The following is a 144179-nucleotide window of genomic DNA, read 5'->3' on the forward strand; positions in this document are numbered from 1 at the left end:
ATGGCCAGGCCCGTGATTGCCACTGATTGGCGAGCCATCGCGATCTGGTGAGGACCTACATTACTCCGCGTGGGCACGCTGTGTGGGTCCGCCACGTTGGCGGCACCCACGTCAAGGTGGGCTGCTGCGCGCATGCACGGACCCGCTTGCAGCCGTTGTGCGCATGCACAGCAGCGTGGTCTGGACAGCAGGGTCCCGCCAGCAGCCAGAGCTGTGGGACGCATGCCGGGGTCCTGCTAGCCCCTGGAAAACGGAGAATCACCCCGGACATTTGTGGAAAAAGTCCAGAGTGATTCCCGCCTGTTTTCCTGCGGGCGTGGGGACTTATTCCCCAAAAGGGAGAATCCAGCCCGCAGTTGCAAGGTGACTGAGGTTGGGAATTAAATATTCAATTTCAAAAAGACAGTCAGAACGAACAATAATCGAGGGTTAGCCCTGATGATAAAGGATGACGTCAAGGCATTGCTGAGAAAGGATCTTAGCTGAGAGAATCATGAAGCAGCATCTGTGTCAATAGAGATTAGGAACAGCAAAGGTGAGAAAATGCTGGTGGGAGTATTTTATAGGCCCCCCTAACAATAGTTATAGTTTTGGATAGAGCATTCACAAGACATTATCGGGGCATGCAAGAAAGGCATTAGGCCAAATATACGATGGAGGGGCAGTCACCGTTGGATTGCCGCTCTGCTCTGATCTTTTTTACCTTAGATTGGAGCTCCTCATTTCTCACCCAAACTTCTGACTAGGCCAGCTGAGAATTGTATAGCACAACTGCACATGGAGGCCCCCTAGAGTACAGGAACCTCAAGGAAATGAAGCCAGACCCTCTTTTTACAGCACCACCTGCCATATTCTGCTTAGTATAAATGTCCCGTTGTTCAAAAGCCACTTTTACAAACTAGAGCGAGAAGGTAAGTTGTAACGTGAGGTGAGGGGATGAGGTGGATCGGGGAGGGAGAACTGTGAGTTGGGGGATCAGAAGGCTGATGAATGTCAAGGGGGGTTGGAGGGGTGCGTGGTTGGGAGAGTCACGTGCTCAGAGGGGTAGGGGTGTAGTCAGGAGATGGGGAGGCAGTTGAGGGATGTGGAGGCAGTCAGTGGGGGTGATGTCGTTGGGTGGTGCAGGGTTTAATTGGAGGGGGGGGTAGTTGGGGTGGGAGATGTAGTCAGAGAGTGGAGAGGTGGTGGTGGGTTGTTGGGTAGGGGGGATATGTAGGTGGTGCTGTGTAGTCAGTGGTGTCATGATATTCAAACACACACATCATGATAGACACACCAACAGACAAATCAGAACACACAACACCACAACCAATGACAGAAAGATATAAAAGCACAGACACGACCCCCGGTGGTCAGTATTAGCTGCAGAGGAGGACCAGGACAGATCTGCTACCAAACACACTCAGGGAGACAGCACGTGCAGAGTATCCAGAACGAACTGTATTATAAGAGTTAAAATAAAATAGAGTTGTACCACATACAACTGTGTTGGCTCATCTGTGCACCAGAGCACCCAACACCACATGGTACAGGAGTGGATCGATACCTGCCGGCATACCTCAGTGTAAAGAGACAACCAGCAGTGCCCAGGCAAAATGATAGAGTTCCCGGTTCCGCAGCCGCTCCAGTGCTACGGCGATCTCCGCGAAAACTGGCGGCGATTCCGGCAAGTGTTCGAATTGTTCCTGGTGGCAGCTGAACTCCAAGACCTGGATGATAGCGAAAAAATTGAATTTCTCCTCACCATCGCCGGTGCAAGGGCAAGAGAAATATTCACAAGGTTCAGGTTCTTCAGGAGGCAGCAAAGGTACGATTACCAGGCAGTCCTGGACAAATTCTCCAAGTACTGTGAAGAAAACGCAATCCAATCGGCAAGTAAAGGTAAGAAAAGCTGCAGTACTCACCTCGTGGCCGGGATCCCGGAGCCCGAATTCCCAGAGGCCGAAATCCCGGGCCTGAGAGAGGGCTGGGTCGAGGTCGGCGGCCATCTTGCTAAAGGTATCACGCTAGCACAGTTGCGCGAGCAGTGCGCAGAACCGGAAGTTTCGTTTGCGCATGCGCGAGATGCTGCGCATGCGCAGTCAAGAAAACGGCCATCGGTAAAGGAACAGCGATCTGAGCATGCGCAGTCGCTTCCTACGTGCTACATACCGAGCGTCAGGATGTCAGAGGCCCCAGACTGCACCAATTTAAAGGGGAAATGTCCCAAATCCAATTTAAAAGGGAAACGTCCCAAATCAAAAAAACAAAAATCTGTTAAAGCTGTAAAACAACCTTCCCTCACCTGGAATGACAGCACATTGCCGCAAATTGACCCAGGAGATGAATTTGACCTCCGAAAAACCCTCCGACAAGCAGTTACCTACGCACAAGCCGATGATTCCGACCTCGAATACTTCGATGACGATCTTTACAGTGTTTCCGGACCTCGCGAGCCCAATGATAGCTCCGTGGTCCTATACGACTATGACTCAGACGAACCTTTCATGTTGCACATTGGCGGCCCCCACATTGAATCCGACGCAGATGCGGATTCATTTTTCGGATTTGAGGATCTTCAATCCAGCAGATATGACGTTCCAACTTATCAGTACCGGATGATGCTGCAGCCTGACATTAACAGACAGGGAGCGGTGCAAGCACACGGAGAGCGCCCTGCTGCCACACAGAGCGTGGTCCACGTCCCGCTCAACGTTCCCGACTCTATGAAAGAAGGCATGCAAGACTCCAGAGCGCAGTCCTCGCATGAACCAGAAGTGACTCCAGTGTCACAAGCTTCCACAGCAAGCTCGTGGACAGACTCCACAATTGCAGAAATGCAAGACTCCAGAGCGCAGTCCTTGCACGGACAAGAAGTGACTCCAGTGTCACAAGCCTCCACAGAGAGCTCGTGGACAGCCTCCACGATAGAAGCAACGCAAGACTCCAGAGCGCAGTCCTTGCACGAACAAGAAGTGACTCCAGTGTCACAAGCCTCCACAGAGAGCTCGTGGACAGCCTCCACGATAGAAGCAACGCAAGACTCCAATGTGCAGTCCTTGCAGGAACAAGACCATGAGGGTCTAGCAACCTCTCCTGACCAACCAGCGGCAGACGATGCAAGTCTGCCATGCTCACGTGAACAGCAAGAAGGCAATAACAGCCTACCATGCTCCACTACACAGCAGCATGACCATGACTGTCTCTCATGCTACAATGAAGGGCACAGCGCTGAAGACTGTTCAAGCCCAACTGAAGACAAGCCAAAGGAATCGCCTCGTCCAAGCCCGAAGAAAAAAGGTTTATGCGCTGACCTTCAGGATCATTATAGCCGAACAGAGATTAATAATGCTGCACAGCCACAGAAGGATGCTGAGGATTTGCTAACGAAATTAATTGAATGTTTAACTTGCAAGGAGCAGACTGAGAATTGCCAGTGTTTTAGTACGGATCGAAAAAATGGACAAGACATTGATCCTCAGGTAATGGAAATAACACAACCTGAATCATATCTACAGCAGGGACAAATTTCTCCCTTCAACACAACGCCGCAAAATCCCAACTTCGGAGACCAGCAGTTAGTCAGTAATGACTCTTCAAACCTTGAGGGGAACATTAATTGCATTGAACCTATACACACTCCACTGATAAATGAGCAGAACATTGGAGCAAGAATCCTGAGGACACCGACATCGAGTAGCCAGATAACGAATTTAAAACCCACAGCAGTTTCAAGTGAACCAAGTGTGCTTTCCACTAATGGTGAAGATGCAGATAAGGTCGACCCGATTATCCATTGTACCACACTAACCCCAGTGATTAAGCAGTTATGTATGGGGAGTATAATGTGGGCAAATGAGAACAGTAAAAGAGAGACTGTGACCATGCCAGTCCCAGCAAAATCAGACCCAGAGACCATGAAGGCATGTACATTAGACAAAGATACATATGAGGTACCTGAGAAGAAAAGTGAAACGGAATGTTCTTTGGAAAATAGTACAATGTCGATAGAAACATTGGATCCTATATTCGAGACCATACATATGGGAGAATTTGGGGGTAATAAACAAGGTTCTGCAATGTCTGGGGGAAGATTTAAAATTCCAAAGAAGAAAAGCCCAAATGAAGGACAACAGCAAGACAATGACAGTCCACCGACATGGTGTGCACCACCAGATGAAAACTCTGACAATTTACCCAACCCTAGCGAACAGCAAGCTGCTAATGAGGATCTATCCACGGGATGTGAGACGAGTGACGACAGCATCCCACTTCCCATGCAAAAGGTGCAAGGTGACAGACCTCGCCTAGTGCGTACCGAGGCACTCGACGATCACGGTGGGACCACTGACGACTGCGGTGGCGGCGCACCGCTTCCACCCTCGATGGCTCGACCCTCTCCACTGGTTGGTGCATTCCTGCATGTTCCGACTCCAGAAGTGCAGCTTCAGGGAATCTCGGCTGCCTCCAGTGAACCTGTTGGGACTCCGGACGGGGGGCATCGACGGAAGGCAGATCGGACTCCAGATGGGGAGCAGCCAAGCGCCGACTCTGATTTGCGCACGCCAGACCTTGCTCCGGACGGGCGGTGTCGCGGCCTCGGTGATGGCACGCTCAGGGTGACGGCGGATGCCACGGTGACAGGGAATGGATCGCGTGGCAGTCCCACTGGGTCGGCAGTGGCAACCAGCACCGGCGGTCCAAGATGGACACACCAATTCGCGCCATCGCCAGACGTTGATGCGAGCAACAATTCTCTCTCCAAGGCGACATGCTTCGACGTTTCTCTGCGGAGTCGCCCTTCCGGCACAGCAGGTGGCCGGAACCAGCGTGCACGGTCTCGGCCAACTTCCACATCTGGCACAGTCATCGCCTTGCATGATATTAGTGATGGTGCTACTTCGATGGCAACGACCCATCGGCTACAAATGCCGTCCACCACAAACATAAAAAGAAAAAAGACTCCACCTTGTTCCTGGCATGCAGGGCGGATGGATTGGTGCGTAGGCGCAATCAGCGAGCTTTGCGCCGCCTTCCATGCTCGCAACTGAACCGTACGCACACGCCGGATCCTCCACTGGTTCCCAAGGATGACTTCGTGGAGATGCCACGGATCATGCCCCTTCCATCGCCACCAGAACCAAACCACAGCCAAGGCACCACTAACAAAGATGTTGAATGTTATATTTGCACGAATGAAAAAACCAAGCACTGCACGAAGTACAACAAATGGTAAAGTAGAGACTTCGGCAACAGCATCACCTCCAACAGTCCAAGGTGAACCAGTGTGACCCCAAATCTCCACAGCTGAACCGGCTTGAGGACCAGCCCATTCTTGAGGCGGTCACCCATTAGACTGGACTTATAACGCTGTTCATACGTTCAAAAAGTCAAACACTTCTGTATTATAACCTGTTGTTGTTTATTGTTCCAGATATCGTCTGACCGGACCAATATTCAAGTTTTTTTTTCCCTCTCGCATCCAAGTTTTGTTATGGTACAACCTTGTTAGTGTGACGCACCCGACATCGCCCCATGTAAATAGTTACGTCATATACACACGCTGTACACAACACACACACACACTCTTAGATGCACTCACGACACAATTATATTTATAACCACGTAGGCACATATCTTTGTAAAAAGGGGGGATGTCATGATATTCAAACACACACATCATGATAGACACACCAACAGACAAATCAGAACACACAACACCACAACCAATGACAGAAAGATATAAAAGCACAGACACGACCCCCGGTGGTCAGTATTAGCTGCAGAGGAGGACCAGGACAGATCTGCTACCAAACACACTCAGGGAGACAGCACGTGCAGAGTATCCAGAACGAACTGTATTATAAGAGTTAAAATAAAATAGAGTTGTACCACATACAACTGTGTTGGCTCATCTGTGCACCAGAGCACCCAACACCACAAGTGGTAGGGGATAGTTTTGGATAGGGGACTTTGGTGGTCTCTTACAACGAACCTCGAAAGGTAACATGCAGATACAACAAGCAATTGGCAAGGCAAAAGGCAAGTTAGCTTTTATTATAAAGTGATTGTTGTATAGGAGTCTTGCTACAGCTGTAGTGGGCCTGGATGCAACCACACCTGGAACACTGTGTGCAGTTTTGGTCTCCATATCTAAGAAAGGACAAACTTGCACTGGAGGTGTTACAAATAAGGTGCTATGGATTGGAATCTGGGATGGAAATTTTGACCTCTGATGAGAGACTGGATAAATTAGGTCTATACTCTCAAGAGTTCAGAAAAATTATAGGTAATCTCATTGAAATAAACAAGATTCTGAAGGGGCTTGATAGAGTAGACACTGAAACATTGTTTCTGCTGGTTGGGGAACCTGCAAAATTGGGTTGGGGGCTACAGTGTCCAGGATAAGGGGCTGATTATTTAAGACTGAGATGAGGAGGAATTTCTTCAATCAAAGGGTTGTAAATCTATGAAATCCTCCACCCGAAAGGATTGTGAATCTTTTATCGTTGCAACATATTTAAGGCTCAGAAAGACAGATTTTGATCTCTTAGAAAATCAAGGGATGGGGGAGAAGTTGGGAAAGTGGAGTTTAAATCCAACATCAGCCATAATGGTATTGAATAGTGGAATAGGCTTGACAGGCCATCTAGTCTACTCCTCCTATCTCTTGTGTTCTTGGGAGAGGGTAGGCAGGGCCTCAGTATAACATCTCATCCTAAAACAGCAGCACTGACAGTGCAGCACTCCCTCAGCATTGCACTGGAGTGCCAGCCTAAGTTTAGTTCTCACAAAAGAAAAAGATAATGTTGTGGAGGAGAATGCTGAGCCCCAGGCTAATAGAATAGATGGCATTGAGGTACGTAGGGAAGAGGTGTTGGCAATTCTGGACAGGCTGAAAATAGATAAGTCCCCGGGACCTGATGGGATTTATCCTAGGATTCTATGGGAGGCCAGGGAAGAGATTGCTGGACCTTTGGCTTTGATTTTTATGTCATCATTGGCTACAGGAATAGTGCCAGAGGACTGGAGGACAGCAAATGTGGTCCCTTTGTTCAAAAAGGGGAGCAGAGACAACCCCGGCAACTATAGACCGGTGAGCCTCACGTCTGTAGTGGGTAAAGTCTTGGAGGGGATTATAAGGGACAAGATTTATAATCATCTAGATAGGAATAATATGATCAGGGATAGTCAGCATGGCTTTGTGAAGGGTAGGTCATGCCTCACAAACCTTATTGAGTTCTTTGAGAAGGTGACTGAACAGGTAGATGAGGGTAGAGCAGTTGATGTGGTGTATATGGATTTCAGCAAAGCGTTTGATAAGGTTCCCCACGGTAGGCTATTGCAAAAAATACGGAGGCTGGGGATTGAGGGTGATTTAGAGATGTGGATCAGAAATTGGCTAGCTGAAAGAAGACAGAGGGTGGTGGTTGATTGGAAATGTTCAGAATGGAGTACAGTCACAAGTGGAGTACCACAAGGATCTGTTCTGGGGCCGTTGCTGTTTGTCATTTTTATCAATGACCTAGAGGAAGGCGCAGAAGGGTGGGTGAGTAAATTTGCAGACGATACTAAAGTCGGTGGTGTTGTCGATAGTGTGGAAGGATGTAGCAGGTTACAGAGGGATATAGATAAGCTGCAGAGCTGGGCTGAGAGGTGGCAAATGGAGTTTAATGTAGAGAAGTGTGAGGTGATTCACTTTGGAAGGAATAACAGGAATGCGGAATATTTGGCTAATGGTAAAGTTCTTGAAAGTGTGGCTGAGCAGAGGGATCTAGGTGTCCATGTACATAGATCCCTGAAAGTTGCTACCCAGGTTGATAGGGTTGTGAAGAAGGCCTATGGAGTGTTGGCCTTTATTGGTAGAGGGATTGAGTTCCGGAGTCGGGAGGTCATGTTGCAGCTGTACAGAACTCTGGTCCGGCCGCATTTGGAGTATTGCTTACAGTTCTGGTCACCGCATTATAGGAAGGACGTGGAGGCTTTGGAGCGGGTGCAGAGGAGATTTACCAGGATGTTGCCTGGTATGGAGGGAAAATCTTATGAGGAAAGGCTGACGGACTTGAGGTTGTTTTCGTTGGAGAGAAGAAGGTTAAGAGGAGACTTAATAGAGGCATACAAAATGATCAGGGGGTTGGATAGGGTGGACAGTGAGAGCCTTCTCCCGCGGATGGATATGGCTGGCAAGTGGGGACATAACTTTAAACTGAGGGGTAATAGATATAGGACAGAGGTCAGAGGTAGGTTCTTTATGCAAAGAGTAGTGAGGCCGTGGAATGCCCTACCTGCTACAGTACTGAACTCGCCAACATTGAGGGCATTTAAAAGTTTATTGGATAAACATATGGATGATAATGGCATAGTGTAGGTTAGATGGCTTTTGTTTCGGTGCAACATCGTGGGCCGAAGGGCCTGTACTGCGCTGTATTGTTCTATGTTTTATGTTCTCAGAGTGGGTTTTGAAAACAAAATACTTGCATTTGTATTGTGCTTTTCACAACCTTAGAATGTCCCAAAGTGCTTTACAGTCAGTGAAATATTTTTGAGGTGTAGTCATCGTTGCAATATTAGAAAATGGGCAGCTAATTTTTACCTAGCAGCTCCCACAAAATGCAACGTGGCAATGACCAGATGATGGGGTCTTTTACATTTAACTTGGGGGGCAGACGGGACCGGTTTGGTGTCTCATCTGAAAGATGTGTAACCCCTAACCTTCAGACTCAGCATTGAGATTGTTGCACCGTGAATCGCAGGAATGACTCTTCCCTCCAGGAAGGGAAGTTAGGAAAAGACACAGAAGCTGGATTTTCACGACTGAGGTCGACCAGCCTCATTATAAAGTGCCTCTCTGTATGCTATTTTCACTCCAGGAAGTGTGAGGCAATTTGGAGTTGAGCACACCACTCATGTGTAGATTGGAGGTGGCCACAACGGTGGCCGAGTGATGTGGCAGGCTGGCTAAAAAGTCCCAGCTCTCTGGCATTTTCCCCATCATTTTGCTACATTTTAGGCTCTCTGTTCCTCCAGAGGCCTTCCAACTCCATGAAAATGTGGTCCTTGCTTAAAATTTGAACTGAACTAAATCCAGGATAAACCCTATGGAGAAAGCATTGCAAGAATGTTGACAGCCCTGCCTCAGATGTCAAGTAATTTGCAATGTTTAAAAGAGAGATGGGTAGTTATTTGGGATGGAAGGATAAGGAGAAATGGAAGCATGGTGGAGTGGTCTGTTTGTGTTTCTAAAAGGTTTACCAAATATGTTGCATTGATAAACACAGAACCCAATATCCAAAATTGTGGTGTATTATCCGATCCTGTTAGGTATAGTGTGTGATCCAAATGAAAGTGGCTCTCCTCCAATTCTGAACAAAGAAAGTTTGTCCACTGTTTTTTTTTCTTGCAAATAATGCCTCTTTTAAAATTCCCTCTTTGTTTGCAGAATGATTGATTAAAAGTCCATGTCACAAACCTTTGCAAATTACTTATTTCTTGGCAAACTAGCTGTACATTTATCAAGATTAACCCGCAACGTATTTGAGGTGCAGAACAAAACAACATTCTTCAATAATCAGCATTTATCTCTTTGTTGGCAAGAACATCTTTTTCCCAGAAGTACCATGCCAGTGGCCTGGAGAAACACCCTGCCAAAGATATTAATGGGGAGCCAGCTACTTTGCATAATATATTTTGCCCTATGTACTCCGCACATACTTAACTAGACAGCACAGTCAAAATGTAACCACATTACAACAAGCTCACGAAAACTGCAGTGATAATTTTTGCTTTCTACAGTAAGTCTTCTTTTAGTTTTCTCAGTTTTCCATTACCTAATGTTACTTCACGGATGAACATACCTGTTGGTTATCTATCTATCTCTTTCTATTTATTGCTTGGTCTGTCTATCTAGCTATCTGTTTTTTTGTCTTCCCTTGTGTATGATATTAGAATTAGTTGTTTGGAACTTGAGTATTGTTGAGTTGCTGTTCCCCCTGACGTTGCTATTGCGATTGTACTGGTGAGTGCAAGACAAAATGCTTCGACAAAATATCTTTTTCAGCAATACTCAAACATTAGAATTAATGTGCTTGTAATCTTGTATGAATTAAAGATTGGCAATTATAGGCAGCCTCTAAAATTGCCATGGATAACCACATGAGACAACACATTTGCTGGATTGCTAGGAAAGCAATTTTCAGCTTACATTATTGTTTCCATTCTCTGCCCAGGCCAGTTTATTCTCTCTTTCCAGTTTTCCACCTAGATTGCACCTCAGGCGTATCCCAGCTGTATTACAGATTGTTTTTTTAAATTCCAGGTTCATTCCTAGACTATTTTTGCCTTGAATCTATTTTTCACTCTTATTAAAGCCAGTCTCTAGGCTTCCAGATGTCCTTTTGATCCCTGTACTCAAGGGTCCTGCAATATCTCCAGCACAAAAACATCTCCACTGGCTACCTTTTAAAAAAAAATGTATTTATGGGATGTGGGCATCGCTGACTAGGAGCACTTATTACCATCCTCTCTGATTTATGGGACTGTCAGCAACTTTGTGGAAGATTCCTTTTTTAATATCTCAAAGCCCCAACGTTGCAGCAATTCTCAAACAACAAATGTATTCTGGAAATGTGTGTGAAACAGCTAACACAGAGGCTTAAGGTGGCAATGTCGCATCCCTACACTCCTGGGCCTCAGCACCGTGTGCTGGTTGTGGCTCAGTGGACATCACTCAGGTCCCATACCAGGACCTCAACACGCAATTCAGGCTGATCCCTTGTGCAGTGCTGAGTGGGTGCTACACTGTTGCAAGTGCCATATTTTGAATGAGACAATGAACTGTCTGTCCTCTCAGGTGGACATGTAAGGTCCGATCGCCGTAAATCAAAGAAGAATGGGTGGGGTGTTCTGCCCAGTGTCCTGGTCAACATTTATCTCCCAACTAACATTGATGGCCTGATAATTATTGTCATAATATGCACCCATGCACATCATGAAGTAAAAACAGACAGTGACAGACACCCAGCTTTGCTGATCAACATACAGGACAGAACACAACCAATCACCAGACAGAACGCCAGAAGGGGGCTTCCAACTATAAAACAGAGGCATCAGCATTCCGCCTCTTTCCACTGGTGACAACTGTAGTGACATTCAGGGTGTATATATCAGTCATCACCTTCTACACGTGGATCAGAGCTAGCCTGGTCTAGTAAGTTAGAGTTAGTACACTTAGATTAGTAGAGTGTCAACCCACAGCTAGCTGTGTGCATTGTTACAGAAGTTCAATAAATCGTATTGAACCAACGCCTATGTTTGGTGTATGCTTTACAGTTCATCTGCATCCTGTTGCAGTCCGTGTTACCCCTGGGTGAATAACACGACATGATACCAGGAGTTTACTTCATCTAAGTAATTTACCTTGAATAATTCAGTGGAGAAGATCCAGGCCCCTCCACAGCTCTGGATCTCCGGAAATCTCGGCGCCAACTGGGGGTCTTCAAGCAGAAATTCAGTCTATACATTGAGGCCTCGGGCGTCGAGGATGCGTCCGGTGCCAGATAAATCGCGCTGCTCCTATCGACTGTGGGGGACCAGGCCATCCAAATCTTCAATTCGCTCACTTTTGCCGGCGGCGAGGACAAGACCAAGTTCCAGACTGTGTTAGCCAAATTCGACAGTCACTGTGAAGTCGAAACGAACGAGAACTTTGAAGGCTATGTCTTCCAGCAACACCTTCAGGGTAAAGATGAGCCTTTCCAATCCTTTCTAACTCATCTGCGCATATAAGCGCAATCCTGCAACTACGGTGACACCGCTGATTCCCTCATCAGAGATCAGATCGTGTTTGGGGTCCACTCCGACGCCCTGCGGGAGCAGCTCCTAAAAATAAAAAATATGACCCTGCCAGTAGCCATTGAGACGTGTAAAGTGCATGAACAGGCGAAAAGTCACTTCTCCCGCCTTAAATCAGCAGAACAGAACCAACTTGCCTCCCACGAGGCAGAGAGTGTACATGCCATCGCCTGAATGCGGCGTCTTAACATCGATGAAGGTGGCCATTTTGCGCGCTTTTCACGGGGTCCCACGCATGCCCACCACGGACGGGCGAACAAAGCAGCCGAAGACCACACTGCGCAGGTGTGAGCAGCGGCTGACACCGGTGTGATGCACGGCGCGTTACGACGTCAACGTCATGACGTGCCCGAACTGCGGCACCGCCCACTTAAAGCGGCAATGCCCTTTAATTGATGTTTCAATTGTGGGAAGCCTGGCCATTATGCAGCCTTGTGCAGGTCTGCACCTCCGATCATGGGCCAGCGATCCCAGTTCCAACGCAAACGAGTTTGAAGTGTGCAGCAAGGGCTGCTGGATTCGGAACCTGGTAACACCACGGATCCAGAGGGCGACTGCCTGGAGTCCCCATATTGTGTGGGCATCATTACCACGCATGATAAGGCCTCCTCAAATTCAGCAACACGCCTACCCATCCTCAACGTGGATTCTGCAGACGAATGGCGTGCTGTCGTACAAGTCAACCAATGCAGCATCGGGTGCAAGCTGGACACTGGTGCTTCAGCCAATCTCATATCTCACGCAGATCTTACTCGCATCCAAAGGCAGCCAAAAATTCTTCCGCCGGCCTGCCAGCTGCTTGATTATAATGGCAATGCCATCACTGCGTTAGGGTCTTGTCACCTGCATGTCTCCAACAAGGCCATCAAAGCCACACTGCGTTTCGAAATTGTCAAGCCTGACAAGGCTTCCCTGCTTGGTGCCCATGCATGCAAGCTACTCAGTCTCGTCCAGCGCGTACATGCCATGTCCTCTGCCAATATGAATCTTCAGGCTGACATTGACGAAATTCTGTCACAATACCCGGATGTGTTCAGTGGGATGGGCACGCTGCCGTATTGCTACAAAATCTTACTCAGGCCTGATGCCACGCCTGTGATCCATGCACCATGCCGGGTGCCGCCTCCTCTGAAGGACCGTTTAAAGGCGCAGCTGCAGGAGATCCAAGACCAGAATATAATCTCTAAAGTGACGGAACCGACTGACTGGGTCAGCTCGATGGTCTGTGTGAAGAACCCCTCTGGAGAACTACGCATATGTATAGATCCCAAGGATCTTAACCGAAACATAATGCGGGAACACTACCCAATCCCGAAGCGGGGGGAGCTAACCAGTGAGATGGCACATGCCAAATTCTTCACGAAGCTAGATGCATTGCGTGGTTTCTGGCAGATACAACTAGACGAGTCCAGCAGGAAGCTCTGCACGTTTAATACACCTTTCGGAAGGTACTGTTACAATCGCATGCCGTTCGGTATTGTTTCAGCCTCTGAAACCTTTCATAGGATCATGGAACAGATGCTGGAGGGCATTGAGGGTGCGCGGGTTTATGTTGATGACGTCATTATATGGTCCACGACCCCAGAGGAACACATATCTCATCTCCAACAAGTATTTAGACGCTTACATGCCAACGGCCTCAAGTTGAAAAAGGCCAAATGCTCCTTTGGCACGTCATCAATCAAATTTTTGGGTGAACAAATATCCCAGCAGTGCGTGCAACCGGACTCGGACAAAGTCAAGGCCATCAACACCATGAAGACCCCGGAAGGCAAAATGGCGGTACTCTGCTTCCTGGGTATGGTTAACTTCTTAGGAAAGTTCATTCCCAACCTCACATCACACACCACTTGCATCTAGTGAAGAAATCCACTGCCTTTCAGTGGCTACCGACACATCAAGCAGAGTGGCTCGAGTTAAAGGCTAAGCTCACCACTGCTCCGGTACTAGTGTTTTTTGACCCAGAGCAGGAGACAAAAATCTCCACAGACGCCAGCCAGGATGGCATTGGCGCGGTGCTCCTCCAAAAGGATGACTCCTCGTCCTGGGCTCCAGTGGCCTATGCGGCTAGGGCCAAGACTCCCACTGAGCAGAGGTACGCTCAGATCGAGAAAGAGTGCCTGGGCCTCCTCACCGGCATTGTAAAGTTCCATGATTACGTCTATGGTCTGCCAACCTTCACAGTAGAGACTGACCACAGACCCCTAGTCCATATCATTCACAAGGACTTGAATGACATGACGCCCAGGCTTCAGCGCATTCTCCTTCGACTCCGCAGGTATGATTTCGAATTGGTTTACACACTGGGCAAGGAGCTAATCATTGCGGATGCCCTGTCTCACGCCATCACCTCGCGCTGTGAACAGGTCGACTTCATCTGCCAAATTGAGATACAGGTGCAACTGTGCCAGCAATCTCCCGGCCTCAGACGAACGAGTCGTCAACATTCGCGAAGAGACTGCCAAGGACCCTCTTCTGCAGCGGGTCATACATCACCTTGCAAATGGTTGGCAGAAAGGGCAATGCCCCCAGTTCTTTAATGTCAAGGATGACCTAACAGTTGTCGAGGGGATGCTCCTCAAGCTGGATCGTATCGTTATTCCTCGCAGCCTCCAGAGTTTAGTGTTCAAACAGATCTACGAGGGACACCTCGGTATCGAGAAATGCAGGCGCAGGGTCCGGCAGGCTGCCTAGTGGCCTGGCATCAACGAGGACATATCCAACATGGTCCTCAATTGTGCGACTTGCCAGCGTTTCCAGCCTGCTCAGCCCAAAGAAACACTCCAGCAACACGAGATTGTGACCTCTCCGTGGTCTAAGATGGGAATCGACCATTTTCACGCCAATGGGCGTGACTACATGCTGATAATTGACTAGTTCTCAAGTTTCCCCGAAGTGGTGAAAAGATCCGACCTCACATCAAGGACTGTCATCAAGGCCTGCAAGGAGACATTTGCCAGGCCTGGAATTCCGCTCATGGTCATGAGCGACAACGGTCCCTGCTTCTACAGCCAAGAGTGGTCCAACTTCGCGAAGCTATACCAGTTCAAGCACATTACCTCGAGCCCGCATTACCCGCAATCTAACGGGAAGGTCGAAAAAGGTGTCCATATCGTGAAGCAACTGCTCTGCAAGGCTGCAGACTCAGCTTCTGACTTTAACCTTGCGCTTCTGGCGTACAGGACAACCCCTCTGCCCACCGGTATGTCTCCAGCACAACTCCTTATGAATCGTGACCTGCGGATGACTGATCCGGCCATTCATATACCAGACCTGGATCACCTCCCAGTGCTGCAAAAGGTGCAGCAACTCAGAAACCGGCAAAAGCTGACATACGATGCTCATGCTACTGATTTGCCTGTGCTCTCTCCGGAGGATGCTGTTCGCATCAAGTTGCCTGGTGGGGGCTGGTCAGCTCCAGCTGTTGATGTTCGACAGGCTGCTCCCAGGTCGTTCGTGGTTCGCATGGCTGATGGATCCATTGTCAGGTGCAACAGAAGGGCACTATGCAAACTTGCCTGCCCATCACTGGATCTCACGTTCCCAGCTGTCGTTATGCCTTTTCCGGACACCTCGCTCCACGAGGCCACCAATCTGGCTGCAATCCCACCTGTCAAGGCGCCGTTGTCCCCACCTCCACCTCTAAGGCGGTCGACAAGGATCCGACGCTAGCCCCAGAGATTGGACTTATAAACATTTCCTTTGTACATATTGTTCTGTATCTGCACACTAGACACCTCACATGTACATATGCATTCACTCGCCATTTGCTGTAAATAGTTATATCTGTAAATATGTCGTATATGCTCTCAGCAACCGATAAATTTTTGTAAAAAAGGGGGGGATGTCATAATATGCACCCATGCACATCATGAGGGAAAAACAGGCAGTGACAGACACCCAGGTTAGCCAATCAACATACAGGACAGAGCACAACCAATCACCAGAGAGAACACCAAAGGGGGGCTTCCAACTATAAAACAGAGGCATCAGCACTCCGCCTCTTTCCACTGGTGACAACTGTAGTGACAGTCAGGGTGTATATATCAGTCATCACCTTCTACACGTGGATCAGTGCTAGCTTGGTCCAGTAAGTTAGAGTTAGTACACTTAGAGTAGTAGAGTGTCAACCCACAGCTAGCTGTGTGCATTGTTACAGAAGTTCAATAAATCGTATTGAACCAATGCCTACGTTTGGTGTATGCTTTACCGTTCATTTGCATCCTGTTGCAGTCCGTGTTACCCCAGGGTGGATAACACGACAATTATAACATTGCTGTGTGTGTGTGGCCTTGTCACATGCAAATTGGCCGCTGCATTACTTTAGCTGCTTCAAAAATGATTTGATTGGCCACAAAGTGCTGTGGAACATGCTGAGGTCATGAAAAATGCTATATAAATGCAAGTCTTCCTTCCTTACAAATCCAACCATTCACATTGCAATAACAGACCTACTGCACCAGGTTGGTGTCGGATGCTGACCAACGTAACTGTGCCTCACCCTCCAGTTCACCTGGTATCCCCCGCCCCCACACCCAACAGAAACATCTAGAAAAACATTCGCATTCCTTTTTATAAAACACACCAACAAGAATGCTGAGCTCCCCAGTGGGCATACAAATGCTCGGACTGAAGTAAGGTAGCTGTTTAAAATTGGCAGTCAATTATTTTTACTTCATTTTAAATCCATACATTAATAAGAGGCTCCAACTAGTTGAAGCCTTCCTCAGGTAAGGTATCTGAATTCGTTGCAGAACTCATTCTGAGAGCAAAATAATTAAAGTACTACATGTGTCACTTCGGTACTGAGCACAATTGAAGGCTCAGGGTGGAATTCTCCACTCCCACGCCGAAGTAGCCGCTCCGTCGTGAACGCCGTCGAGGTTCACGATGGCACGGAATGGCCCCGGTCCCGACCGATTCAGGCCCTGACAATGGGCCAGTATCGGGGCCGCGCCAGGCCTTGTCGCCTGCGTAAAAGCGGCGCGGCATAATGGACGTCATCCGCGCATGCGTGGTTGCCGTCCTGTCCAAATCCGCCCCGCAAAAAGATGGGGGACGGATCTTGCGGGGCCGCGGAAGGAAGGAGGTCCTCCTTCAGAGAGGACGACCCGACGATCGGTGGGCACCGATCGCGGGCCACCCCACATTCAAGGTGAAGCCCAGTGCAGGATCCCCCCTCGCCCCCCCCACAGGCCGCCCCCCCAGCGTTCACGCACCGCCCACGACTGCAGCGACCAGGTGTGGACGGCGCCGGGGGGAACCCGCCGTTTTGGCCTGGCCGCTCGGCCCATCCGGGCCTCAGAATAACGGGGGTGCCGGAGAATCGCCATTTTGGGTGTCTCCAGCGATTCTCCGGCCTGCGGCCCGCGAAACTCGACCGGGCCGTTCCCGCCGCTTGGGAGAATCACGGGAGGGCGTCGGACCGGCGTCCCCGGAAATCTTGGCGGCCCAGGCGATTCTCCCAACCGGCGTGGGAGTGGAGAATCGCGCCCCCTGTGTATGATTTGTATTAATTAATGTAAGTACATCAAGAATAGAGAATACATTGACTGGAAAGATGATCAGAATTCTCTCCTGGCCATACACCAATTAATACGTAAGACGACTCGGTATCATAAATTAACCCACATATATTTTCTTTATGTTTGAAGATTTCAGAGAGCTCTAATTATTTATCTGTAAAAATCAGTCCTCTGAACATTGCATTTTATAATTACAGGTTTATTGGTTATTCTCTGAGCAGCATCATACTGGTTTTGTTAAAGATTAAAATCGAGGACTCCAACTGCCCTCTGCAAATCTAGGATCTAAAACAATACCAAGATAGAGAGCGTCTTTATACATCGTCTTTCAGGACAACTGAAAATGCTTTGCAGCCAATGAGATACTCTCCATGTATAGTCGCTGTTGTAATGTTGAAAATGAAGCAGCTAATGACAAAATAGTTACAGCTTTCCTTTTTTTTATAACTTGAAGGCCCTGGTTCATGCTGGGGCCTTGAAATTATGCTGGGCGAATGTTAGTTGGGAAGACTGAAGGCCTTTGTATGAAATGACTGACTCTCTCTAATTGATGCTTCCAGAATGGAGCAGTGGCTGCAGGGTGCAGTGGTTAGGCATTAAACTTAAATGGGTGGAAAATTGAGTGCCGTGTGCCCGGAATTCCCCATCCAGCGCTTTTGTGAGCACCACTCTGCCCAGGTCTGGTTCGACGGGGCAATTGGCCTTTAAATTGGATGGGTGCTTTAATATTGGTGTTGACCTGTTAAAAAAAAACATGATGCCTTAATTCAGATGGCAAACCACACAAATTAATACAACATGTCGAGCTTTCACAAAGCATAATTTCAAGGCCTAAGTCCTTCCTGCAAACATAGTGACCCTGATGGTTTGTATGTTATGATGCCATGGTGTTCAATTGTTTTACATTTGATTATGTGCACCCATTGCCTGATCCATGCTCACCATGCTTGATTAGTTAAGCTTGGACGTGCACTCAGAGAAAAGTAAACAAAACTAGAATGATCTGGAACTGGAGTTAAATACACGCGGCAGACATTTTGAGAATGGAAATCGCTTATTGTCACAAATAGGCTTCAAATGAAGTTACTGTGAAAAGCCCCTAGTCGCCACATTCCGGCGCCTGTTCGGGGAGACTGGTACGGGATTTTAAAAACCTGTTACACACAGAGAAACAAGGGTTATCATTGCGTAGATCTGAGATACAAAATATCTATCAGGAACAACAGAAAATAGCAAGAATAGGAGGACATTTAACAGCTCAAGCCCATTCAGACTTGATTCTCGATCTTGGTTGATCTGTATTTCAGCTGTACTTATTCCCCTTGACTCCAGATCACTTGATCCCCTTGTCTTACTAATCTCAATGATAAGGGAAAAAATGATATAGATCATATTATTATGTTTCCCTACTGCTATGCTATATTATGCATTGCTTAGTTAAAAGGTTGCTTTGTTGAAATAAGATGCTGAGGTATTGTCTCCATTCATTTCAGCCTGGATTCATCCATCTGTGTTTTCATTGTAATAACTTAATCTTACCACCCCTGTGCTTACATTATTTTCCTATGTCAGTGAGGGACGATGCTGCCTATGATGGGACAGAGAACTGGATGAAGAGGCAATTTTCTCTGGTGGCTCAGATGGCAGAAACCAAATATAAAACAAGGTCAAGTTTCAGCTTTCGGTCCATGTGGAACTGAGGGCAAAATTGGGTTTGAAACTACACTGCTTAGGTTACAATTGAAGTTTCTGCAAAAATCCATTACGTATAAAATCTCCTATCAACGAGAGTAATTGGGCAGTGTAACAGAATGTTCCTGCTTTAACTTTCCATTACAAGATCTTCTTTGATGTATTTAAGGGTGACAACCACATTTAAGTCGGCTGTTCATTCCTCCATCTATGGCCAGCCTGATTTAAAATCGCTGGAAATTCTTTTTTTTCTTTAATTCTTTCATGGGAAGTGGGTGCCTCTAGCAAGGCTGACATTTATTGCCCATCCCTAATAGCCCTGGTACTGAGTGGCTTGCTCGGCCACTTAAGAGAGCGGCTCAGAGTCAACCACTTAGCTGTGGGTCTGATGTCACATGTGGGCCACAGCAGGTCAGGATTTCCTTCCTTTGTGCGCCAGATGGGATCTTTAACAACAATTGATGATAGTTTCAGAGTCAACGTTACAAAGATCAGCTTTCTTTCCAGCTTTATTAACTGAATTCAAATTTCACCAGCTGGCATTGATGAGATTTGAACCCTTGGCCCAGACCGTGAGCCTGGGTCAATGGATTACTAGCCCAGTAACATTTCCACTATGCCACCACCTCCCCAAAAAGACCTCTATGGGCGCAGTCGACAAGCCGCATTATGCCCGAAAAGTACCGTGGTGTGACTCGGCCCATAGATGCCGGCAGATCCTGCTTCCGGGATCTACCTGGCTCGTCACGCCTCGCAAGATGTAACAAAATCTTGCGGGAGACATCGCAATGTAACTCCCGCCCATTGTGGGCGAATAGCTTTTTATAAAATCTGCATGTTAGAGCGAGACAGTTAGTCTCACTCTAATATGCAATCCCACGACCTAACTAAGGCTTTGGAATCTAACTCCTTTGCCTAGGAGACTTAGGGCGAGCGCCATTCAGTGCTGGTCCATACAAATGGGAACCAGATAGAACAACACTCATGCGGGTCTCCCAGGTGCTTGCCCTCTGGATAGGTGGCACCCTGGCACTGCTGGTTCCACCCTGGCACTGCCAGCTTGGCACCCTGGCACTGCCACCTGTGTGCCAGTTTGGTGGTGCCCAGGTGGTACTGTCAGCTGTCAGAGGCACTTCCACAGTGCCAGGCTGGCAGTGCCAAGGTGCCAAGCTGGTATTTTTCACGCAACGGGGATCGGGATCGGGCACAGTGGTGATGCAAGGGCGTTTGGGGGTCCTGAGGATTCCCTTATAGGTGAGCTAGGGCTTTGGAAGGGTTCGGGGGTCATATCGGGGGGTCGAGAGATCGGGATGCCATGTTCTCGATCTCCTTTTAAGCTGACGAGTTCAAGTGAGCGCAGCTCCTCAGTGCAGAAAATGGGAGTATAGTGTTCAATTCTGGTCGCCACACTACCAGAAGGATGTGGAGGCTTTAGAGGGGGCGCAGAAGAGATTTACCAGGGAGTTGCCTGGTATGGAGGGCATTAGCTATGATGAGAGGTTGAATAAATTTGGTTTGTTCTCACTGGAACGGCAGAGGTTGAGGGGCGACCTGATAGAGGTCTACAAAATTATGAGGGACATAGGCAGAGTGGATAGTCAGAGACTTTTTCCCAGGGTAGAGGGGTCAATTACTAGGTTTAAGGTGCAAGGGTTAGAGGAGTTGTACGAGGCACGTTTTTTACACAGAGTGTAGTGGGTGCCTGGAACTCGCTGCCTGAGGATTATCATAGATTATCATAGAATTTACAGTGCAGAAGGAGGCCATTCGGCCCATCAAGTCTGCACCGGCTCTTGGAAAGAGCACCCTACCCAAGGTCAACACCTCCACCCTATCCGCATGACCCAGTAACCCCACCCAGCCTAAGGGCAATTCTGGACACTAAGGGCAATTGATACTGGCCAATCCACCTGACCTGCACATCTTTTGGACTGTGGGAGGAAACCGGAGCACCCGGAGGTAGTTCCCGGCACTCAGAGTGTTGAGGAAACATCCGGCTAAACGCGCTCGTTATGGGATTATGTTCCTATTAGAGTAGATGGTGCCCTACATGAAAAATACATGCATATGCACCTGCACCTGAGGAAAATAGCACTGTGGGAAGAGCATCCCAAATTTGGGCAAATTGAGTCTTGAACCAACATAACAGATTATGGAAAACTCCGTTTGGGCGCACCTCGCTTATTAAAAAAATTCCTTTGTGCTGGTTTGACTGATTATGTTGGAAGTGCAAAACAGTGGAATTGTGCACAAGCCTTACTCTGCTGTCTTTATCTACTGTGTGCAAGCGGACTGAATATTCAGCCTGCTTATGTAGTCCAACGTTGTTACCTGTTTACTGCTCCAAGTTGCCTCCACCTAGGGAGCAGTAGGGTTCAGTGGTCAAAACCATAAGGACCACAATGTGAAGGTTGCAGGTTGGATTCCTCACTGCATCATGATTTAAATCTAGGTTTGGACATGCTGAGGCCTAAGCTGCACTGAGCAGACTATCACTGGGGAGAGTTTCCTCACATGAGATGCGAGAAGTGGGCAAGTGCATCCACCAGGGTTGTACCTGAAGCTGCAGTGAGGTATACCCAAATGGGCAACAGAGAACTGAACCCAGACAGAACGAAAATGGGGATTTTATTTTAAAACATTTCTGGTAAAGACATTTTTTAAAATGGCAAATACCCGTGTAAAATGGGCATGATAGTAGCTGTCAGACTGTGAAACAGCAGTTTCAGAACAGACATTGTGAAAGACCTTTTAAAGCTCAGTTTCCCAACACAGCTATAGTTAATAAAAGTCAGGTGGTGATGTGACAGATACGGTAAAAAAAATGACAGATGCACTTCCTTTAATCTACTGTGTGAGCTTCTGGTAGAAATCTAATTACTCTGCTTTGCCCTGAGGTTGTGGACATAACAAGGTCTCCAAACGGCTTGATCCTAATGTTGTCAGTTCAACAGAGTTGTCAGAATAAATGTCTGAGTCTGAAAAAAATAAATAAATAAAACCTCCTCCCCTGACCCAGCTGTGTGACTGTTTCAAAGCCGTTCCACCGTCTAGTCACAGGATGGTTCCTCTGATGTTGATCATGGATTAATATCTGGAGGCTGCAGTTACAGGCACACAGTCACTCAGGCCTTTCCTGATGAGCTTTAGATAACAGATGCTCTCGCACGGTGTTGTTGTGCTGGCTGCCTCTCGAGTGCTGCAATCACTTCTTCGATTAGAGGGAAAGACTTGCATTTATATAGCGCCTTTCACAACTTCAGGGCGCCACCAGAGCACTTGGCAGCCAATGACATGCTTCTAAAGTGTAGTCGCTATTGGACTATTGGAAAAGCTGCAGATCATTTTGTGCATAGCAGGATCCCAGGACGCCAATGTGATGATAACGACCAGATAATTTATTTTTGCGGTGTCGGTCGGGGGGATACGTTTTGGCCAGAATAAACAGATAAGTCTTGTATGGAATATGGTACCCTTCACTTCAATCAGATCAACATTTATATCTTAACTTACCCCAAGCCTACTCTATATCCTCACTGTCTGTCCTTACTATAAAAGAGATTATAGGAAAGAAAACATACAAAGATGGCAAGCGATGCAATATTTTAGATCAGTCATTTTAAAAGTCAGGGTCGCGACTCGTGGGCCTGGTGTCGGGAAGGTTGCAGGCCACCGGTTGCGGCATTCCTGATCGCGAGAAGCAGTGCCAAATGGCTGCGACCAGCTTTTAAAAGGCCGGCCGCGACCGGCTTTTAGAATGCTGCCCATCCCACGCATGTGTGCTCCCTCAGCAGTGCGCAGGCCCGGAGCCTAGCAAAGCAGCTCATCCTTCCTGATGTCAGCGCGCTGACCCACGAGCAGATCCTTTCAAAAAAATCGATGGCATCTTCTCTCCAGAAGCGGCGGCAGGGAGCAGGTTACGTGCCCCATACACTGACGTCGCGTGCTCTGGATGCGAGAGAGATTCCTCCATTTTGCAGCTGCCAGCAGTGCTGGTGTGAGCGCCAGGGCCTCTGGTGAACAACCTATTAGGAGCAGCTGAAATCAAGAACAAAGCAGGATAAAGATGATTTCTAGATGTATGGGTTTATTAATTGTGTCACTGCAAGTAAGGATATAAAGTTTATGTGTGTTATGTGTATGGAAGCACAGGCAAATGAAATATTAAAACCCTCAAAACTTCAAAGATATTTCTAGACTAAGCATGGCAAGTTTGAGGACAAACCTCTTGATTTCACAGGGGCTAGTTTAGCACAGGCCTAAATCGCTGGGTTTGAAAGTAGATTAAGGCAGCCAGCAGCACGGTTCAGTTCCCATACCAGCCGCGCCGGAATGTGGCGACTAGGGGCTTTTAGCAGTAATTTCATTTGAAGCCTACTTGTGACAATAAGTGATTTTCATTTTCATTTTTTCTTTTCATTTCTTTTCAAGGGATGCAGTGAGATCTTAAATCGTCAGCTGAAGTCCTTAGCAGAAATGTAACATTGAATAACAAGGCAAGTGAGATCATGAGGACCAAGCAGGCTCCCCTGTCACAGCTAGGCGGAAATGGTGGGTTGTGAAGTTTGGGCGGCATGGGTTGTAAAGGTCAGCTGGTGTGGGTCGTAAAGGCCGGCCGGCGTGGGTCCCAAAGGATGGCTGGTTGGTAATGTCGTGTTAGGTACACTGGTACAACACTGGCTGCAGCTGGATGCAGCTTAGATCAGAAAGATACTCCAGACCTTGAAGTTAGTTCAATCACGTTTATTGAACTAATAGCACAGTTAGCACAGTTCTCTGTGAGTTCGACTCTCTGCTAACGTAAGTGTGGTTACTCTGTCTGACTGAACCAGACTAGCTCTTAGCCACGTGGTGGAGGTGTGAGATTGTAACAACACCCTTGACTGACTCTCTAGATGTTCATCAGTGGAAAGAGGCGGAGTGTGAGTGCCTCATATCTTTTATAGTCAGATCCCACCCCTGAGTATCCTGCCTGCTTATTGGTCATGTCCTGTTCTCTGTGTCCATTAGATGCTTGTCTGTGCCTGTCTGTATATCATTATGTGTGTGCCTGCATATCATGACAGGTAAAATGGGTCCCGGGCAAAATGTTTGATAAACACTGTTTTAGATTCTGCTTTTCTGTATTAAAGATGTAAGGGAACAGAATTAACGAGTTTGGAGCCATGCAGAAAAGGCTTGTGTTCATAAACCACCTGATCACATCACTGACAATTGTCCCAAAGGGGTTCATATACAATGGATTATTTTGTAAAGTGGTAATATAGGTGTCATAACCCACCGCATGGAACCTATGCAGTCTTCCCCGTGTCCCTCGTGGAGTACGAGCTCCCTCGTTCAGGGGACGGTGTAAACAATGTCCATATTGTATATAAGGACGGCCCGGTTCAACACCGACCGTGAAATCCCGGGAGCTGTGTATTATATAGCCTTGTAAATAAACCTACGTTTCTTTAAGACAACTTGTTGTGGACTCCGTGACTCGTAAAAATAGGCAAATGTGAGTGCTGACACTTATCGGGCGCGCTTAGCTTGTGTTTCATACTTATGCACAATCTGCCCACAGAGAGTGTTGGAGTGAGCACAAATGAGAGTCAAATTTGACTTTTGTTGATTTTCCATTCTGTTTCGGTGTTGCATATCCCACTGGGTTTGTAATTGATAAAGTTGTGCCTTTGCAGGCAGGCAGTTAGATGTAGAAAATCCCGCATCACAGGAAGAGTTTTTACCTTTGCTCTGATAGTATCCCTGGTCTGCATCTTGCTGGTTTGCGATCCTGTACGTTTGACCTTGTCTGACGGATTGGCATTTGCAACATACTCCCTTCTCTGAGGATCAAAGTCATTAATTACAATCGTGCTGACCTGGTTTATCCTCTGTTGATGAGGTGTGAGATACCACATGGTGAATCCTGGCAGATTCCTTCAGTGGAGTTTTTCAGCTCACTAGCTTGATCTGTGCACTCGATCTCCTTTGAATCAGCCAATGTACCATTTTTCTCCTCAGCAGGAGACCTATCGGCCCATAGAACCTGTGTTGGTTCTTTGAACAAATGATCCAATTAGTTCCAGTCCCTTGCCCTTCCCCAACAGCCCTATTTTTTTTTTACTTTTCAAATAAATATCCAATTTGGTTTTGAAAGTTAATGTTGAATTTGTTTCTATCAGCCATTCAGCCAGCCCATTCCACATTACCTGGACTGTTAAAAAGATAAAATTCTCCACACATTCCCTCTGGTGCTGTTGCCAATATTCTTAAATCTGTGCACATTGGTTACCAACTCCCCTGCTGGTTTCTCCTTATTTACGCCATCAAATCAATGCCCACATTAATCGGAATTGATACGAATACATGTTTGTAATTCTTGAATCAGTAAAGATGCAAATTTAGCTCCAATCTGTCGAGGTTTGAATGGAATAATATCTCATGGTGTAGTGTGGTGGGTTGCGATAGACTTAATATTTTGACCTCTGACTTTTAACCCACTGGGAATAGATGCTGATCCTGGGAACACTCATGACTGAACATTCAGGCCATTGGGCCGTAGTGCCAGCAATGGCCAACTGTCAAATCTGTCAGTCAGATATGTGATTAGTTTAAATGCTGTCTTCGCTAGGACAGTGGCTTGTCCTTGGGGACATATGCATGAGAGTTGGAATCCCAAGAGAGAGGGGGAAGGGGATGGATCTGACACAGCTTCTCACTATTAACTGTGCAGCTTCAGTGGTGCATTAAGCTGACAGTCCAGAATGGAACTGAAGCAGTGGACAATCAGTTGGGGGGGGGGGGGGGATGAGGACAAAAGAAGGAGAGGTAACAATTAATTGATCTTTAAGCTGGCGGAAAGATGTTGTACATATTGCCTCAGAAAGAGAAGCGTAGCCCCCTCACCTGAAGATATCCTCCACTTTGAAAATGCCAAGGAATCTTGCTGACCACCGGCTAGTAAGGAAACTCATCCCTCTCTTTGTAACAGCAATGTGTTTTTTTTATCCTCTTCTCTTTTAGCTCATTGGTATCAAACCTTTTTGTCTATTTCTTCCTTCAGCCAGGAGTGCCTACAATCTCTCCACTGTCGATGAGATCAGCTGAGGGAGGTAAACCTGTGCTGCCAGTTTTCATTTGTCTTCCACCCTGGAGTTGGTGTGTTGAACTTCAGGACGACGTTCTGACCACCAGCCCATCAGAGGGGTGGTGAGCTTTACGCTTTTAACAGCTACAATTTTTATATATTCATAGCGAGCGCCTTTTAACACAGCAAATCATCCTGAGACACTTTGCAGAAGCATTGGTAGATAACATGCACGTAAAGAGATATTAGGGCAGGTGACCAAAATCCGGGACAAAAATGTCGGCTTCAAGATGCATCTTACTGGAGGTAAGAATGGAGACGTTTCAGACCTCCAGAAGACCAGAAGACATGGGAACAGGAGTAGGCCATTTAGCCCTTCGAGCCTGCTCCCTCATTTAATAAGACCATGGCTGATTAAACACTTACTTGGTCCACTTTCCTGCTTTCTCTCCATAACCCTTAATTCCTCTATTGATTAAAAAGCTATTGATCTCAGCCTCGGAAATGTTCAAGGACTCGCCTCCACAGCTTCCTGGGGTAAACAATTCCAAAGATTCACCACTCTTTGAGAGAAGAAATTCTTCCTCAATTCCGTCTTAAATGAGCACCCTCTTATTCTCCGACTATGCCCTCTGGTCCGACACTTTGCCACCTGTGGAAAACATCCTCCCAACATTTATCCTGTATAATATGTAAGAATCTTACCTTTCAATCATATCCCCTCTCATTCTTCTGAACTCCAAGGAGTGCAGCCCCAAACTGTTTAATCTTTCCTCATATGGCAGTCCTTCCCATACATGGGATCATCCTAGTAAATTGCCTCTGGGTCGAATTTTCAGCGGTTAGAGTTTGGGGAATGGCTGCAAATGATTAAGTGATGGTAACTGAACATGCAAAGAGGCTGGAAGTGGAGAAGTGCAGAGATTATGGAGGTGTGTAGGACTTACTTGAAAGTCGGAATATCAGTATGACTGGTGCTTCAAACCATGACCCGCTAAACTTTAGGTCAAACACTTTTTGTTCTGGGGAGAACCACAAGAGATATCTCATTCATTAGCATCCGTTACCAAGGCTGAAGGAACAAAGAAAAGACTTACACAAATGGAGGCATATAAATCATCAGACAATCGATGGAGCAGCCCAATGTTCAATTCTGATTTGGTAGAAATAATGTTTCACATGATAACGGCACGTATTTCATAGCAGCATCAGCCTAGGTCAGACGCGTTTACAGATTCCCTGCATAGAGGTGGAACCATGTTTCAGGCCACAACTGATCTTAATTGTCATGGGATTTACCACACTATTCTTCATGGTAGCTGGAACTCATCCTTGCCTTTCCTTGGATTGCCACCTTGCCATGGTGGAGAGGCTTGAACGTTCCATTGATCCCGAGAGAAATGCCATCAGGATCTTAAACTGGCAGGTTCACCCATGATGGTAAGGTTGGAGGAGAGGAACCAGAAAAAGCGCAATCCAAAACAAGTCCTCAATGGCTGATCAGGTGGAAGATACTCGCATGGATCAACAGCTGCAATGGCAGCAGTAGGGAGATCCCCAGTGTCGTGTTATTCACCCTGGGGTAACACGGACTGCAACACGATGCAGTGAAATGATCAAGCATACACCAAACATAGGCGTTGGTTCAATAAGATTTATTGAACTTCAGTAACGAAGCACACCGCTGCCTATGGGTTGACGATCTACTACTCTAAGTAAACTAACATTAACTATCTATACCAGGCTAGCTCTGATCCACGTATAGAAGGTGTTGAATGATTTGTACACCCTGACTGTCACTACAGTTGTCACCAGTGGAAAAAGGCAGAGTGCTGATGCCTCGTGTGTTTTATAGTTGGAAGCCCCCCTCTGGTGTTCTGTCTGTTGATTGGTCGTGTTCTGTTCTGTATGTTGATTGGCTCACCTGGGTGTCTGTCACTGCCTGCATTTACCTCATGATGTGCATGGGTGCATATTATGACATCCTCCCCTTTTAAAAAAAATTGTAGGCTGCTTAGAGCATATACGACATATTTACAAAAGTAATTATATACAACAATTGGTGAGTGAATGGATATGTACATGTCAGGTGTCTAGCATGCAGAAACATAACAGTATATATACAAAGGAACTATTTATAAGTCCAGTCGTTGGGGCTGTCATCGGATTCTTGTGGACCGCCTGAGAGGTGGAGGTGGGGACGACGGCGCCTTGACAGGCGGGATTGCAGCCATGTTGGTGGCCTCGTGGAGTGAGGTGTCCGGATAAGGCAGAACGACAGCTGGGAACGTGAGATCCGGTGGTGGGCAGGCAAGTTTGCGTAGTGCCCTTCTGTTGCGCCTGACAATAGATCCATCAGCCATGCGAACCACAAACGACCTGGGAGCAGCCTGTCGAACTCAACAGCTGGAGCTGACCAGCCTCCACCAGGCAACTTGATGCGAACAGCGTCCTTCGGAGAAAGCATGGGCAGGTCAGTAGCATGAGCATCATATGTTAGCTTTTGTCGGGTTCTGATCTGCTGCATCTTTTGCAGCACTGGATGGTGATCCAGGTCAGGTACATGAATGGCCGGAACAGTCGTCCGCAGGTTACGATTCATAAGGAGCTGTGCCGGAGACATACCGTTGGACAGAGGGGTTGCCCTGTACACCAGAAGAGCAAGATTAAAGTCCGAAGCTGAGTCTGCAGCTTTACAGAGCATCTGCTTCACGATATGGACCCCTTTTTCGACCTTCCCATTAGATTGCGGGTAATGCGGGCTCGAGGTGATGTGCTGGAAGTGGTATTGATTTGCGAAGTTGGACCATTCTTGACTATAGAAACAGGGACCATTGTCACTCATAACCAGCACACGCTGGCGCTCCCGCCGGAGTTGCCTGCCCCGCCGATTAGGGCAGAACCCCGCCCCTGATCACCCAGAAACTTAATTGACGACATGCCAAAGGAGCATTTGGTTTTATTTAATTTCAGGCCGTTGGCATGTATGCGCCTGAAGACTTGTTGCAGATGAGAAATATGTTCCTCCGGGGTCGTGGACGAGATGATGACGTCGTCAACATAAACCCACACACCGTCAATGCCCTCTAGCATTTGCTCCATTATTCGATGAAAGATTTCGGAGGCCGAAACAATACCAAACGGCATGCGGTTGTAGCAATATCTTCCGAAGGGTGTATTAAACGTGCAAAGCTTCCTGCTGGACTCGTCCAGTTGTATCTGCCAGAAGCCACGCGATGCATCCAGCTTTGTAAAGAATTTGGCATGTGCCATCTCACTCGCCAGCTCCTCCCACTTCGGGATCGGGTAGTGTTCCCCCATAATGTTGCGGTTCAGATCCTCGTTATCGATAGAAATGCGCAGTTCTCCAGAGGGCTTCTTGACACAGACCATCGAGCTGACCCAGTCAGTTGGTTCTGTCACCTTGGATATTATTCCCTGATCTTGGAGCTCCTGCAGCTGTACCTTTAGACAGTCTTTTAGGGGCACCGGCACCCAGCGTAGCGCCTGGATGACAGGTGTGGCATCAGGCCTGAGCAGAATTTTATAGCGGTAGAGCAGCGTACCCATCCCACTGAACACATCCGGGTATTGCAATAGTAGCTCCTCAATGTCGGCCTGAAGAGTGCTGTTGGCAGAGGACATGGCATGTACGTGCTGGGCGAGATGGAGCAGCTTGCATGCATGGGCACCAAGCAGAAAAGCCTTGCCGGGCTTGACGATCTCAAACCGCAAAGTGGCCTTGATGGCCTTGTTGGATACATGCAGGTGACAGGACCCTAACGCAGTGATGGCATTTCCATTGAAGTTGAGCAACTGGCAGGCCGGCGGAAGAATTGTTGGCTGCCTTTGGATACGAGCAAGACCTGCTTGGGATATTAGATTGGCCAAAGCACCGATGTCCAGCTTGAACCGGATGCTACAATCGTTGACTTGTACTGTGGTCCGCCACTCGTCTGCATAATCCACATTGAGGATGGGTGTGTGTGTTGCTGAATGTGAGGAGGCCTTGTCATGCATGGTGATGATGCCCACTCGATATGGGGACTCCGGGCAGTCGTCCTCTGGATCTGTGACGAGATCATGTTCCAAATCCAGCAGCCCTTGCTGCACACTTCGAACGCGCCTGCATTGGAACTGGGATCGCAGGCCCCCTATTGGAGGTGCAGACCTGCACAAAGCCACATAATAGCCAAGCTTCTTGCAGTTGAGACATTGCCTGCCTCTTGTAGGGCATTGCCGCTTTAAATGGGCAGTGCCGCAGTTGGGACACGTCATCATGTCGCCGTCGTGACGCACGGTGCGTCATCCCACATGCGCAGTGCGGTCAGCCGACGCTCGCACCTGTGCAGTGTAGTCTTCGGCTGCTTCGTTCTCCCGACCATGGTTTGCATGCATGGGACCCCTGGAAAAGCACATGAAATGGCCGCCTTCATCGATGTTCAGGCGCCGTATTCGTGCGATGGCCTGTACACTCTCAGCCTCGTGGGAAGCAAGTTGGTCCTGCTCTGCCGACTTCAGGCGGGAATAGCGACTTTTTGCCTGTTCGTGGACTTTGCACATCTCGATGGCCACTGGCAGGGTCATATTTTTTATTTTTAGCAGCTGCTCCCGCAGGGCGTCGGTGTGGAATCCAAACACGATTTGATCCTTGATGAGGAAGTCAGCGGTGTCACCGTAGCTGCAGGATTGCTCTAGAATGCGAAGATGAGTGAGAAAAGACTGGAAAGGCTCATCCTTACCCTGAAGGCGCTGCTGGAAGACATAGCGCTCAAAGCTTTCGTTCGTCTCGACCTCACAGTGACTGTCGAATTTGGCTAAGACGGTCTGGAACTTGGTCTTGTCCTCACCATCGGCAACAGTGAGCGAATTGAAGGTTTGGATGGCCTAGTCCCCCGCAGTCGACAGTAGCAGCGCGATTTTTCGGGTATCGGACGCACTTTCGAGGTCCGAGGCCTCAAGGTATAGACTGAATTTCTGCTTGAAGACCCGCCAGTTGGCGCCAAGGTTCCCGAAGATCCGGAACTGTGGAGGTGCCTGGATCTTTTCCATGCCGCGGAAGGCAGTTGCTGGTCGTCAGTGAATTTTCGAAGGTAAATTACTTAGAAGCAGTAGCCACACCTGGTATCATGTCGTGTTATTCACTCTGGGGTAACACGGACTGCAACATGATGCAGTGAAATGATCAAGCATACACCAAACGTAGGCGTTGGTTCAATAAGATTTATTGAACTTCAGTAACGAAGCACACAGCTGCCTGTGGGTTGACTCTCCACTACTCTAAATAAACTAACATTAACTATCTAGACCAGGCTAGCTCTGATCCACATGTTGAAGGAATGATTTGTACACCCTGACTGTCACTACAGTTGTCACCAGTGGAAAGAGACAGAGTGCTGATGCCTCGTGTGTTTTATAGTTGGAAGCCCCCCTCTGGTGTTCTTTCTGGTGATTGGTCGTGTTCTGTTCTGTATGTTGATTGGCTTACCTGGGTCTCTGTCTGTCACTGCCTGCTTTTACCTCATGATGTGCATGGGTGCATATTATGACACCCAATTGTCAAGGTTCCCTGGCCAATGGAACGAGACCTATCCTCAGTCAAGTATTGTGTGTTGGTTTATGTGCAACGGCACACCCACGTTAAAAGATGTCCCGCACAAGGTGCCCACCCAGAGCTACCTACAAACTCAGGGTCACGACCTGCGGGTCGGTCACGAGCAGGTGTTGGGAGGGTCGCAGGGCCTTCAGTCGCGGCATTCCTGATTGTGGGAAGAACTGTCCAACGGCTGCGACTGGCTTTCAGAATTATGGCCATCTGGCGCATGCGTGCTCCCGCAGCAGTGCACAGGCGCAAAGCCGAGCGAGGCAGACCGCCTCCTCCTGATGTCAGCGCACTGACCCAGGAGCAGATTCTTTTTAAAGATCGATGGAGACACCCTCCAGAAGCGACGGCAGAGAGTAGGTCACGCGCCCCGTATACTGATGTCAAGTGCTCTGGGCGCGAGGGAGATTCCTCCAATTTGTAGCTGCCAGCAGTACTGGTGTGAACTCCAGGGCCTCTGGTGAACACCCATGAAGAAGAAGCTGAAATCAGGAGCAATATAAAGATAATCTATTGAGGTATGGGTTTATTAATTGTGCCAATGCAAGTCAGGATGCATTAAAACCCTCAAAACTTCAAAGGCATTTGAAGACTAAGCATGGTGAGTTCTAGGCCTCTTGATTTTTTTCAACAGATGCAGTGAGATCTTAAATCATCAGCTGATGTCCTTAGCGGAAGTGTAACATTGAATGACAAAACAAGTGAGACTGTGAGGACCAAGCAGGCTCACCTGTCACATTAAAAGTAAGTGAAAATGGTGGGTCGTGAGGTTCAGGTGGCATGGGTCATGAAGGTTGGCCTATGTGGGTTGCAAAGGTCGGGCAGCATAGCTCGTGAAGGTCGACCAGCCTGGGTACCGAAGTCGGCCACGCGGGTCCCAAAGAATGGCCGGTTGGTAAAAATGGGCCCTGGCCAAAAAAGTTTGAAAAACACGGACCGAGAGGAAACCAACACACCGCCCACTCAGACAAGTCCTGTGGCAATCAGCGAGTAATGACAGGGACAGGACCGTGAGATCAGGAAGTCCCTAGCTTCGGACCGGCAGGTAGGTGGTGGAATTTAATTCAGTCATCTTGCTCTTGGAATAGGAACAGGAGCTTGTTTCGGCAGCTTTCTTCACGACTGAGCAGCCCTCTTCAGGATCCACTCTGCCCACTCCACATGGGGAAAGGGCTGGAAAAGAGGTCCCAAAAATTGTCTGTTCTGTCCCCAACCTGACTAGAAAACTGCATCTAGCAGGCTTATCTACTTGGGTGAGAAAATCAAAGTTAAACTCAATTTTGGAAACTGGAATATATGAATGGATAATGAGCAAAACATGCAACAGGAATGGAGGACTGTCCTTGGTGCCCATGGACTCAGGCCCATGAAATTCAACATCGTTGCCCTGCAAGAGACCCAAAGAGAAGGAAGAGGGCTGTTTAAGGAAGATGGCGATGGTTATATCTCCTTCTGGAGAGAAAAACCCGAGGATCAGCCCGGACGCATGGAATTGGACTTGACATCGGGACCTGACTTGTTAACCGACTCTCAGCACTCCCTTTCGGCATCAATGAGCGCCTCATTATCCTTTGACTACAACTTGCCAAGAACCAGCAGGCAAAAGTCCTGAGTGCCTCTGCCCCAACCCTTGATGCCAATGAGGAGTCCAAAGAAGGCTTCTACTCCACCCTGGACACCATGCCCTCCAGCATTCCTAAGGAAGATAAGATCATCCCCCTTGGGAACTTCAACGCCAGTGTTGGAAAGGACTCCTAACTCTGGAACAGAGCTACCGGCAAAGACGGAGTTAGGAATTGCAACTCCAATGGAGTTCTCCTGCTCACCAAATGTGCGACGCACCAATGTCTAATTGCAAATACACTCTTCTGCCAAAAAGGCAAGTTCGAGACTTCCTGGCGAGATTCATGTTCAAAGCACATGATTAACTTTGTCATTGTCCGATACAGAGACCAAAATGGTGCCCTTATCACCAAAGCAATGACCAGTGTGATACTGCAGGACAGACTGCCAGCTCACCTGCTCTTCTGTGTCCATCAAACTCCATCAGAAGCAATGGAAGATGAAGAAATAGCTCAGAATACAGATCAACATCGAGCGGCTTCAAGAGCCATCCATGCGAGTGATCTTCCAACAATATCTTCTCTAAAATTTCCAAAGTGTTTATTCAAATGAACCTCAATGCACCAGGACCGGGATTCAATTCCGGCCTTGGATGACTATCTGTGTTGAGTTTGCACATTCTCCCCGTGTCTGCTTGGGTTTCCTCCAGGTGCACCGGTTTCCTCCCACAGTCCAAAGATGTGCAGGTTAGGTGGATTGGCCAAGGTAAATTTTCCCTTAGTGTCCAAAGATGTGCAGGTTAGGTGGGACTATGGGGTAGGGCAGGGTGGGTGGGGGAATGGACCTGGGTAGAGTGATCTTTCGGAGGGTCGGTGCCCAATCTATGGGCTGAATGGAGTGGAGGAAAGCTGGAAAGAGCTGAAGGCAGCCATTATCTCCAGCTGTGAAGAAACTATCGGCTACAGGACCATTAAACACCAAGATTGGGGCAATGAGAATGACCACACCATCCAAGACCCCATCGACAAGAAGAGAAAATCTCTCTGTGCCTGGCAAAACAACAGAACCAGCAAGACATTTAGGAGAGTGGGTCAATTAGCCGAGGTAGAGGTTCAAAGAAGAACTAGGGAAATCAAGAGCCAATGGTGGACTGAGAAAGGTAAGGACTCTTTATCAACAAGCACGACACACAGGCCTTCATCAGTGCCACCAAGGCAATATATAGACCCATCACCCTTGGCCTCAAACTGGTGCGGAGTAAGGATGGGATGAGAGACAGAGAAAACATCAACCTTCGATGAAGAGAACACTTCAAAGAACTCCTAAGCCTAGATACAACCATAGATGAGGACCCGTCTGAGAAAATCCCCCAACTCCCCATCAAAGATGACCATGGACTCCCACCAAGCATGTACGAAATCAAAGCTGCCATTAGATATGTGAAGAATAGAAAAGCTGTAGAAATGGATGGGATCCCAGTGGACATATTCAAACTTGGAGAAGAAGAGATCACCCACCGTCTCCCATCAGCCATCCCCAGAGGAAACCCACACAGACACGGGGAGAACGTGCATACTCCACACAGACAGTGATCCAAACCGGGAATCGAACCTGGGACCCTGGAGCAACTGTGCTAATCACTGTGCTACCGTGCTGCCCATAAGAGACCCGTCTTCTAAAGCAAATCTTTGCCGAGCTCAAAGAAGGCTCCTGAGCAAAAGGAGGATAAAGGATCGGCTTCAATAATGCCCTGAAGACTTACCTCAAGAAATGCAACATCGACACCAACACCAGGGAGGCCCTTGCGCAGGAGAGACCTACTTGGTGGAACCTCCTGATCAAAGGGTCACAATTCTGTGAGGACACCCAATGGCAAGAGGAGGTCAGGAAAAGGAGCCTGAGAAAGGAATACCAGGATCTGGAGTCCAAGGACTGATCCTGCCTCCCGGAAACACCTGCCAAGTGTGCGGTCAAAGATATGGCTCAGCATTGGGCTCATCAGCCACGCAAGGATCCACAGAACCCATGACCAGTAACATGGAGTTTCTTAGGTGGACAATCTTACTCGCTAGCGAGTGATCACCGAAGAACGCATCCTTGCAGCAAATGACACGAACACACAACTTTTTGCTGACCCAGACCATGTGAAGCCAGTTTCTCATGATTTTCTAGGTTCGGCTTAGGTGATCTGTGTAAATGACTGATCCCACCATCCTTCAAAATATTGCCAATCAGGCCATTCTGGTTGTTGGCCACCTCAGCATGTGTTTCTTCATGCTGAAGTGTGACCAAGGAAGCATAACTGTTGGTGACAATAGAAAGCTTTGTTGTCTTGCCCAGTAAAGGCATGTCATATTCATACCTTTAAACATGGGCTGTATTCAGTGTAGAATTTTCAAGAACAGCCTGTTCTTTCTCAAAATTAGACATTTAAAGGCTTCTAGGATGGCCACTGAGGATCAAGTTGTTGTTACTATTCCTGCACATACTCAGAAGTATCCCAAGACTCTGACCTTGAGTGGAGTGCCTTCCTTGACTGGACTTACCAAGATGAAAAACAATTTGTGGATTTCACATCTCCTATTGTTTGTACATTCATTTAAAACTGAAAATAAATGGACTCCCAGGCCCATTGTCTCTGAGACCTATACTTAATGGAAAGTGGTGCAGAAACCAGTTCTTTCATAAGCAGGTATGAATGGACACCATCCATTCTACATCGTGTAGCATTTATTATGGGCCAGGATTTAGAGAACCGCAAAGTGTATCATAGAGTTCACCTGACCCACAACTTTTACTAGATTGCGGTATGGGGAGCACACAACCCACTCTACAGGTGTGGTACAACAGAAATGGAAAAGTCATTTTTAAAGCAAAACAATGTTTATTCTATGAGCTCAAGTTAACCTTTTTGAAACATACAGTGAACATCTTAGCAACCATCAATTAAAATACAACCCCCAAAGAATATAACACTAAGTAATCCTTAATAATTTCCCAAACAACATCCAGAAGACAAAAGAAACACCTTTTAACAGAAGCACATCAGGTTTACATTCACTACTGAAAACATTTATAATTCTGAATTCACCAAATGATCAAGAGATAGTCTTTTCATGGCAGAGAGATCAACAGTACAGCTGCTCTGCCTGGCTTCAGCTCCAACACTGAAAACAAAACTAAAACACACCCTGCAGCAAACAGCCTAAAATGAAAGTAAAAAGCTGAAAGACAGCCCAGCTCCACCCACACTCTGACTTCACTGCAGTAATATGAGCAGCCAAACATTTCTTAAAGCGCCATTCTCATGACACAATAGCTTCTAACTTTATGTCATTCTGGGTGGACAATAGAAGTATTGATCATGTGGTCACATGACTGAAACTGATTACAGATAATTAGTTTTATTACCCCAGTAACCAGGGTGAACCAGTCAGTTTGCAAAAATCACAGCAAGAAACAACAACAGCATTAAATACAGCAATATCAATACCTTAAAACTGAAGACTGAAACATTGTAAGGTCTCCATTCCTGTTCCTTTTGAAGTCCACCAGTATGGGAACATAAACACCCATAATAAAACTACAAGAAACTACTTTTATGACCTGAAAGTCCACCTTTTTGAGGGAATCCTGCATTTACTTTGACATATCACTTCAGTTATTGAATTTACCTGGCCATAATTCAAAGGTGGAAAAGAACCTCCTCTTCACCAGACCTACACTCAGTCGAGCCAATCACATGACTTTCAAGCTATTCCTATTTTATTTGCAGCTGTGAAAGTGCACTATCCTCTTTAACTGTATTTACGTATGTATATGTGTGTATGAGATGAGTAAGGGATGGGGCATTAGCTTTTTGGGGCGAATGTGTGAATAAATGAGTGAAAAGCACACTGCTGATTATTCAAACTGTCAAACGCTCAGTGGCTAAGAAAGACCCCCACTTACTTTACAGAAAGTAAGAGAAGGGAACAAGGGGCTTCAGATCTCTCTCAACCCTGTATGTAACATTTGTTAAATAGTACGCAGAGGAATGCATAGAATCTACTATTGCAGTAATTAGTAATTTCTGCTGCTCTTTAACCCTGTCAGAAATATTTACTGGAAACAGAAATAGGCCAATTTGTAACTTATTGAAAACTTATTGGAAACAATCAATTGTACTTGTTAACACCCCATGGATGAAGAGGGAGCAGAAAAATGCCATCAACCCCAAGTTCTCCTCCAAGTCACACGCCATCTTGAACAAAGAACAAAAGAACAAAGAAAAATACAGCACAGGGACAGGCTCTTCGGCTCTCCAAGCCTGCACCAATCACGTGTCCTATCTAGACCAACTGACTGTATCCTTCAAAACCCGTCTGTTCATGTGACTTGGACAATTCCTATATTCCCATCATTATTAATGGGCCAGAGGACTGGATATCCATAACTAATAGCACTGTGGGAGCACCTTTCGTATAGGAGCTAGAGCAGTCCAAGAAGGCAGCTCTCCACCATCTCAAGGGCATCTAGGGATAGGCAATAAATGCTGATGTTGTCAGTGCGTCCCACATCCCAACACATTAAAAAGAGCCTTGATGGATTGGATAGGGTTCAAATAATGTTGAGGTGCAAATGTATATGGCTAACATTTTAAATATTCATTGCTTGACATCCCACAGGTGTTTACAAGGTAGTTTAGAGCAAATGAGGTGAAGTGGGGTTGGGGAGATTGAGAACAAGGCATATAGTAATATTTCAGTTGCCAATTTAAAGTCATACAGGTTTTATTTTTACAAATACTTGGTACTATTTGTACATATATTGTTATATGTTTGGCAATCTGAAAGCAGAGGAATCAAGTAGTTGGAAGATAAGAATGTATGCGCAGTGCAAGCTTTGTAACTGTGAGACACAAAACTGGGGCTCTATACTGTCGTCAGTGGTGAGAGGATGTAATTACTGTATGAGTTTATATTGATAGTAGGTACAAATGTAATTGTAGGATTTATAATGGCAAAAAGCACTCACAGAAAATTAATGCACGTGTAAGGTGTTTATTACGTTACTGGTCGATCTCCTGTGGCATTGCTGATTGGTGGCAAAACTATGGATGGTCAGGGAAGTGGGGTTAAAGGTCATAGACTATGGGGTTGGAGGATTATTGAACCATAGCTTGGCACTGTACCAGGTGGCAGTTTCAGGCACTGCCTGGCATGTCCTTCTCTTCCCCATGGGCTATGGTGACATTAGCATCCCCAGCGGTATCCCTTGACCATTTCTCGTCTTCATAAACCTGTTGTCGATGAGGTTTGAATATTCAGTGAAAGGGGGAGAGGGGTCATGTGGCATGTAAGCCTATTAATGAGATATAAATTTGGTTTTCAGTCAGAGCCTGACACTGACAAATAATGGGAAAATTCCACCCATTGTTAGGTCACAACATATTGACATTTTGTCAGAAGGCGACCATGGCCATGCTAATAATGATGTACAGTGTCCCTCTTTAAATCAAATCCAACAGGATTGCTGGTGTTAATATTGGCGGATAAACAGCAAACGATTTTGCAGGTCATTCCTCATTTAACAGAAGTGTTAGCCTTGTTCGCTGTTATGGGTTCACAGGTGAATCAAAATGGCAGAAAGATGAAATTATCTTTTGATCCCCATAATCCTTTGACCGCTCACGTTCATAGAATCGCGGATTCGGTTCATAAGGAAGGCACATAGCTCATAATGCTCTTGTCAGCTCTATAAAAGAACTATACAATTAGTCCCATTCCAACACTTTTCTGCCCACAGCAGTGCAAAATTTTTGCTTTTCAAGTATATACAAAAGATTTTGATGTATAAGTTGGCCTGCTGGAAGACAGATTCATTTCTTCGATGCCAAAAATCATATTTAGGCCTAAACTGTAAGTTGGTGCATGGAATCAGGCAGTCGCTACAGGCTATGTTGTGAAGGAGATGTGCGGGAGTTTAAAACACGCCTACACAGAGTAAACATCACATGGCATGACAAGTGGCAAACAGAAATGGGTCCTCCAGCAAGAAGTACGAAGCTGCTTTCAAGCTAAAAGTCATAACAGTTTGTGACTTGTCAAATAATCTGTGCTGGAGCAAGCTTCACAAAAATGTTGGTGTGAGAATGGCCAAATCAAACCCGGGATCCGTCAGAGACTTCAGCCCAACAGCTAGTTGGTGTCGCTGCTTTGTGAAGCAAAATAATCTCGTGTTGCGACAGAAGGCCAAGATTGTTCAGCGACCACCAAAAGACCTCAATGTGAAAATTAGCAGTTTCTGGCGATTCATTATCAGGCAACAGCAAAGCCATGAATACACATTAAGTAGCATTGACAACATGGATGTTGAAAGGCAGCGCAGTGGTTAGCACTGCTGCTTCACAGCGCTCAGAACCTGGGTTCGATCCCGGCCCCGGGTCACTGTCCGTGTGGAGTTTGTACTTTATTTGCCTGGGTGGGTCTCATCCCAACAACCCAAAGATGTGCAGGGTAGGTGGCTTGGCCACTCTAAATTGCCCCTTAATTGGAAAGATTAAAAAAAAACATAGATGACAAAACACCCATGAATTTCAGTGCCAGTTCTTTCGATGGGTCAATGCAGACTCGATGGGCCGAATGGCCTCCTTTTGCACCGTAGGATTCTATGATTCATCTCAGTGGACCACAAGTTTGAAATCAGGCATGTTCTCTAACCATAATCCCACAAATAAGATTAAACACATTTAATACCGGCTGAATATTTCATAACGAGTTATAGAAAATGCTTAGTCATTCATAATTTAATAGAACTCTCATCAACTTCAAATGGTAAAAACAAAATAAATATTTACACTTTATTTGATGGAGAGCGCACGGCTCTCACAGTCAATGTTGTGAGCAATCAGCACGGACCTCACTTCACTTACCCTTGTTTGATGTATGTGTCACTTCAGAAAAAAAGCTACACTGGCAGAAAGAAGTGGAATGTGGCAACCCTGCACGTGGGCAACAGTCAACGCAATGGGCGCGATTCTCCCAGAAGGGAGCAAAGTCCCCTAGCAAGCATGTTTAGCTGCGTGGATATTCAACGTGAGTCGAGTTGAATAAGGGGCCTGAACAGGGAATGCGCAGCTGAGACGGCACCCGTTTTGTACAGTGGTGGGGGCTCTCTCACCGGAACTCCCCATTGTCGTGAGAGATGGCGTCCCGACCTCCAAGGCCCCTGAAATGATCCCCGAATGCACTATGAGAGGGTCCCTGGCCCCCGCACTCCCACCCCCCGACACCCATACCAGGCAACCCCGGCTCGATCGCGCATGCAAAAATAAAGCCAGCCTGGCACTGCCAGGGTACCCAGGGCACCCCCCTGCCCAAAGGGCATGCAGCTGGGGCCCCAGATCTCCTGGGAGACCCAGACAAATCATTCCATCTGGTTCCTGCTTATGCGGACCTGTGCTGAACGGCGCTCGCCCGAGGCCTCTGAGGCGAAGGGGTTGAATCCCAAAGCCCCAGGTACCACAGGAATTTGCACATTCGAGTGAGGCTTACTGCCTCGCTCTAATTCGCAGATTTGCCAAAAGGTGAACGCGTCCATTGCGGGCAGGAGTTACACAGCAACGTCTCGCACGATGGCAGATCTCGCGAGGTGTGGCGTGCCAGATAGATCCTGGTAGCGGGATCTCCTGGCTTTCATCGGCCACGTTCACCACGGCGAACTGCTTTTTGGGCATAGTGTGGGCATTTCATCATGCCCAATGTCTTGTGGGCCGCACTCAGTGACCAGGTGAGCCGCATGTGGCACCCGGGCCGTAGGTTGCCCACCACTGCTCCGGAGCATAGTTTCAGTTGGATTTACCACACCCGGGTCCTGCTGCATCTCCTTGATCCTCCTTGTTGGGTATCCCAGTTTAGAGACATCCTCTTGTTCCTGATGAGTACAAGGATGGGTATTGAGTTTCCATTGAGCTGCAAGCTGACCTGTTCTGATCCAGGAGGGAGTTCTGAGCACCGTCATTATGGTCATCATGGAACAATTAGGACACCCAACGAAATGCAAGAATCCTAAACTCGTTCTGAATCACACAAAGGTATCAAATTAAAAGAAAACAATAATAAACGTTTTATTTTTCTTTCAAATATTTGTACAATGAAAGTATGGTCAGCTTGGCCCTGTGTTTAGGTGGATTAATGTTAGATTCTTCTGCTGCTGTAACAAAAGTTGAATTTTCTAGTCTCCAGTTCTAAGCTCCTTTTTTATTTTCACTATTCCACACTATGTTGGATCATGGTTAACGTTTGCTGATATTAGACAGACTTTAACTGCTAAACTTAATAAAAATAACATTAATTGTGATCATGAGTAGGACTGGTTGATCGCCTTATTTTGATTTGTTGCAGTAACGTTTGAGATTGGTGCCTCTGCGATGTTTACCGTTTTGGCTCTATCAGTACGCTGTACTTACTGACAGGAACTACTGTGCACCTTAACCTTTCCCCTTCCCAGACTGCGAATGATTCCAAAATTATTGCCAGATGCTGCTCGAGCACCCAGAGTGGAACAATCCGATACTATTCCAGATGATTTAACAAGCTGACATATCAGGAGAGGAGTATTCAGTGTACCTATAGAAGACCTATTCCCTGGTACTAAATCTCAAGTATCACTTTCTGACACTTTTGACTGTGAGACTGTATATCTGCTGGCAGTGCCCATATCGCCCCAGTATTATGACTCTATTTTCAAAAGGTTCCACGCAATGCTCAATGTTCATGTAGCCTTGCTACATGTGCTGACAGACTTCCCAGTCTTAATATGACAGTTCCACGATCTATGACAGCACTCAACAGCTTGAACTTAAGCTCTTTAGAAATATGTTGGGGCGGGGGAATTGTCCGGTCCCTCTTTGGCGGCGAAAGTGAGTCGCCATTGGTCGGCAGTGGAATCTTGTTGTCCCTCCGATGTCAATGCCGTTTTGCATTGTTCACTGCGCATACTGCTGGGGACCATTAGATCCCGCTGGCGAGAATGGCTAGAAAATTCAGCTGTTGCCTTTATTGGCTTCCACAGGGCAGTTGTCAAATCAAATCCTGATAGTCTGGTCATTAAAAAGAAAGACAGGCATGCATTTTAAGGACGCATTTCACAATTGCAACATGTCCCAAAGAGCTTTATGCTGCTGAGGTACACTTTGAGGCGTAGTCACTGCTGTAACATAGGAAGCACGGCAATCAGTTTTCACACAGCAAGTTTCCACAAACAGGAAGGTGATAAGAACCAGATCATCGGTCTTTTTGTTGAAGTTGCTTGAGGGCTTAAATACTGGGCAGGACAATAGTGATGATACACCATAGACGACGAGTGATAAACGTAACTGAGGCTTTAATACACTAAACAGCAAGCCTCCTGCCTCTGGACCCGAACTGGGTCCGGAGGCGGAGACTTGCCACTTTTATATAGAAGCCCCGAGGGGAGAAGCCACAGGCGGAGCCAGCCTGGACAAGCCCAGGCATGTACAGCACAGCACAGTGAATATAATACAATGAACACAATAACGTGGTTTACCACATTCACCCCCTGTTTAAAAAAAGTCCGGCGGGGGTGAAGTGGTGTTAAAGGTCAAGTCTGTCGGGTGCCTTGACCTTCCGCTGTGACCGCCTCAGTCCCAGCTGTGGTGTTGGCGCCGGCCACGAGACCTGCGCGTCCGGGAGCGTGTTGTCATCTTCTTCACCCAGATGTTGAGTCGGCGAAGGGGGGGTGCGGTGTATGGGCGGTGGTGGTGGTTCTTGTCCTCGGTGGGCCTGCAGGAGTCAGTTCGTGAGGGGGGTGGGCGGTAGTGGGGGGAGATGGTGTCGGATGGGGTGTGGTGGTGATTGTCGCCAGGGAGCCTGCAGGAGCCAAATCCCGAAGGGAGACCGTGTCCTGCCGCTCATCCTGGTGTGCCACGTAGGCATATTGGGGGTTCACATGGAGCAGCAGGACCTTCTCGACGAGGGGGTCGGTTTTATGGCTCCTCGCATGTTTGCGGAGAAGAACGGTCCCTGGGACTGTCAGCCAGGATGGAAGCGAGGCCTCATAGGTGGACTTCCTGGGGAAGGCAAACATCCGTTCATGAGGAATCTGGTTAGTGGCCGTACACAGAAGCGACCGGATGGAGTGGAGCGCACCGTGGAGGAACTCCTGCCAGCGGGCGACTGGGAGACTTTTTGACCGTAGGGCCAGGAGGACAGCCTTCCAGACCATCGCGTTCTCCCTTTCCACCTGTCTGTTTCCCCGGGGGTTATAGCTGGTCATCCTGCTGGAGGCGATGCCTTTGCTGAGCAGGAACTGACGCAACTCGTCGCTCATAAAGGAGGCGCCCCGATCACTGTGGATATAGGCGGGGAACCCGGACAGGGTGAAAAGGCTGTGCAGGGCCTTGATAACGGAGGCAGAGGTCATGTCAGAGCAGGGGATGTCGAAGGGGAATCTGGAGTACTCATCAATGATGTTGAGGAAGTACACGTTATGGTCAGTGGAGGGGAGGGGCCCTTTGAAGTCCATGGTGAGGCGCTCAAAGGGGCAGGAGGCCTTTCCAGATGTGCTCTGTCTGGACGATAGAAGTGCGGTTTGCACTCCGCGCAGACCTGGCAGTCCCTGGTCACGGACCTGACCTCCTCGATGGAGTAGGGCAGCTTGCGAGCCTTGATAAAGCGGAAAAAGTGGGTGACCCCTGGGTGACAGAGGTCGTTGTGGAGGGCCCTGAGTCGGTCTACTTGTGCGCTGGCACATGTCCCACGGGAGAGGGCATCTGGGGGCTCATTGAGCTTCCCAGGGCCGATACAAGATGTTATAGATGTAGGTGGAGAGCGCGATCCTCCACCTCAGGATCTTGTTGTTCTTGATTTTGCCCCGTTGTGTATTGTCAAACATGAAGGCAACCGACCGCTGGTCAGTGAGGAGAGTGAATCGCTGGCTGGCCAGGTAATGCCTCCAATGTCTCACAGCTTCTACTATGGCTTGGGCCTCTTTTTCGAGGGAGGAGTGTCAAATTTCGGAGGCATGAAGGGTACGGGAGAAGAAAGCCACGGGCCTGCCCGCCTGGTTGAGGGTAGCGACCAGAGCAAAGTCCGAAGCATCGTTCTCGAGTTGGAAAGGGATGGACTCGTCCACAGCGTGCATCGCGGCTTTGGCAATGTCTGCTTTGATGCGATCGAAGGCCAGTCGGGCCTCAGTCACCAGGGGAAACGTGGTGGACTTGATCAGTGGGCGGGCCTTGTCTGCGTAGTCGGGGACCCACTGGGCATAGTAAGAGAAGAACCCCAGGCATCTCTTCAGGGCCATGGGGCAGTGGGGAAGGGGGAGTTCCAGCAGGGGGCACATGCGGTCGGGGCCGGGCCCTAGGTCTCCGTGTTCCACGACGTAGCCGAGCATGACTGGGCGGGTTGGGCGGAAGACGCATTTCTCTCTATTATAAGTGAAGTTCAGGAGTTTGGCGGTGTGGAGGAAGCGCCGGAGGCTCTTGTTATGGTCCTGCTGGTCACGGCCGCAGATGGTGACGCTGTCTAGGTACGGGAACATGGCCCGCAGCCCGTACTTGTCAACCATTCGGTCGATTTCCCTTTGGAAGACCGAGACCCCGTTGGTGATGCCAAAGAGAACCCTGAGGAAGTGATAGAGACGGCCATCTGCCTCGAAGGCAGTGCATTGGCGGTGTTCCGGGCGGATAGGGAGCTGGTAGTACGCGGACTTCAAGTCGACTATAGAGAAGACTCGATACTGCGCAATCTGATTGACCATGTCAGATATGCGGGGGTGGGGGTACGCATCAAGCTGCGTGTACCAGTTGATGGTCTGGCTATAATCGATGACCATCCGGTGCTTCTCCCCAATCTTGACGACCACCACTTGGGCTCTCCAGGGGTTGTTACTAGCCTCAATGATCCCCTCTCGCAGGAGTCACTGGACCTCTGACCTGATGAAGGCCCTGTCCTGGGCACTGTAGCGTCTGCTTCTGGTAGCGATGGGCTTACAGTCCGGGGTGAGGTTTGCGAAGAGGGAGGGTGGGGCGACCTTAAGGGTCGCGAGGCTACAGATGGTGAGGGGGGGCAGGGGGCCGTTGAACTTGAGGGTAAGGCTCTGGAGGTGGCACTGGAAGTCGAGCCCCAGTAATAGGGCAGCGCTGAGATGGGTGAGGACGTAGAGCCTAAAGTTGGTGTACTCTACGCCTTGCACAGTGAGGGTTGCGACACAGTACCCCCGGATCTCCACTGCGTGGGATCCGGAAGCCAGGGAGATTTTCTGGGTTGCGGGTAGGATGGGGAGGGAGCAGCGCCTTACCGTATCTGGGTGTATGAAGCTGTCCGTGCTCCCGGAGTCGAAAAGGCAGGCCGTCTCGAGCCCGTTGATCTGGATGGTCATAGTAGACTTCGCGAGGTGGTGCGGCCGGGACTGGTCCAGTGTGACGGAGGCGAGAGTCGGAAGGCGGTCGGCGGACTGGTCGGCGGTAGCGGCGGCCAGCGTAAGGTCAGGCGAGCTGGGTTCCTGGGAGGCAGCGGAGCGGGTCCCAATATGGCGGCTCCCATGAGTCGCACGTGGCGGGTGAGGTGCAAGATGGTGTCCAAGATGGCGGCCCCCGTGGGTCACACGTGGCGGGCAAGGTGCAAGATGGCATCCAAGGCGTCGTCTGAGATTAAAGATGGCAGCGCCCACGGGTCGCACATGGCGTGTGGCGCGGCAGCTGGGAGTGGCCCCGACTGGCAGCAGGCAGCGCTGCTGGACCGAGAAGATTTCAGGAGGGGTCAGGCCTGACAGGCTTTTGCGAAGTGGCCCTTCTTCCCACAGCCGTTACAAGTAGCGTTCCATGCCGGGCAGCGTTGTCGGGGGTGAGTACCCTGGCAGCAGAAGTAGCACTTCGGGCCTCCGGCGTTGGCGTGCCACTGCGCAGCGCAGGCTTGCATCGCACCCGGGTCGGTTGATGGCTGCGCCCATGAGGCCCACAAGGGTGCCATGTGGTCTGAGTTGTAGGCCCCCATGTTCTGGGAGGCCACCTCCAGTGAGTTGGAGAGTTGTACTGTCTCTGGGAGGCCGAGTGTCCCCCCTTCTAATAAACGCTGGCAGATATAGTTTGAGTGCATGCCCGCGACGTAGGCATCCCTGATCAGCAGCTCCGCATGCTAGGTAGCCGATATCGCCCGGCAGTCATAATTCCGGCAGAGGATGCGCAAGGTGCACAGGAATTCCGTGAGTGATTCCCCAGGGCGTTGGCGTCTCGTGGCGAGGAGGTGCCTAGCATACACCTGGTTGACGGATTTCACATAATGTCCTTTTAGCAGCGTTATAGACTCCGCGTACGAAGGGACGTCCCTGATGAGGTTAAAGACTCTTGGGCTCACCCGTGCGTGGAGGACCTGCTTCTTCTGGAGGTCCGTGAAGTCTTCGTTGAAAGATGCGAGGTAGACCTTGAAGCAGATTAGCCAGTGTTCTAAAGTGTCTGTAGCGTCAGCTACTTGTGGGTCCATGCGCAAGCGATCAGGCTTGAGTGAGGAGTTCACCTTGAGTGAAGAGTCCATCTTTAGAAGTTTAGTGTATTAAATTGATACACCATCAATAATAGACGATGAGTGATAAACGTAACTGAGGCTTTAATACACTAAACAGCAAGCCTCCTGCCTCTGGACCCGAACTGGGTCCTGAGTCGGAGACTTGCCACTTTTATACAGAAGCCCTGAGGGGAGGAGCCACAGGAGGAGCCAGCCTGGACAAGCCCAGGCATGTACAACACAGCACAGTGAATATAATACAATGAACACAATAACGTGGTTTACCACAAGTGAGAATCGCTATCGTGGATTGGTCCCTTTAAAGAGGTGGGCTCAACTGACCATGTGATTAGCTTGGGTCCAATCACGTGACAGCTGGCGAACCCTGGCCAATGGGGAGTTAGTGCAGGCCTCTATGAGCAGGACACTGCGCAGTGTAGTCCAGGGACCTGTTGTATAGTGTTCTTTGCCTGGTATCTATTTGCCTTTCAACAATAAACCCCTCTCTTCATTATTGGAATCCTCCAGTATGTGTCTCGAGGCACCACATTGTGTTGAGATAAAAGTTTTCAATCTCAGCTGACAGTCGCTTGAATCGCGAGGGAAAGTAAGGAATGGTTCAGAAAACGGAGAAGATCCAACTTTTATCATTTAAACCATGAGTGGCAATGCCTATCATTAGGAAACTAGATCCACTTCACCAAGGGGTTGAGCCATGGAGCCAGCACATTGAACGACTCAGTTTCTTCTTTACTGTGAACAGGATCAGAGATGAGGACAAGCAGAAGGTGATACTTCTGACAGTTTGCTGGCACCAAACCTACAATTAGATTAGAAACCTCACATCCCTGGAGGAAGCCGACTCGAAGACCTGTCACCAGATAGTGAAATTGGTTAAAGAACATTATAACCCAAGGCCCTCGCTTATCTTCCAACATTGTAAGTTCAACTCTGCTGTGAGGGACCATGAGTAGTCCGTCTCACCTTTCGTAGCCATGCTTGGCAGCTTGCTGAGCACTGTGGGCGCGATTCTCCCAAATGGGAGCAAAGTCCCCAAGCGAGAGCGTTTAGCTGCGTATTTTCCGGCTCACAGTGCCGGGAAACACAAGGCTGTTCAATGAGACTCACGGTGAATAAGAGGGTTGAACACGGAACGCGTGGCCGAGGCCGCACCTAGGGCAGTGTCAGGCTGGCATCCAGGTGGCACTGCCAGGGTACCCATTTGGCACTAGCAGTGCCAGGGCACCACCCTGCCCAAAGGGCATGCTGCTGGGGGCCTCCAATTCCCTGGGATACCCCCACAAGTGCTGTTCCATCTGGTCCCTGTTTGTGGGGACCAGTACCAAACGGTTCTCGCCCGAGGTCTCCAAGGCGAAGGGGTTGAATCCGAAAGCCTCAGGAATCTGCACATTAGAGTCAGACTTACTGCCTTGCTGTATGTAATATGCAAATCTGGCAAAACTTGTGGGATTCACTTTGCAACTTCTCGCGAGGTCGCGTCGGATCTCGCGAGGCGTTGCGAGCTGGGTAGATCACGGAAGCGGGGTCTCCGGCTTTCATCGGCGACGCTGCTCTATGACAAGCTGCTTTTGTGGCACAGTGTGGCCGATGGATCGTGCCCTGTGAGTTTAAGTAACATGTTGCACGACTGGCTGGTTTGTGGTGTCCATAACCTCAATATCCAGAAGAAACTACTGGCGGAGACCACAATTGGTCTCTTTTTATAGAACCCTTACGGTGCAGAAGGAGGCCATTCGGCCCATCGAGTCTGCACCGACCCTCCGAAAGAGCACCCTACATAGGCCCACTCCCCTACCCTATTTCCCACACCCATAATCTAACCAACATATCTTTGGTCACTAAGGGGCAATTCATCATGATCAACCCACCTAATCTACACATCTTTGGGCTGTGGAAGGAAACTGGAGCACCCGGAGGAAACCCACACAGACACTGGGAGAATGTGCAAACTCCAACCAGACAGTCAGTCAAGGCTGGAATCAAAACCGGGTCCCTGGCGCAGTGAGGCAGTAGTGTTAACCACTATGCCTCTGTGCCGCCGGCTTTTATGTTCCTATCACAGTAGCCATTGTCCCATGCTTCACCTGACCAGAGGGTGGAGATTTCAATATGTAAAAGGCCAAAGGCAGCAGGACGAGGAAATGTAACCTCTAATTATAATATCAGGCTCTGAGTAATTGTTCACAGCAGGGTGCGAGGAGCCTTTGTGATGGCACCTCCTCATAGCGGGCACGAACCCACAACTGATTCAAAGTGATGAATAACTGTACCATCGCTGAAGCAAGCCCTGAACATTTTTCCCGTTTACCAATTGCTAAAGATTGACGTAAAATGAGAGAAAAAGCAAGCTGGGATACTTAAATCACAGACCGAAATCATACAGGAGTAAGGTATCTGTGGATTTCAGCATAGGTCTGAATGATGACATATGTTTCTAATTTTCCTATCATTTTATACTTTGACAAGGAAAATAACTTCAGAGATGTATTTCCCCTCAACGTAGATTTTTATAGCATTAGAAGCTGAAAATGTTCAATAAATTCTCGAATAAAAGGCAGCACTCGCTGGAATAATTCAGTTGAATGGCGGTGATTGGAATATGTTGATTGTCGCAACAAAGTAATTTTAATAAGTTATATTTGAACCGGGCCACCACTGGAGGAGTGTATAACCAGCATGTCAGTTCGGTTAGCAGTTACGAAATGTGCCACTCAATTATTACGATCAGGAACGTTGGTGATCCTACTCAAGTCACAGCGACGTCTCAATGATTGGCCTCAATGCATCTGAGCAAACGAGGGAAAGAAATCAGCCTGAGTGTTGTGTCGGTGGTTCTGCTGGAGATGATGGTTGTGGGGTCAGAACGGGGTCACATTGATCTGTAATGCTGCTCAAGGCCTAATGGCCCACTGACAGTAATGGGCAACCTAAGCTAGTGAGTGGGCCGCATGAGTGGCCCTCTTTCATCTCAGTGGGCCGTAAGTTTGAAATCGGGCATATTCACTAACCATGACCCTATGAATAAGATTAAGTACATTTAATACATGCCAAACTTTTCATAAGTTATAGAAAATGCTTAATCATTGATATAGTGGTGATCCAGCTGATACCGTTGAAAACAGATGGACAATTCCAGTGATGGTGAATGACACATTGATAATGCAAGGTCGACACGGGTGTGATGGCAAACCTCCTCAGCCTGTCCGATTTGCACAGACTGAGAGTACAACCGAAAGTCCGCCATCAACCGAGACTGCTGATCGACTACAGTGAGAATGAGATTGAGACACTGGGGATATGTGAACTTGAAGCATGCACACAGCAGAAGTCGCATCGCACCATTATCCATTGTGGACACTATGGGATTTTCACAGTAACTTCATTGCAGTGTTAATGTAAGCCTACTTGTGACAATAATAAAGATTATTTATTGGGTAGGCTTGCTGCCCCCATGGCAAGAGTGAGGGTGAATATGATGAGCTCGGGATATTTTTGGCTATATGGGGTTATGAGGCAGGGGTTCCCATTGTCCCCGTTGCTGCTTGCGCTGGCTATTGAGCCTTTGGCTATTACTCTCCGGGTTTAAAGAGAGTAGAACGGCATTGAAAGGGCTGGCAGGGAGCATAGGGTGTCGTTGTATGTAGATGATCTGTTACTATACGTCTCAAACCTGCTGGAGAGCATGGGGAGAAGAATGGTTTTTTTGGAAGGTTTGGCTCCTTCTCTGGGTATAAGTTAAATGTGGCAAAGAATGAGGTATTCCTGGTGAATGCCCACAGGAGGAATGATAATTTGGGAGGCCTGCTATTCAAACTGGCCAAAATTAGGTTTTGTTATTTGGGAATTCAGGTAGCCCATGACTGGGTCACAATATAAAAGTGGAACCTGGCCAGTTTGGTGGAGGGGGTAAAAGAGGTGGGATGCCCTACCGCTGCCTTTGCAGGGAGGGTGCAGACCATAAAAATGAACATTCTTCTGAGGTTATTATTTGTTTTTGTTCTCTCCCGATATTCCTTCCAAAGATGTTCTTTAGGATGGTAGGTAAGTTAATCCCGGACTTTGTTTGGGCAGCCAAGTCGCCCAGGATTCGGAAGGCGTTTCTGCAGAGAGGACGGCGGGTGGGGGGCGCTGGCACATCTGAACCTGCTATATTATTATTGAGCAGCAAATGTGGAAAAGGTGCGACAGTGGTAGGGGAGAGGGTGGGGAGGTGAGGAATGAGAACAGGTGTGGGAGGCCAAAGACCCTGGCGATGGCCCCTCTTGTTCTGCCCGGTTAGGTATACCGTTAGCCCTGTAGTGGTATCGTCCCTCAAGATCAAGAACCAGCCGAGGCGGCACTTTGGAATGGGGGGGTATGTCTGTGCTGACCCCAGTGTGCGAGAATCACAGGTTTGCACCAGCAGGGTTTGACGCGACATGCAGGAGTTGGCAAAGGGAAGGGTAGAGCGGGTCAGGGATCTATTTGTGGAAGGGAGGTTCGTGAGGCTGGAAAAGTTGCAGGCGAAGTTCCAACTGCTGAGTGGGAGTACAGGTACACTGTACACAGGTCCGGTACACACAGGTACCAGACTTTGTGTGCAGCCCTTGTTCCCTTAGCTGCCACGGCACACCCTACTGGACTGATTGTTAACTTAGGACGAACTGAGGGAAGAGAGGATTGTAGATATTTATGGATGGTTGTTTGAAACGGAGAAGGTGCCAGTGGAGGAGATAAGACTGAGGTGGTAGGAGGAGCTGGGGATAGAGCTTGGCGGAAGGGACTGAAGTGCGATTATGCACTGGGTATATTCAACATCATCCTGTGCCAGGATGAGCCTTATACAGTTTAAGTGCTGCATCAGGTCCATATGACTCAGGCTCGTATGAGCAGGCTCTTCCCTGAGGTAGAGGACAAATGTGAGAGGTGTGCAAGGGGGCCTGCGAATCATGTCCCTATGTTTTGGTCTTGCCCGAAGCTATGGGGATTCTGGATCTCGATCATTGAGACACTGTCAGAGATCATGGGTGTGAGGATGGCGCCATGTCTTTGGAGTTTCGGAGCTGCCAGAGCTACTGGAGGGAGGGGGGCTGATGTCGTGGCTTTCGCCACTCTGATTGCCCGGTGGGTAATTCGATTGGGATGGAGGTCGACGGTGCCGCCGAGGGTGTTGGCATGGCTGGGGGATATGGCAGAGTTCCTACAGCTGGGAAAAAAAATAATTTCACTCTTAGAGTATCAGAGAAGGGATTTTACGTAAGATGGAGACTGTTCTGGTATCTATTCAAGGATCTGTTTGTCACCAGCGGGTGTGAACAAAGAACAACAAAGAACAAAGAAATGTACAGCACAGGAACAGGCCCTTCGGCCCTCCAAGCCCGTGCCGACCATGCTGCCCAACTAAACTACAATCTTCTACACTTCCTGGGTCCGTATCCCTCTATTCCCATCATATTCATGTATTTGTCAAGATGCCCCTTAAATGTCACTATCGTCCCTGCTTCCACCACCTCCTCCGGTAGCGAGTTCCAGGCACCCACTACCCTCTGTGTAAAAAACTTGCCTTGTACATCTACTCTAAACCTTGCCCCTCTCACCTTAAACCTATGCCCCCTAGTAATTGACCCCTCTACCCTGGGGAAAAGCCTCTGACTATCCACTCTGTCTATGCCCCTCATAATTTTGTAGACCTCTATCAGGTCGCCCCTCAACCTCCGTCGTTCCAGTGAGAACAAACCAAGTTTATTCAACCTCTCCTCATAGGTAATGCCCTCCATACCAGGCAACATTCTGGTAAATCTCTTCTGCACCCTCTCTAAAGCCTCCACATCCTTCTGGTAGTGTGGCGACCAGAATTGAACACTATACTCCAAGTGTGGCCTAACTAAGGTTCTATACAGCTGCAACATGACTTGCCAATTCTTATACTCAATGCACCGGCCAATGAAGGCAAGCATGCCATATGCCTTCTTGACTACCTTCTCCACTTGTGTTGCCTCTTTCAGTGACCTGTGGACCTGTACTCCTAGATCTCTCTGACTTTCAATACTCTTGAGGGTTCTACCATTCACTGTATATTCCCTACCTGCATTAGACCTTCCAAAATGCATTACCTCACATTTGTCCGGATTAAACTCCATCTGCCATCTCTCCGCCCAAGTCTCCAAACAATCTAAATCCTGCTGTATCCTTTGACAGTCCTCATCGCTATCCGCAATTCCACCAACCCTTGTGTCGTCTGCAAACTTACTAATCAGACCAGTCACATTTTCCTTCAAATCATTTATATATACTACAAACAGCAAAGGTCCCAGCACTGATCCCTGCGGAACACCACTGATCACAGCCCTCCAATTAGAAAAGCATCCTTCCATTGCTACTCTCTGCCTTCTATGACCTAGCCAGTTCCGTATCCACCTTGCCAGCTCACCCCTGATCCCGTGTGACTTCACCTTTTGTACTAGTCTACCATGAGGGACCTTGTCAAAGGCCTTACTGCAGTCCACATAGATAACATCCACTGCCCTACCTGCATCAATCAGGGGGTTGGGGGTGGTGTTGGTTTTGTGGGGGTGTTGTGTTAGTTAAGGGGAGAAAATGGGGAAAATGATAAACATGTTAGTAATTCGGTTGTGTCTTTGGATGACTTTGTGATGTGTTGATTGTGTTTGGAATACAGTATATATTTTTAAAAGCACCACTGCCTCACAATGCCATGGACCTGGGTTCAATCCTGGCCAAGGGTGATTGGCTGTGTGGAGTTTGCAAATTCTCCCCGTATCTGCGTGGGTTTCCTCCGGGTGCTCCGGTTTCCTCCCTCAGGGTCCAAAGATGTGCAGGTTAGGTTATGGGGTTGCAGAGATGGGTCTGGGTGGAGTCTCTTTCAGACAGTCAGTGCAAACTCGGCGCTGTAGGGATTCTATACTTCGACATTGTTACTTATGTTGTTGGCTCTTTTAAAAATAACCTCACCACCCCCACCCCACAACACACTGCCCCAACAAACATCCCTTTCCCCCCCCCCTAAAGATGGTGACCCTGATGGAGTCGGCATTACAGAGATGCCAGAAAATGACCAGAACGAAGTGGTAACATGCCAGCTGAAATGCAAGCAGTGAGAGAAGCCTTTGGGAAAAATTTTGAAAATAAATAGTAAGATTTTTTTATTTTTGCTTGATAATATATAAGAAGCTGCACTGATATCCTCCTGTTCGTTTCGATGCCGAGAATGTCTGATTATTGCTTTTGAATGTTCATGATCACTTCTACAAATTTAACTAACTGTGATGGGCTTTTGAATGCTTTTAAGTACATTGATGACTCCTTGAGTAGGAGGATCATGGGGTTGAATTTTCTATTCTGGTGGTTTGGCATGAAAGCCGGCCTGATTCCTGCTGGGCGGCAGGGTACTATCTTCCATTTTTCAGCTCATTGATTATGCCTCAGTGAGGGGCTCAGCAGATTTTGTGTTTGGGTGGGCCTGCCCCAGCATTACCTAATGGGGTCAAAGGTCCTGGTGCCATTTGTAGATGGCACCTGGATGGGCATTCACTCATTGCAGGTGAGTAGCACCGAATTACTCCTCCAGGTCACTTGTGACTGTAGCTCATACTAGAGGAGCTTGCAGATGTGAACAACCACAGTGAGGATGCCTCCGGAATTGAGCTTTACTCTCCTAGAAATAAGTACACCACTGGTAATGTGCCCACGGTCAGATCAATGCTCACTTTGCATGTCTCTTGCTGCTCAGGCCCTTGCTGCTCCTGGCTCTGTGTAACCTGCACATGGGCCCTCCTTCTCCTGCGGATGAGAGTCATTACCAAGGCAGAGTTGCCTGCAGCCTGCATCATCAATGCCTCAGTGCATCTGTGAACGACTTAAATTATACATTTAGAGAGTATGTCGTTTACAGGTTTTCCGTCAACTCAAAGCCAGCCAGCAGGTGCCAATCCCTTCACCATGCATCCATCTAGACATGGCATCCCACCCCATCCCTTCCAGGTAAAGGGCATCCTGGAGGACCAGAAATGGGTGACCTCTTGTTCATACATGACTGAGCACGGGCACATTGTTCTTTGATCAGCGTGATGAGAGTCATGTGCAAGAATCCTCCCCCTGACACTACTCCATTTACCTCCACTACACTCGACACTCGGTCGAGAGACCATTGCCTTGGCAGTATGAAAAGACTCACCATAGGAGCCCTTATTAGTCATGACCATTCACCCAGGAGGATGGAGGTTTGGAGTTGCGTGTTGGCTGCCTTCCACCAGCTGTGGCCCTGGGAGGCATCCACTTCCCTCTATCCCCACTTCTGACTGCGACCAATGGAAAATAGCACAGAATGAACGGTAGTTCCACACTTTAGAACATAGAACATAGAACAATACAGCGCAGTACAGGCCCTTCAGCCCACGATGTTGCACCGAAACAAAAGCGATCTAACCTACACTATGCCATTATCATCCCTTTGCTGGGGTCTCGATGTTTTGAGACCCAAATCTGCTGCAATGCAGCCTTCACTATAGAGAGGGGAACACATGAGTTCTTTGACATCCAGTTGCCTCATAATTATTTAATCAACCATGTAGGGACTCTTATTTTACCTTCTAAAAAGAGTCGGTAGTCTGGTTGGTGGGAGGTGTCAAAAATACAACTGTATTGCTAACTACTCACTTGAATAAGAACTAAATAAAAACTTAGAAACAAAATACCAAACAACACAAAAAAGTCAAGCACATGGCAAAAAGCATTAAGCACAAAAGGAAATCACTTCAACACAACAGATAGATGATTCAAGAATTCAGGAACAAAGACCTCGACCATGATGTCCTACTTTTAAGAGAATTCTTGTCTCTGGTTTAACCCCTCATTTACATTCATTGGCTTCTCATTCTCAGCTGAGACTTCTTGGTTTGTTTAAATGAATATCTGTTACTTAGAGGGTGATTTGTTAATCAAACATTGGCGGCACAGTAGCAAAGGGCAGCACGGTAGCACAGTGATTAGCACTGTTGTTTCACAGCTCCAGGATCCCAGGTTCGAGTCCTGGCTTGGGTCACTGTCTGTGCAGTCTGTATGTTTTCCCCGTGCCTACGTGAGTTTTCTCGGGGTGCTCCGGTTTCCTCCCACAGTCCAAAGGTGTGCAGGTTAGGTGGATTGGCCATGCTAAATTGCCCTTAGTGTCCAAAAAAGGTTAGGTGGGGTTACTGGGTTGCGGGGATAGGGTGAGGGGGGGGGGGGGGGGGGCTTCAGTAGGGCGCCAACTTCTCTGCCCAATCGAGTTTCCCAATTCCGGTGTCAGCCGACAGAGAATCCCGCCTGTTATTTGTGTTCTCCTTTGTGAAGACAGAACCAAAGTATGTATATAGTTGGTCATCCAGTTCTTTGTTCCCCATTATATTTCCCCTGTTTCTGACTGTAAGGGACCTACATTTGTCTTCACTCATCTGTTTCTCTTCACATACCTATAGTAGCTTTTACAGTCAGTTTTTATGTTCCCCGTAAGTTTACACTGGTACTCTATTTTTCCTTCTTATTCAATCCCTATGTCCACTTTTGCTGAATTTTAAACTGCTCCCAATCCTCACGTCAGCTGTTGTTTCTGGTCAATTTGTATGCCTCTTCCATGGATCTAATACCATCTCTAATTTCCCTTGTAAACCATGGTTTGGTATCTTTTCCCATTTTATTTTTGTGCCAGACAGGAATGAACAATTGTTGCATTTCACCCATGCGTTTTTTGAATGTTTGCCATTGCCTATCCACCATCATCCCATTTAAGTAACATTCATAGCCAACTCACACCTCATACCATCATAATTTGCTGTATTTAGATTCAGGACCCTAGTCTCAGAATCAATTACATCACTCTCCGCCTTGAATTCTATCATATTATGGTCGCTCATCCCCAAGGATCCACAACTAGATTGCCAATTATTCCTTTCTTATTACACAATACCCAGTCTAGGATGGGCTGTTCTCTTGTTGACTCCTCAACATATTGATCCAGAAAACCATCCCGCATACACTCCAGGAATTCCTCCTCTACGGTAATGTGATTAATTTGATTTGCCCAATCTACATGTAGATTGAAATTACCCATAATTATAGATATTCTGTTACCACATGTGTCTCTACTTTTCTGTTTAATGCCATTCCTAACATCACCACTACAGTTTGGGCATCTATATACAACCCCAACTAATGTTCTTTGCTCCTAGGGTTTTCTGAATCTACCCATAAAGGTTCCATATTGTCGAAAGTAATATCCTTTCTCACTATTGTGGTAATTTAACCAGCAGTACAACCCCATTGCCATTTCCTTTTTATTTTTCTCAGTAAATACTGAATTCCTCTGGATATTCAGTTCACAGCCCTGGTCACCCTGCAGCCATATCTCTATAACCCCAACTATATCATACCCATTTACGTCTATTTGCGCAATTAATTCATCCACTTTATTGCAAATGCTCCACACATTAAGGCTTGCCTTTTTATCATTCCTTGTCCCATTCCCATTGTTTATCACTGTGGCCCTGTTTGATTCTGCCTATCACTGTCCCTATTCCCCTTTGTGTCTTTTGTTCTGTGTGTGTTTACCCCTCCTCTGCCTCCTTGCATAGGTTCTCATGCCCCTGCCATCTTTGTTTAAACCCTCCCCAAATACTCTCGCAAATGCTCCCCCCAGGACATCATTCCCAGTCCTGCCCAGGTGCAACCCATCCAGTTTGTACTTGTCCCACCTCCCTTATAACTGGTCCCAAAATCTCAGGAATCTTAAACCCTCTCCCTTGTACCACCTCTTCAGACATGTATTCATCCCATATCACCTCCTATTTCTGCTCTGACTAGTGCAAGGCACTGATAATAATCCTGAGATCACTACCTTGGAGTTCCTACTTTTCAATTTAAGTATGAAACTTTGACAAGGGCGGACAGACTGGATGCAGGTATGCTGTTTCTTCTAACTGGTGGGGTCTAGAAGAAGGGATCACAGTTTCAGAAGTTGGAGTCGGCCATGAGGACTGAGATGAGGAGAAACTTCTTCACTCAGAAGGTGGTGAACCTGCGGAACTACCTACCACAAAAGGCTGTGGAGGCCAAGTCACTGAATATATTTTAGAAGGAAATAGATAGATTTCTAGACTCTAAAGGTGTCAAGGGGTGTGGGGAGAGCGCAGGAGTATGGTGTTGAGATTGAGTATCTGCCATGATTATGATAAATGGTGGAGCAGGCTTGAATGGCCACCTGCTGCTCCTATTTTCTATGTTTCAAGTTTCCCTGCTTATGAACTCAGGCCATACCAAAGTGTTTTGTAGCCAATGAAGTATTTTTGAAATGTTGTCACTGTTGTAAAGTAGGAAAAATGGCAGCCCATTTACACATGGCAAGTTCCCACTGACAGCAATAAGATCATCTGTTTTCGTGATGTTAGCTGAGGGCATGCATCATGGGGGGCACCCCATGGAGAACTCATCTGTTCTTCGCATGTGAGAGCTTTTAATGTCCACTGGAGAGGCAGACGAGGCCTTGGTTTAATGTCACATCCAAAAGAGCATTTCCTCAGTATAGCACTGGTGCGTCAGGCTAGGTTATGTGCTGAAATTCTTGAGCAAAGTCTGAGGCTTCTTTTGCTGCCTTTTTTGGAAGAGACTTTGATACCCAGACTCCAAAGAGGAAATGCTGGAAAATCTCAGCAGGTTTGGCAGCATCTGTAGGCAGAGAAAAGAGCTAACCTTTCGAGTCCAGATAACCCTTTGTCAAAGCTGATACCCAGACTGTTGTTTGATTGGTACAAATAGAGATTAAAGATCCGATGGTGTGAAATAAAGAACAGGTTGTTCTCCTAGTGTCTGAGGGCCAACATTTGCCTCTTGCTGTTTATGGAAGTTTCCTTACGTAATAAAGGTCACTAGATTTGAAAGTAACCTCTTGTATGTCATGAGCTGTTCTGAGAGAAGAGGTTAAGTGCTATACAAACTTAAGTTTTTTTTTACATAGAGCGATAATGATCCCGACAGAAGAGTGACTAAGAAATGGAAAATACAGTCGGAATACAATGTCAGCTGAGACAATGATCTTGGAGGTGAATGTGTGAGCTTGAAAAAGTAGTGTTTTATTTATAAATTGGGTTTGAGTAGACTTCTTTCCAGAGCAGTGTGGATATAAGTGAGCCAGTTATGATCTATTATTGAACATATAAGGAACAATGCTTTTCATCTGTGGCAACAAAATGTCCCAGGAGGCTTGAGTAGAACCTTGGGTGGGATTCTCCGATGCCCCGCCGGGTCAGGGAATTGCTGGGGGCTAGAGTGAATCCCGCCCCCGCCGTGTCCTGTAGTCGCCGCCACCAGAGATTCGGCAGGGGTGGGAATCACGCCGCACCGGTCGGCGGGCCCAGTCCCGCCGATTCTCCGGCACGCGATGGGCCCAAATCCCGCTGCTGGAATGCCTGTCCCGCCAGCATGGATTAAACCACCTTTTGAAAGGCGGGACAATGCAGCGCGGGCAGGCTCCAGGGTCCTGGGGGGGGGGGCGCGCGGGGCGATCTGGCCCCGGGGGGTGCCCCCACGGTGGCTTGGCCCGCGATCAGGGCCCACCGATCCGCGGATGGGCCTGTGCCGTGGGGGCACTCTTTTTCTTCCGCCTTCGCCATGGTCTTCACTATGGCAGAGGCAGAAGAGACCCCCTCCCCTGCGCATGCATGGGGATGACGTCAGCAGCCGCTGATGCTCCTGCGCATGCGCCGACCCGTGTCGCCTGGCGAAGACCTTTCGTGCCGGCTGGCGTGGCGCCAAAGGCCGAGCCCGCCAGCCGGTGGAGCGGAAACCGCTCCAGCGTTGGCCTAGCCCCTCAAGGTGAGGGCTTAACCCCTAAAGGTGCGGAGACTTCCGCACCTTTGGGGCGGCCCGACGCCGGAGTGGTTCCCGCCACTCCATTACGCCGGAACCCCCCGCCCCACTGGGTAGGGGAGAATCCCGCCCCTTGTGTCTGGACGTCATTATTATCACTTTAAAATGCAGTCATTGGAAGTTTCTAATTGGCTAGGAGTGAGTTATTTCATGGCTAAGTGTGGCTCAAGGCTCTGCAATGATCTTTGGAGACTTGCAAATCCTTTGCCTGTGTTTCTGGACCTGTTAAGTTTAATTCTTCTCCTTTTACACATGGTACTGAGTTAATCTGCCTTATATATCTTCATGGCAAATAGCTCAAGAAGAGCTGGCCGTTGGAAATCATTTATTTTAATAACTATTATGATTCCAACGTGCTCGGCTTCATTGTTATGTATTTCAATTGAGCTATTTGAAAATATATGGTATTAACTGCATGGAAGTAGTTAGTGCGCAGCACATTGGGGTATAAATTAATTGTTTTATTCCCATTGTCAGGTTCAGGAACCCCTCCAAGTGAAGTGCCCCAAGAGATTCAGCCCCCGCTCATGACAATAACCTACATTTAGATAGCGCTTTTAATGACTAAAGTGTCACAATATATTTTGCAAGGGCGTAACCAGGAAGAAAATTGACAGCAAGCCACATAACGAGGCATTAAGTCAGAGGCAGGTGTAAAGGGGTAACATAAAGGCGGAGTGAGCAGCAGAGAGGTGGTGAGGTTTCCGAAGGGACTTTTGCAACTTAGGGCCCAGGCATCTATGGTTACAATGGTCAATGGAAGAATGAAGAAAGTCAGGGCGGTGAGAGACCAGGATTGGAGCAATCAGAGGTCTTGGGTTGGTTATCCAGCTGGGGGAAGTTACAGATATAAGGCGGAGTGAGGCCATTGAAGGATTTGGAAACAAAGAAGAGAATTAAAAAAAAAAAATTTAGAGTACCCAATTATTTTTTTTTCCAATTGAGGAGCAATTTAGCGTGGCCAATCCACCTCACCTGCACTTCTTTGGGATGTGGGGGTGAAACCCAAGCAGACATGGGGAGCATGTGCAAACTCCACACGGACAGTGACCCAGGGCCAGGATTCGAACCCGGGTCCTCAGCGCCGCAGTCCCAGTGCTAACCACTGCCCAAAGAAGAGAATTTTAATAAGAACAGAAAATGCTAGCAAAGTTCAGCAGGTATGGCAGCATCTGTAGAGAGAGAAACAAAGTTAACGTTTTGAGTCCATATGACCCTTCTACAGAAATGAGAATTTCAAAATTGATATGTTGCTGGACTGGGAGCCGTTTTAGATTAGTGAGCACAGGAGTGATGGGGGTGAATGGGATTACGTGTCCACAGCCAAAAATCACCAATGACCCAATAGATAATGCATTGCCCAGCATAATTAAACAACCACAAAGATCTTAGTTCTATCCCCAATCTACACTAAGATAGCTAGTTTCCAAGGGGCCAGCAAGTGGTGCCGCTACTAAGAGCAAGGTAAAGCTATCTTTTATGCATCTGATCTCTATTCGTTGAACCACACTGGCAAGGGTATCCCTGTGACCATATGAATAGGAACATTCAGTGCATGGTCTGCCCCATTGAGTGCCTGACTTTAAGCATGATTTCATATCTCGGCACAGGAATACGTATCAAAGAAAACTACTTGGATATTGTAGTCTTTCAAAACGCACGTATCACATACTGTCAGTGCCTCCCCAGTTTGTTCAATCTCCTGAAGGAATTAGATAACATTTTCAAGATGATGGATTTCTCTCTGATCTCCAAAACCAACTGAGTAAAAATTGCAAAATATGAATTGAACTTTACAAACCAGCTGCATTGTTTACCTGACTTTTCCATGGACCCAGCAAGGCTTGGGAACATTGAGAATTCAATCATCTATATCCATGGTGATCTTTACAGCTTTCACTCATGTTCAAAGGCTGCGAGGTATATTGGCCCTTGCACCAAATTAATATTAGTTCTTAAAGTCAGAGTGAAAAGGGTGTCATCGCGCCCTCATTGGTATTTCGATTAGCGGGCAGGTGCATGGGAGCTGGGAACGTGCCCAGCAACAAAAAAGAAGCCAATTTAAATGAATTAAACAGGAATGGACTGGGATGTTACGCTTACCATCTGCCCTTGCGGTTGGCAAGCAGGCCAATTGGTAAGGTGGCCTTTACCTTTAAGTTGCAACCGCGGTCCAGGGTGGGATGAAAGAACAGGGCTCAAATAAAATTAACAAATGTGTCTGGGGACTGAGGTCTGCTTATGATTGTGCTGCCCATTCACTCGTGGAACAGTTTTTAACGCTGGTATTTATTTTATTACTGTCCACAGCAGCTGTCCCCTTGGGGGAGCACATTGGAAATGCCAGTCCGAACATTCCCTTTTCCCATCTCCCGTCCTCCTCTCACCCTCCCCGGCAGCGCTCAGCCTTTCCCACAGTGTGTTTTATTCTTGACGACCATTAATTGGCCAGCCTAATATTGCATTAACAATGCGATATTGGGCAGGAGCGGCTTTCACATCCGGTCCCGCTCATGCTGACTTTAGGTGCGCCCCAGACATAACATTCAAGCCTCTGAGCTATTCAGCCCAAAGCTATTCTCAGCTCATGATGGCTTGCTTCCTTTCCCTTTTTCAGCCAGATAACTTTTAATCCCTTAAATGATTTTCATTGTGAGGATCACCCTGGCCTTCCTTCTAGTCAAAGCAAAGGAATCATCCGGCCCCATTTAGATCTTCACAAACTTTGTCTCTTCAATTGAAGCGTGAGATCCCACCCACATTTTGTGTGGTGAACGTTAGACATTGGCTACCTGTCTCTCCACTTTTTCCCCTTTCTGACTCTTGCAGATTGACCTTGTCTATAAGGTCCAAGGATTGCTTCGGAAAACCTGCATTTCAGTCCTAAAATGGCTCCCTTTGGACCTCTCTCTTCCATTTACATGGTAACATGAATCACAGGGGCATTGTCGCCAGGCAGAAATGCTAATAAGCTAGCCTTTAACTACATTCTATCTTGAAATTAAATAGAGAGTTTAAAGTATAACCATTTACAAAACCTGACATTCCTAAAATTGCTTTGTGAGACTTGGAGATGGACAGTCTACCCAGAGTCAGTACAAATGTATTTACTGTTGTCTTCAGGTGCAAATAGGGATCCATCGGGAGTTGTATATAACGGAACTGCAAATAAACCAAGTTTGTTATTCTTACTCGTTGTGACTCCCCATGTCCTTATTAAACTTTGTGTTTTAACAAGTAAAAATAATGTTGATTCTTCTTTTTTTACTTAAGTCACACAAGAACTCCCCAGTAAAGAACTAACATACAAAAAAACTAAGGAACTGGACAGTTATTTCACCTCAGGGCATTTGAATTAGATTCAGTGCAGATTATAGGTTGCAAAATGTGCTCTGTTTACTGTAACGGTCTTATTTGAAATGACTTTGGCAATGTAAATCTAGTTCCTCAGGGTTCTTTCCACACACGCAAGCAGCTCTTAATCCGGCCCCATCACTCAGAGATTGACAGTCTTACTCAGAAATGCTACACGAAAGGATGATGTAGGAAATGGAATGTGCCACACTGGTACAGTTGTGTATTTCTTCTTAACCAAATGTCTGATCTGCATGGAAACCCATCACCATGCTTAAGAGCTTCCAATCAAAGTACTGAGAAATTCATATAAGTAAAACGTCTATTCCCCTCACTGCACAACTCGATGGGCTGAATGGCCTCTTTCTGTACCGGAACGTTTCCACGGTTCTTTCTTTGGTTCATGATCTCTCCCCCTGGGGGTCATTGGCTGCTCAATGTCAGAGAAATCCCACACAAGTTGGTGACCTGTTAAAAGCTAAGTGCCAAGGACCGTGGTTAGAAACCTGCCTCCAGGGATAGGTTTATGCCTCTAGAACTTAGTGACGAGCCAGGTGGTTGGTAAGTCGCCAACAGGACTCTGCTGTACAATAGGTAAGTTTGACTCACGTATTGAATTACAGAGTCTAACCTATCGAATTGTCTTGGGGTCCAATCTTCCACTGTCTGCTGGGTCAAGTTGAATCTGATGAAAGTCTTGGGCAGGATTCCCTCCCCCACCGTTGAGCCCGTCACACTTTCGGCTTTTCTCCAGGAATAGTGGGCGGGTTTCTCCAATCATGGGGCTATGTCCCCACGCCAGCATCAAAACCCGGGTGTTTTGCTCTGGACTTTCCTTAAGAAAGTCCAGGTTCATTCTCTAATTTTCAGGGGGCTAGCAGGCCCCGAAGTGCTTCACGCAGCTCTGGCTCCAGATATGGGGCCCTGTACTTCCGCTCGGGAGTCCGCGCATGCGCAGGTGGCGGCCTGCAGCAGCCGCCCCGTGCGACATGGTGGACTCAGCCCGTGGAGCGGCACCAGAAATGCAGGTCCCCCGAGATCGCGTGCAACCGCGAATTGGTACCGCCCAATCATTTGCCTGGCCATCTGTGAGGCCCCTCCCGGTGAAGGATCCCCCCTTCCCCCACCAGGGCGGCCGCGGACTGAGTCCGCAACTGCCCCTGGCCATTCCAAGAGGCAAAATGTGGTTAGAACCGTTCAGTCGGGAACTCGGCCATTGTCCTCGCGGAATTGCCATGGGGGTCTCTGTCAATGGTCCCCTACCTGCGCCGCATAGACTGCGTGCGCAATTTGTGGCGATTCTCCGGGGACCAGAGAATCGCAGGAGCTGTGTCACGCCGGATTTCGGCGTCAACGCCCATTCTCCGCCCCCACACCGATCGCGATTTTGACGCGGAGGCTCGTAGAATCCCGCCCAGTGGGAGAGTCCCTAAACTGGGTTTGCGCCAGGCACCGAATGGAGTGCGATGCTCCAGTCCCTCAGCACCCGACGTGATCTGGTTCACATCCTTGCTGGGCATGAACAAGACTCACATATTAAACATGCTCAGCCATCCTGAGTCTCCCGGTTTCTGGGACTCATCGCTCCCGCAGGTACACCGTGAGGCCACCAGGAATTACCACTGGTTCCAAATAAAGACACAAGTCATGTTGGCCACGCTGGGACTCGGAGGACATTGGTGCCCCATGGTGATCGGGGACAGGGACTGCCCCAGACACCCTGACACTTCGCACTCTGGAACCTTGGCACACTTCCAGGGTGCCAGGGCAGTGTCAGGTTGTCAAGGGGCACTGTCAAAGGACAGAGCCTGAGAGGGGTAATGGCCATGAAATGAGGGATGAATGGGGTGGGGGAGGCTGAAATGAGGGGCCTGAAGGTGGGTGGGTGGGGGGGGGTGGGGGGGCTGAAGGGGCACATGAAGCGGGGACCTGAGGGGAGAAACAGGGAGAGGGGCTCCCGATCTCTGAGGAGCCTATATTGTCGGGTCTGTAGGATCCCACTCCAGAAGAAATTCCAAGGCCGCATTCTAACGGAAAGGTTTCTAAGGGTGAGATTTACTGGCTGTTCACGCTGGCAGGAAATTCCGGTCCCACGCCGGCTCTCGGGTTTCCTGGCGATGAGGGGTGCTGTCAACGGGAAATCCCATTGACAACGGCGGGATCGGTAGATCCCGCTGGTGGGCCACCTTCGCCACTGAAAAACAGGGGGTGGAGCTGGTGGGAAAATCCCACCCTGACTGTTAATTGTGGCGGGTTTTGCAGGGAGTTTCACTCCGGCTCTGTCGGTGAGTCCCCCCTGCTATCTAGCAACACTTTGTCACTTTTTGGGACCCTGGGGAGTTTTTCCCCGGTCAAGTCCACACTTCGAATAATTTTCTTCACTGGGGAGCTGAAATCATTGGCCAGACTGGCTCCTCAGAGATCGGGCCACTGTTTTGAAAGGGTGGCCTGATCTCTAAGTGAGCTCGTGGGTCTCCCACATCCCTCACTCATGGGCAATGCCACTCCCCACAAACATGGGCATTACTCCACCCCCTGGGGCGGGAGGGGGTGGTGGTTGCACCCCGGATGGGCTGGCACCATCCGATGGGGATCCTGCAGGAGAATGAACATGTGGTCAGTGAGAGCGAAGGATTGTCATCCTGGCATGAACAACTGAAGTGTCACAGGTCATCAGGGTGGGGACCAGTGGTTACTCAACTCTGCACCATAGGCCAATCTCAACGTCGGTTACCTATCTGTCCTCAGCCACCCCTGTGACCTCCAGGCGTCGTTTCTTGTAGGGGTTCATGATTCTGAGGTCTGGCAACCCGCTGCCTGTCTGGACCCTTTTACACCGGTTATGTGCCAAATTCCCCTGCTTGGACATAGGTGGGATGTCAACCGAACGGTCGATGCATGGGGGGCGGGCATTGGGGGGAGCATTGTGGGGTACAGGAGGATGCAACACTGCCAGGCATGGGCAGGTTGTGCTGGTGTCTGCCAGGGACACTTTGTGGTATTGTGCTTGTGTGTTAAGGGGGGGAGGGGGTGTGTGGTGCCAGGTGCATGGATATAATGGCGGGGGGTGGGGGGGGCGTGCTAGGGGCACGGTCGTCGGGGGGGGGGGGGGGGAGGGGGAGGGGGGGCTGGTGTCCAGGGATGGCAGGCAGGATCGGTGTCAGGGGGCCGATGCCAAGTCACCCATGTAGCCGGGTGGAGATCGTTGAGCTTCTTGTGGCACTGGGTTCCGGTCCTCCTGGTGACACTCGCCGAGCTGACGGCCCCTGCCATTGCCTCCCAGGCGGCAATGGCTGCCCTGTGCTTGGCTCTCTGAGCCCCTCATGGGAGCATGGTATCTCACCTGGACTCCATTGCGTCCATTAGCTTTGCGAGATTGGAATCCTCGAATCGTGGAGCTGGTCTGCATGGTGGCTTGATTGCATGCTGCCTGGGGTTTGCTCTGTGGTATCTGTTTAAGTCCTGCTCTCCCTCTTTAGCAGGGAACTGTCGAGTGCGGTCCCGACGAATCAGCCGGTGGGACGGTCATTTACGGCATGAATCCTCAATTGACCTAATCAACGTTAGATACCAGTGACCGACTCGCCAGGTCAGCCATCTGGAAACTCCTGGCATTTATCGCTCGTCTCTCACGTGGACACATCTTAGCTAAATCATGCTCCTGATCTCCACAAACGGGGACCTGAGGGGATGGCATTTGTGGGAGTCTTCCAGCGGATCAGAGGCCCCCACATGCTTTCCTTCTGGGCAGGGTGGCACCCTGGCACTGCTAATGCCACTCAGGTACCCTGGCACTGCCTGCCTGGCACCCTGGCAGGTGGTGCCCAGTGTCACCTGGGTCCCAACCTGGTACTGCCAAGGTGTCCATGTGGCTCTGCCAGCTGGCAGGAGCATTGCCAGAGTGTCACGCTGGCACTTTTTGGGCAACAGGGAGTGGGCCCAGGGTGCCCTGCGTGGGTGTGAGATAGTGTGGGGTAGTCGAGGACCCTCTCATAGGTGATTTGGGGCTACAGGGATGGTTCGGGAATCGCACCAGGGGGTCGAGAGATTGGGATGCATTTCAAAATGGCATCCCGATCTCTCCCTGCACTGAGCAGTTCTGGCGAGTGGAAAACGCCTCTAAGAGGGGCCTCGACCTTGCATTCCCCGCTGAGGTCCCTGATCTACCTGAATGGCCATTCGATAGCATGGTGTTTTTCACCACCCTGAGCGCAGGGAAACACCACGCTGATCGTGTGCACTATGGGATTCTATTCCCCTTCTGTTAGATCGTGCCCTTAGTCATTTTTGGGAGAATTACCTCCCCTTATTTACTATTTTCAACCTTGTCCGAAATGAATAGTGCAAGATGCATGCAGTGTTCACTTGTCCTGTGTTTGATGATGTGAGTCTGATAACTGATCAATGCTCATTGTGCTTGGTTGGTTAAGCCTGTGTGTTGACTCAGAGATATGTAACCAGACAACAGAGAAGCTGCTAAATTAGAGCTAAAACCTGGGGGTGTGGACATTTTAAGCATTGTGTAAAATTCTGTAAATAAATTTCCTGTACATTTAGAAATCAGTGTCATCTCTGCATTGCTCTGGGGGAAATCAAATACATGAAATACACAACAATGTGCCTCAGGACTTTGGTTGGCATTGTAACCGTCTGAAATGGAAATGTCTTTGCTCTTGAGCTGCTCAAGCGATATCTGCAGCTCACGATCTTAATAACAATAATAATAATCTTTATTCGTGTCACAAGTAGACTTACATTAACACTGCAATGAAGTTACCGTAAAAATCCCCTAGTCGCCACACTCCAACTCCTGTTCGGGTACACTGAGGTAGAATTCAGAATGTCCAAATTACCTAACAGCACGTCTTTCGGGACCTGTGGGAGGAAACCAGAGAAAACCCACGCAGACATTGGGATAACGTGCAGACTCCGCACAGACAGCGACCCAAGCCGGTAATCGAACCTGGGATCCTGGCGCTGTGAAGCAACAGTGCTAACCATTGTGCAACCATGCCAATCTGAAGTAAGTGAGGTCCAGTATCAGGTGCTCTTTGGGTTTACCTGTTCCAATACAAGTAACATTCCCTGCATCTAAGTTTAAATTGTCTTGACTGAGTTCAAATCCCACCATGGAAGACTGATGATTTGAATTTAGTTTTAAACAAAAAACTGGATATTAAAAGCAGGCATCAGTGAAAGTGATCATGAAGTTGTGGATTTTAGCAACAGAAAAGAACAGGTTCACTGTTGTCCCTTAGGGAAGGGGACCCACCCTGTTTACCTGGCCTTGTCCAGTTGTGACACCAAATGGTTGAGAAAGCTGTTTCATTCTATCATCTGCTACTACAGCTGTTACAAAATATTAGAACCCACCACCACATTGCCTGAAATAGGAAATACCTGTTGGACTTGTTGGTGATGATCGCATCCAAATAGTCGGATACAGAATGGAGCACCAGGTGAGTCTGGCAATAATACGGCATTGGTGAAAGAAAATGCTGCATGTCTTTCAAAAGGACCCGGGACAGGTGATCTAAGGCTGTCCTCTTAGATGCCATTGGACAACTCATTGAGGAGGATCGGTGATAGTGAATAATTGTGCCTGACATAATCTTTGAGGGAGATACTTGTTTCTCCCGTCTATCCTCACCTGTATCCCAGATACAATGAAAGATTTAGCTTTGCTTTCCCAAAGCTTCCAACTCTTTCATCAGATCCATGTGAGACTGAAAGCCTTGTACTAACTGGTGGAAATAATGTCAGTGGGTTTCCCGAAGGCAAATTTCATTTTGCAATTTTTTAATAGATGTGTCCCATCTATTCCTCATGAGAACAAAATACAGCCAGCTCCTCTCTGATAGATGAGATATACTTGCACCAATAACCCAATGAACTGTTTAAGGACCAATGATATTAGTGAAGTTCCTTTCTAAGTTTTGTTCCTAGTGTGATCATCTCTTCTGGATAGAAAACTCATTTGTGTTGAGGGTATCTTTGCCTCAGGCAGAAGATTATTCCTAACACTCAGAAGGCAAATTTCAAGGCAATTCAATAGTAATCATTTCTAGCATCATTATCATTACCCCTAACTACAACAATATTTTGAATTCAGCAGGAATTTGACCCCAATTTGACACCCTAACATCAGTGGCTCATCTGTCTGTGCATTTAGTTCCCTGGTTTGTACATATAAGGATCTTTGGTGTGATCTTTCTCTTTCGATAGTACACCCACTGAACTCCGAGTGTGCCTTCAAGGTATTGTTGAAATTTATTGGACTCATCAATCATTGGCCTTACCCCAGAGGAATATTAGTGAATATGATGTTAATCAAGGGTAAAATATCAGCGGTACTTTTTGTATAGAATCCATATACCCCCTACAGTGCAGAAGCAGGCCATTTGGCCCATCGAGTCGGCACCAACATTCTAAAAGAGCACCCTACTTAGGCCCAATTCCCACCCTATCCCCGTAACCCCACATCTTTGGACACTAAGGGGCAATTTAGCATGACCAATCCACTTAACCTGCACATCTTTGGACTGGGGGAAGAAACCGGACCACCCGGAGGAAACCCACACTTCCACAGAGGTTTCAGGAGGGATGACCCTGCATAGTCACACAGCTATTTCCTTCGAACTAATGAGCAAAATTGTTCAAAGGACATTGAAACAAAAAAAGGTTTTAATGTCCCTAAGGTTTTTGTCTGCTGGTTTTGCTGTCTTTGGGAGATTAATCTTTAAAGTGCTGAAGACTCCAGAGCATCCTGCTCTCTGCTGGATTGCTGAACTCAGTATTGTGGGCACTCTAATTGGACTCGGTGTTCCCCAGAGCCCAGTAGACGCTCCTGCCCCTTGATCCCTGCTAGAAATGCTCATTCTTGCTGGGGACTGGATTGTTCTGTGAGGGACTAGATTGTCCACTAGCTGCAGAACAGGCCAATGTTTCTTGTACAGATTTGCACAAGAGAAACTAAGCCAATCCCAGCACCTGCGGAATTGCCCTGCACAAGCCACCACTTTCAGGGGAAGGAGGATAAAACCCAGGATTTTCACAGTAACTTCATTGTAGTGTTGATGTTAGCCTACTTGTGACACTAATAAAGATTGTTATTATTAAGAGAGAGTGACCTTAGCTCACTGAACTGGCTTGAGGGGCAGATGAATGACTCTTATTGGAAAATTAAGACTAATGGATACGATTCTCCGTTCTGGGGACTAAGTCCCCACGGCGGCGAAAGAACCGGCGCCAACCACTCTGGTGTCAACAGCACCTGAAAGTGCGGAATCTCCACATTTTCGGGGGCTAGGTGGATGCCGGAGGGGTTGGCGCCGCTTCAGCCGGCGGCGAAGGGACGGCACGAGTTTGCGCATGCGGCGAAGGGACGGCGTGATCTCGCGCATGCGCGGAACCGCCTGCGTGGTTCCGTGCATGCGCAGAACAGCCGGCGTATTTTGACGCATGCGCGGGGAGTTCTCTTCTCCACGCCGGCCATGGCGGAGCCCGGCAGGGGCCGGCGCAGAAGGAATAAGTGCCCCAACGGAACAGGCCCGCCCGCTGATCGGTGGGCCCCGATTGCAGCCAGGCCACCGTGGGGGCCCTCCCCCGGGGTCGGATCCCCCCGCCCCTCTCCGAGGACCGCCCCCGCCGACCTACCTGCCAAGTCCCGCCGGTACGTGAGTTGAGTGATTCATGCCGGCGGGACTGGCCAAAAATGGACAGCCGCTCGGCCCATCGGGGCCCGGAGAATTGCCGGGGGGGGGGGGGCGCTGCCAACCGCCCCCGAACGGCGTGCCGTGAAACCCGCCCCCGCCCGAGAAATGGCGGCGGAGAATACGGCAGCCGGCATCGGGGCGTGGGGGTGGGATTCGCGCTGCCCCCCGGGGATTCTCTGACCCGGCGGGGGGTCGGAGAATCCCACCCATGGAGTCTGGTGCAGATGTTCCATAGAATCATAGAATCCCTACAGTGCAGAATGACAATATTCAGCCCATCAAGTCTGCATCAACCCTCTGAAACAACACTCTCCTCGGCCCACATCCCCACCCTATCCCAGTAACCCCACCTAACCTGCACATCTTTGGACACTAAGGGGCAATTTAGCATGGCTAATCCACCTAACCTGCACAGCTTTGGACTGTGGGAGGAAATCGGAGCACCAGGGGGAAACTCACACAGATAAGAGAGAACGTGCAAACTCCACACAGTCACCTAAGTTCGGAATTGAACCCGGGTCCCTGGTGCTGTGATGCAGCAGTGCTAACCACTGTGCCATTGTACTGTTGTGAGTTCTTGTGGATGTTTGTGTTCCACTGATGTCACCTCATCTCCCTACACCTTTCGTGGTGCGTTATACTATAATTTTCCTTCGCAGCAGCTTATCAATGCAAAGTGGGTCAATCTGGAGCCTCTCTCTTTTTACCAAACACGTCTTCCTCCATTAGGACCCAGCTCAGTGTATAAGCAAAGATTTGGCATCAATGTTTTTATGATGTCAGCTTTGGAGACAAAAGGAATCCCTGGCCCCAACCTCTGCACTGAGTCTGCACTCGATTGGGCCGAGTCAATTTATCAGATCTGCACTCCCTTGTGACTGAGCACCTTGGGAAGTTTTCTCACAGAACGGAGAGGCCATCAACAATTCTGATTTGTCCAACATCTCTTGTGTGAGGCCATCACCTGGACCAAAACCGCTGCTCGCCATTATTTGTTATACTGGAAACAGCAACTGACTGGTAAAGCAATGTTTCTGACTGGAGTTAGACAAAGCAATTAAAAAGCAAAGTGTGCGACCTCTATTTGCACTGTTTACCCAATGTGGTTACAACAGAGATTTTGTATTGGTGCAACGTGGTCTCATTTTTGTGTTCTATATAAAATGTACAGCCTTAACTGACTTGTAAAATGTATGGGGCAAAAACCCATTGGAGTGAGTACTGGCATGCATAGACAATTCCATATCTGCTTGAGGTATTAATGCATTGGGAACCAACCAATCTGGCAGGAATGCACGCAGAGGGTGCGATTCAACTGAGACATTACTATTGTAATGGCCAGGATTTATAGAACCCCAAAGTGTATCATGGAGTTCGCCTGACCCACAACTTTTAATAGATTGTGGTACGGGGAGCACACGGCCCACTCTACAGGTGTGGTACAGCAGAAATGGAAAAAGTATTTTTAAAAACAAAACAATGTTTATTCTATGAACTCAAGTTAATCTTTTTAAAACATACAGTGAACATCTTAGCAACCATTAATTCAAATACAACCCCCAAAGACTACAACACTAAGTAATCCGTAAGCTTTCCTTTTAACATCCATAAGACTTAAAATACCGTTTACCAAAAGCACATCAGGTTAAAGTCACTGTTGTTATTAGTTTTAAATCACCAGAATCGATTTACAGTCATTAGATTAGAGAGAGAGATTCTAATACACCTTCTGGCTGTGACTGCTGCTATCCAGCTCTGAAAATGAAACTAAAACACACCCTGCAGCAAACAGCCTAAAACGAAAGTAAAAAGCTGACAGGACAGCCCAGCTCCACCCACACTCTGACATCACTGATAAACACCCATTTCTTAAAGGTACATTTCTTAAACACACATTTCTTAAAGGTACTCTCACATGACACTATGTCCGGTTTCTGTCGCATTTAGCGGTGTATTTCTCGGCACTGCAGGCCCCGCTATCCAATGACACTTGCCGTTATTTTTGTCCTCGGCGAGGAACGCCCCCTTGAGGCTGCATTTTAGTCATTTCCGCACTGGCGAGCTCAGCTAACCAGTGAAGGAAAACTACTTGTGGATCAGGGCAACGTTTTTAAAGGCAGCCCTGATCTTTTGACCTTGTCCTCATGTAAAATTAAAGAGCATGGGATTAGGGGTAGTGTATTGAGATGGATAGAAAACTGGTTGGCAGACAAAAAACAGAGTAAGAATTAACGGGTCTTTTTCAAATCGGCATGTAGTTACTAGAGGGGTACCGCAGGGATCGGTGCTGGGACCCCAGCTATTCACAATATATATTAATGATTTAGATGAGGAAATAAAATGTAATATCTCCAAATTTTCAAATGATACCAAGTTGAGTGGGAGGGTGAGTTGTGAGGAGGATGCAGAGATCCTTCAGTGTGATTTGGACAGGTTGAGTGAATGGGCAGATGAATGGCAGGTACAGTATAATTTGGAGAAATGTGAGGTTATCCACTTTGATAGCAAAAACGAGAAGGCAGACCATTATCTGAATGGCCATAAATTAGGAGAGGGGAATGTACAACGAGACCTGGGTGTCCTCGTGCACTAGTCACTGAAGATAAGTATGGAGGAGCAGCAGACGGTAAAGAAGGCAAATGGTATGCTGGTCTTCATTGTGAGAGGATTCAAATACAGGAGCAGGGATGTCTTGCTGCAATTATACAGGGCCTTGGTGAGGCCACACCTGGAATATTGTGTGCAGTTTGATCTCCTTATCTGAGGAAGGATGTTCTTGCTCTAGAAGGGAGTGCAGCGAAGATTTACCAAACTCATTCCTGGGATGGTGGGTCTAACGTATGAGGAGAGATGGAATTGGTTAGGATTATATTCGCTGGAGTTCAAAAGAATGAGGAGGGATCTCATAGAAACCTATAAAATTCTAACAGGGTAGATGCAGGAAGGTTGTTCCCAATGGTGGACATACCCAGAACCAGGGGTTACAGCCTGAGGATATGGGGTAGTCTATTTAGGACCGTGATGAGGAGAACTTTCTTCACCCAGAGAATGGTGAGCCTGTGGAATTCGTTACCTCAGGATGGGAAGGACGTTTCCAGCCACCGCTGTTTGCCGGGCCTGGACGCAGGTGGCAGAGGTGGTCAGCGCCGTGGGCAACACTGTCTGGGCTGGTCCGCAGTGCCAGAAGAAACTGCACAACCTTCTCAGGGTGGCCAGGGTGAGTAGGCAGCACTATGTCCTGAGCACCAACCCCCGTCCCTCACACCCATAGCCCCACCCCCCCCTGACCCGGGTGGAGGCTGAACCCCCACTCTGCACCACATGCTGGCACCCATACCGGCCACTATGGCCAGGTGCCTTGGCCACTGAAGCCACCAGCTCCCCACCCCTGGGCTGCATACGTTGGACTGTCTAATGCTGTGCGTTTACTGTGTCCCTCCCCCGCCAGCAGAAAGCCACTCATAACTGCCAGGAGCAAGAGAATCCTGCAGCCGCTCACCATAATAGAGCAGAGGGCACTGCGCGTGGTCGGCGGGCCCGTGAAAAGGGCAATCGCCGGGGTGGAGGTCATCATCGGCAAGGAAGTAAGACCCCGCTGAGTTGGTGGTTCTCCATGGCATGTGTGTCACCGCCACCCCCAATCACCCCGACACCCACCCTCACACCCGCACCACCCTCACACCCGCACCAACCCACACCTCTGCTTCACCATCACAGCCACATTGGGATGTGGACAGAACAGGGCAGCACCATGCCACCTGGGACACCCGAGCACCAGCCGGATCCATTCGTCCCAGAAGATGGCTGGCAAAAGGGACCCAGGTCACCGGGTGGGGATCACAGCAGGCCACCTTAACTCTTCATGTACCATCTGGGAATCCACCTAGGTGTAGCATTAGGGCCCGTACGGCCAGAAAAGTAGACACCAGTTAAGTTAGAACATAGAACATTACAGCGCAGTACAGGCCCTTCGGCCCTCGATGTTGCGCCGACCTGAGAAACCACTCTAAAGCCCATCTACACTATTCCCTTATCGTCCATATGTCACAGATGCAGGGCATAGTTAAACAATAGGGGCTAGGGCACCAGCCTTTACATATGTATTCACACTAAACACCTGTGCACAATGTTACACCTTACCTCGGTGTTTTGTCAGAAGGGTGTGAGGGGTGGGCTGCTCTGGGCTGGATGCAGAGGGGGTGTGGGGGGAATTGGGCGATGTTGGGGGTTGGCTTGGCCCAGGGACTGAGGTTCAGCCAGCGCTCACCGCTCTGGTGTTGCACCCCCACCCTCCCCTACCTCCACCCCACCAAGAAATCGATGGGACCGTGTGATGGAATGGTCAGCTCGCATGCAGGGCTCACCCAGGTGGATGATGGGAAAGTGCTACCGTGGGCATGAGTCAGATGCGGAACACCAGAGCTCACCCGAAACCGGTTGTCATCATCCTCCATCCCATGGGCCATACCCGCTGTTATTGCCAACTCAGGGCCCCCACCCCATTGTGCAGCATGTAGGTATCATGGAGGTTGTTGCAGGTGGGGAGGGGGCTGGCTGTGGAAATGGGTTGTGTTGCCCGTACCCCTGGACAGATTCCCCGCACCCCCCGTCTAGTCGGTGAACCTGGAGGTGATCAGATGCATTGGCCCTGGTGCACACGTTGTGCAGCCTCCCATGCCTGCCCGAACCCGCGTGCTCCTCGTAGGATGAGGACTGACGCTCATTCTCCTCCTCCAGAACGTTGCCCCTCTGCTGCGCGATGTTGTGGAGGACGCAGCAGGACACCATGATGTGGGTGACCCTCCCCGTGCTATACTTGAGGGTCACTCCAGAGCGGCCCAGGCACCTGAATTGCATCTTCAGGATGCCGAAGCACCGCTCGATCACGCCCCTGGTTGCTGCATGGGTGTTGGTGTAGCGGGTCTCCTCGTCAATCTGTGGCTTCCGGATAGGCGCCATCAGCCACAGCCACAGTGGGTAACCCCAATCCCCAGGAGCCAACTCCCAGCCAGGAGTGTGCCTCAAAGAGGCCAGTAACCTTTGAGTGTGTCAAGATGAAGACGTCTTGCACACTGCCCGGCTATCGGGCACAGATGTGCATGATGCGCATCTCATGGTCACACACCAACTGCACGTTTATCGAGTGGAGCCCCTTTAGGTTTGTGAAGAAAGGCCTGTCATCTGCAGGTGCTCGTAGGGTGACATGTGTCCTGTCGATTACCCCCTGGACCCGGAATGTCGGTGATGAGGCGAACCCACTGCCCGGGCTTGGTCCACATTGAAATGGATGTATTGTGCCGAAAGGACATATAGGGTCTCCGTGAGATCCCGGACAGGTCCTCACTCGGTGCCTTGAAGCACCCTGTGGAGTAGAAGTTCAGATCAACCTTCACCTTGATATCCACCGGGGAGCGAGTGTCCTCCCCCATACCTCTATGGTGCTAGGGGCACCATGATCTGGCAGATATGTCGTACTGTCACCCTGCTCAGCCGGAATCTTCAATGGCATGCCCAGTCTGGCAGGTCCTTTAATGACAGGCACTGCCGATACACATGGGCCTCATGCGGCACCTCCTTTGCACCTCCACCTCGGCCTATTGGGAGGCCGGCTCCCCATCATTAGTGGTTGCCTCCTGTTCCTCTGCAGCAGGCTCCACTGCTGCAGCTTCCTTCTCCTTGAGCAGATCCAACTCATACAGCCTCAGTGCATCCCCCAGGTCTGCGGCAACTAGGAGGAAGGCCACCATTGCTGGTTGTATTTGAAAACCCATTGTCTATCTGCAGGGAGTGAAAGTCCGACATGTTAGCATGGTTAATACCCTCGTCCCCAACCAGGTCCATGGGGCGACACGGTAGCTCCGGTTGGCACTGTGGACCCTGTCCCTACATGTCCCCCCTCCACCATCCCAGCACACCTGGCCCCGTTGGCGCCCAGCACAATGGGGGCCTTTGGCCACGCGCCTGTCCCTGCCGCCTGGGGAACTGTCGGCTGGCGAGTCCCTTGGCAGAAGCATGCTCCAGTGCCCCCATCTGGCGCCCCCCAGTAGGGGCTTCTATGGACATTACCCTTGGGCGGTCCGCGTCATGCCCCAGATTGGGGCATCACGTGACAGATTGGAAGGCGGAGACTGGGGTGCGGGGGTGGGGGCTGGAGTGCGGGGTTGGTGGGGTGGAGAGTGGGACTGGGGTGCGGGTGTTGGTGGGGTGTGGGCACCCATACCGCCAGCGGCACTCTGCAGAACCAGGGGCTAAGGTGAGTGGTCAGTGGGCTGCGCAGCAAGATGGCTGCCTTGCAGGTCATGGCAATGGCGATCCGTGCCCAGACACCGTTCCAGTCCCGTATGGGGTCACCCCGGCCCCACGGCCCATCCCCCTGTCACCCAGCCCCCGGCCCTGGCACAGACCCCCCCCAGCCAGCCCGGTCAGTGTCAGGACCGGCAGCCTCTCCGTGTTCTACCTCCTGTCTTTCCCTCATCAACCATGGCGCCTGCTTCCAAAAGCACAAGTGAACCTCACCGTCGGGAACTCCCCCTGATGGAGGTGGAGGATTGCAGAGGGCCCGGAGAATACCGGGTCAGGCCCGCTGATTGCGATTTGGCGTGAATCCGGCACCCGCCACAATGTCAGCATCAAAACCAATTCTCCGGCCAATTGCCTTTCCCGATTTCGGTGTCAGCCGACAGAGAATTCCACCCATTCAAGAAGCAGTTAGATGTAGAACTTAGAGCGAAGGGGATCAAAGGACAAAAGGATATGGGGGGAGAACGGGATTAGGGTATTGAGTTGGATGATCAGCTATGATCATCATGAATGGCAGAGCAGACTCGAAGGGTTGAATGGCCTCCTCCTACTCCTATTTTCTATGTTTCTACGTTTCTGTGTCCCAACACCAACTCGGGTGCAACGATGCCGTTGAATCATGCCCAGACACTCTGGATGTATTGCCACTCTAGTCTGCTATATGACAGCTAACTCCTATGTGCATCAGACAGTCAGTAGAATCATATGAAATCCCATTATAGTTTTTGGTTGATTTAATAGAATTACAGATCACAAATCTGTTCCGATAGCCAAAAAGTCAACTGCGTTCAGTTCAGTAACATAAAAGGAACAAGTTGTCCTGTGAGTTCAATTATATCTGATTCCTTTGCTCTGCCTATTGTTTTCATGAGCAGCGGGTTCGGAGTGACCTGAACATAACTATCCTGAGCACTTAATCCACCTTTCAAAAGAGTATTACTGCCAATCCCATGACTGCAATTATTCCATGAACATGAGTTTATCTAAAGATTTGCAGAGCTTAAACAGGATTAACTGCAAAGGCATCAGAGTCGCAATTGATAAACATTTGCAGAAGCATGAATTCATTATTACAGAGATCTCTCGCTCATACGTTACCAAGCCTTCTGTCTGGTTATTCCAATTCATTTTATTATCATAATCAAGAAAGAGAGAGAGTTTAAGAGGGTTCTTTCAAGCGTTAACTCAACGATCCTCACGATGGCTTGTGTTGTCGGAACACGCTTTATCTATTACAGGGCTGCAATCCTATTAATGATTTATTGATTTTCACCACCTTAATGCGCGCACTTCACACGCTGCTCTCAGCTCAAAACTGTAACAAATTGGCATGATTGGAAAGTGACTCTTCACTCATAAACTTCAGCGCAGCTTAACAGCATCTATTTAGCAAGCAGGAGTGACTCTATAGGGAAGCCCAGCAGACGAATGTGGCGATGCCTGAAGAGTGGAAACCAGCAACCAAGAAGGGTGCCAAAAAATGCAGTTAAGTCATGGGAAAGATTGGCCAGAAGCGAGGAACGTCGAGGAGCAGGAATTGTGCCAGCTGTATTTAGAAGGTGAGGAGGCAGGTTCCCTTCCACATTGATGCCTCATCCACGGCCAGGAACAATGGTGAACTTTTTTTGGTGATTGATACATTTGAGTGCACCGTGAGGGAAGCTTGACACCCTGTTTCATTACAACAAGCCCTCAATCACCAGCTCCTTACAGTGGAAGAGTTATAGAAATTCCCCTGAAATATATGATTAGTTTTGTTTGCTTTAAGGGGTTTGGGGAATTCCGGTGGTCATTGTGTAGCAGTGGGTTCTATTACTCAAGCTGACCGTTACTTCACTGACCAGGTAGTGACGAGCGGGAATCATGGAGGGAAAAAAGAAAATGAGAGAGAAGAGAAGAGGAAAGAAAAATAAGAAAGACAAATAATCGACATTAGGCTGATGGACTGGTAATTGGATGGGTTAGATTTACCTTGCATGTTGTGTCCAGTTCATACTTGGGCATTTTTTACACATTGCCAGGTAGACACCAGAGTTGTAGCTTGGAATAGCTTGGCTAGGGGCCTGGCAAGTTCTGGAGCACAAGTCTTCAGTCGTACTATTGCTGGAATGTTGTCAGGCCCACAGCTTTTGCAGTATCGAGTGCCTTTAGCTGTTTCTTGATAACAAGTTGAGTGAATGGAATTGGCTGGAGACTGACATCTGTGATGTTGGGACCTGTAGAGGAGGCAGAGATGGGTCATTCACATAACACTTTTGGCTGGAGATTGTTGCAAATGCTTCAGCCTTGTCTTTCGCACTGATGTGCTGGGCTCTCCCATCATTGAGGACAAAGATATTTGTGGAGCCTCCTCCTCCAGTGAATTATTTAAGTGTCCACCAGCATTCACGACTGAATGTGGCAGGACTACAGAGCTTAAGTCTGATCTACTGATTGTGGAATTGTTTAGTCCTGTCCATTACTTGCTGCTTATGCTGTTTGGCAAGTAGTCCTGTATTGTAGCTTCACGCGGTTCACACTTCATGTTTCGGTATGTCTGGTGCTGCTTCTGGCATGCCCTCCTGCACTCTTCATTGGTCCAGTGACAGCCCCCTGGTCTGGTGGTAATGGTAGAGTGGGGGTTATGCTGGGCCATGAGATTGCAGACTGTAGTTGAATACAGAATGCTGCTGAAGGCCCAAAGCACCTCATGGATTCCCAGTCTTCAGTTGCAAGATCTGTTCAAAATCTATCCCATTTAAGATGATGGCAGTGCCACACAACAAGATGGAGGATACCTTCATTGTGAAGAGGGTGCTTTGTGACATTGAACCAAAGTTTTTGCATATTCTGGAGCTTTCCGGACAGCTAAAAGCTCAAATATCCAAGGTCTCATGCTGTGACTTGAACAGGGTATTCTCCTGGTGACATAGTTCAAGCACCTTCCTCAACAGGCAATTATTAAGCCAATTATATTGTCTTTTACCTCATTGCTGTAGGTGGATGCTGTCCATATTTGTCTAATAATGGCACAATAATGAATATTTAAATGTAAAAATAATTTCAATATGTTGCAAAATGCTGGTCTCCTTAATTTAAAGAATAATAATGCTGCAACTGTGTTTTGTTTTAAATTCATAGATTATGGACTGGGTTCACTAAGCCTCTGTGATTCTCTGGCCCTCTGGGCTGGGATTCACGCGGGCGTGGATTGGTAGAAATATTATCCAGCATGGTCCTGACGTGGTGGACCTCAAGATGGGCCAAGGGGGTAGGTAATTAAGGTAGGTGCCCGCCGTGTCCATTGGAGGGCCCCTCTCTACCCCCACAATGCAAATCCTGGTCACCCCCCCACCCACCCCACCAGAGACCTCTACCATAGACACAGTAGCAGGGAACCCCCCTGTTGCAGGGATACCCCCTCCACCCATAGTAGGGACACCCCCCATGCAAAGGACCCCCCCCCCCACAGCAGGGAGACCTCCATAACAGGAACCCCCCATCTAAGAATTAAGTGCTTTCACTTCCTCTTTTTCTCAGCAAAAAGCACTAAACTGGAGGCACGGGATACTGCAAAGTCTATGGGCTCTGACAATATCCCGGCAATAGTACTGAAGACTTGTGCTCCAGAACTTGCCGCACCCCTAGCCACGCTGTTCCAGTATAGCTACAACACTGGCATCTACCCGGCAATGTGGAAAATTGCCCAGGTGTGTCCTGTACACAAGAAACAGGACAAATCCAACCCAGCCAATTACCACCCTATCCGTCTACTCTCCATCATCAGCAAAATGATGGAAGGAGTCATCAACATTGCTATCAAGCAGCACTTAACTCAGCAATAACCTGCTCACGGACGCTCAGTTTGGGTTCCGCCAGGGTCACTCAGCTCCTGACCTCATTACAGCCTTGGTTCAAACCTGGACAGAAGAGCTGAAAGCCAAAGGTGAGGTGAGAGTGACTGCCCTTGACAGCAAGGCAGCATTTGACCGAGTGTGGCATAAAGGAGCCCTAGCTAAACTGGAGTCAATGGGAATCAGGGGGAAAGCACCATTCACGACTCCTCAGATAATGAAGCAGTCCATGTCCAAATGCCACAGGACATGGACAATATCCAGGCTTGGGCTGGCAGTGGCAAGTTATATTCATGCCATACCTTGGCAGGCAATGACAATCTTCTACAAGAGAGGATCTAACAACCGCCCCTTGTCATTCAATGGCATAACCATCGCTGGATCCCCCACAATCCACATCCTGGGGTAACCATTGATCAGAAACTGAACTGGACTAGCCATATTAATACTGTGGCTACCAGGGCAGGTCAAAGGCTAGGAATCCTATTGCAAGTAACTCACCTCCTGACCCCCCCCAAAGCCTGTCCACCATCTACAAGGCAAAAGTCAGGAGTGTAATGGAATACTCTCCACTTGCCTGCTCCAACAACACTCAAGAAGCTTAACGCCAACACCGAGTCTCGTTATACGCGGATGACCTATTGTTATACGTGTCGGACCCAGCGGGGGGGATGATAGAGGTTCTGCGAATTTTGAGGGGGTTCGGGGATTTCTCGGGGTATAGGCTAAACATGGGGAAGAGTGAATTATTTGTGATACATCCAGGGGACCAGAGTAGAGAGATAGAAGGCTTGCCTCTAAGGAAAGTGGAAAGAAACTTCCGATACCTGGGGATTCAGATCGCTAGGAGCTGGGGAACCTTGCACAGACTTAATCTGACACGGTTGGTAGAACAAATGGAGGAGGACTTCAAGAGGTGGGACATGCAGCCTCTATCGCTGGCGGGCAGGGTGCAAGCAATTAAGATGATGGTCCTCCCGAGGTTCTTATTTGTATTTCAATGTCTCCCTATACTAATCACCAAGACCTTTTTTAATAAAATAGACAGGAGCATCACGAGCTTCGTGTGGGCAGGGAAAGTTCCGAGAGTAAGGAGGGGGTTCCTTCAGCGTAGTAGGGACAGAGGAGGATTGGCACTACTGAACTTGGGCGATTACTATTGGGCCGCCAATGTGGCAATGATACGTAAATGGATGATGGAGGGTGAGGAAGCGGCGTGGAAAAGACTGGAGAGAAGTCCTGTAAAGGGACGAGTTTAGAGGCGCTGGTGACGGTGCCGCTACCGATCTCACCTAAAAAGTTTACCACGAACCCGGTGGTGGCGGCAACATTGAATATCTGGGGACAGTGGAGGCGACAGAGAGGGGTGCGGGGAGCCCTGGTGGGGTCCCCAATCAGGAACAACCATAGGTTCGCCCCAGGAAGAATGGATGGAGGATTTCAGAGCTGGTACCAGTTGGGAATTAGGAGGGTGGGAGATTTATTTATAGATGGGACTTTTGCGAGCTTGGGAGCATTGGAGGAAAAGTATAAGTTGCCCCGGGGAAATTTCTTGAGATATATGCAGGTGAGGGCGTTTACTAGACAACAGGTGAGGGAATTTCCGTTGCTCCCGACACAGGGGATACAGGACAGGGTGCTTTCAGGGGTGTGGGTCGGAGAGGGCAAGGTGTCAGAGATTTACCGAGAGATGAGGGAAGAGGGGGAGAAGTCGGTGGGCGAACTAAAAGGAAAGTGGGAAGAAGAACTAGGGGAGGAGATAGAGGAGGGTATGTGGGCTGATGCCCTAAGCAAGGTAAATTCCTCTTCCTCATGCGCCAGGTTTAGCCTGATTCAATTTAAGGTGCTACATAGAGCACACATAACGAGAGCAAGATTGAGCAGGTTCTTTGGGGTGGAGGACAAATGTGGGAGGTGTGGCGGGAGCCCGGCAAACCACGCACATATGTTTTGGGCGTGCCCGGCACTGGAAGGGTATTGGAAGGGAGTGACGGGAGTGATTTCGCGGGTGGTGAAGGCCCGGGTCAAACCAGGCTGGGGGTTAGCTCTATTTGGAGTTGCGGAAGAGCCGGGAGTGCAGGAGGCGAAAGAGGCCGACGTTGTGGCCTTTGCGTCCCACGTAGCCCGGCGCAGGATCCTACTCATGTGGAAGGAGGCGAAACCCCCCGGACTGGAGGCCTGGGTAAATGATATGGCGGGGTTCATTAAACTGGAGCAGATAAAGTTTGCCCTGAGAGGATCGGCTCAAGGGTTCACCAGGCGGTGGCAGCCATTTCTCGACTACCTCGGGGAACGTTAGAGGGAAGACAGATGACCAGCAGCAGCAACCCAGGGGGAAGGGGGGGGGTGGAGGGGGAGGGGGGGGTTTAGTTTAGTTTAGGTCAAAGATAAAGGGGTTTTGTTACTTGTGTATTGTAAAAAATTTCTGTATTATTGTTGCGTTTGCTTTGTAAGAGGGGAAAAATTGTTGTTTGGGAAAAAAATTTCAATAAAACATATTTTTTAAAAAAAGAAGCTTAACGCCATCCAGGACAAAGCAGCCCGCTTGATTGCTCTTCCTTCCACAAATATTCAAATCCTCCACCACCGACAAACAGTGGCAGCCATGTGTACCATCTATAGTTGCCACCCAGGTTGAGAGGGTTGTTAAGAAGGCGTACGGTGTGTTAGCTTTTATTGGTAGAGGGATTGAGTTTCGGAGCCATGAGGTCATGTTGCAGCTGTACAAAACTCTGGTGCAGCCGCATTTGGAGTATTGCGTGCAATTCTGGTCGCCGCATTATAGGAAGGATGTGGAAGCATTGGAAAGTGAACAGAGGAGATTTACCAGAATGTTGCCTGGTATGGAGGGAAGATCTTATGAGGAAAGGCTGAGGGACTTGAGGCTGTTTTCATTAGAGAGAAGAAAGTTAAGAGGTGACTTAATTGAGGCATACAAGATGATCAGAGGATTTGATAGGGTGGACAGTGAGAGCCTTTTTCCTCGGATGGTGACATAGCTTTAAATTGAGGGGAGATAGATATAAGACAGATGTCAGAGGTAGGTTCTTTCCTCAGAGAGTAGTAAGGGCGTGGAATGTCCTGCTTGCAACAGTAGTGGACTCGCCAACACGAAGGGCATTCAAATGGTCATTGGATAGACATATGGACGATAAGGGAATAGTGTAGATGGGCTTTAGAGTGGTTTCACAGGTCGGCGCAACATCGAGGGCCAAAGGGCCTGTACTGCGCTGTAATGTTCTATGTTCTATAAGATGCACTGCAGTAACTCACCAAGGTTCCTTGGACAACACCTTCCAAACCCACGACCACTACCATCTAGAAGGACAAGAGCAGCAGATACCTGGGAACCTGGAGGTTCTCCTCCAAGTCACTCATCATCCTGACTTTGAAATATATCGCCATTCCTTCACTGTCGCTGGGGCAACATCCTGGAACTCCCTCCCTAACAGCACAGTGGGTGTACCTAAAACCTCAAGAACTGCAGCGGTTCAAGAAGGCAACTCACCACCACCTTCTGAAGGGCAACTAGGGATGGGTAATAAATGCTGGCCTAACCAGTGACACCCATATCCAGTCGATGAGTTTGTTTAAAAATGGCAGCCTGATAGCAGGATTCGTGACCAAATCCCTTGCAGTGCCCGCCATGCATACATTTGCAGGGGCAGCACGGTGGGACAGTGGTTAGCATTGCTGCCTCAAGGCGCCGAAGTCTCAGGTTCGATCCCGGCTCTGGGTCACTGTCCGTGTGGAGTTTACACATTCTCCCCTAATTTGCGTGGGTTTCGCCTCCACAACACAAATATGTGCAGGTTAGGTGGATTGGCCACTCTAAATTGCCCCTTAATTGCAAAAAAAATTAATTGGGTACTCTAAATTTAAGAAAGAAAATGCATACATTTGCAGGGCAATGGACACTGAATTGCTTCTGGGTGCCTCTCCCAGCGCCAGCGTGAAACATAAGCAATTCAGCTCCAGCAGGAGAACATAGGGCGGGATTCTCCGATTGCTGACGCTGAAATCGCCTTCAGCAGTTGGCCGGAAAATCCGTTTGTATGCCAGAATCAGGGGTAGCGCCATTTTTAGGATGCTGCACCCCCTGAAAAACAGGGTACTCGAGGAGTACGCGGCACGCCTTTGGGATGGTCTCAGGACATCACCTGAGGCCCTCCCCCGATGCTCTGCCCTCGATGGGCCGACTTCTCGACGGCGTGCGGCGTGTCCTCTCAATTTTCAGGGACCTTGCGTGGCGGCTGCGGACTGTGTCCAGCGCCGCCATCGTCGGGGCGGGGGGGGGGGGAGGGGAGCCGTTCCGCTGGCAGGAGGGCTTCGGCGGGGACGGGGGGAACTGGTGGGGGTGTGGCCCGGGGGTGGTGAGGGGGGTTACGGGGGGCACTATCTGGCAGGTCAGGTCCACGCGCGGCCGGCGCCATGTTGTATGGCACAACCGCCGCAAGCTGCCGCCGTGCGCATGCGGGACCACGGACACGGCCATTCTCCGTCCGTATCTGCATGTAAAGTGGGCTTTACGTGGCACGGCTGCTAGCCCCCCATTGGGCGGAGCATCGATGCAGGGGCGCCGCCGACTTTTTGGTCATAAGACCAGACGCTTCCTCTGGACATAGCTGCAAAGTCAGAGAATCCAGCCCATTGTCTCCCAAATAGGGAATCCTGCCCTTTATGTTGTCAGTTTAGATCATTTTTGCTACATAACCAAATGGAAACTCCAAACTCTTATTTCAACACTTCCACCAGGAAAATGCAGAAAAAGTAACAAAAGCAGTATACCGACTACATTGGCAGATGCAAAAGTCGGCATATGACAATGGAACTGTATAGAACACTGGTGAGGTAACAACTGCAGTATTGTGTTCAGTTCTGGCCACCACATTACAGGAAGGATGTATGGAACAGCCACCGCAGAGAGAGTGCAGAGAAGATTCACTAGAATGTTTCCAGAGTTGGGGAATTGCAGCTACGAGGAGAGGTTGGAGAGGGTGAGGTTGTTTTCCTTGGAAGAGAGGAGGCTGAGAGGGTGACATGATTGAAGTATACAAAATTGTGAGGGGTAGAGATAGAGTAGACAGGTGTAATCAGTTTCCCGTGGCAGAGAGTTCAAAAGCCAGGGGTCATAGATTCAAGCTAAGTGGCAGAAGGGTTAGAGGGGATGATATGCCATCAATGAACACACGACGAGTGGTGAACGTAACTGAGGCTTTAATAAATTAAACAGAAAGCCTCCTGGCCTCTGATCCCGAACTGGATCAGAGGCGAAGACCAGCCAGCTTTGTACCGGCCCAAGGGGAGGCGGAGTCATCGGCAGTGGTTTACCATACTACACATAATACAGTGGCCTTTACCACAATACACATATTATACATTGCAGTAGTTTACCACATTCACCCCCTGTTAAAAAAAGAGTCCAGCGGAGGTGAAGTGGACTTAAAGATCAAGTCTGCCGGGGGCCTTGACCTTCCGCCGTGATCGCCTCAGTCCTGGCTGTGGTGTGGGCACCGGTGTCGAGACCTGCGCGTCCCGGAGTGTGTTGTCCTCTTCTTCACCCAGTTGTTGAGATGGTGGAGGGGGTGGGGTGGGCGGTGTATGGGCGGGGGCGGTGGAGATGGTCACCGGTGGGCCCGCGGGTGCTAGTTCTTGAGGTAAGTGGGTAGAGGTGGGGGGAACGGTGTAGGGTCGGGGGTGGTGGTGTTGGTCACTGGGGAACCTGCAGGTGCCAAATCCCGAAGGGAGATTGTGTCCTGTTGCCCGTCCTGATGTGCCACATAGGCATATTGTGGATTGGCATGGAGGAGCAGGACCTTCTCGACAAGAGGATCTGATTTATGACTCCTCGCATGCTTCCGGAGGAGGACGGGAGCGAGACCCCGGAGGTGGACTTCCCAGGGAAGGCAAACATACGTTCGTGAGGGGTTTCGCTGGTGGCAGCGCACAGGAGCGACCGGATAGAGTGGAGCGCATCGGGAAGGACCTCCTGCCAGCGGGAGACTGGGAGACTTCTAGAACGTAAGGCCAGGAGGACGGCCTTCCAGACCATCGCGTTCTCCCTCTCCACCTGTCCGTTGCCCCGGGGGTTGTAGTTGGTCGTCCTGCTGGAGGCGATGCCCTTGCTAATCAGGAACTGACGCAACTCGTCGCTCATGAAGGAGGAACCTCGATCACTAAGGATGCAGGTGGGGAACCCGAACAGGGTGAAAAGACTTTGCAGGGCCTTGATGACGGTGGCGGGGTCATGTCAGAGCATGGGATGGCAAAAGGGAATCTTGAGTGTTCGTCAACAATGCTGAGGAAGTACAGGTTACGGTCAGTGGAGGGGAGGGGCCCTTTGAAGTCCATGCTGAGGCGCTCAAAGGGGCGAGAGGCCTTTACCAGGTGCGCCCTGTCTGGCGGATAGAAGTGCGGTTTGCACTCCGCGCAGATCTGGCAGTCCCTGATCACGGTCCTGACCTCCTCGATGGAGTGATGCGCAATCAATTGCACAAAGACGCAGATTGGGTACAACTGTGGCTTTATTGCAGTCAGATGCATGGCCTCCTGCTGCAGCTGGCGAAATGGCAGAGCAATGGAGGTCACGCATATTTATACAGACCTTAGTGGGCGGAGCCAGCCGACAGGGGCTACCGGCGAACCTGTAGTGCAGGTCTTACCTTACATCCCATAATACAGTGGTTCACCACATGGAGTAAGGCAGGTTGCGAGCCTTGATAAAGTGAAAAAAACGGGTGACCCCCGGGTGACAGGGCGATGTGGAGGGCCCGAAGCCGGTCTACTTGTGCGCTGGCACATGTACCGCGGGAGAGGGCATCTGGGGGCTCATTGAGATTCCCAGGTCGATACAAGATATCGTAATTATAGGTGGAGAGCTCGATCCTCCACCTCAAGATCTTGTCGTTCTTAATCTTGCCCCGCTGTGTATTATTGAACATGAAGGCAACCGACCGCTGGTCAGTGAGGAGAGTGAATCGCCTGCCGGCAGGTAATGCCTCCAGTGTCGCACAGCTTCTACGATGGCTTGGGCTTCCTTTTTGACGGAGGAGTGTCGAATCTCGGAGGCGTGGAGGGTACGGGAGAAGAAAGCCATGGGCCTGCCCGCCTGGTTGAGGGTAGTGGCCATGGCAAAGTCCGCCGCATCGCTCTCCACCTGGAATGGAATGGACTCGTCCACAGCGTGCATCGCGGCTTTGGCAATATCTGCCTTGATGCGGTTGAAGGGCAGGCGGGCCTCAGCCGGCAGGGGAAAAATGGTGGATTTAAAAAGTGGACGGGCCTTGTCTGCATAATTGGGGACCCACTGGGCATAGTAGGAGAAGAACCCCAGGCATCTCTTCAGGGCTTTGGGGCAGTGGGGGAGGGGGAGTTCCAGGAGGGGGCGCTTGCGGTCGGGGTCAGGCCCTAGGACTCCGTTTTCCACAACGTAGCCAAGGATAGCTAGGCGGGTTGCGCGGAAAACACATTTTTCCTTATTGTAGGTGAGTTTCAGGAATTTAGCGGTGTGGAGGAAGTACCGGAGGTTTTCGTCATGGTCCTGCTGGTCATGGCCGCAGATGGTGACATTATCTAAGTACGGGAACGTGGCCCGCAGCCCGCACTGGTCAACCATTCGGTCCATTTCCCGTTGGAAGACCGAGACGCCATTGGTGACGCCGAAGGGAACCCTGAGGAAGTGGTCGAGGCGGCCATCTGCCTCAAAGGCAGTGTATTGGTGGTCCACCGGGTGGATAGGGAGCTGGTGGTACGCAGACTTCAAGTCAACTGTGGAGAAGACTCGATCCTGCGCAGTCTGGTTGACCGTTTCAGATATGCGGGGGAGGGGGTACGCATCGAGCTGCGTGTACCGGTTAATGGTCTGACTGTAGTCTATGACCATCCGGTGCTCCTCCCCAGTCTTGACGACCACCACTTGGGCTCTCCAGGGGCTGGTACTAGCCTCAATGATCCCCTCTCGTAGGAGTCGCTGGACCTCCGACCTGATAAAGGTCCTATCCCGGGCACTGTATCGTCTGCTCCTAGTAGCAATGGGCTTACAGTCTGGGGTGAGGTTAGCGAAGAGCGAGGGTGGGACAACCTTAAGGGTCGCGAGGCTACAGACGGTGAGGGGTCCGACGAACTTTAAAGTAAGGCTCTGGAGGTGGCACTGGAAGTCGAGCCCCAGTAATAGTGCAGCGCAGAGATGGAGAAGGACGTAGAGTTTGAAGTGGCTGTTTAGCACAGGGCTAAATCGCTGGCTTTGAAAGCAGACTAAGGCAGGCCAGCAGCACGGTTAGATTCCCGTAACAGCCTCCCTGAACAGGCGCCGGAATGTGAAATTACTTTTCACAGTAACTTCATTTGAAGTCTACTTGTGACAATAAGCGATTTTCATTTCATTTTCAAGTTAGTGTACCCTACGCCTTGTACGGTAAGGGTCGCGACACAGTACCCCAGGATTTCTACTGCATGTGATCCGGAAGCCAGGAAAATTTTCTGGGTCGCGGGTATGATTGAGAGGGAGCAGTGCCTTACCTTATCTGGATGTATGAAGCTGTCTGTGCTCCCGGAGTCGAAAAGGCAGGCCGTCTCGTGCCCGTTGATCCAGACGGTCATCGTAGATTTAGTGAGGTGATGATGCCGGGACTGGTCGAGCGTGATGGAGGTGAGCTTCGGAAGGTGATGGGTAGGCCGGCCGGAGGTCGCAGCGGCCAGCGTATGATCGGGTGAGCAGGGCTCCCGGGAGGCTGCGGAGTGGTCCCAAGATGGCGGTCCCCATGGGTCGCGCATGGCGGGTGGCATCGGAGATGGCGTCAAAGATGGCGGCCCCCATGAGTCGCACGTGGCGGTCGAAATCGAAGATGGCGCCCACAGATCGCACATGGCGGGTGGCGCGGCAGCTGGGGGCAGCCCCGACAGGCAGCAGGCAGCGCTGCTGGGCCTAGAAGCTTTAGGGAGAGATCGGGCCTGGCTGGCTTTCGCAAAGTGGCCCTTCCACTCACACCCGTTGCAAGTCGCATTCCATGCAGGGCAGCGTTGTCTGGGATGATTACCCTGGCCGCAAAAATAGCCTGATAAAGGTCCTATCCCGGGCACTGTAGCAATGGGCTTACAGTCCGGCTTGCGCCGCACCTGAGTTGGATGATGGCGGCGCCCACGAAGTCCATGAGGGTGCCGGGCGGTCGGAGGTGTAGGCCTCCATGTTCTGGAAGGCCACCTCCAGCGAGTTTGAGAGCTGCACTGTCTCTGGGAGGCTGAGTGTCCCCCCTTCGAGCAATCGCTGGCGGATGTAGTTTGATTTCATGCCTGCGACATAAGCGTCCCTGACCAACAGCTCCGTGTGTTGGGTAGCCGATACCGCCCGGCAATCACAGTTCCGGCAGAGTAGCCGCAAGGCACGCAGGAATTCTGCTAGTGATTCCCCAGGGCGTTGTTGTCTCGTGGCGAGAAGGTGCCTAGCATACACCTTGTTCACAGACTTAACATAGTGTGCCTTCAGCAGCATTATCGCCTCCGTATATGAGGGGGCGTCCCTGATGAGAAGAAAGACTTGCGGGCTCACCCGTGCGTAGAGGATCTGCTTCTTTTGGAGGTCGGTGAAGTGTTCGGTGAAGGATCCGAGGTACGCTTCGAAGCAGCTTAGCCAGTGCTCGAATGTTGCAATGGTGTCAGCTGCCTGTGGGTCCAGCTCCAGGCGATCAAACTTGAGTGACAAATTCATATTAGATGTTTAGTGTATTAAATTGATATACCATCAATGAACACGCGACGAGTGGTGAACGTAACTGAGGCTTTCATACACTAAACAAAAAGCCTCCTGGCCTCTGATCCCGAATTTATACATGAGCCCGAGGGGAGGCGGATCCATCGGCAGTGATTTACCATACTACACATAATACAGTGGCCATTTACCACAATACACGGTATTATACATTACAGTAGTTTACCACAGGGGACATGAGGAAAAACATTTTTACGCAGAGGGTGGGGGTGTCTGGAATTCGCTGCCTGAGTTGGTGCTTGGAAGCAGAGACCCTAAACTCTTTTAAGAAGTACCTGTATCTGCACCTTAAGTGCTTAATGCTGCAGGGCTATGTGCTGTGTGCAGGAAGATGGGATTAGAAAGAGCACCTGGGTGTCTTTGAGTTGGCATGGACAAGTTAGGCTGAATAGCTATTTCTATGGGTCTATTCTATTAAGCACAATGTCACAGGGGTGGGGGGTAATATTGACTATGTTTGATAGTGTGAGACCAGCCTCTGGAAATGATGTGAACTCTCAGACAAAATCACCATTGCCCTGTTTTTGTTCAAACTTTGCAGTGGACCTACCTCCTCTCCTGCCTCACTGTTTATTCATTGGGTGACACGGTCCTTAAAGGGACAGGAAAATGCAAAGTGGCTACAAGAATTTCCACGTGCTCTGATTGGATTTTTGAACAGCCTTTTCCAGTCTCCCTGCCTCACCGCATCTTTATTCCTAAAATTACGTGGTGCTGAAAGAAATAGGATATGACTGATTTGCCATTTGCCAGGCCGTCTGTACTAATCTGCTCTAATACTTACTCAGCAGTAGTATGTGCGGATTGATGTTTATTACTTACAAATCTCCGGGGCCCAGCCATCTTATTGGTCTGATCAGTTCATCAGGTCTACAACACGGCCATCAATCTCTCCTGAACCTTGCTGTGCCGATGCTCTGATTAGCTGATCTGTCAGCGCCCCAGTGATGTCAGTGGAGGGATGGGTAAACCTGATAAAAGAGACTGCATCTCCCTTTTTTTAAATCTGTCCCATGTGAACTGTTATTTAAACGCTTTGGTGATAAATGTACAGAGCAAGCAAAATGTTTCAGAATGCGTTGATCCTTGTTCTATTATCTCCTTTGCATGAGCGGTGGGGCAGTTATTACAGTTCTCAAGAAAGAGGAATGAAGCATCTCTGATGAAGATTTAGTGCTGAAACATTGACCGTGTCTCTGCTGGATCTTTCCTTTCCCCTTGCTGTTAATCTTACTTCTGTTCATGCGTGTGTGTGTCCAGTGTGTGTGTGTATGTGTCCAGTGTGTGTGTATGTGTCCAGTGTGTCCGTGTGTCCAGTGTGTGTGTGTGTCCAGTGTGTGTGTCCAGTGTGTGTCTGTGTCCAGTGTGTGTGTCCAGTGTGTGTCTGTGTCCAGTGTGTGTGTGTCCAGTGTGAGTGTGTGTGTCCAGTGTGTGTGTGTGTCCAGTGTGTGTGTGTGTCCAGTGTGTGTGTGTCCAGTGTGTGTGTGTGTGTGTGTGTCCAGCGTGTGTGTGTGTCATGTGAGAATACCTTTAAGACATGGATGTTTAAGCAATGTACCTTTAAGAAAACAGTGATGTCAGAGAGTGGGTGGAGCTGAGGTCAGGTCAGCCATTTTGCAGTTTAGTTTTGCAGTTGGAAAAAGCAGTTTGTGTGTGTCTGTGTGTTTCCAGAGAGCTGCAGGAAGAAAGCAAGGCGCTGGAGCTGAAGTCAACCAAGCTAATATATCTCTGCCATTCTACAGAAAATATATGTATCCTTTAACCTGATGTGATTCTGTTTAAAGGTGTTAAATCTCTTGGAAGTTTGAAGGAACATTTTAAGGAGTTATTTACTGCTGCAATATTTTCTGAGTTATCTTTGAAGTAAGGGGTGTTAAGAGATCCAATGTTTATTTAAGATGTTAAGTTGAGTTCATGGAATAAACAGTGTTTTGTGCTTTAAAACCCACGTGTCCATAATTGTAATCCCACACCTAAGGAAAAAGCCGTGTGCTAGGAAAAGCAACAAATATATTAAAGGGAGAGGTTGGTTGAATTCCATGATACATTTTGGGGTTCTGAAAACGCCTCGCCCATAAGTGTATTTCCAGTGTGTGTGCGTGTGTCCAGTGTGTGTGTGTGTGTCTAGTGTGCGTGTGTGTCTAGTGTGCATGTGTGTCCAGTGTGCGTGTGTGTCCAGTGTGTGTGGGTACAGTGTGTGCCCAATGTGTGTGTGTGTGTCCAGTGTGTGTGTGAATGTCCAGTGTGTGTGTCCAGTGTGTGCGTGTGTGTTTGTGTGTGTCCAGTGTGTGTGTGTCCAGTGTGTGTGTCCGGTGTGTGTGTGTGTCCAGTGTGTGTGTGTGTGTCATGTGTGTGTGTGTCCAGTGTGTGTGTGTGCCCAGTGTGTGTGTGTCCAGTGTGTGTGCCCACTGTGTGTTTGTGTCCAGTGTGTGTGTGTGTGTGTGTGTATGTCCAGTGTATGTGTGTGGGCCCAGTGTGTGTGTATGTGTCCAGTGTGTGTGTGTCCAGTGTGTGTGTGTCCAGTGCGTGTGTGTGTCCATAGTATGTGTGTGTGTCCAGTGTGTGTGTGTGTCCAGTGTGTGTGTGTGTGTCCAGTGTGTGTGTGTCCAGTGTGTGTGTGTGCGTCCAGTGTGTGTGCCCAGTGTGTGTGTCCAGTGTGTGTGCCCACTGTGTGTTTGTGTCCAGTGTGTGTGTGTCCAGTGTGTGTGTGTCCAGTGTGTGTGTGTCCAGTGTGTGTGTGTCCAGTGTGTGTGTGTGTCCAGTGTGTGTGTGTGTCAAGTGTATGTGTGTGTCCAGTGTGTGTCCGTGTGTCCAGTATGTGTGTCCAGTGTGTGTGTGTCTCCAGGATGTGTGTGTGTCCAGTGTGTGTGTGTCCAGTGTGTATGTGTGCGTGTGTCCAGTGTGTGCTTGTGTCCAGTGTGTGCTTGTGTCAAGTGTGTGCATGTGTCAAGTGTGTGCGTGTGTCCAGTGTGTGCGTGTGTCCAGTGTGTGTGTGTCCAGTGTGTGTGTGTGTGTCCAGTGTGTGTGTGTGTCCAGTGTATGTTTGTGGGCCCAGTGTGTGTGTGTGTCCAGTGTGTGTGTGTTTCCAGTGTGTGTGTTTCCAGTGTGTGTGTGTCCAGTGTGTGTGTCCAGTGTGTGTGTGTCTCCAGTATGTGTGTGTGTCCAGTGTGTGTGTGTCCAGTGTGTGTGTGTGCGTGTGTCCAGTGTGTGCTTGTGTCCAGTGTGTGTGTGTGTCCAGTGTGTGTGTGTGTCCAGTGTGTGCGTGTGTCCAGTGTGTGTGTGTCCAGTGTGTGTGTGTGTGTGTGTGTGTCCAGTGTGTGTGTGTGTCCAGTGTGTGTCCAGTGTATGTTTGTGGGCCCAGTGTGTGTGTGTGTGTGTGTGTCCAGTGTGTGTGTGTGTTTCCAGTGTGTGTGTGTCCAGTCTGTGTGTCCAGTGTGTGTGTGTGTCCAGTGTGCATGTGCGTGTGTGTCCAGTGTGCATCAGTGTCCAGTGTGCATGTGCATGTGCAGTGTGTGTGTCCAGTTTGCGTGTGTGCCCGTGTCCAGTATGTGTGTGTGTCCAGTGTGCGTGTGTGTCCAGCGTGCGTGTGTGTCCAGCGTGCGTGTGTGTCCAGTGTGTTTGTGTGTCCAGTGTGCTTGTGTGCATATGTTTGTTTGTCTGAGTGCATTGTGTATGCAGCCTCACAACTCTTTATCCCCTGACAGCACAAGACAACACCGAGCCATGACACTGCGGCCCCAGGTTTTCTGCTTGCTCATTAACCAGGTACCAAACTCCGATTTACATTCACATGTAAAACAAGTAATGAATTCAGGGTATTCACAAGAAAGGTTTGTCCCGCAGAGAGGCCACCTTATTTGATCCACAGTGCCCCTTATATGATTTGTCTTTTGGACACATCTTGAACAAATTCAATTTAAACACAAATACTCCCCTCTCCAAGCCCAGGCACAGCAATATGAACAAGTTCCCAGCTGATCTGCCTTTCAGTAATACAATTTGTGTGTTGAAATTATTGTTTTTTGGCCACAGTCAAGGTCAGTAATGAGATGTAAGCTCAAGATGAAGGGTCCCTCCCATCCCAGTTGATTTGACATTGTAGTCTTGTTAACATTCATTTTTAGGGTAAGGGCTGAATCATCTCAAATTAGAAACAAGGTCGTTTGTGCAGTTGGTTTTTAAAATCTGCCTTTTTGTGATGTATGTGATTCATATATTGTGGATGTATATATATCATATATGTACATATATATATATGTATTTTTCTATATATATGTATATATATATATATATCGGCCCTATCCTCTAGAATTGTATCCCTAAATCTCCACCTCTCTAACTCCATGTCTGGCTTTAAGCCATTTCAGAAATTCTGCCGCTTTGTCCATGTTTTTGGTCACCATCCCGATATCGCCTTCTTTGGTTTGCGGTCAATTTTTAGCCTGATTACATATCCCTGAAGCCCCTCGGAGTATTTTATTACTTCAGAGGCCCTATATAAATGCAAATTTTTGTGGTGTTCCCACAGCTCCCGTGAGGCAAGAAAGCTTTGCCACAGAAGGTAAACCAGATCTTTATTTGTATTTTGAGACAGTCAACATGTATCACCTGTGATTAAGGAGCAAGGTGGGCTTGTAAACTGTGCCTTTGAGAATCAGAAAAGGATTTTCAGCTGGCTAATGCAATCTAGTAACTTGTGGTGCAGCACACCATCAAGGTTGAAAAGATAATTGAAAGGAGACTAGGTATATTGAAAAAAACGTGTTCAGATCTTGCGTATGTTCACAGTGTAGGGTTACATGTATACGTCGGCAAATGTCAAGAAGGACGTGTGCGTGGAAGTGGATATTTGTGTGCGTGTGTGCTGTGCATGTACATGTGTGTGTGTGGAAGTGTTTGTGTCTACATAGAAGTGTTTGTATATGTGTAGAAGTGTTTTTGTTGCATGTATGTGTATAAACCTTTCACAGTAACTTCATTGCATTGTTAATGTAAGCCTACTAGTGACAATAAAGATTATTATTAAAAGTGTGTGTGTATGTCTGAGTGTGTGCGTGTGTGTCTGTGTCAAGCGTATGTCTGTGTGCCTGTGTGTAAAGCGTATGTCTGTGTAAAGTGTGTGTCTGTGTGTAAAGCGTATGTCTGTGTGTAAAGTGTGTGTCTGTGTGTAAAGCATATGTCTGTGTGTAAAGTGTGTGTCTGTGTGTAAAGCGTATGTCTGTGTGTAAAGTGTGTGTCTGTGTGTAAAGCGTATGTCTGTATGTAAAAGTGTATATGTGTGTGATCGATTGAACAAAGACTAGAGTTGGACACAACTGAGGCTTTATTGCTCTAAGATGTGTGGCCTCCCACAGCAGCTGGCGAAATGGCTGCTGAATGGAGGACACGCATATTTATACTCTGTCTACTGGGCGGAGCCAGCAGGCAGGGACTACCAGTGAACCTGTAGTACAGGTCCTACCTCACATCACCTAATATAGGTGCAACAGTGGTTTACCACAGTGTGTGTGCCACAGAGTTTTTACAGCACGGAAAAGTGCCCTTGGGCCCACTGTGTCCGTGCCGCCCATCAAGCATCAAGCTACTCGCATCCCATTTCCTCTCACTTGGCCTCGTGTGCTACGGCATATCAAGTGCTCATCGAAACACTTCTTAAATGTTGTGAGGGTTCCAGCCTCTAGCATCCTTTCAGGCAGTGAGTTGCAGATTCCAACCACTCTCTGGGTGAAAAGGTTTCCCCTCACATCCCCTCTAAACTTGCTGCCTCTTACCTCAAATTTATGCCCACCCCTCCGCCTCCCCCTCCACTCAGCCATCTCTGTTCTAAGGAAAACAATCTCAACCCATCCAGACGTGATAGCGGAATCACTCCAGCCCAGGCAACATCCTGGTGAATCTCCTCTGCACCCTCCCTAGTGCAATTACTTCCTTCCGAAGGTGTGGTAACCAGAACTGCACACAGTTCTCCGGCTGTGGCCTAGTGAGCGTTTTATACGGCTCCAACATTATCTCCCTGCTCTTATATTCGATACCCTGGCTAATAAAGGCAAGTATCCCATATGTCTCCTTAACCACCTTATCTACCTGTGCGGCTGCCTTCAGGGATCTGTGGACATACACCCCAAGGTCCCTCTGATCCTCTGTACTTCCTTGGATCCTACCATTCATTGTATGTTCCCTTGCCTTGTTAGTCCTCCCAAAATGCATTACCTCACACTTTTCGGGGTTAATAATAATAATAATAATCACTTATTGTCACAAGTAGGCTTCAATGAAGTTATGTGAAAAGCCCCTAGTCCCCACATTCCGGCGCCTGTTCGGGGAGGCTGGTACAGGAATTGAACCCGCGCTGCTGGCATTGTTCTACGTTACAAGCCAGCTGATTAGCCCACTGTGCTAAACTAGCCCCTCAGGTTAAGTTCCATTTACCACTGTTCTGTTCTTCAAACCAGCCCACTTATATTGTCCCATAATCTATTCTCCTCACTATTTACCACACCAACAATTTTTGTGTCATCTGCGAACTTACTGATCATACCACCTACATTCACATCCAGATCATTAATGTGGACTACAAATAGCAAGGGACCCAGCAGCGATCCCCACAGGACACCATTGGACACAGGCTTCCAGTCACAAAAACAGCCTTGGAACATCACCCTCTGCCTCCTGAAATGTTCGGCGATCGGCTGGAGAATCTATGTTGGCACCGAAATCGGGGGTGGTGCCGCTTTTGCGATGCTCCTCCCCCTCAAAAACGGGCTACTCTAGGAGTACGCCACATGCCGTCAGGATGGCCTCAGGACATTACCTGAGGCTCTTCCCCCGCGATGCTCTGCCCCCGATGAGCCGTGTTCCCGACGGCGTCGGTCGCCGGCAGGGGGGGCTTTGGCTGGGGCTGGCGCCACTGGTGGGTGGTGGTCCGGGGGTGGTGAGCCTGGCAAAAGGAGGTCACTATTTGGCAGGTTGGGTCCGCGTGCAGCCGGTGCCATGCTGCCTGCGGGGCCACTGACCATGCAATGCTCTGGCCATATCCGCAGCTGAGCTGGGTGCTCCCCGCTGCATGCCTGCTGGCTCCTCCTCGCCCCCTCCCACCCCCACCAGATGGAGGATCGGTGGCCGCTTTTCGCCTTTTTTTCAGTCATAAAACGCCACCGTGCCGGCGTCAGCCCTTAGTCTCAGAATCGGAGAATCCAGCCATTGGGCTGGGGTTCTACATCTAGCGATGCCGAAATAGAGAAGCATGATAGGCGGAGAATCACGTGTCAGCTGAAAATTGAGGCCGGCACCAGGCACTCACCAGAAAGCCATGGTCTGGTGGCTCGACAGCAGCGTGACTGCGTTCTCTGCTGCACGTTCAATAAACGGCGTTGACATATTTAAAGGCCCACCCCAGCATTCTCCAGGCCTCCCGCGATGGCGCCTGTTCCTCTGGGGCAGGCTTCGCTGCTGGAGGGCCCTCCCCCAGCAGCTCTTACTCATACAGCCTCAGTGCATCCACCAGGGCTGTGCCAGCAAGGCAGATTCCAACCATTCCTGGTTGGATACCAAATCCATTGCCTGCAGTGGGTGAAAGGCAGACATGTTGACATGATGCATACCCCCCCGTACCCAACCAGGTCCAACGGGCTACACGGTGGCCCCGGCCTGCACAGCAGCCCCCATACTCACACGCCCACCTCCCCCTCCCTCCGTCCCTCCTCTACCATTCCCATGCCCAACCCCTGCCATTTCCCCTGACTCTGCTCTCCACATCGCACCCCTTGCCCGGCATCCGTCCCTGCTGGCAGGAATTACCGATGGCGAGGGTCACTGGTGGAATTTAAAATCGGGAAACAGCCGTGGCTGCTAAGGGGGAGAGTGGAGATAGGACATGTTCCCAAAGGTGCAGCTGTGGGCTCAAGGTCCAGCAGCTCGCAGGGCTGGCTGTGGAGGTTGTCTGCCAGGGCTGAGCGGAGTAGCTGGAGGGGGGGGGGGGATGACCAGGGGGTGGGCCATTGGGTTGGGGTGTCCCCTAGGGTCTGGGTGTCCAGGCATGGACCACCTTTGCAGTGGGCTGCCGACCGACTGCCTACCGTGGACCATGGTTGTGCAGAACGACACCGGCCCTATAGGTGACCCCCCTGCCATCCACCCCCCCCCTCCCGCGCCCACAACCGGGTGTCACCCTGTCAGCGAGGCATTGTGCGGCTCACCCAAGGGGGATGCACATAGTAGCTTCTACAGGTGGGTGCTGGGTGGGGGCCGCAGAGCATACCACTGGCATAGATAACCCCAGCCACCGGTATCCCTGCAGGCAGGGATGGGTGCCAGGCATTGATGAGGCCAGGGATACGGTGTGGAGGGCAGAGTTCAGGAGGAATGGCTGGGGGTGGGCATAGGACAGACTCGGGGAGCGGGATGAATGCTAGGCCTGGTCCCACGAGGAGGATGGGGAGGAATGCCGTCTACGCGCAGCATAGAATGCATTCACGCTGTTGTGCACGGGACGCTGTAATGGCCTCCAGATTCACCACTAGGGGGCCTGGACACCAGCGATACGAACGTCCTCTCCCCCCACCCCTGGAAGACCACCCTCTCCCATTATAACCCTCCCTGCACCATCCCTCCTCCCACCCTCGTACCTGCAAACCGCTCTGTGATTCCTACCTGGGCCCTGGGTTAGTAGTATCAGCGGGTCTTGTTTATGGGCTGGAGAATGGTGACGACCAACTCTGCGATGATCTCTGATCTTCCGTATCGTTTGACACCGTTTGACTCCTGCCCACGGTAGCACTTTCCACCGTCCGCCTGGGAGCTGACCATTCCATCAAACGGTCCCATCGACCCCTTGGGGTGGCGGAGGTGGGGATGGGATCCGGACTGGGGAAGTTGGGGGGGTGGGGGGTGGAGAGGGAGTGGGGCGGTACCAGGGCGAAATCCGGTAGCTGACCTGAGGGCCCTGGCCTATGCCCACCTCCAACAGCTGCCAATTCCTTCCCCCCCCCCAAATCACCCCCTCTGCAGCCAGCCCAGCCCATCTCTCACTCCCTTTTGACAGAGCACTGAGGCAAGTTAGAACATTTGTGAACAAGTGTTTATTGTAAACAGGTGAACATGTTTCTACAAATTTGTGCCCTAGCTCCTGCTGTTATCCTGTGTGCTGCACCCGCGCCAACTTGACTGATGTCTAATAATAATCTTTATTATTATCACAAGTAGGCTTACATTAACACTGCAATGAAGTTACTGTGAAAAGCCCCTAGTTGCCACATTCCGGCACCTGTTCGGATACACTGAGGGAGAATTCAGAATGTCCAAGGTATCTGACAGCACGTCTTGTGGGAGGAAACCGGAGCACCCGGAGGAAACCCACGCAGACACAGGGAGAACGTGCAGACTCCGCACAGACAGTCATCCAAGCTGGGAATCGAACCTGGGTCCCTGGCACGGTGGAGCAACTGTGCTAACCACTGTGCTACCATGCCACCCATCATGTTTCTAGTCTTACAGGCCCTAACGCTCCATCTCGGTGGTTCCCCAGGCAGTAAGGTAAGGCAAAGTCACCATAGTCCCAGATGACCACAGGCTGCTTTCCCCTTTGAGGGTGAGAGCTGACTGGTGGTGATTTAACCTGAGGATCACCCCTCAGGCTAGGGGCAAGGTTCAGTACATAAGGGGTGAAGGTGGCCTTCTGCGATCCCCACTCTGTGATCTGGGTCCCCCTTGTAATAATAATCTTTATTGTCACAAGTAGGCTTACATTGATACTGCAATGAAGTTAGTGTGCAAAGCCCCTGGCAGTCGTCCTCTGGAGCGACCAGTCCTTGATGGTACCTGCAGTCTCTCGGCTGTTCCAGTGGTGTGGTGCCACCCTTTTCCGCCCACTGCCCATCGGATGCGCCAGGGACAGGAGGAGGGGGAGCCTGAGGTGCTGTGATGTTCCAGCACCTCCCCTATGGGGGTCACTGGCATGGGCCATATCACCTCCTCCTTGCTCTGGGTGCCTACTGGCCCCCGGGCTACTACTTGGGATGGACGTGCAGCTGGAGCGAGCTCCGGAAGTTCTACTGCCACCTGGCTCTGGAGCGCCTCAATGTCCAGGTGAGCCTGGTACATGGCTGCCTGTGACAAGGTTGTCCTGTGCCACTACCCGCACAGAGTGTCCCAGGTATTGGACTGCTTGATCCATGGCCGATACCTTCACCCCCAAGGTCTCCACCGTGAACACCACCTGTTCAGTGTTGGCCTGGGTAGCATGCATGATTGGCACCACCTCCTGCCCCTGCAGGTAGTTGGAATTCTCCAACGGCACCGCAAGGCACTGGATGGTTGCTGACAACCCCTCATGTAGTCCCTGGCTCTGTGGCATCTGCAGCATCGATGAGACCACCCTTTCCAGAAGCCCGAGACCTGTCTGGATGGCAGCTTGTCCCTGGGGATGGGCCTTCCCCTGACCGTCGCCCCCTCAGGGGTTCCTATCTCCACCTGATGTACCGCTGCATGTGTGTGATGCGCACCAGATAGTGTCCCAGGACCCTCTTCACTCTAATGCTCAACCAAGGTGTGTGTCTCTGGGATGGTGGAGGATGTTGGAGACAGCTATCACGGGAAGTCAGTGTCGTCCCCGGACTGGCGCTGCGGGTTGTTGAGGGTTGGTATTTGGGGGTTTGTGTCGCAGTCCAGTCCCGCCTCATTGCTCGATTTGTCCTACGGTTGTGGCTGGGTTCGGGGGAACCAGTAGGGACAACCTTGTCGCTAAGTGATCCTTCAAGTCACAAGACCTGATGCATCACGGGTGGGAGTGGTGGAAGGGCTGTGTGGCGGTGGTGGGGTGTGGGGGTGAGTTTGTGGAGTGGTGGTGGGGTGCTGGGGGTGGGACAGAAGATGCACAGTGTGGGGCAGTCAGATGCGGGCAGAAAAGGGGGGTTGTAGATTGTGGCTTGTGTGCAGGGCACACAGCCATGGTGGGCAGTATGGGTGTTGGCATGTGGTGCAGGGTGGGGTGCGAGCAGACTGCTGGCAGGTGGGGTTTGGTCGTCCTCTGGGTGGGGGATGGGGGCTGGTACGGGGGTGTGGGACGAGGGTTGGTGCCAGGGGCATGGTGCTGGTTACTGACCCTGGTCGCCCTGAGGAGGTTGTGCAGCTTTTTACAGCACTGCTGGCCGGGTCCTGGTGGTGGGACCCGCGGTGCTCATGGCCTCTGCCACCTGCACCCAGGCCCGATGTACAGCGGCGGGTGGCAGCCTCCATCCCACTCCTTGGAACAGGGTGCCCAGCCTCTCCTCCAGGACAGGGGCCGCATTCGGAGTCATAGAACACCACTGATTCAATCCCGATGTCAGCATTTAGTCTCTTAAACAGAGAATCGGGCCCAGGATCTCCCTTTGACAAAGCCACGCTGGCAATCTTTGATTAATCTTTGCCTCCCCTAACGGAGGTTATTTCTGTCCCTCAGAAGTCTTCCGGTAGTTTGCCTACCACTGAAGTTAGGCTCACTGGCCTGTAATTTCCTGGTTTATCCTTAACACCCTTCTTGAATAATGGCACCACATTAGCTATACTCCAGTCTTCTGGCACCTTTCCTGTGCCCAGGGAAAATTAGAAAATTATTGTGAGTCTCTGCAATCTTGGGCGAAATTCTCCATTATCGGCGCAAAGTCCGCCGATCGGCGCAAAAAACGGCGCAAATCCGACTTGCGTCACGTCGGAAAAATGGGTCGAAAGTCTCCGGCCCGAAATGGGCTAGCAGCGACGTAACGGGATCCGCGCGTGCGCACGTGGTTGATGCCGTGCAGCGTCATACACGCCGCTGACACGGCGTGACGGCTCATAAGGCCGCGCTGCTCCCCCCCACTCTACCGGAACACCCGACTGGATGGCTGGCCGCCGCTCAGCCCCGAGGTTCGAGTCACGGGATGTGGAGGCGCTCCTGAACGCAGTGGAGCAGAGGAGGGACGCCCTGTATCCCGGGCACGGCTGCAGAGTTGCCCCACGCCACAACCGGCATCTGTGGAGGGAAGGGGCAGAGGCCGTCACCGCTGTGGCCCTGACACCACGGACAGGCACCCAGTGCCACAAGAAGGTGAACGACCTCGTCAGAGCAGGCAGGGTGAGCCTCCCATATCCCCCCTCCACCATATCCCCCCTCCCCCATGTCCCTCATATTCCCCCCTCCCCCATATCCCCCCTCCCCCATATCCCCTCTCCCCCATAAACCCCTCCCCATATCCCCCTCCCCATATCCCCCCTCCCCCATATCCCCCCTCCCCATATCCCCCCTCCCCCATATCCCCCCTCCCCCATATCCCGCCTCCCCCATATCCCCCATATCCCCCATATCCCCCCTCCCCCATATCCCCCACTCCCCCATATCCCCACTCCCCATATCCCCTTCCCCCATATCCCCCATATCCCCCTCCCCCATATCCCCCTCCCCCATATCCCCCTCCCCCATATCCCCTCCCCCATATCCCCCAAATCCCCCCTCCCCCATATCCCCACTCCCCCATATCCCCACTCCCCCATATCCCCCTCCCCCATATCCCCCCTCCCCCATATCCCCCTCCCCCATATCCCCCCTCCCCATGTCCCCCCTCCCCCATATCCCCCCTCCCCCATATCCCCCCTCCCCATATCCCCCTCCCCCATATCCCCCCTCCCCCATATCCCCCCTCCCCATATCCCCCTCCCCATAACCCCCCATCCCCCATATCCCCATATCCCCCCTCCCCCATGTCCCCCCTTCCCCATATCCCCCCTCCCCATACCCCCCACTCCCCCATATCCCCCCTCCCCCATATCCCCCATATCCCCAAGTGAATCCAGCCCTAACCTTAACCTCTGCAATGCACGCGCAACCGATGGCATGCATTCATATACCTGCCTTTTACCCCTGCCACCACCCCCTCCCACCCCCCCACCCCACAGGAGAAGCGCGCACACAACAATAGGGAGCATGTGAGGACTGGAGGAGGCCCCGCTGATGAGAGTCCACTGACCGTACACGAGGAAAGGGCCCTGGAACTGGCTGGCGGATCTGACGACCGGGAGGTTGCTGATGCAGAGGTCGGGGGCGTACTAGCAAGTGAGCCACCGACAGCCCGTCCCCATATCCTCCCTCCCCCAGAACACCTGATCACTGCCTGCGTGTCTAACCATGCATGCTTCATTGTGTATCGCAGGACCAAACGTCCAGGCACCCATCCCCGCAGATGCAGACCGCCCGCAGGATGCCCCTCGGAGGCCACGGGAGACAGAGAGACCCGGACCCTCCAGCATGCGACGCCCGCAGGATGCCCCTCGGAGGCCACGGGACACAGAGAGACCTGGAGCAACAGGGAGACGACACCCCCGTCACGTGCGGGAGCGACCACCCAGCGACGAGGGGGGCAGCCACAGTCCCCCGTCACATCCGAGCCAGGACACCACTATCCAGGACACCACTACCCAGGACACCACTACCCAGGACACCACTACCCAGGACACCACTACCCGGGACAGCACTGCCCAGGAAACCCCTACCCGGGACAGCACTACCCAGGAAGACGAAATACCGGACAGTGACTCAGAGTGGATGGGTGGAGACGAACCCCCACCCCAAAGTGCCATGGACTCAGAGTGGGACGAAGAGCACGACACAACGCCACTGCTGTCACCAACACCCTCCACCATCGCAGAAACACTCACCTCGGTTGGGCACTTTAGTGATGAGGCGTCTGGTACACTCACTGGTGCGCACAACACAGCCGTCCCGGTACAGCAGGTTGAGGTAGGAGCAGCAGAGGGGCCGGGCGGTCGGAGGGCAGCCCAGCCCAAGCGAACATCTGCCGCCCAGATGGATCCCGGGTTCCTGGAGTTTCCACACCCACACATAGACCTGATGCAACCACCGACCCGGAGACGAGCGAAGAGGGTGACGGGTGGCTTGCGGCGGCTGCAGTCGCAGGTGGAGGAGTCCACCCGCATCCAGGAGCTGGAAGTGGTGCCGGTCATGCGTGCCACCCAGGCCAACACCGCACGGGTGGCGTCCGCGGTGGAGGCAATGGGTGCGACGGTGTCAGACATGGGGAAAGGTTTGCGAGGCCTGGGGCTTTCCGTGCAGGCGGCGTCTGTGGCCCAGGACATGGCTGCCCTCTCACAGGAGGCCATGAGCCAGTGCCAGCGCCAGATGGCAGAGGCGCTCAACACCATAGCCCAGTCTCAGCAGGCCATAGCCCAGTCTCTGCAGGCCATGGCCCAGTCTCTGCAGGCCATGGCCCAGTCTCAGCAGGCCATCGCTGGAGGGTCCGGGTCTCTCTGTCTCCCGTGGCCTCCGAGGGGCATCCTGCGGGCCATCGCCAGTGGCCATGTGCGAGCCGGCGTCGCACTGTCACAGACAGGGTTTGCCAACCCCCTGGGCTCCATGGCTGCAAACCTGCAGACCCCTGTCGATACCAGCACGGGCCTCCAGGACTGGCAACGCCAGATGTCGGGGGGGCGTCGGATGGCCAGTCCGTTCGCATCCCCCACCCATGTAGAGGCCTGGGGGCCATCGGGCACCCCGAGGGAGGAGGAGGTGGTGTGGTCTGCCCGGCTCCCCCTGTAGGGGAGATCCCGGAACACCGCGACACCTCGGACTCCCCCCCCCCCCCTTCCGTCCCAGGTGCATCGGGTGGCCAACGGGCAGGACAGGCTGGCAGCTCGCCATCCCAGTCGCCCGGGCCGCAGCCTGGCCCATCTAGGCCAGGACGCCCCAGGAAACGGCCGCCAAAGGGATCCAGTGTCAGAGGGCAGGAATCACAGGAGTCCACCTCCAGTTCTGCTGTACCGTCTGGGGAACCATGTAGACGTAGTCAGAGGACCCGTAAGGCCAAACAATTAGACACTGAGTAAGTTGGCACGGGTGCAGGGCACAGATGAGTTTTAGGGGCTAGGGCACGTGCATGAACTCGTTTGGTTATTAAAGTCAATGTTACACCTACAGAAACTGCCTTTGTGCTCTGTCCAAAGCGTGCGGGGGTGTCATGTACGTTGAGCGCAAGTGTGTGTGTGAGGGGTGGTCTTACCTCAGCCCCAGGTGAGTCTGCCCCCTTCCCCCTGGGCCGCCATCAACATCCCCCCGGGCAGAGGACGGGACCGTGCGCTGCAGTGTCACAGCCGCATGCAGGGATGGTCCGGGTGGATGGTGGTACTGTGGCCATGGGTCAGACATAGTCCAACGATGTGGAGCCAGGAGCTCATCGCAGGGCGGGTTGTCATCATCCTCCATGGCCTGCAATAGACACGCGTCCACCCGCAACTGTGAGCCCGGCCCGTTGTGCCGCAGGTGGATCGGCAATGGGGGGGGTGGTAGTGTGCATGCGGGTGGGGTGGGTGGGGTTGGGGAGGGGGGTGAGGCTGCTAGGTGGGTGGATGGGTGGGGGGTGTGGGTGGTCGGCTGTTGCCATGGTGTGCGGTCTGTGGCCATACTACCCGATTCCCATGCCCATCTAGTCAGTGAAGCGGGCGGCTATCAGTCTGTCCCGTGCCCGCTGGGCCAGCCGGTAACGGTCGACAGCCACCCGCCTGTGTCTAGCCCGTCTGCCCTGACCATTGCCCCCATCCCCCTCATCTGGGGATAACTGCGCCTCTTCCTGCTGCTCCTCCACTCCGCCCTCCTCTGCCTGCGGCACATCGCCCCTCTGCTGGGCTATGTTGTGCAGGACCACAATGATGCGGCCGACCCTATCTGACCGATACTGGAGGGCGCCCCCAGAGAGGTCCAGGCACCTGAAACGCATCTTCAGCACGCCAAAGCACCTCTCTATCACTCCCCTTGTCGCTACATGGGCATCATTGTAGCGGTTCTCCACCTTATTGCGTGGCCTCCGTTTAGGCGTCATAAGCCACGATCGCAATGGGTAGCCCCTGTCGCCCAGCAACCAGCCCCTCAGCCAGGGATGGCGTCCCTCGTACATGCAGGGGATGGATGACCGCGACAACACGTATGGGTCGTGTACACTGCCTGGGTGACGGGCGCAGACTTGCAGGATCATCATGCGGTGGTCGCAGACCACCTGTACGTTCATCGAATAGGTCCCCTTCCTATTGGTGAACATGGCCCTGTTATCTTCAGGTGGCCGCACGGCGAGGTGCATCCCATCAATCGCGCCCTGGACCATGGGGAACCCGGCCACGGCAGAGAAGCCCACGGCCCGGGCATCTTGGCTGGCCCGGTCCACAGGAAAGCGGATGTAACGGTGCGCCATGGCATATAGGGCATCTGTCACTGCCCGGATGCACCGATGTACCGATGTCTGCGATATGCCGGACAGGTCCCCACTTGGTGCCTGGAATGACACCGTTGCATAAAAGTTCAGGGCCACCGTAACCTTGACGGACACGGGGAGAGGGTGTCCCCCGCCAGTGCCACGCGGTGACAGGTGTGCCAGCAGGTGGCAGATGTGTGCCACGGTTTCCCGGCTCATCCGGAGTCTCCTCCTGCATTCCCGGTCCGTGAGGTCCTGGTATGACTGCCGGGGCCGGTACACACGGGGCGCCCTCGGGTGCCTCCGTTGCCGTGGGGCCGCGACGTCCTCCTCCCCATCCTCGTCCTGTCGGTCAGGTGTCCCTCCAGCCTGGGCGGCTGCCGCCTGCCCCTCTGCGGCAGCCTGCGCCGCCTCTCTGGCACGCTCCTCCTCATCCAGGGCCACATGGACATTAGCGGCTGCCACCACGGTGGCCAACATCGCTGGATGATCGGAAAACATGACGGCCTGGTTGGGGGGGGGGGGGGGAACGACGACATGTCATCATTGCCCATCTAGTCAGTGAAGCGGGCGGCTATCAGTCTGTCCCGTGCCCGCTGCTTCCCCTCCTTCCCCCCAGCCAGGTGGCATGGACCGCATGGTTCCAACTGTTGGAGGCTGGCACCTGGCCAGGTGGACCAACTCACTTGCCCTCACACCCCCCCTCCCCGGCATGGACCCCCCCATATCCCTCCCCGGCACGGACCCCCCCCCCATCCCCCTCCCCGGCACGTACCCCCCATCCCCCTCCCCGGCACGGACCCCAACCTCCTCCCCGGCACGGACCCCCCCCCATCCTCCTCCCCGGCACGGACCCCCCCATCCCCCTCCCCGGCACGGACCCCCCATCCCCCTCCCCGGCACGGACCTCCCATCCCCCTCCCCGGCACGGACTCCCCCTCCCCGGCACGGACCCCCCATCCCCCTCACCGGCACGGACCCCACCCTCCTCCCCGGCACGGACCCCACCCCCCATACTCCTCCCCGGCACGGACCCCCCCATCCCCCTCCCCGGCACGGACCCCCCATCCCCCTCCCCGGCATGGACCCCCCATCCCCCTCCTCGGCACGGACCCCCCATCCCCCTCCCCGGCACGGGCCCCCTCCCGGCACTCCCCCGGAGCCCATCCCACTCTAACCCCCCCGCCGCACACACACACACACAACCCGAGACACACCTCTCCTCACACATTCAGACTGCGGCCACGCCATCGCCTGCCCAGCGGCCAACCCCCCAGGCCGTCACTCACCTCCACGCTGGTCGGCGTGAACCTGGAGCACAGGTTCACGCCGATGAAAAGGAGGTTTGATTTCCGTCGACGTGAACGGTCATCACATCGACGGGATTTCGGCCCATCCGGAAGGGAGAATATCGGCAGGACGAAAATCGGCTACCCGTGCCATTCTCCGACGTCAGCGGCGCCATTAACGCCCCGCTGACTTTTCTCCCTTTGGAGACTTCGGCAACCGGCGGGGGCGGGATTCACGGCGGCCAACGGCCATTCTCCGACCTGCTGGGGGGTCGGAGAATGACGCCCCTTGTCTCTTACCTCCCACAGCACCCTGGGATACATCTCATCTGGGCCTGAGGTTTTATCCACTTTTAAGCCTGCTGAAAATATTAATACCTCCTTTCTCTCAATATGAATTTGTTCGAGTACATCGCATTCCCCCTCCCTACATTGTCCGTCTCCATAGTGTACACAGCTGCAAAGTGCTCATTTAAAACCTCACCTATGTCTTCTGACTCCACACACAGGTTTCCACATGCTATGGGCAGCACACTGTAGCATTGATACATGACATGTTTTCCCCAGGAACTCTTTACTTGCTGTTTGGGACATGTTTAAAAAATTAAATTTTAATTCTTTGCAGATGGCAGGGGACAAGGGAATAAATACTGAGGGGGGTAAAGAACAACAACAGCTTTTATTTATATTGAGTTTTTAATGAAATAAAATGTCCCAAAGCACTTCACAAAGGCATTCCAATCACAACCTTCTTTTTTTATTGACGTTCTTGTAAAATATTTTCCTATTTTGTTTTATATACTTTGATAATTTAATTCTATAGTTCCTCATGTCTTCTTAATTGTTTTTCTTTGCATCTATTCTCTTGTATTCTCTCTTATCATGCACTCCTCTGCTGACTATGTACTTAATGTATGCCTCTTTCCTGACCTATCAATTGTTCCCTTATGTCTTTATTCATCCACAGAGTCCCACTAGTGTTTAGCTCGTTCTTTTCTTTTTGATGAATATATTTTTCTGCGCTCAATTGAACACTGTTTTAAATGTTTCTCATTGCTGCACTACATTGTTGTTGGTTTATGTCATTGCTCATTTTACTTTCCCAAGTTCCACTCTCAGCCCCTTGAAAGCAGCTTATCTCCAATCTCTTAATACCTCATCCAAAAGACAACAGCTCCGACAGTGCAGCACTCCCTCAGAATTACACGGGTTCTGTCAGCCTGGACTGTGTCGATAGCTCTGTGGAGTGGCACTTGAATGTTTGATCTTCTGATTCAGAGGTGAGAGCGCCTCAACGGATTTTGAATAGTGGGATGGGGGAGGGCGGAAGAAAAGCACATTATTATGAGAGAAATCTCATGCAGATGAGACATCCATTCCCTTCATATTATTAGGTAGGAAGCAGGAAAAGATACAGGCACACTGACGCCATTGACTAAGTCCATCAGTTGCAAAGTGGGGGGTTAAAGATGTCATAACCTGCACCAACACGGGACTTGCGGGGTGGGAACGATGTATTCCCCGTGTCCATTGCAGAATATGGGCTTCCCCGCTGAGGGGGCGTGTATTTATATACATATATATATATATGGTCAGCCAGTTCAGGACCGGCTGTCTCAGACCTGGTTGGGTATCACGGGAGCACTGTACCTTAAACATTGTAAATAAACCTTTGTTTCTTTTGTCATAACTCAGTTTGGACTCCCCGAATCTTCACAAGAAAATAGCTAAAGCATGGAACCTTTTAATGAATGGTGCATTGGAAATATGCTTCTCACCAGGAGACTCATGCTTGAAAATGTTAAAGAGGCAGAACTCCACAGAACTGCTGTTGTACTGGGAGATACCAGCTGATAACAGCAGGTGTTAAGGCTGCATCAGTAGCTGTAGAGGTTAGCTTTATTTATTCAACTCACTGATATCCTCCTCAGGGATGGTTAAGTGACAGCCTCCCGGGAGACCACAGAAGCACTCAGCAATGTAATAGTCAGCACATGGTGGCAGCTTAGGGACAAATATGTTCGAGTTTTGCTGGGAATTCTGACAAGATCCCACTGTAAAAGAGGGTGAAAGGAAGTGAGTAGAAGATTTCCTTTGATCGCTCTGGTCAGCACTGCAGGAAGATTTCCTCAATCACAGTATCTAGCAAAACAGTAAAAACATTTTCAGAGAAAACATTCACCATTTATCTAGAAATAGCAATCAGAGAAAATCTACCTTCTTTGTTGCTGCCGTTGCCAACGCATAATACCAAGAGGAAATAGCTTCCTCAATTAGTTTTGCTCTCTATTATATGGCCTTCATGGTTGAATTGGCCTTTGGCACTGATTGTGTAATCGAGAACGAAACCAGTAACTGTTGTAAAATGAGTTACATTATAGAAGCTGGCAGCACTGCATAAGCAATATGGCCCATCACATGTGTGCGTGAGCCCTCTGAGTGCTTTCTACTTGGTCTCAGTTACTGGGCGGGATTCTCCGACTCCGGGCCGGGTCGGAGAATCGGCGGGGGGGGGGGGGGCGGCGCGATACACTCGACGGCGTTCCGACGCTGGTCCGCCGATTCTCCGGTGACCGGAGAATCGGCACCATTGGTGCTGGCGTGGTCGGCACGGTGGCGGTCGGGGGCGCTCTACGCGGCCCATCCGGCAATTCTCCACGTGCGTTGGGCCGAGTGGCTGCCGAGATAGGCCGAGTCCGGCCGCCGCCATTCACGTGTGGTCGTACCCGGCGGGACCTCGGCATTCATCCTGCGGGGGGGCGGACTGGTTGGGGGGGAGAGGGGGGATCCGACCCGGGGGGAGGGGCCTCCACCGTGGCCTGGCCCGCGATCGGGGCCTACCGATCAGCGGGCCGACTTCTCCTGGTGGGGGCCTATTTTACTCCCCGCCGGGCCCCTGTAGCTCTCCGCCATTGTGCGTTGGGGTCGCTGCGGAGAAGGCAACTAGCACGTATGCGCGAGTTTGCGGCGGTCATAACGCACATGTGCGATTTCGCGCCAGCCGCAGCGTTGATGCGCAGACCCACAGTTGATCCTTGGGGCCTGTTGATCCCGTTGTAAAACACAATGCCGTTTCCGACGCGTCAACACTTAGCCTCAGGATCCGAGAATCCCACCCCCTGTTCTCTTCTTCACACCCTTTTAATTATTAATTTCAATTATGTTCTTAACGTTTTTCACTCCTCAGTATTCACCCTCTTTCCTTCAAACCTGCCGTCATCACCCCTCCTCAAAAAGACCAACTCTTGATCCTTCAATGCTAAATCTCTAATCTCCTTTTCTTCACCCAGATCTCCCTGTGTCTCGATGCTCCTGATGGTTCTGCCATTTGTTTTATAGCACCCACCTGAATTGGATCTACCAAAATGCATCACCTCGCATTTGTCCGGGTTAAATTTCATCTGCCATTTCTCTGCCCAATTTTGCAGCCTATCTTTATCCTGTTGTATTCTCTGGCAATCTGAACTGCACCAGGTGCCAAACAATTTGCGATGCAACCGGCCTGCTCCCAGAGGCGAAATCGGAATCCTGCCGTAGCATGGCGAGAAACAAATTATCACCTCTTTAAGGCCCATTTCCATGCAATTAACGAGAGCCACCCATCATCCAATGGCCTCCTGTCATTCACTGGCCTCCCCAGCAAGTGCTTACGCTGGTGCCAATTAATACTCCTTTTTAAAACGTGAACCTAATGGAAGAGCTTCTGGAGGCAACCGAGGAGGGGAGTAGCCATCTTTGCGCACAGGCAAAGAGACCTGGGGTGCTGACCTTACCAACCCAATGCCGGGCGGTGGGTGGCGGACCCTGGGCTTGGGTGGGACGCCATGGTAGGGTGGGGGGAGGCACTGAGGGGGCAAATGAGGGGGGTAAGCACTCGTAGCACTACCATGCCAACCCTTGGATCACAGGCCCATGCCGGGGGGCAACCCCTGTCCCTGTCCATCTGCCCCACCGATCATCCACACATACACCGACTGCCAAGGCCTCTGTGCGGCTAAATGCTATCGCTAATAGGGAACTGGCAATTGTGGTTACATGAGCACTTGACACATGCCAAGTGGGTTCCCGTGGGTAGACGGGCCATGTAGTATGTGGGAGTCATTGCTTAGCATTCCGATCAAACCTTGATGCCTGGACACTGTGTGGTAGTCAACACCACACACGCAGCAGCCAACATTCGAACACCCAGGGAATGGGGCACAGCTCCTGGGACATGACCACTGCTGGAGGGTGGGCGAGTGCTACGAGGAGGGGAGTGAGGTGTTGGGTGCTCTGAGGTACAGACGAACCAACACGGTTGCGATTGGTACAACGCAGTTTTATTGCAACTAACTATTTACACATCTGACTTGGTACTCAGCACGTTGTGACTGTGTGAGTGTCTTGCTAATGAGGTCCTGGCCCTGTGCTGTCTCCAGATGGACTGGCCAGGAAGTGTCGTGTTTCTTGTCTTATACTGTGTCTGCTCTTGTCTGTGATTGGCTGTCGTGTTATGTGTTCTAATTGGTCTGTTGGTCTGTCTATCATTATGTATGTGTTATGATGTATGTTTGAATATCATGACATCCTTCCTTTTTTACAAGATTATGTGCCTACGTGGTTATAAATATAAATGTGTCCTGAGTGCAGCTAAAGGTGTATGTGCGTAATATTTACATCATGTACATGGGGCTTAACTATATACAAGGGGCGATGTCAGGTGTGACATGCTAACGAGGTTGTACCATAACAAAAGAAGAACAATGTTGAAATTTGGACAGATCAAACGAGGCCTGGAATGATAAAACAGTGACAAGTTACAAAACAGTAGTTGCTAAGGTTTGACGTGTGAACAGTCTCATGAGTCCAGTCTAGTAGGTGGGCGATGAATTCGGGTTGATCGCCTCAAGGGTGGGTCGAGAACCACCGGCTGAGGTGCGAGCCTGGCCACGGACGGCGATAGAAGGGGCATGGTATATGGCAGCTCCACGAAGTCGCTATCAGGAACCAGTGGAGGACACGGCGTCTGTGTAGGGTCCCGTTGCGAGCGTGGAAGTAGGCAAAGGGCTTGGCGATTGCGCCTACACACAGATCCATCCGGCATGAGTACCAGGAACGAGCGGGGAAGCACGCGTCGGAGAACTTCGGCAAGTGCTGACCAGCCACCGTCTGGTAGGTGCTTGCGGACGTTGTCTCCAGGGGCCAGGGAGGGAAGATCAGTCGCCCGTATGTCGTACGATCTCTTCTGGCGATCGCGCTGCAGTTGCATCCTATGCAGTACCGGAGCATGGTCTATTGTTGGTGCCAGGATGGAAGGCACAGTGGTTCTGAGGCCGCGACCCATCAGCAGCTGTGTTGGTGAGAGACCAGTGGCTAGTGGGGCCGAGCGATAGGCCAGCAGGGCGAGGTAGAAGTCCGACCCGGCAGCAGCAGCCTTGCAGAGGAGCCGCTTGGCAATGTGAACGCCTTTCTCCGCCTTTCCATTGGACTGGGGATGCAGAGGGCTGGACGTCACGTGTGTGAAGCCATACGAAGCAGCAAAGGACGAACATTCATGGCTGGCAAAACAGGGCCCATTGTCCGACATGACAGTCATCGGAATGCCGTGGCGAGCAAAGGTGTCTTTGCAGGCCCTGATGACAGCAGACGACGTCAAATCGTGCAGGCGTATGACTTCTGGGTAGTTTGAGAAGTAGTCAACTATGATGACATAGTCCATGCCGAGCGCGTGAAATAGGTCGACACCCACCTTCGCCCAGGGGGACGTCACCAGCTCATGGGGCAGAAGCGTCTCAGGAGGTTGCGCCGGCTGAAACCTTTGGCAGGTTGTACAGTTGAGCACCATATTGGCAATATCGTCACTGATGCCCGGCCAGTATACCGCCCCTCGAGCCCTGCATCTGCACTTCTCGACCCCCAAGTGGCCTTCGTGTAGTTGATCGAGAACCAGCTGGCGCATGCTGTGCGGAATCACAATCTGGTCCAGCTTCAGAAGGATCCCATCAATGATGGCTAGGTCATCTCGGACATTGTAGAACTGCGGGCACTGCCCTTTGAGCCACCCTCCCGTCATGTGGTGCATCACTCGCTACAGAAGGGGGTCGGCCGCAGTCTCTCGGCAGATACGGGCCAGACTGGAGTCGTCAGCCGGCAGATTTGCCGCTGTAAAAGCCACCTGTGCCTCGACCTGACATACGAACCCCTCCGCATCTGGCGGCGTGCTCACTGCTCTGGATAGGGCATCCGCCACGATGAGGTCCTTCCCTGGAGTGTAGACCAGTTGGAAGTCGTACCTCCTGAGTTTAAGTAGGATGCCCTGGAGGCGAGGGTTCATCTCGTTCAGGTCCTTGTTTATTATGCTGATCAGGGGGCGGTGGTCAGTTTCGACAGTGAACCGGGGAAGACCATAGACGTAATCGTGGAACTTGTCTAAACCAGTTAGCAAGCCCAGGCATTCTTTTTCGATTTGCGCGTAGCGCTGCTCTGTGGGGGTCATGGCCCGCGATGCATAGGCCACGGGGGCCCATGATGCCGTGTCATCCCTCTGCAGGAGCACTGCTCCAATGCCGGATTGGCTGGCATCAGTTGAGATTTTGGTGGCACGAGACGTGTCAAAAAACGGCAACACTGGTGCTGTGGTGAGTTTGCGTTTGAGCTCCTCCCATTCCAGCTGGTGCGTGTGTTGCCACTGGAACTCTGTGGATTTTCTGACGAGGTGGCGCAGAGCCGTCGTGTGGGAGGCAAGGTTGGGAATGAACTTCCCCAGGAAGTTGACCATGCCAAGGAAGCGTAGGACAGCCTTCTTGTCGGCCGGCTGCAGCATGGCTGTGATGGCGCTCACCTTGTCTGCATCCGGACGGACCCCTGACCGGGAGATATGGTCCCCCAGGAACTTCAACTCAGTCTGGCCAAAGGAGCACTTGGCTCGGTTGAGGCGCAGGCCGTTTTCCCGTATGCGGGCAAAAACGCGTTGGAGACGATGTATGTGCTCCTGCGGTGTGGTGGACCAGATGATGACATCGTCCACATATACGCGCACCCCTTCGATGCCTTCATCATCTGCTCCATGATTCTGTGGAAGACCGCGAATGCCGAGATGATGCCAAATGGCATCCGGTTGTAGCAGAATCTGCCGAAAGGGGTGTTGAAGGTACATAGCTTTCGGCTGGACGGGTCCAGTTGGATCTGCCAAAATCCTTTAGAAGCATCCAGTTTCGTGAATATCTTCGCCTGGGCCATTTCACTGGTGACCTCCTCCCGTTTGGGTATGGGATAATGTTCCCTCATAATATTATTATTGAGGTCTTTGGGGTCTATACAGATGCGGAGCTCGCCAGAGGGCTTCTTGACACACACCATGGAGCTGACCCATGGCGTGGGCTCCGTGACCCTGGATAGGACCCCTTGGTCCTGGAGATCCTGCAGCTGTTGCTTGAGGCGGTCTTTAAGTGGCGCAGGAACCCTGCGAGGTGCGTGAACAACCGGGTTGGCGTCCGGTTTGAGGCGAATTCAGTAGGTGTATGGCAGTGTTCTCATGCCTTCGAATGCCTCCTGGTTGTGGGCGAGCAGCGATTGGAGCTGTGCGTAGAACTCTGGATCTGGGAATTCAGACGTGCCGTCTGGAGAGAGAGAGAGAGAATTTGTTGCACAAGGTGGAGAGCCTTACATGCTTGTGCGCCCAGCAGGGAGTCCTTCAATGAGCCAACTATCTCGAATGAGAGTGTGGCCGTGTGTTTTGTGTGTCACCTGGAGCTGGCAGGATCCCATGGCCGGGATAACGTTCCCGCTGTAGTCGACCATCTTGCACCGGGATGGCTGGATTGGTGGTCTGACCTTCATGGCAGAGAATGCTGACCATGCTATGAGGTTGGCGGAGGCGCCAGTGTCCAGGCGGAAAGTGATCGGCGATCAGTTGACCGTTAGGGTGGCACTCCATTCATCGCCCAGATTGATGGTGTTGACCTGGTTCGCATCAATGACCGCAACCCGAAAGGCATCTTGGTCATCTGTGTCGTCGGTTTGGATGTCGTGATGTGGAGGCTGAATGGTCCGCACGTTCCTGCGAGGTTATTGGAGATGTGGAAGATCAACCGGTTGAGCCGCTCGACAGTAGGCAGCGTAGTGGCCCATCTTGCCACAGCGTAGGCATTGTCGGGTTTTTGCGGGACATTGCCCTTTTAAATGTGCAGCTCCACAGTTGCCGCACGTCATGACGTCATGGCGTTCGTTACGCCACTGCGCATGCGCAGTTCAGTCTTGCGTCGGGCGCGCCTGCGCAGCACGTCCCTCAGTGTTGCCGTAGGTTTTGGCGCGCACAAACGCGGGAGGCCTCAAACAGCGTGCGAAACGGCCGCCCTCGTCCGGGCCGCGAGAAACTCGATTGCCTGGATGCGTTCGGCCTCGTGGGCGGCGTGGCTTGCCGATTCGATCGCGTGGGACCCCCTCCGTGCCGATTCGGTAGCCTGAAATTGGGCTTAGCGGCTGGTCGCATTTTCATGCAGGACACAGGCTTCAACTGCAGATGCTAAGGTCAGGCCTTTAATTTTTAAAAGCTGCTGGCGTAGGCCACTAGAGGCAACGCCAAAAACGATCTGGTCCCGGCTCATGGACCCTGAGGTGGTGTCGTAACCGCAGGACTGCGCGAGTATGCGGAGGTGCGTCAGGAAGGACTGAAAGAGCTCATCCTTACCTTGCAGGCGCTGCTGAAAGACATACCTTTCAAAGCTTTCATTGACCTCAACGTTGAAGTGCTTGTCGAGCTTGAGGGGGACCGTGTCATACTTAGATTTGTTCTCGCCTTGCGCGAACACCAAGGAGTTGTATACGTCGATGGTGTGCTGACCTGCGGTAGTGAGGAGCATGGCAATCTTTGTTTCGTCCGAGGCGCCCTGTTTTTCATTGGCTTGCATGAACAGTTCGAATCGCTGCTTGAAGAGCCTCCAATTTGTGCCCAGGTTCCCAGCGACTTGCAACGGCTGCGGTTTGTTGCGGGTGTCCATGGCTCAGGATGGCAGATTTGCCGGTAGGATTCACTCACTGGTACCATGAGGTGTTGGGTGCTCTGAGGTACAGACGAACCAACACGGTTGCGATTGGTACAACGCAGTTTTATTGCAACTAACTATTTACACATCTGACTTGGTACTCAGCACGTTGTGACTGTGTGAGTGTCTTGCTAATGAGGTCCTGGCCCTGTGCTGTCTCCAGATGGACTGGCCAGGAAGTGTCGTGTTTCTTGTCTTATACTGTGTCTGCTCTTGTCTGTGATTGGCTGTCGTGTTATGTGTGCTAATCGGCAGAGAATGCTGACCATGCTATGAGGTTGGCGGAGGCGCCAGTATCCAGGCGGAAAGTGATCGGCGATCGGTTGATCGTTGGTCTGTCTATCATTATGTATGTGTTATGATGTATGTTTGAATATCATGACAGGGAGGTTACCTGGAGATACAGGCAAAGGATTCGGGGGTCATCCTGCATCGCGGAAGAAAATGACAGAGGCATCATAATGGTTGTGCAAAAAATTGTTTTCTGTGCTGTACAATACCCCATTCCCGATAATGCCGCCCCCCGCCCCCTACCTAACCCCTCCCACTACCCCGATGCTCTCAGTGATCCTCAACGTGCTTGGACCTCCTAGATCTACCACTACATGTTGGTGTTTCCCCAGGATGCACATCTGAGTGGGGGGCAGCCAGCTGCTTACCTCATCCCGTGGCCTTCGATGCCCCTGGCGGGCGACCTCCGGGGGCTCTGGGGCCGGAGGACCCCGGCTCACTTGTTGGTAGCTCATGCACAGACGTGCCGCCCTGTCCCGTGTGCTGAAGAGGGTCTCGTCAGAGGGGTGAAACCCGGGAGAGCAGGCAGCCACCGTCGCCACCCCATGGGTCGGGCCCGGGTTGGCACTCAGCGCTCCCTCCTCCCGGTCAGTGCCCATGGGGCCCTGAGGTTCACCTTGGGACAGAGGGGCACCTTGTTTGAGCCCCGGCTGCCCCTGCATCATCTGGCTCTGCCGTGGTGGCTGCCCATGGTCATGTCAACGCCCTCGGCGATGCCCCCCAGTGACCGGGCCATGCTCTGCAGTGCCTCAGCAATGTCCACCTGCCACTGCGACAAGCTCCGCCGCGCCTCGGCCATTCCCATCTGACAGCAGGGCATGACCCGCAGAACCCTATCAAGGTCGGCCTGGTATTGGGTGACATACTCCTGTGTGGCAGACATACTGCCGAGAACCTCGGCTATGGCCGTTACCGACTGAGCGACGCCTTGGACACTTTCACTCATGGTGCCGACCAGGTTCCATCGTGCCCACGTCTCTCCACTGCGGTCGCCTCCCTGGCAGTGTTGGCCTCGGTCCCACTCATTGCCGGCACCATCTCCTGCACCAATAGCCTGTGGGACTCCTCCAATTGGCTACGGATCTGCTGAGTGACGCTGACACCTCCTTCTGAATGTCCCAGCCGCTCCCTAACATGTCCATCAGCTCCAGAAAACTCTGTGTCAGGGGCGCAGCATCAGGGTGGGACCCAGCAGACCTCTGACTGCTGTCTCCCCTGGGGCTTCCTGACTCCGCCAGATGTACATCAGCAGCAGTGTGGTGCTCACCAGATTGTGCCCCAGATGCCTGTCCACTATCATGTCCCATCAAGGTGTGTGTATTTGCGCTGATGGGGGGTGGGGATGGCAGCTGTGTCGCGACCACGGTGGAATCCTCGGAGCTCTCCTCTGAGGTGTTGTCCTCGGAGTCAGGAGAGGGGGCCGCCCGGGATGGGCTGGCGCTGCCGGTTGCTGGACCTGCGGGAGAATGGACATGTGGTCAGTGGGAGGGCTGGGTCAGTCAGTAAGGCAATCACTATTCAAATTTGACAGGTCCTCTGGGTGTAGCCTGGTGGTCCCTCACCTCTGCAGCATCCACCAGTCACCGCATGGGTGACTGCCCTGTCCTCAGCCATGCCAGACACCTCGAGGCCACGCTCCTTATAGGAGGTGAGGACTCTCAAGTCTGGCACCCCACCATCAGTCTGGGCCCTCTTCCGATGATTATGGGAGAGCTTTTCCTGCAGGGCACAGAGATTGCTACTCCCCTACACTGATGGAACATTAAATTTGCTTACTTAATTCCTCTATATAAGCCAAAAAAATCTCTTCACTGTGCAGCAAGAGGGTGTTGTGTATCGCTAGAAGCAGAGATGGTAGACATAATGGACAAAGTGAAAATTGATGGGCAGAACATACTGGAAATTAATCCATAACAATGTTCGATTAACTAGGCTCAGAGTGGATAAAGCGCCTGGTCCAAATGGATTGCATCCTTATTTTCTGAGGGAAGTGGGGGTGAAGATGGCGGAAGTGCTTGCAATAATCTCCCAAATTTCCATAGGTATAGGAAAGGTGTAGAGGTGGCAAATATGATACCACTGTTAAAAAAGGGTGATATACAGGTCAGTTTCACATCATGGGTGGGTAAGGATTGAAAAACAACACTCAAGAAAAATCGACAGGCACTTAGAGAGGTTTCACTTCAGTAAGGAGATCAGCACATACTTGTAAAAGTTTAATTCTGCTTTGTGAGTTGATTGAGGGTTTTTTTTGATGAGGAAACAGAGAAGGTTGACGAGGGGAATGCAGTGGATATTGTCGACATGGATTTTAAGAAAACGTTTGACAAAGTTTCATTTAAAAGCGGTTAACAAATTGCGGCTCACCCAACACTCATGCCAGGAAACCCCAGCCCGATGGCACGCACTGAAAAAATGCCAGCTTCACAGTGCCAACCCTCGCCATGGCAGTAACACTGCCAGCTGCAAGTGCCACCTAGGAGTCAGCAAAGGACTCCGTTCTACCCATTTGCGCCCTCACCTCAGTGAATTTCAGGCTTGGTATGGCGTTGCTCACTTCTTATGTCGTCTTTGTCTCCAAGCTCACTTCTTTGGGCAGGAGTCCTCCCCCGGATCAATGGACACATTCACCCACCTCCATTATTCTCCCTTAACCTGGGCTCCACCCTCTAGACTCTTATTGGGATCCTTTCTTTTCCTGATGCATATAAATGGTCTAGATATTGTTGTGCATGGTAACAACCTCAGAGTTTGGGAATGATATAAAACTTGGAAGCACTTTAATCTCCCCTGTCAGAATTCCGAAGGGATTATTCACTCTGTGACACCCTTGTCCAATCTATCGGTTCCAGCACCTCAAAGCCTTCCCACGGCACCTTCCCATGCATTCTCAGTTGGTGTAACACTTGTCCCTTTACCTCCTCCCTCCTCACTGTCCAAAGCCCCAAAACACTCCTTCCACTTCTACTTCTTTCAATTTGGCCTACGGCATTAGCTGCTCAAAATGTGGTCTCCTCTACAGTGGGGAGATGAAATGCAGACTGGATGAGCACTTTTCAGAACACCTTCACTCTGACCGTAAAATTAACCCCGATCATTCAGTCACTTGCTATATCAATGAGGCACTTTATAGCCTTCTGGACTCAATATTAAGTTAACTTCAGACCATGAATTCTGTCCTCCATTTAGAATTTCTTCCCCCTAGTACCAGTCTGTATCTTGTGCTCATGTATTAATTTCAGACAGCGCTCATCCTTTTTCTGCTATTAACACATTCTGCTACTTTTCTTTCAGACAGTGCTGACCTTTATTCTGCTATTTACACCTATTCTGGATCAAAGCTTTCATGTTTAATGCAATCATTACCATTCCCTTTGTCTTGTGTTCCATGACATATTTGTTATAATAATCTGTTTTTTAAAAAAAACATTTTATTAAGGCATTTATGGTTTTCTAATGACAAAAGATACAAGTACAGATATAAACATAGTTCAATGTGGAACACACCCCTCCATCTCCCACAGTTCTCGCCTAAGCTGGACCAACATAGTCTAACTTCCTCCCCCCTACCCCCCTTACTCCCTAACACCCACCCCCCTATATTGAATCTGCTGACGGTTCAATTGTTTCTGAAGAAGTTGATAAACGACTGCTATCTCCGAATGAACCCTAATGATGACTCCCCCTGGACTCCCGGGTCTTCTGACACTCCAAAAATCACCATCTCTGGACTCGGTGCCACCCTCACCTTTAACACCCTGGACATGAATTCCCCTGAGCTTCGGGCATGCCCAAAACATGTGGACATGATTTGAGGGCCCTCCTGCACATCGCCCACACCTGTCCTCTACCCAAAAAAACCTGCTCATCCGGGCCACCGTCCTGTGTGCCCGGTGGACCATCCTGCCCACTAACACTCATGGTGATGTCCCCAGGATGAAACAAATTCCCTGAGATCCAGTGGCAAACCTGATCCCTTGAGCAGGCACAGAGTGCCTGTGACCCGAGCGGATTCCCACTCCCAGGAGCCCACAAGCAAACACGCCTGCAAGCGAACCCACAGCCCACCATTGGGTTAGTACCAGCGGCAATGGGATGGGACTCTTAAGTGAGCATTAATTAGTAAATTAAAGTGGCCATAGTCCCAGATGACCATAGGCTGCTTTCCCCTTTGAGGGGGGAGAGCTGACTGGTGGTGATTTAACCTGAGGATCAACACACCTCAGGCAAGGGGCAAGATCGAACCAGGCTTAAGGGCCTTAATTTCGGGGAGGGGGCGCAGGACAGGAAGACCGTTCACAGAGGTGGGGTCCCCACCTGCTTAAATGTCTCCCCCCCCTTGCCCCCGCCACCAAATGTGCCACAGGGGAGGGCACAAGATTTCACCTCTTCAGTGGGATTTGAACCTAAGCATGAGGTAAGCATGCCTACCACTGAGCCACACGTGGATAAAAGTAATGCATGGTAGCTGGTATCCTTTGCGTCCGGCAAAACCTATCCTCCTTTTTGTCTTTTGCATCGCACCTTCACAGGTGAATGCAAATGTAAGGGAACACTTCACCCAATGAACAAAATAAAAATAGATAAATCCGTCAGGGATCCTCTCCGAGTTATTTGGAAATGGCAACTGCTTTGCCAGCATCAAGGAGGAAAAGGGGGTGGACTAAAGTAACATTTTATTTCATTTAACAGGTGCCCAATTAAGAAAAACAAATAAATTACCTGACATTAAAACATGGCATCTAAGCTCATCATTAATTTTCCAGGCAATAAAAATGTAAAATTTACTTAAAGGAGAAAAAGAGACTGAGGTGTCAAGTAGAGAAAGCTAATATTATCACAACTGTTAAATAGTGCTGTGTTACAGCTCATTAATTTCAGTTAGGTTTCTGCATATTTTTTGTCCCAAAGGGAATTGACTCCATTCAAGTATTACAAGGTGGAAAACGCTTTGAATAAGTACTTCTCTCGTGGTTAGAAATTCTCGTTATAAATAGTATCACTGTACCTTGAACCCTAAGTGACCTGGCTTGGGAAATCAAGGCAAAGTATTAATGCCTCAAAGTGGAACATTTCTGGATCAAGCAGATTCACCTTTTAAAATGTGATGCATGTGGACTGAGCGACACAGCTTTGTTCTGCCTAGGCGAGACTGAATGTATGGGAGAATGTTTAAGTGTGTGTGGGAGTGTTGTGTGTGCGTGTGGGTGGGTGAGAGAGAATGTGAGTGTATGTGTGGGCGGAGAATGTGTGAGTGTTTGTATGTGTGTGTGTGTTGTCATGTCAGAGTACCTTTAAGAAATGGGGGTTTATATATGGGTGTGTATCTAAATATCTGTAGTGAGAGTACCTTTAAGAAATGGGTGTTTACTACTGCAGTGATGTCAGAAAGTGGGTGGAGTATAGAAAGGAGGTGTTGCAAGTTGCACATGAGGTACCAGTGGGAGGTTATTTGGGAATAAGGAAAACTCAAGCTAAAATCCAGAAACATTTTTATTGGCCTGGACTACATAAAGATGTAGTTAAATTTTGTCAATCATGTCACAAATGTCAAGTGATGGGGAAACCTCAAGCAGTGATAAAACCAGCGCCCTTAATATCCATTCCAGCATTTGAGGAACCTTTTACAAGGGTCCTAATTGATTGCGTAGGACCGCTTCCTAAAACAAAAAGTGGGAATCAATATCTTTTGACGATAATGGATGTGTCTACTAGGTTTCCAGAGGCCATTCCAGTACGTAATATTACAGCTAAAAAGATTGTGGAGGAGTTACTTAAATTCTTTACTAGATATGGACTACCCACAGAAATATAGTTGGATCAAGGATCAAATTTTGCCTCGAGGTTATTCAAAGAAGTTATGGATAGCTTAGGAGTAAAACAATTTAAATCAACTGCGTACCATCCAGAATCTCAGGGAGCGTTAGAAAGGTGGCATCAGACATTAAGGACAATGTTGACGGCTTATTGTCATGATTATCCAGAGGATTGGGATAAAGGAATTTCATTCGTACTGTTTGCAATTTAGTCCTTTTGAACTAATTTTTGGTCATGAGGTACGAGGACCACAAAAATTGATGAAGGAAAAATTGGTGGGTGAGAAATCGGAAATTGCATTATTGGATTACGCGTCAAATTTTAGGGAATGATTAAATAGAGCAGGTGAATTGGCTAGACAACATTTAAAAGTTGCACAAAATGTGATGAAACGGGTAGCGGACAAGAAATCCAAAGTTCGTAGTTTTGCCAGTGGAGATAAAGTTTTAGTATTGTTACCAATTGTAGGTGAACCTTTAAAAGCAAGGTTTTGTGGACCTTATCAGATTGAAAGGAAATTAAGTGAGGTGAATTATGTGGTAAAGACACCGTACAGAAGGAAAACTCACCGAGTGTGTCATGTGAATATGCTTAAAAGGTACTTTGAAAGGGAAGGAGAGAAAAAGGAGAAGGTTTTAATGATTCTAACTCGAAGTGACGGACCAAATCCCAATGACTGTGAATCTGACACACTTCAAATTAAATTGGAAAACGAGGATGTTCTTAAAAATTAGGATAAATTGTTGAGTTACCTTCCAGAGGAAAAACAAACTGACCTGAAAGAGTTATTGATATCACATGGGCATATTTGTGGAGATAAATTGGGAAGTACTAAAATGGCTATACATGATGTAGATGTGGGAAATGCTGTTCCAATCAAACAACATCCATACAGACTTACCCCTTTAAAATTGACACAGGTTAACAAAGAGATTGAGAGTATGATTAAAAATAGCATAATTGAAGTGGGTTGCAGCCAATGGAGCTCACCCATAGTGATGGTACCTAAACCAGATGGTACCCAATAGTTGTGTGTGGATTATAGAAAGGTTAATGCAGTTACAAGAATGGACTCTTATCCTATCCCACGTTTGGAGGATTGCATTGAGAAAGTGGGACAATCAGCTTTTATTTCCAAACTGGATTTACTTAAAGGTTACTGGCAGGTACCTTTATCCGAAAGGGGGAAGGAGATTTCAGCTTTTGTGACTCCAGATGGTATATACTCAGTTTTGCACTGAGTGCTGAATTTGGTGCTTTTTGAGTGCGATAGTGAGAGTTTGGTGACCGAGGGAGTGCTGAATTTGGTGCTTTTTGAGTGTGATAGTGAGAGTTTGGTGACCGAGGGAGTTAGGTGAGGAGGGAGGAAGGTGCTCCTTTCATTTTGTTTCCGACATTTCCGCAAAGAGTGCGAAGAGAGCCAGGAGTTTACAGGAAGTGTAGCTGACTGGGAGCAGAGTCGGAGGGCGGAGATCTAGTTAGTCCACACAGCAGCTATATTCTTTAAGGTAAGAGGGGATGGAGGCTAGGCCAGTTACATGCTCCTCCTGTAGGATGTGGGTGGTGAGGGATACCACCGGTGTCCCCACTGACTATACCTGCGGGAAGTGCACCCAACTTCAGCTCCTCAAAGACCGTGTTAGGGAACTGGAGCTGAAACTGGATGAACTTCGGATCATCCGGGAGGCAGAGGGGGTGATTGAGAAGAGTTACAGGGAGGTAACCACACCCAAGGTACAGGACAAGAATAGCTGGGTTACAGTTAGGGGGAAAAAAACAAACAGGCAGACAGTGCAGGGATCCCTCGTGGCCGTTCCCCTTCAAAACAAGTATACCGTTTTGGATGCTGTTGGGGGGGGATGACCTACCGGGGGAAGGCCCTAACGGTCAGGTCTCTGGCACGGAGTCTGGCTCTGGGGCTCAGAAGGGAAGGGGGGAGAATAGAAAAGCAATAGTTGTAGGAGATTCAATGGTTAGGGGAATAGATAGGAGATTCTGTGGTCGCGAGCGAGACTCCCGGAAGGTATGTTGCCTCCCGGGTGCCAGGGCCAGGGATGTCTCGGATCGTGTCTTCAGGATCCTTAAGGGGGAGGGTGAGCAGCCAGAAGTCGTGGTGCACATTGGTACCAACGACATAGGTAGGAAAAGGGGTGTGGAGGTAATAAACAAGTTTAGGGAATTAGGCTGGAAGTTGAAAGCCAGGACAGACAGAGTTGTCATCTCTGGTTTGTTGCCGGTGCCACGTGATAGCGAGGCTAGGAATAGGGAGAGAGTGCAGTTGAACACGTGGCTGCAGGAATGGTGTAGGAGGGAGGGCTTCAGGTATTTGGATAATTGGAGCGCATTCTGGGGAAGGTGGGACCTGTACAAGCAGGACGGGTTGCATCTGAACCAGAGGGGCACCAATATCCTGGGAGGGAGGTTTGCTAGTACTCTTCGGGAGGGTTTAAACTAATTTGGCAGGGGAATGGGAACCGGATTTGTAGTCCAGCAACTAAGGTAGCCGATATTCAGGACGCCAAAGCATGTAATGAGGCAGTGGGGAAGGGAACACTGACAAAGGAGAGTATTTGCAGGCACGGAGATGGGTTGAAGTGTGTATACTTCAACGCAAGAAGCATCAGGAATAAGGTGGGTGAACTTAAGGCATGGATCGGTACTTGGGACTACGATGTGGTGGCCATCACGGAAACTTGGATAGAAGAGGGGCAGAAATGGTTGTTGGAGGTCCCTGGTTATAGATGTTTCAATAAGATTAGGGAGGGTGGTAAAAGAGGTGGGGGGTGGTGGCATTATTAATTAGAGATAGTATAACAGCTGCAGAAAGGCAGTTCGAGGAGTATCACCCTATTGAGGTAGTATGGGTTGAAGTCAGAAATAGGAAAGGAGCAGTCACCTTGTTAGGAGTTTTCTATAGGCCCCCCAATAGTAACAGAGATGTGGAGGAACAGATTGGGAAACCGATTTTGGAAAGGTGCAGAAGTCATAGGGTAGTAGTCATGGGCGACTTTAACTTCCCAAATATTGAGTGGAAACTCTTTAGATCAAATAGTTTGGATGGGGTGGTGTTTGTGCAGTGTGTCCAGGAAGCTTTTCTAACACAGTATGTAGATTGTCCGACCAGAGGAGGGGCAATATTGGATTTAGTACTGGGTAATGAACCAGGGCAAGTGATAGATTTGTTAGTGGGGGAGCATTTTGGAGATAGTGACCACAATTCTGTGACTTTCACTTTAGTAATGGAGAGGGATAGGTACGTGCAACAGGGCAAGGTTTACAATTGGGGGAAGGGTAAATACGATGTTATCAGACAAGAATTGAAGTGCATAAGTTGGGAACATAGGCTGGCAGGGAAGGACACAAGTGAAATGTGGAACTTGTTCAAGGAACAGGTGTTACGTGTCCTTGATATGTATGTCCCTGTCAGGCAGGGAAGAGATGGTCGAGTGAGGGAACCATGGTTGACAAGAGAGGTTGAATGTCTTGTTAAAAGGAAAAAGGTGACTTATGTAAGGCTGAGGAAACAAGGTTCAGACAGGGCATTGGAGGGATACAAGATAGCCAGGAGGGAACTGAAGAAAGGGATTAGGAGAGCTAAGAGAGGGCATGAACAATCTTTGGCGGGTAGGATCAAGGAAAACCCCAAGGCCTTTTACACATATGTGAGAAATATGAGAATGACTAGAGCGAGGGTAGGTCCGATCAAGGACAGTAGCGGGAGATTGTGTATTGAGTTTGAAGAGATAGGAGAGGTCTTGAATGAGTATTTTTCTTCTGTATTTACAAATGAGAGGGGCGATATTGTTGGAGAGGACAGTGTGAAACAGATTGGTAAGCTCGAGGAAATACTTGTCAGGAAGGAAGATGTGTTGGGCATTTTGAAAAACTTGAGGATAGACAAGTCCCCCGGGCCTGACGGGATATATCCAAGGATTCTATGGGAAGCAAGAGATGAAATTGCAGAGCCGTTGGCAATGATCTTTTCGTCCTCACTGTCAACAGGGGTGGTATCAGGGGATTGGAGAGTGGCGAATGTCGTGCCCCTGTTCAAAAAAGGAACTAGGGATAACCCTGGGAATTACAGGCCAGTTAGTCTTACTTCGGTGGTAGGCAAAGTAATGGAAAGGGTACTGAAGGATAGGATTTCTGAGCATCTGGAAAGACACTGCTTGATTAGGGATAGTCAGCACAGATTTGTGAGGTGTAGGTCTTGCCTTACAAATCTTATTGAATTCTTTGAGGAGGTGACCAAGCATGTGGATGAAGGTAAAGCAGTGGATGTAGTGTACATGGATTTTAGTAAGGCATTTGATAAAGTTCCCCATGGTAGGCTTATGCAGAAAGTAAGGAGGCATGGGATAGTGGGAAATTTGGCCAGTTGGATAACGAACTGGCTAACCGATAGAAGTCAGAGAGTGGTGGTGGATGGCAAATATTCAGCCTGGATCCCAGTTACCAGTGGCGTACCGCAGGGATCAGTTCTGGGTCCTCTGCTGTTTGTGATTTTCATTAATGACTTGGATGAGGGAGTTGAAGGGTGGGTCAGTAAATTTGCAGACGATACGAAGATTGGTGGAGTTGTGGATAGTAAGGAGGGCTGTTGTCGGCTGCAAAGAGACATAGATAGGATGCAGAGCTGGGCTGAGAAGTGGCAGATGGAGTTTAACCCTGAAAAGTGTGAGGTTGTCCATTTTGGAAGGACAAATATAAATGCGGAATATAGGGTTAACGGTAGAGTTCTTGGCAATGTGGAGGAGCAGAGAGATCTTGGGGTCTATGTTCATACATCTTTGAAAGTTGCCACTCAAGTGGATAGAGCTGTGAAGAAGGCCTATGGTGTGCTCGCGTTCATTAACAGAGGGATTGAATTTAAGAGCCGTGAGGTGATGATGCAGCTGTACAAAACTTTGGTAAGGCCACATTTGGAGTACTGTGTACAGTTCTGGTCGCCTCATTTTAGGAAGGATGTGGAAGCTCTGGAAAAGGTGCAAAGAAGATTTACCAGGATGTTGCCTGGAATGGAGAGTAGGTCTTACGAGGAAAGGTTGAGGGTGCTAGGCCTTTTCTCATTAGAGCGGAGAAGGATGAGGGGCGACTTGATAGAGGTTTATAAGATGATCAGGGGAATAGATAGAGTAGACAGTCAGAGACTTTTTCCCCGGGTGGAACACACCATTACAAGGGGACATAAATTTAAGGTGAAAGGTGGAAGATATAGGAGGGATAGCAGAGGTAGGTTCTTTACCCAGAGAGTAGTGGGGGGATGGAATGCACTGCCTGTGGAAGTAGTTGAGTCGGAAACATTAGGTACCTTCAAGCAGCTATTGGTTAGGTACATGGATGACGGTAAAATGATATAGTGTAGATTTATTTGTTCTTAAGGGCAGCACGGTAGCATTGTGGATAGCGCAATTGCTTCACAGCTCCATGGTCCCAGGTTCGATTCCGGCTTGGGTCATTGTCTGTGCGGAGTCTGCACGTCCTCCCCGTGTCTGCGTGGGTTTCCTCCGGGTGCTCCGGTTTCCTCCCACAGTCCAAAGATGTGCGGGTTAGGTGAATTGGCCAATGATAAATTGCCCTTAATGTCCAAATTGCCCTTGGTGTTGGGTGGAGGTGTTGAGTTTGGGTATGGTGCTCTTTCCAAGAGCCGGTGCAGACTCAAAGGGCCGAATGGCCTCCTTCTGCACTGTAAATTCAATGATAATCTATGATTAATCTAGGACAAAGGTTCGGCACAACATCGTGGGCCGAAGGGCCTGTTCTGTGCTGTATTTTCTATGTTCTATGTTCTATACCAATTCAAAGTTATGCCATTTGGCCCTTAGTGTTGGGTGGGGTTACTGCGTTATGGGGATAGGGTGGAGGTGTTGACCTTGGGTAGGGTGCTCTTTCCCAAGAGCCGGTGCAGACTCGATGGGCCGAATGGCCTCCTTCTGCACTGTAAATTCTATGATGAAAAATGCCCCAGCCACATTTCAACGGTTAACTAACAAAGTTGTTTCAGGATTACCCAATTGTGCGGTATACATCGACGATCTGGTAATTTTCAGCCAGACATGGACAGAATATTTGAAACATCTGATGGAGTTATTCGATCGACTTCAGGAGGCGGGTTTGGTGATAAACCTAGCCAAAAGTGAATTTGGAAAAGCCCAACTCACTTTCTTTGGCCATACAATTGGACAGGGTCGAATGGTCACACGGGATGTGAAACCAGCAGTTGTTGATGAGTTTCCAATACCCTCGAGACAACGGGAAAAAATGCGATTTCTTGGCATGAATGGATTTGATCGAACATTTGTGCAAAGGTTTTGTAGCGTGGTTGCTCCACTGATGGACTTGCTGAAGAAACGTCGAAAATCTCAGTGGACAGCAGACTTTCAACAGGCATTTGACTGCCTGAAAGCTGTGATAACCAATGCTCCTGTGTTGGAGAATTACAAGGGACTCTGCGATCAGATTGAACTAAAGTATCTGACATTAAAGAGAAATGCCGAGGCGTAGAAAAATGGATGGATCATGCAGAGACCTTCTTGTTCAAAGAGACTGTCAATCAGGAAGGATTCCAGTTGGAGGAAGAAGAACAAAAATGGACTATATTATTATATCTGTTTGCGTGTGTTGTTTTTTGAAACAAAAACATATATTTACTGTGTGGATTTCTTAAAGTATAGTGAAAAGGTGAATAATGAAACCATTTTGAAGTTGATGGGGTTTTTTTTCTTGGGGGGAGGTGGCATGTGAGAGAACCTTTAAGAAATGGGTGTTTATGAATGGGTGTGTATATAAATATCTGTAGTGAGAGTACCTTTAAGAAATGGGTGTTTACTACTGCAGTAATGTCAGAGAGTGAGTGGAGCTGGGCTGTCTGTCAGCTTTTTACTTTTGTTTTAGGCTGTTTGCTGCAGGGTGTGTTTTAGTTTCGTTTTCAGAGCTGGATAGCTGCAGTCACAGCCAGAAGGGGTATGAATCTCTCTCTGTAATCTAAAGACTGTAAATCGATCCTGGTGATTTAAAACTAATAACAGTAGTGACTTTAACCTGATGTGCTTCTGATAAAGGTTTTGTTTTTAAGTCGTATGAATGTTAAAAAGGAAAGCTTAAAGGATTACTTACTGTTGTAGTCTTTGGGGGCTGTATTTGAATTAATGGTTGCTAAGATGTTCACTGTATGTTTTAAAAAGTTAACTTGAGTTCATAGAATAAACATTGTTTTGCTTTAAAAAATACGTTTTCCATTTCTGCTGTACCACACCTGCAGAGTGGGCCGTGTGCTCCCCAAACCACAATCTAGTAAAAGTTGTGGGTCAGGTGAACTCCATGATACAGTTTGGGGTTCTCTAAATCCTGGCCCATAACAGTGTGTGCGTCTGTCAGTTTGTGTGTGTGTGTGTCTGTGCTGGAGATTGTGTGAAAGCATGTGAGTGTGTATGAGTGTGTGGGTGTTTATGAGTGTGAGTGTGATAGAACGCGGAGGTGTATGTGCGCATGTGTGCGAGAGTAAGTATTCTGGCGAGTGTCTGGTTGTTTGCGAGTCTGAGCCTGTGTGAATGCAAAGGCATGGGAGGGGCACTTGGAAAGGTGTGAGAGTATTTGCGAGTGTGTGTGTGAATGAGAGATTGTTTGATAGTGTGTGAGAATGTGGGAATGTACACATACCATCTCACCTTACCTAATATCTGTAATTTTACACAGAGGGTGGGATGCGTCTCTACTTCTCAGCACTCGAGGGAGGTTTGTCGAATTACAAATTATCTGTTTGAATACCTGTAAAACATGGAAGTGTTACACTTCATCAATCCCATCCGTAATTAAAATAGAGAGAATTGTAAAAGGAAACCCAGAGGTTGTGGTGTAATTATACTTGTTCCAGTATGTCTCTGCCCATTAATTCAACAAAAGCTTTCATCTGTTTAAAGTAAGTAGCCAAGGCCTGCAGTGATGGAAAATGGTGCGGGGACTTTAGGACATGAGAATAAAAATAAAACATTGCTGGAAATCTGAAATAAAAACAGAAAGTGCTGGAATACCACAGACAGACCTGGCCGCAGCTGGGGAAGAGAAACGAGAGTTAATGTTTTGAATCAAATAAACTGTTCTACATAACTATTAAACAGATGAGGGAGGGAGGGTGATAAGATCCTGATACATATAGAGGGGTGGATGGAGGTTAGTGCGGAGCATAAAGACCAGCATTGATCTGCAGGGTTGAGGCTCCTGTTTCTAGGCTCTACATCCTGTATATTAAAAAAAAGAGACTTCTGTTTCCAAAGCACCTCTCACAAACTCAGGATGTTCCAAAACACGTTACAGCCAATGGAATAATTTTGGAACACAGTCACTGCTGTAATGTTGGTGAGACAGCCGGCAGTTTGTTCACAGCAATTTCTCCACAAACAGCAATGCAATCGTGACCAGATGATCAGATTTTTAGTGATGTTGATTGAGGGATAAGTATTGACCAGGACCCCCCCCCCCCCCCCCCCCCCCCCCCCCACAGGACCCCCCACAGGGGGAGTGGGGGGGGGGGGAGGCACCTCTCCTCTGCTTGGCAACAGCACCATGTGCAATCTTTCCCAACAGCCTGAGTGAGCTGACAGGGCCTCAGTTCATTATGCCATATCTGAGTGATGGCACCTCTGACGGGGCAGCACTCCCTCGGTACTGCACTGGAGGGTCAGCCTAAATTGTTGTGTTCAAGTCTCGAGTGGCACGGTGGCACTGTGGTTAGCATTGCTGTCTCACAGCGCCAGGATTCTGGGTTCAATTCCAGCCTTGGGTGACTGTGGAATTTGTACTTTCTCCCTCCGTGGGTTTCCCCTGGGTGCTCCGGTTTTCTCCCACAGTCTAAAGATGTTAAGTGGATAAGCCATGGTAAATTGTCCATTGGTGTCCAAAATGTTAGGTGGGGTTACTGGGTTACGGGGATAGGGTGCAGGCATGGGCCTAGATAGGGTGCTCAATCAGATGGTCAGTGCAGACTCGATGGGCCAAATGGCCTCCTTCTGCACTGTAGGGATTCTATATGGTAAACGCACCATCCTCATGTCTCAGAGACAAGGATGCTTACCAACTAAAGAACAGCTGACACTCTAATTCTGTGTCATCTGTGGTGAACACTTTAAGCATTCTTTTCAATCTTAGCAAACGGCAATTTCTAATCTTAATCACTCAGAGTGTCGGGCTGCAATAGATCTTACAATATATTAAATGAGATGGGTGACGCAGTGGTTAGCACTGCTGCCTCACAGTGCCAGGGACCCCGGTTCGATTCCGACATTCAGGTGACTGTCTGTATGGAGTTTGCATGTTCTCCCCGTGTCTGCATGGGTTTCCTACGGGTGCTCCAATTTCCTCCCACAGTCCAAAGATATGCAGGTTAGGTGGAATGGCCACGCTTAAAAATTGCCCCGTAGTGTCCAAAGGTTAGGTGGGGTTACGGGGATAGGGTAGGGGAGTGGGTTGAGGTGGGGGTGCTCTTTCGGAGGGTCGATGCAGACTCTATGTACCAAATGGCCTCCTTCTGCACGGTAGGGATTCTATGATTCTATGTAATAAAGTGATTTTGTTTGATCTGGCATGAAATGTGCTTCAGCTAATAGGATGGTTACTTGAATGTGCTTAAAGAGTGTATTCGATAGAGGGTGTTCATTATTATGAGCGCTTTGGATAGAGAAGGTAGGGGGAATTTGATTCCACTAACAGGAGGGTCAGTAACCAGAAAATATGGATTCAATGTAATTGGCAACTAAGCCGGGGAGAAAACAAGGAAAAATCTTTTTCTGCAGGGAAATGTTCTAATCAGGAATGTGTTGCTTGGAAGGCTGCTGGAAGCTGGTTCAATAGTATCTTTTAAAACGGATTTGGGAATAAATTTGTAAAGGAAAACATTTGGAGAGTTAAGGGAACAGAGCAAGAGAGCGGAAATAGTTGGATCGCTCTTTCCAAGGGCAGTCAGAGGCAAGATAGTCCAAATGGTCTCTCACTCCGCCACGAGGTTCCATGATTCGATCAGACAATAAGATACTATGAATTTGGAACTTGTTGTTTTAGGTGAGTATGACCTAGAACACAGAGCATAGAACATAGAACATACAGTGCAGAAGGAGGCCATTCGGCCCATCGAGTCTGCACCGACCCACTTAAGCCCTCACTTCCACCCTATCCCCGTAACCCAATAACCCCTCCTAACCTTTTTGGTCACGAAGGGCAATTTATCATGGCCAATCCACCTAACCTGCACGTCACTGGACTGTGGGAGGAAACCGGAGCACCCGGAGGAAACTCACGCAGACACGGGGGGAGCGTGCAGACTCCGCACAGACAGTGACCCAGCAGGGAATCGAGCCTGAGATCCTGGCGCTGTGAAGCCACAGTGCTAACCACTTGTGCTATCGTGCTGACCTGGGACGATTATTCTCTTCACGGTTTAAGTGATTATTATTTACTTTTTTCCATCTGGTCAGTTACCAGAAACCTTTCCAATCATTCACATCCACATAAGGCGACACATGCACCTGACTAATTTGCCAGTGATGTGTTGCTGTATTACACTGCGTCATAGTGTAGAATATGAGGTTTTGACCCCAAGCCCTAACACATAAGGACTCCATTTAAACCTATGTGGGTGTTTGCTGTTTCGGGAGTGTTGAAATTGTAGCAATGTGCAACTCACGGGCTGTGTGCCAACTTTGCCAACCAACCTACAGGCAATCATGGGCCTCACCGAGATTCAAACTCTGACTGCTTAATAACGCCCATCAATTGTCATCCCAAACTTTATGTTGTGGGGTTGGCGTCCAGTCCTAGCCTCCTCAAGGAAATCTGGCACCAAAGAGCAGCAGATTCAGAAGAGATTCAAAATGATGGGTGGAATCTTACCAGAATTTGGCAAAGTGCCAGGCTCAGACAGAAAACTGGCATGTAACTCTCCAGTTGCACAGAAGAGTTTCCTCATGGAACCTTGAATCTCTTTGTCAAGAAAGTGAGTGAGTGTGGTTTACGCCGTCACTTTGGTGGGGCGGGGCTGCAGAGAGCTAGAAACTGGCACCAAAGCGATCAAGGCGGCATCTTTAAAGGAAGCCAATGTTGCTGCTAACTTTAGCCTTAGTTTAATTGTTCTTGTTCTATCACCTTTGCTCTTGAGTCGCCAGGTATCTTTCCGATACCGCCACGTGGTTCAAGTCCGAGTAATGATCAATAATCCAACACACCGCTTAGTAAGAGTTAAATCAACGCACATTTATTATATACAGTAATCAATACTTATGCATAAATTCTACTTCTAAGCTACGTCCTACAACTAACAGGCCAATACTTAACTTGGAAATGGCCCACCAGGTCAGGGAAACGAATGGCCTTTCGTATGGGTTCTGAGCCTGCGGGATTCAAAGCTGATACAGATCGATAGCTAGGAGCGCCTATCTCGTAGCGAGCGTTGAAGTAAGACTTAGGATTTGAGCGGCTGTTGCAGATGGTCAGCAGAAGGAGTTGCAGAAGGGTGTCAAAGGGTGGCAGAAGGGTCGATTTGAATTTAGACTCTATTCTTATAGTCTCCAGGGGCTTCCTGCCTTTTGAGGCGGACCCTGTACCTGGTTCCAAGTAATTGGACTTCGTCCCAATCACTTGGTTTGATATTCTCCAATGCTGAAGCGATTCCTTGATCGATGGGCGGTTTTGGGGTGGTCGTTCACCTCTCTTTGTGTAGGCTCCTGTTGGCGCCGGAAAGTCTGGGTTGGCTTTGTGTGTCTAATTTGTTGCACATTGTTCCCGGGGATTGCTAATTAGTATTCAGATGGCTGGTGTTTTGTTATGCTGATGGCTGCAGGTATCGATCTTGTCTGGCCTCCCCAGAGGCGAATACACAGTTTTACCTGCAGCTGCTTGTTTTAGTCCTGTTGGCTGATTTTCCCAGCCTTTTCCGTTCGCCATTTTAAATCGGGGTTAGCCATTCTAAATCGGGAGTTAGCCATTTTAACTGGCTACACCGTGATCAGCGCTGCAGTCTAACGACCCCCCACCCCAATCACAGATGTATTGGGGGCACTCTCTGCCCCCGACATTCATCGCCGGCACCCGCTCCCATCCACGGAAAATCCTCGCCATTAGTAACCCTGCCATTAACAACTCAGAATTATAGCTGGCACATTGTCACCAGTGTCTTCTCAGTGCCACACCAACGCAGCCCTCCAAGGTTCCCACTTGGTTCTGCCCTTGGCACTACTGCCAGCACAGGTTGGCATTGCCAGAAATTTTCTGCCTGCCTCGCCGATTGCACCCAATAAGTTACTTTCCTGGGTCCTGCAAGGAAATCTGGTGTCTTACCTGCCGCAACCCCGTTAACCCCTTTTTGGACCATTCCTTATGGTGGCCTCTTACTACACTCGTCCACTGCTGCTTCCAGGTTTGGTCGGGAGTCAGACCTAATTGTTAGATGAGGCTCATGTCGGTGGGTTTAGGCAACCTAACATGTGTCCTGTCAGCAGCCCCATTTCCCTTTCAATCCCAGTTTATATTGGGGCTACAGTCACTATATCCCAGTTGCTCTGTCAATAGGAAGCAACTAGTGGAGAAATTACCATTCGCTTGCTACATTAAACAAAGGCCAGAGGAAGTCCTTGTGTACTTTTTCTCCTATTTCTAGCTTTAAGACTGGCTTTGGCTGATGTCCGAACAAGCCTCCTGCCTTAAAGGCTGAGAAATAACTTAAAATCTGAAGAAAATTAAAGCATATTTTAGAATGAATTGGAATCTGGGAAGGCTGAAGGTAGGAACCACATTTGGCTGGAATCTCAGAAGGTAATGGGAAATCATTTATTCTGACTATAACTATATCCAATCCACTTTACATCCATTTTAACAGTTCAAATGACACAATGATTAACAACGACACATCTTAGGAGCTAAATGCTTTGATGTACCAATGCACTTCACACAAATCAAAAATACTTGTGGTATTCCCATTGCTGTTAATTGTGTATCTCTTCTACAGCCAGGTAATTTTTCACAGTTGACTAAATGATTCAGGTGTAGGGGTGGGGACCCCAGGGACAATTTACTCCCACAAGGGCCTGTGCATATTTAAAAATGTGCAATTTTGCCAAGTTTCTCTCAGTCCAGGTGCTGTAATGAGAGTCGATGTCTGCATGATCATCAGTGTGGTGTCCCCAATCTACAGTTCCCTCTACTCTACAACCTGGTTACCAGGTTCAAATAGGGGGACCATGCTTCAAACACAAACAGCTCATCAAGAGACAAGAAAGGCAATATTTTGTTGAAAGGCGATAGACCCTGTCAACATTACAGCAATAGTCCTGAAAAAAGACTTGTGCTCCAGAACTAGCTGTTAGCCAAGCTGTCCAGTACAGCTACAATGCTGGCACCTACCCGCAATGTGGAAAACTGCCCAGGTATGTCACGTTCACAGAAAGCAGGACAAATCCAAAACAGCCAATGACCACCCCATCTGCAAAGATGATGGAAAGTACCAGCAACAGTGCTAAAAGCGACACTTACCCAGTAATAACTTGCTCACTGTTGCTTAATCTGGATTCCTCCAGGGTCACTCAGCTCCTGATCTCATTACAGCCTGAGTTCATACATGGACAAAAGAGCTGAACTCCAGAGGTAAGGTGAGAGTGACTGCCCTTGACATCAAGGCAGCTTGTAACTGAGTATGGCATCAAGGGGCCTAAGCATAAATGGAGTCAATAGGAAACAGGAGGAAAGCTCTCCCCCAGTTGGAGTGATACCTGGCACAAAGTTTGTGGTGGTTGGAGATCAGTCATCTCAATCCTAAGACATTGCTGCAGGAGTTCCTCAGGGTAGTGTCGCAGGCCCAACCATCTTCAGCTGCTTCATCAATTATCTTCCTTCCAACAAAAGATCAGGGGCGAAATTCTCTGTAATCGGCTCGATGTCCGCCGACCGGCGCCAAAAACGGCGCAAATCAGTCCGGCATCGTGCCGCCCCAAAGGTGCGGAATCCTCCGCATCTTGAGTGGCCGAGCCCTAACCTTGAGGGGCTAGGCCCGCGCCTGACTGATTTCCGCCCCGCCAGCTGGCGGGAAAGGCCTTTGGTGCCCCACCAGCTGGCGCGGAAATGACATTGCCGGGTGTCGCATGCGCAGGAGCGTCAGCGGCAGCTCACGGCATCCCCGCGCATGCGCAGTGGAGGGGGTCTCTTCCGCCTCCGCCATAGTGGAGACCATGGCGAAGGCGGAAGGAAAAGAGTGCCCCCACGGCACAGGCCCGCCCGCAGATTGGTGGGCCCCGATCGCTGGCCAGGCCACCGTGGGGGCACCCCCCCGGGGCCAGATCACCCCGCGCCCCCCCCCCCCAGGACCCCGGAGCCCGCCCGCGCCGCCTTGTCCCGCCGGTAAGAGAGGTGGTTTAATCAACGCCGGCGGGACAGGCATTCCAGCCGTGGGACTTCGGCCCATCCAGGCCGGAGAATCGCCGGGGGGGGGGCCCGCCAACTGGCCCGGCGCGATTCCCACCCCCGCCGAATCTCCGGTGCCGGAGAATTCGGCAACCGGTGGGGGCTGGATTCACGCCAGCCCCCGGCGATTCTCCGACCCGGCAGGGGGTCGGAGAATCCCGCCCCAGAAGTGGGGATATTTGCAGCTGACTACACAATGTTCAGCCCCATTCACGACCCCTCAGATACTGAAGCAGTCTGTGTCCAAATGCAGCAAGACCTGGTCAATAGCCAGGCTTGGGCTGACATTGGGTGAGAAACATTCATGCCACAAAAGTGCTTGGCAATAAGAGAAAATTTAATTTTCACCCCTTGACATTCAATGGCATTGCCATCACTGAATCCCTCACTATCACCATCCTGGCAGATACCATTGACCAAAACTGAACTGGATTCGCCATATATGTAGCACAGTGGTTAGCACTGTTGCTTCACAGCGCCAGGGACCTGGGTTCGATTCCCGCCTTGGGTCACTGTCTGTGCAGAATCTGCACGTTCTCCCGTGTCTGCGTGGGTCTCCTCCGGGTGCTCGGATTTCCTTCAACAAGTCCCAAAAGACGTGCTTGTTAGGTGAGTTGGACATTCGAATTCTCCCTCAGTGTACCCGAACAGGCGCCCGAGTGTGGCGACTAGGGTCTTTTCACAGTAAATTTGTTGCAATGTAATATAAGCCTACTTGTGGCACTAATAAATATTATTATTATAAAGGTTATTATATAAATACTGTAGCTACAAAAGCAGGCCAGAGGGTGGGAATTCTGTGGAGAGTAACGAGTAACTCACCTCCTGATTCCTCAAAGCCTATCCACCATTTACAAGTCCAGATTGTGATGGAATACTCTCCACTTGCCTAGATGAGTACAGCTCCAGCAACAGTCAAGAAGCTTGACACCATCGAGAGCAAAGCAGCCCATTTGATTGGCACCCTATCCACCACCTTCAACATTCACTCCCTCCATCACTGATGCACAGGAGCATCTGTGTGTACCATCTACAAGGTTATCATAAATTATCATAGAATTTACAGTGTAGAAGGAGGCCATTCGGCCCATCGAGTCTGCACCGGCTCTTGGAAAGAGCACCCTACCCAAGGTCAACACTTCCGCCCTATCCCCATAACCCAGTAACCCCACCCAACACTAAGGACAATTTTGGACACTAAGGGCAATTTATCATGGCCAATCCACGTAACCTGCACATCTTTGGACTGTGGGAGGAAACTGGATCACCCGGAGGAAACCCACGCACACACGGGGAGGACGTGCAGACTCCGCACAGACAGTGCGATGCAGTGACAGATGCACTGCAACAACTCACCAAGGCTCCTTAGGCGGCACCTTCCAAACCCACGACCACTGCCATCTAGAAGGACAATGGCAGCAGATACGTGGGAACACCACCACCTGGAAGTTCCCCTCCAAGTCACTCACCACCCTGATTTGGAAATATATCGCCTTTCCTTCACTGTTGCTGGGTCAAAATCTCCCCAACAGCACTGGAGGTGTATCTACACCACATGGACTGCAGTGGTTCAAGAAAGCAGCTTACCACCATTGTCTCAAGGACAATTATGATGGGCAATAAAAATGCAGGCCCTGTCAATGACACCCCCATGTTCCATGAACGGAATGATAAAATAAAGGAATAGAAGCAAAATGCTGCAGATGCTGGAAATCTATAATAATTTTAATAATAGTCTTTATTGTCACAAGTAGACTTACATTAACACTGCAATGAAGTTACTGTGAAAAGTCCCTAGTCATCACATTCCGGCGCCTGTTCTGGTACACAGAGGGACAATTCAGAATGCACAAATTATCTAACAGCATGTCTTGTGGGAGGAAACCGGAGCACCCGGAGGAAACCCACGCAGACACAGGGAGAACGTGCAAGCTCCGCACAGACAGTGACCCAAGCCGGGGATTGAACATGGGACCCTGGAGCTGTGAAGCAACAGTGCTACCCGCTGTGCTACCATGCTGCCCTATCTGAAACACAAACAGAAAATGTTGGATAAACTCAGCAGTTCTTGCAGCATCTGTGGAGAGAGAAAACAGAAAAAAGATTTTGAGTCCATATGACTCTCCTGCAGAGCTCAGCCTGTGAACCTATTCCCAACTGCTTCCAATGCAAGTAAGACCGTTCTTAATTAAGGAGACTGGAACAGTGTTTGTCTGAGAGTCACTATTTATAGCGGGTTTTAGTGTGTGTGTGTCAGAATTTAGAGGGAATGCTAGTGAGTGTTAGTATTTGAAGAAGGTCCATGATAGTGTCCCAGTGTTTGTAGTGGTGGTGGGGTGGGGGAGGGGGTGGGGTTGGGGGGTGGGTGTTCTGTATTGGAAAATGTGCCACTATTTAACAGCAGGTAGCAGTGAGCTTGTCAGGATTTACAGGATTTATCTATTCCTCGCACAGAAAACGTTTGATCAGTGAAATTATCCGACATGAATGCCCCGCCGATGCAGCTTTACATGGTGCGATAACATTGCCACTTTAAATCAGGACAAAAGGCAACAAAAGTATCTTTCTTTTATTAGAAGACAGAACGATCGCTCCTTAGTATTGTGGTACATCGGTAGTGAGAACATATGGGCTGACGGATTTTACACTCTTCAAACTGCCTTCTCACATTGCAATCTGTGAGGGTGCGAGATGTTCAATTAATCCAAATGGGTGTTTGGCTCCTGTATTTTACCATGGCAGCTTTGTCTACCCGTCTGGGCACAGGACTTCTCTTAGGATCCTTAATAAATGGAACTAGCACTGAAGAACAGCCAAGAACTCAGGCAACAAACATCAAGCCAATCTCTGAAAATACAGCAGGTGAACTTCTAATTCCAATTCAAATAGGAAGGGTACAGTTATTTTGCCCTGAAATGTAGCGGTTCAAGAAGGCAGCTCACAACCACCTTCTCAAGGGCTGTTAGGGATAGGCAATAAATGTTAACCTAGCCAGCGACGCCCACATCTCACGAATGAATAAAACAATTCGTGAGGAAATAATGTACACAGGATGCTCTCCAGCAAACATGGTTCAAATAGAATTTTTTTTAAAATTCCCAGTGGATATTATACAAAAGACTTGCATTTGTTATTTTCTGGAGATATTTTTATGATAGTGTTAAACAATTTTTATGCAAATCATACAATAACACAGGATAACAAACAAACAATAAGAACCCCCACCTGCCATTTCCCCTTGCAATGCTATAACCTCACAACTAAACCCCCCTCACCCTACCTCCCCCCAACAGCCAACAGTGACCAACTCTTTAAAGATAATTATAAACGGTCGCCATCTATGGTAAAATCCTTCCACCAACCCTCTCACTGTAAACGTGACCTTCTTGATGTGCAAAAACTCCATCAAGTCACCCAGTCATGCCGATGCACTTGGCGGTGGAGTCGACCCTCAGCCCAAGAGGATCCGCCTCCTTGCCACAAGCGAGGTAAAAGTTGGTACGTCTGCCCCCACCCACATCCGGAGCTCCACTTCCGAAACCCCACAAATTGCCACCAGTGGGCAAGGCTCCAACCCAATGCCCAGGATTGCCTACATAATATCAAAAAGGACCCCCTGAAGCCCACTAAGTTTGAACATGACCAGAACATGAGCGCATGGTGCGCCATCCCCCTCGAACACCAATCACATCTATCCTCCACCCTCTCAAAAAACCTACTCATTATAACCTTCTTGAGGTGTACTCCAAACACTACCTTTAGCTGGATCAGAATCAGCCCCGCACAGGACAAGGTCGGGTTCACCCTCCTCAGTGCCTCGCTCCAAACCCCTCATCCAAGATCTGCCCCAGCTCTTCTGTCCACTTTGCCTTCACACCCTCAACCGAGCACATCTCCTCCCCCACCAAACGCTGGCTTATGCCCGACGTGCTGGCCACCTCTGACCTTGAGCAGGATCAAATCCACTCGAGATAGGTGGCTGCTTCACCGGGAAGGCTGGAAAGTGCCTTTTGACCCAGCTATGTACCTGGCGATACGTGAACCATCAGCATCTGTAAGCCCATATTTCTCCTTCAGTTCCCCAGGCTAGTGAACTGACCCTCTACAAACAAATCTCCTACCCTCTCCAGCCCTTTTACCTTCCCCTCCTTAAACTTCACATCCGATCTTGCAGGCTCGAATAACTGGTTTCCAGAGATGGGAGTTATCCTCGAGGCTGCATTCAAATTGAAATGTTGATGGAATTGCCTCCAATTTTTTACCATGTCTACTACCACCGGGTTGGTCGAGTGTTTCGTCAGCACCACTATTACCAACGCCCCAAGGCTCGCCCAGCTCACAGACTCTGCTTCCGTGCAGTACCACAGTTCCTCCGAATCCCCTTTCCTTGACCTCCCTGCCTAGTGCCCTGGTATAGAAGAAAGGGCTCAGAAGTCACTTTGTTAGTGCAAACACAGGCAAATGGGGCCACATACAACAGCCGCACCCAGGCTATGAAGCCGAGCCCAAAGTCATACTTCTTGAGTATTGCGAACAGATAGCCCCAGTCTGTCTGGTCGAATGCTTTCTCCGCATCAAGCAAAATTATGGGCCGGGATTCTCCGACCCTGCACTGGTTCGGAGAATCCCCGAGGGGAGGCGCGAATCCCGCACTGCCGCCGGCTTCCGCATTCTCCGCCGACGTTTATCGGGCGCTGGCAGGATTCGTTGCCACTGGCCCACCTGGCAATTCTCCGGGCCGCGATGGGTCGAGTGGTCGACGAATCTTGCACAGTCCGTCGGCATGGATTACTCACCTCACACATGGCGGGACCTGGAAGGTAAGTGTGCGGGGTCCGTCCTGAAGGGGGGGGGCGGAAGGATCCGACCCCGGAGGCGGGGCCTCCACGGTGGCCTGGCCCGCGATCGGGGCCTACCGATCGGCCGGCGGGCTGGTTCCTTGGGGGCCTACTTTACTGCACGCTGGGCCCCTGTAGGGCTCCGCCATATAGTCTGGGGGCTGGCACGGAGAAGGGAACCCCCGCGCATGCACGGAAATACGCCGGCCGTTCTGTGCCATCTGGAGCTGCGGGAACCGCTCCGGCGGCAACCTAGCCCTCTAGAAGGAGGAGAATTCCTCACTTTCGGGGGTCATTGACGCCGGAGTGGTTGGCGCCGGTTTTCATACCGGTGTGGGGACATCGCCCCATTATTGGAGAATCCCGCCCATGATCTCTGGAAGCCGGTTCTCCCCTGGGGTAAATATCACGTTCAAAAGCTGCCTCACGTTTGCCATCAACCTCCGCCCCTTTACAAATCCCGTTTGGTCTTTCCCTATCACCTCCTGGGGACAAGGCTCCAGTCTTACCCCCAACACCTCAGTTGGACGCTTAGCCTCCATATTCAACAGGGAGATAGGACGATATGACCCGCAGTCTGCGAGATCTGTGCCCGTCTTCAGGAGCTGCAAAATCGATGCCTGCCCAAGGGTCTGTAGCAGAGCACTCCAAGAATCCCTGAACATCCCCAACAATAAAGGGGATGGTCTGCAAATGCTTTGTTGAATTCCACCGGGAACCCATCGGGCCCCGGGGCCTTCCCCAACTGTATTAATTTCAGCGCCTCCTTAAACTCTTCCCACTCCAACAGAGCTTCTAGTTCTTCCCGTAACTCCTCCCCCACCTTGGGAAACTCCAACTCCCCCAAGAACTCCACCATATCCCCCATCCTGAGGCAGCTCGGACCTGTATACTATTTTGTAGATGGCCCTAAATACCTCATTCACCTTCTCCTGAGCCGAGACCAGCCCCCCATCAATGGGGAGGCTGTGGCATAGTGGTATTGTCACTAGACTAGCAATCCAGAGACCCAGGGGAAGGGCAGGGAACCTAGGTTTAAATCCCAGGTTTAAATGGCAGATAAAAATCTGGAATTACACACAATTGTCGGTTGTCGTTAAAAGCCCATCTGGTTCACTCATGCCTTTAGGAAAGTAAATCTGCTTTGCTTATGTGGTCTGGATGTGACTCCAGAGTCATAGCAATCTGAAATGGGGGAGGGTAGTGATGGCAATAAATGCTGGCCCAGCTACCGACACCCACATTCCGTAGTATGGTAGGAAGTGTCATGATTTGCAAACATGCAGCGAATGAACAGATAGAATAGGACACGACCAATGAGCACTCAGGACACTCAGGGGTGATATCTCACTATAAAAGGAGTGAGGCACTCACACCCCCTCTTTCCACAGACCAACATTTACAGAGTGAGGCAGGATGTATCCTCAGCATCACACCCCAGCACGTGGCTTAGAGCAAGGCTGGTACAGTTAGACTGAGTTACTACATTTAGATTAGCAGAGAGCAAACTCATTGAGAACTGTGCTAATAGTTCAATAAAACACATTGAACTCACTTCAAAGTCTGGAGCATCTTTTACTCAAAACTGCATCAAGTGGCAGCTTGT

General features: G+C 49.8%; 1 long non-coding RNA gene across 2 annotated transcripts; it reads left to right on the forward strand.

Moving 5' to 3' along the window:
• Positions 1-9711: 9711 nt before the first annotated feature.
• LOC140394830 (uncharacterized) lies at positions 9712-92666 on the forward strand. 2 transcript variants are annotated; one of them, XR_011936022.1, is made up of 3 exons: positions 9712-9770; positions 80193-80335; positions 92340-92666. It is a non-coding gene; the product is annotated as an uncharacterized lncRNA (long non-coding RNA). The 2 variants fall into 2 exon arrangements; XR_011936023.1 differs by lacking the exon at positions 9712-9770 and adding an exon at positions 78508-78631.
• The last annotated feature ends 51513 nt before the right edge of the window (positions 92667-144179 follow it).

This window comes from Scyliorhinus torazame, chromosome 18 (assembly GCF_047496885.1).
Source record: "Scyliorhinus torazame isolate Kashiwa2021f chromosome 18, sScyTor2.1, whole genome shotgun sequence".
Classification (NCBI taxonomy): Eukaryota; Metazoa; Chordata; class Chondrichthyes; order Carcharhiniformes; family Scyliorhinidae; genus Scyliorhinus; species Scyliorhinus torazame.